At 37.0% G+C, this 144,179-nt stretch overlaps 4 protein-coding genes and 2 non-coding genes across 7 annotated transcripts; 3 read left to right on the forward strand and 3 right to left on the reverse strand.

Moving 5' to 3' along the window:
- Positions 1-42,206: 42,206 nt before the first annotated feature.
- On the reverse strand, positions 42,207-44,496 carry LOC107814175 (uncharacterized). The gene is made up of 2 exons (XR_012706735.1): positions 44,388-44,496; positions 42,207-42,733 (listed from the first exon to the last, which is right to left on the reverse strand). It is a non-coding gene; the product is annotated as an uncharacterized LOC107814175 (transcript).
- Positions 44,497-45,717: 1,221 nt separating this feature from the next.
- Positions 45,718-50,481, reverse strand: LOC107814174 (IQ domain-containing protein IQM6-like). Its single transcript, XM_016639525.2, has 8 exons — positions 48,425-50,481; positions 48,223-48,337; positions 48,062-48,127; positions 47,891-47,979; positions 47,713-47,800; positions 47,125-47,364; positions 46,923-47,024; positions 45,718-46,673 (listed from the first exon to the last, which is right to left on the reverse strand). Exons 1-8 carry the CDS (start codon positions 49,000-49,002, stop codon positions 45,915-45,917), a joined length of 2,037 nt encoding a protein of 678 aa, XP_016495011.2. The 5' UTR covers positions 49,003-50,481; the 3' UTR covers positions 45,718-45,914.
- A 5,900-nt stretch (positions 50,482-56,381) lies between these two features.
- LOC107814173 (uncharacterized) lies at positions 56,382-65,370 on the forward strand. 2 transcript variants are annotated; one of them, XM_075247948.1, is made up of 10 exons: positions 56,382-56,603; positions 59,649-59,964; positions 60,046-60,261; positions 60,344-60,558; positions 60,644-60,889; positions 62,322-62,528; positions 62,609-62,701; positions 62,782-62,880; positions 62,960-63,291; positions 65,098-65,370. In XM_075247948.1, exons 2-4 carry the CDS (start codon positions 59,655-59,657, stop codon positions 60,373-60,375), a joined length of 558 nt encoding a protein of 185 aa, XP_075104049.1. In that variant the 5' UTR covers positions 56,382-56,603; positions 59,649-59,654; the 3' UTR covers positions 60,376-60,558; positions 60,644-60,889; positions 62,322-62,528; positions 62,609-62,701; positions 62,782-62,880; positions 62,960-63,291; positions 65,098-65,370. The 2 variants fall into 2 exon arrangements, with proteins under 2 accessions (XP_075104049.1, XP_075104050.1); XM_075247949.1 differs by lacking the exon at positions 62,960-63,291 and having other exon boundaries at positions 65,098-65,218.
- A 14,851-nt stretch (positions 65,371-80,221) lies between these two features.
- Positions 80,222-95,914, forward strand: LOC107784860 (uncharacterized). The gene is made up of 15 exons (XM_075247797.1): positions 80,222-80,565; positions 86,863-86,997; positions 87,082-87,161; positions 87,301-87,384; positions 87,516-87,603; positions 87,705-87,859; positions 88,031-90,035; positions 90,441-90,751; positions 90,932-91,247; positions 91,332-91,487; positions 91,723-91,864; positions 92,107-92,183; positions 93,247-93,386; positions 94,393-94,501; positions 95,200-95,914. Exons 1-15 carry the CDS (start codon positions 80,383-80,385, stop codon positions 95,395-95,397), a joined length of 4,179 nt encoding a protein of 1,392 aa, XP_075103898.1. The 5' UTR covers positions 80,222-80,382; the 3' UTR covers positions 95,398-95,914.
- On the forward strand, positions 93,971-94,076 carry LOC142178758 (U6 spliceosomal RNA). The gene has a single exon (XR_012707012.1). It is a non-coding gene; the product is annotated as a U6 spliceosomal RNA (small nuclear RNA).
- A 38,247-nt stretch (positions 95,915-134,161) lies between the features above and the next one.
- LOC107797281 (F-box/kelch-repeat protein At1g15670) lies at positions 134,162-135,454 on the reverse strand. Its single transcript, XM_016620148.2, has one exon. It carries the CDS (start codon positions 135,381-135,383, stop codon positions 134,346-134,348), a length of 1,038 nt encoding a protein of 345 aa, XP_016475634.1. The 5' UTR covers positions 135,384-135,454; the 3' UTR covers positions 134,162-134,345.
- Between the last annotated feature and the right edge of the window lie 8,725 nt (positions 135,455-144,179).

The following is a 144,179-nucleotide window of genomic DNA, read 5'->3' on the forward strand; positions in this document are numbered from 1 at the left end:
ATTATGGATTATATCTTCTCTTTATCTTTAATTTCTGCTATTATTATGAGTAGCTAGACCCATAGCTAGGGTTGTGACCCAACCCCGGTATGGGTATTTAATGGGTCTTAAATTTTAGGGCTTAATTGTTTATGAGTTAGTAATATTTAGCCTAGTTCAAGCTAGAATTGTAGAATTAGTGGTTGCAAATACTGATTCATGCCTTTGTGACTTAGACTCTTCTTGAGAAAGAGGGACTAAGTCTAGGAAAACTAGGCTAACAAGGAATTGGGGGGAACTCAAGAAATTGATAGCCTCAATAAAAGGGTTAAACCTAGAGATAGAAATACCCGACTTGATCTATATCACTTGTATTGCATGAATACCCATTTGAATTTGAGAAAGCCAAATTGGGCAAAATCACTCAAACTACCGAGAGGTATAGAGTGAATACTTGGATGTGCCACCTAGGCGGAAGTCACTACCCTAGTCCTTTTAAACGCTTGAAAGCTATCATCAAAAATATTGTACTTAGCTTTAATCTTAGCATACAATAGAAATAGAAATAGAAGTAGAATCAACACCATCATGTTTGGAAGTGCAATTAAAACACACACATCTAGATTTAGATAAATACCTAATTCCAAATCAATTAACTCCCCGTGGAAATCGATCCCGACCTTGTTGGGTAAAACTGCATCGACCATCCTTGTTACTCAATAGTGGTGTAGGTTTGGCACCGATCACCCACGTGCCCAGATTCTAAAAATTTCCGAAGATAAACTTTACCCATAACACCACGAATTCAAATATATAATTTATTCCCAATTCCATGCTTAATTTCGTGGTCAAAATCCAAAAATACCAACTTATAGGTTTTCTACCAAAATCCCAAATTTCTACAAATTTCCATGTTTAAATCCATATAGAATCCATAAAATTAACTTACAACAAGTGGGAAATTACTTACCTTGACATAGATGATGAAAAGCTTCCCTCCAAGAGCTCCAAATATCACCCAACCAAACCAAAAATATGAGAGAAATGGGATAAGTCTCGGATTAAAACACTTCACTGCCTAACAACTTTTGCACCTGCGGATGCATTTGCGCGCCTGCGAGCCCGCTTCTGCGAGAAAAATCTCGCTCCTGCGGAAGTCTACTGTCAGAAGCCAATCGCACCTGCGGAAATTCTTCCGCTCCTGCGCAATCGCAGCTGTAACACTGCCTCGTGCATCTGCGCATTTGCTAGCACCTGCAACACTGGCCTCGCTTCTGCGCACACGCAGGTGCGCTGCTCGCCTCTGCTTTTGTGCCTACACGCCCAGGCTTCCCAAGCCGCTTCTGTGAGCTTTACCTCGCTTACACAAGGTCGCTTCTGCGACCAAACTTCAGCAGAAGCGATCGCACCAGCAACAAAAGTTCCAGCAACTCCAACAAGGCTCAAATCGAACTGAATCACGTCCAAAACTTATCCGAGGCCCCCAGGACCCCGTCCGATCATACCAACCATTCCCAAAACATGATGCAAACCTGCTCGAGGCCTCAAATTATACCAAACAACATCCAAACTATGAATCGACAATAAAAATCCTTCTTTAAACTTTCAAACTTCCAAACCTTCGACAAATGTGTTTGAATCATATCAAAACATTCCAGAATGACGCCAATCTTTACGTATAATTCACAAATCACGATACAAACTGATTCCAAGTCTTAGAACTTCAAACGGGCATCGATAACACCAAAGCCTACTTCAAACCAAACTTAGGAAATTCTTAAATTTTCAAAATGCCTACCTTCCATAATAAGCGCCGAAATGCTTCCGGACCACCCGATACTCAACCCGAACATACGCTCAAGTTCTAAATCATCATACGAATCTAGCGAAACTTTCAAATACCGATTTTGAGGTCGTTTACTCAAAAGTCAAACCCTGGTCAACTCTTTCAACTTAAAGTTTCCGAATTTAGAATTTTTTTTTCAAATCAATTCCGAACTTCCCAAAATTAAATTCCGACTATGCGTACAAGTCATATTATATGAAGTGAAGCTACTCAAGGCCTCAAACTGCCGAACGATGCGCTAGAGCTCAAAACGATAGGTCGGGTGGTTACAGGAGTTGTCTTTGAGTTATAACTGTTTTGCCTTTCCATTTAAGCCATTTGCTTGGTTGGTAACCAATGTCACCAGTCACATATGCTGAATTGATCACAGTAGAAAAATAAGTTTTAATTGTTTTGTTGCTAGGCATCCCTCTACTGAAACAGGCATAAACACTTACATTAGTACAAGTTGTTGTTATGCCTAACAAAAATAGTGAACTTAAAATTTAAGCCACTTACATGAACATTAGTATATCCACTTTGCGAAACAAATACACCATGTCCCACAACCCTTGGTTTCTTGTAACCACTTCTGGACCCTTTACCTTTACTGCTTGTATAAGAATTACCTCTATTTCTCTTCTTTGGATTAACAGTTGAGGATTGATGTGATTCAGCAAACTAGTACATAAAACAGAACTACAATTAGTGAGCTATATGAATTACCAAAGGCATAAATAACTTAAAAGTTAATACTTTACCTCTGGTGTGGCTTTAGCCTTGGTTTTAGGATTGGGATTCTTTGGACAACCCCTCTTGTTATGATTGGTTTCCTTGCAGATTGAGCAAGTCATAGTTATGCCTATTTTTGGTAACTTTTCAGCTCTTTTGATTTCTCCAACCTCTTTTTTCATGTTCTTTTTTGATCTTCCAGGCATTTTCACCACTATAAGAGGGTCAACCTTTGGATTATCATTTTCTGGCCACATTGCCATGCATGGCACAAATTGAATGAAGTGTGAATATGCCTTCAGATATGTCTCTTTCTTGTACTAGCTTGAGATTCCCTCTGATGCATCCTGCCTTAGATAGTACATTGTTGCTATAGCATGTGCACATGGGATCCCTTTTAAATCCCATGCTCTGCAACTGCACTTTTCAACTTCTAAGTGTACAATATGTTTCTAGTTTACCTCTTCTGATACTTCAAACCCTTCATCTCCATTCCAATCTATAGTGACTTGCATTGATTTTTCCACATTGGTATTGAACACCATCATTGCCATTGAGATATCCCATCCACCCATGTCTCAGCAAATGCCCTGGACTTGCTCACCCTAATCATCACTTTAACTCCAATTTCTTCTAATATTGTAACAATAGCCTTGTTCCTAGGGCCTAAGATCCAGGCATTAAAGCTTTCTGCCATATTATTGTCTACACTATCGCATTTAGAGAATGTTTGAAAGTATGTCTTGCACCATCTTTCCTTGTTGTATCCGATTAAGTCTTCAACAATCCCATTCCCTAGCCGAGCTAGACCATCAAGCTTTCTCTTAAAATCTGCCTCATAAGTAGCCCTAACACAATCCCAGAATCTTTTCCTTCTTTCTATCCCTCTGCATTTCTGTGCCCATTTTGCTAAAATGTGCCTAACATACATCTTATGCTCACATTCAGGTAGTATATATTAAACTACAGATATCAATCCCTGTCATTCAAGAACAACAAAAATGTACTTAGAAACATAATAATAATAATAAAATGCACATTCAATAGAAAGATAAAGACTTACCTTTTGCATGTCATTAATGATAGTGATATGTGAACCATCTCCCAAGTGAATGTCTTCTTGCAAAATCTTAAGGAACCATCTCCATGTATCTTTTTTTCTTGGGTAACTACTTCCCATGCCACTGGAAATATTTGGTTGTTTCCATTTTTGGCAACAGTTACTAGGAGCTGACCCTTGCATATTCCCTTAAGAAAGCACCCATCCATACCTATACATTTTCTACAACCCTGCAAGAATGCATTTTTCGTAGCATCAAAGAAAATGTAGAAAGATTTGAATTGTTTCTTCTCATCCTCTGTATCTGTCAACTTAACAACACATGTGCTACAAGGATTACTTTGGAGCAAGACATCTCTGTAGTCAAGAATCCTATTAAATTCTGCCACATGCTCCCGTAGCTTACTGCAATACTAACTTCCTTGTCTCTAAGCACACAACCTTGCCTACATACACATCTAGATCTTTCCTTACAAAATCTTGAATTCCCTACCCTTTGATTGTAGGTTGTAATATAATTCTATCTTTGAGGTACACTGGTAGATATTTTGAGTTACAAAGGAAGTTGATTTTTGTCCTATGACATTTGTGTCTTGGATTGTAGGTCTTGACAGTGAAATTTTCACTTCTTCCTTCCTTGCTAGCAAAGATCAACCATGGGAAGCCATATTTACATTTAACCCTTACTCTAGTAGGCTCATTCATATGCTTGTCTAACTCAACTCCCTTCTTCGAAGCATACTTTGTTACTGTTGACCTAAACTCACAATCTTGGATGTTGGATCATAAATCACCCTATTACTTTTTATTCTACCACTTAATTGTCCTCCTTTACCTTCATCATCAGATACAGGTTCAAGTTCTTCATCAGAATCAAAGGAGTCACAGTCAGAACTATCATAGTATGTCTCGTCTGCTAATAGTTTACCCTTCAGACTTCTCCACTCTTTATCTATATCTTCAAAACCTTCATCCGGCCCTGATTCACCAAGATAACCACTACCTTTTCCCTTCTTACCTTTTCTGCCCTCCTATTTTGTTTATTGAATTGCTTCATATCTTGCTTTACAATCCTTAACTCCTCAGGCACATCACTTCCATAATCTATAGACTGGTCAGATTCAGTACCATCACCATCATTTCCTGCAATCTCTTCAGAGTCTTCTTCACTACCTATAGATTGTTGTACAATAGCTAGGTCTTATGCAGTGTGCTATACAATAGCTAGGTCTTGTGCAGCTTCTTCTTCATCTGTATTTGCCCAGTCTATTGAAGAATATCCATCTTCATTCACATCTGTATCTTGTTCACCCACTCTAACATTTAAAGCAACAGTAGATGGTGACAAATGCATTAAAAGGCTCACCCACTATTGTAATGACCCGACCAGTCATTTTGAATATTATTATCCTGTTCCCCCATTTACTGCTCAATTTATGTCTTGCAATTGATTTATGACTTATCGGGTTAGTTGGTTCGGATCCATAAGGAACTCATAATGAAATGAGATACTTAGTCTCATAATTGAAACTTTAAGTTAGAAAAGTGGACCGGATATGGACCTATGTGTAAATGACCTCGGATTTAAATTTTGATGATTCCAATAGCCCTTTTTGGTGATTTTGGGCTTAGGAGTATGTTCGAAATATTATTTGGAGGTCCGTAGAGGAATTAGGCTTGAAATGCCGAAAGTTTATTTTTTGAGAAGTTTGATGGGGGGTTGACTTTTTGATATCGGGGTCGAAATCCGATTCTGAAAATTGGAATACTTCTGGTATGTCATTTATGAATTGTGTGCAAAATTTGAGGTCAATAGGACGTGATTTGATAGGTTCCGGAGTCGTTTGTAGAAATTAGAAATTTCAAAGTTCATTTGGCTTGAATTGAGGTGTAATTCACGGCTTTAGCATTATTTTAGGTGATTTGAGGGTTCGACTAAGTTCGTATGATATTGTAGGACTTGTTGGTATATTTGGTTGAGGTCCCGAAGGGCTCGGGTGAGTTTCGGATGGTTAACGGGTTGGATTATGGACTTGAAACTCTGCTGGAATTTTTCTGATGAACCATCTAGTTTCCTTCATCGCGTTCGCGAGTGGAGCCTCGCATTCGCGAAAAGGAACTAAGAGGCTGGCAATATTTGCTCTTCGCGTTCGCGAAGAGAAGAACGCGTTCGCGAAGGGTGGACTAGGTGTGCATCGCGAACGCGAGAGGTGTTACGTCTTCGCGAAGAAGAGAGGAAGCAGTGGAGGACCTCAGGCAATTGGTCTATGCATTCACGTAGGGATGTCGCGTTCGCGTAGTAAGGGGGAACGAAGCATCGCATTCGTGATGGGTTGAATGCGTTCGCGTAGAAGGCATTGAGGCAGAGGCATTTTGTGCTTCGCGAACGCGAGGGTGATGTCGCTTTCGCGAAGGAGGAATTTGGAAAGGAACTATTTTGTGCTTCGCGAACGCGAGGCACTGACCGCGTTCGCGAAGAAGAAAAGCCTAGGCAGCGAGTTTAAGTTCTGAAAATGGGACTTCGTCCCATTTTCAGTTTTTGACGATTTGGAGCTCGGATTGAGGCGATATTTAGGTGATTTTCAGAGGAAATAACGGGGTAAGTGTTCTTAACTCAATATTGGTTGAATTCCCCGAATCCATAGTTGTTCTTATCATTTAATTGGTGAATTGAGTTGGAAAAGTTTGAAAACCCTCTTGGTTTAAATTGAAAATTTAAGGGTCGAGTTGGGGACGGATTTTGATAAAATTGGTATGGTTAGACTCGTGGTTGAATGGGCTTCCGAATTTTATAACTTTTGTCGAGTTCCGAGACGTGGGGCCCACAGGCAATTTTTTAGCTAATTTTCGGATTTTTATGGAAAATTATTATTTTCTTATGGAATTAATTCCAACGAATTTTATTGACTGAAATGAATTATTTATGGCCAGATTCGAGACATTCGGAGACCAATTCACGAGGAAAGGACATTGCAAAATAAGAATTTCACGGCTTGAAATAAGTAACAGTTTTAAATCTTGTCCTGAGGGTATGAAACCCGGATTTGGGTATCATGTGATTACTTTGGAGGTGACACACATGCTAGGTGATGGGCGTGTGGGCGTGCACTGAAGGGATTGTGACTTAGTCCGTCCCTGGAAAAACTGTAAAGTCGAATAATTTGTTGTTAGCTATATGCTCTCTATGTGTTGATAAAATTTGACTGTAAATCATGTTACAAATCATGCTTAGGCTATGTGATAGTACTGTTGGGACCCACAGAGGTTGCGTACTTGTTGAATTGCCTGCTAAATGCTATATGTACTCAGTCTCAGTTTTTACTTGTACATTTTATCTCAGTCTCTGTTATTATTATTGATACATGATATCATTGTTGTTTGGGCTGATTTCATGATTATTGAGAACCCGAGAGACTGTAGAGATTTATTACTAAGTGAGGTCGAGGGCCTGATTATGAGATATTGATACTATAGCACGTAAGTTGGCCGTGCAGCACGTGAGTTGTCTGTGCAGCACGTGAGTTGGCCGTGCTAATCCTTATATTATACTAGAGCACGTGAGTTGGCCGTGCAGCATGTGAATTGGCCGTGCAGCATGCGAGTTGGCCGTGCAGATCCTTATATTATACTATAGCACGTGAGTTGGCCGTGCAACACGTGAGTTAGTCGTGCGGATCCAGATATTTATATTATGGCATGTGAGTTGTCCGTACAACACTTGAGTTATCCGTGCAGATTATAGCGCTTGGGCTGTAGGAGCTCCTCCGGAGTCTGTACACTCTCAGTGAGCGCGGGTACCCATTGAAAGTGAGTGATGAGGGCTGGGAGCCCAGTGAGTGATTGTTGTCCTAAGAGGTTATACTTGATTTTTATTTGTTGTTGCACTTAGTTGCTATCTGTCATTATTGTGAAATCTCTGGAAGATTTTGATATATGGATTATATGAACAGGAACTGTATAAAAAAATTAATTTGACATTAAACTGCCAGATTTGATAGCATGTCTATTCTTTGCTGAAATTACTGGAAATAAATCATAACTGTGCAGCTCGTTTCTATCTTCAATTCCTTATTTATTATTGTTACTTGCTGAGTTGGTTGCACTCATACTATACCCTGCACTTCGTGTGCAGATCCAGGTATTCCCGGACGTAGCAGGTGTTGATCCTTTCGCGCGGTTGATTTTCAGGAGATTTTGAGGTAGCTGCCGTGTTCCAGAGACCTTGTCTCTCCTTCTCTATCTCTTTGTTTACTGTATTTGGTCTCAGACTATTATAGACTATATTTTTCAGACTTGTATTCATATTAGATGCTCATGTACTCAGTGACACCAGGTTTTGGGGAGTGTTTGTATTGTATTTAAATATTATATTTTCAACATTAAAGAGAAGTTTTGGTTTATTGAGATTATCGGCTTGCCTAGTATCGAGATAGGTGCCATCACGACAGGTTAGGATTTTGGGTCATGACAACTATACTTAAATTGACATTTATACTTGTTATTTAACTACTAGACAAACCAGTAGGACCCCCTTCCTCTATAATTGAATCTTCACACACACAAATATCTATTGTGTCCCCAACAGACAACAATAGTGAAAGGCCATATATGTCCCTATCATTTTTCAGTTCAACCAAATTACCCCCTTAGATGGAACCACAAAAGTCTTTCCTAACTTAGTAATTCCAAAACTCCTAGCATAATCTGCCAGTTCAGGAATTGACAAATGATCCTCATCAACATTGAAAACATGTTTTGTCCTACCCCCAATATAAACAGGCCCCACCTCATTCACCATCATCCCTCCAATTTTTCACCTTAGGTTAAAATATTTTGAAGCCATAGATTACTCTACATCCACAAACAATAATACAAGAGGATTTCACAACCAAAAAAAACTTAAAAAAACACAACCCGACTATGTGAAACAAAGATAAAGTTGTGTGTAAGAAATAAACCAAGTTTTTAACAATAAAAAAGCACAAGCCGACAATTAGAAATATAAAAATAAAGTATTTATCAAAGAAGCCCCAAATTTTAATAGTAAAAAATCACAAGGAGACAATTTCAGATACATATAAAGTATTTAACAGAAAAAATCCTATTTTTTAAAGTTATTACGAAAAAACCTAGTAGCCATGCATGCATGAGATGTAAAAATCCATTCTAAGTACCTTCAATTTAAAAATCCCTAAGTCATTATTTCTACAATCGAAACCCTAATCGATACCCTAATTTGTACAAACAATATCAAAACCAGGTAAAATGTACTAGAAAATTAAACCATTTTCAGTTGACAACTACTTACCTAATTGGAATTTCAGACAACAATCTTTCTTGTGACAGAGATTGTGCTCTATCGATGTTCGTAGGTTGAAGCAGACACCAATGAAAACTAGTATTGAAGTAGATTATAACGGTGAGAAATCAGAAAAAATACTACTACGATAATATCTAAGTCTTGAGAGAACCCAACACTACCAAAACCCTCTCTACCAGAGAACCATTTGAGAGAGAAGTTTAAGAGAACACTCTAGAATTGTGATTTTTACCCGACTGATTTTGGGGTAAATGGATTATATTAAACGGTGGAGTTCAAAACACGCCAACATCTACGTGGACAGCCACTTGGACATGTCTTTCTATCGTGTACAATGCGTGTATACACTGCATACTCACTACCTCAACAAAAGGGTATTAAAAAGGAAACAATCAAGTGAATAAGGGTACTTAGGACCCCGTATAGTAAAAGGGGGAACGAAATAAAAGTCGTCAAGTATAGGGGATCCCTAATATTTCTCCCGAATAATATTTATTTGTTCTTTCTATTTGATGCAATTGTTTCTTCTCTTGCTTGGTTTATGTCAAAGTTATAAGTTTTATAATAATTGATCAGAGACTATTGGCAAACCCTGGTAAGATCTTGTTTTCCAATCATATATAAATTTCTTAAATTTATATGGGTTTGCGACTTAAGATAGGTGGGTATTCAATTTATTTTATTTTATTATTATTTTTTGCTCATTTTTTCTCAAGAAATTTTTGGAAGATTTGTTGGATGCTTGAAATTCTTTGTCCCGTTCTAAACTCATAAAAATTTGATATTATTAGCAATACATATTAAACTAAAACAAAAGGACACAAACATATCTAGATTTGATAAAGCAATTCAAAGTTCCATTCAATATTCACTTTCTCTCAAAAGAAAATATACATCAATTTATATATTATTTTCCTGAAAAATATACTTATGTCATTAAAGTGTGGTCCATATTTTGAATACCTATAATTTTTAACCCATTTTGACCATCTAACAATTATGAATATTATGAAAAATTTAAAGGCCATTTTTGTAAGTTACTTTACTAACTCAACATTAGTCATTTTTAGAGTTTATATTGTTAATCATTAATTTATTTTTGTAGGAGTTATAGGCCAACTTCTTCATTCCTATATTTTTAAAAGACCAAAAGATTTTATATTTCTAATTTATTTTATTTAAAGACGTATCATGAAAAAGTATTTTTATTTGTCTTCGGTATTAGAGCACAAAAATAGCAATTATTTTAAAAATGTTTCCCTATAAAACTTTGAGAATTTCCATATGGTAGGATTTATCCTCTATTGAGCTAGCTAAATAGAATCTATAAATATATTTTCAAAAAGTTGCACCTTTTTTATAGTTTAAATACATCATTTAATATAAAATTTTAAAAACTATTTACTTATTAACATGAAAAACATGCGCAAAGTGCGTACTCTAAAACTAGTGAAAGGAGAAGCACGTACTAGGATATTTTAGGCCCTTAGTCTTAGTTGTAGCGGAGAGAGTTGTTTACATATTTTTGTTTTTGTTGCTGTTATTGTGGGCTATATATAATATGTGACGGTATGAGATACCTATTAATTGAAAAGTTGTGATCCTGTTTTATATTATGTTACTTTTTTTCCCTCTCATCCGGTGTCTAGTACCTACAATATTTGTCATTGGACTCCAACTAATCGGGATTAGTACTGCATAAGGGATTAAAGAGAGAAGCGCTCTCTACTAACACTACAAAAAAAAAACCAATACCAACAAAAAAAGTTGTTGGTAAATTGATCAAATTGGTTGGCAATTTGAGTTACTAACTATGATGACCCAAAAGGTCATCTTATATTTTAGAACTCGAATCTGTGCTCTTAAACCTTAAAAATCTCATTTTTACTCTTCTCGATTTGCGTACACAGTCCGAGCATCTTTTCGAAAAGTTTTTATGTTGAAAGTTGATGAAAATGAGAATTTATACCTTAAAAGTTGATTTTAGTTAATTTCGGCCAACATTTTTGATAAACAGGCCCGGATCTGTATTTTGACAGTCCCGGTAGGTCCGTATCGAATTATGGGACCTGGGCGTATGCCCGAAATCGAATTTGGAGGTCCCTAACTTGAGTTATGAATTTTTGAAAAAATAATTAAAAGCCTGAAAATTATTTATTTTTAAGAATTGATTAATTTTTGGTAAGTACCTAGTTCGTATTTTGGTTCCGGAGCCCGGTACAGGTTCATTATGATATTTAAGACTTGTCTGTGAAATTTGGTGAGAAACGGAGTTGATTTGACGTGATTCGGCCGTCCAGTTGAGAAAATAGAAATTTTAAAGTGTTCTTGAGAATTTTATTTGATTTCGTGCTAAATTCGGAGTTCTAGGTGTTATTTTGGCAATTTCATCACGCGGGCAGGTCCGTATGATGTTTTTAGACTTGTGTGCATGTTTGGTTTGGAGTCCCGAGGGTTCGGGTGAGTTTCGGATAGATCACAGGATGTTTTGGACTTGGGAAAAATCTAGTTGTCTGCAGATTCTGGTGTCTGGCATATCCTTCTTCGCGTTCGTAAAGGTTCTCTCGCGAACGCGAAGAGTAAACTGGTGAGGCTGAGACTTCTTCTTCGCGAACGCGAAGGCCTGATCGCGAACGCGAAGTGATGGGGGATTTACCCTTCGCGAACGCAACCGGCTCATCGCGAACGTGAAGCACTTGGGGACCTGGGGGAGGGTTGGTCGTTCCTTCATCTCGAACGCGAGCAATGCCTTATGAACGCGAAGGCCGGGGGGAGTAACCATTGCGAACGCGAGCAGGGTCTCACGAATGCGAAGGCTTGGCAGCCAGTACCCTTTGCGAACGCGACAGTGGCCTCGCGAACGCGATGCACACTGTCGCCCAATACATAAAACAGAATCAAACACGGGTTTAAGCCATTCCTTCAATATTTTTCAAGAACCAAACGGGTAGAGGCAATTTTCAAGAGTCCTTTTCTTCCCCAAAGTGTTGATAAGTGATTCTAAACCATTTACTTTCAATTATTCGTTATATTTCTTGAATTATCAACCTAAAATCTAGAGTTTTCATGGTAGAATTAGGGGTTAGGGTAGAAACTAGGAATTTCAAAAATTTGGGGATTTAGACCTCAATTTGAGGTCGGATTCCAAAATCAATTACATATTCGGGTTCGGGGGAGAATGGATAAATAAATTTTGGTCCGAACCTCGGGTTTTGACCAAGCAGGCCCGGGGTCGATTTTTTGACTTTTTTGGAGAAAAATTTGGAAAATTTAATTTATGCAATATAATTGATTTCTTTAGCAATATTTGATATTATTGAGTCATTTTTGAATAGATACGAGTGGTTTGGAGGTGAATTCCAAAGAAAAAGCTGTGATTGAGAATTAAGTAGCCTTCGTAGCGAGGTAAGTATTGTGTCTAACCCTGACTTGAGGAAATTAGGAACCTTATGCGTCGCCAATTTACCTGTTTTTCCATATTTCTCTGTTTTTCTTATATTGTCTCATTTCTATGCCTAATTGCTACTTGTTATACTAGTGTTGTTCAATTTATCGTTCTTATCATATTTACGGATTTTCTGGTGATAATTAAATTTTTATTTCAAAGTTGAGACTGATATTATGAACCAAATGTTGAAGTAAGGTTTGTACTTGTTATTCTATCTCCCTGTTGTTATTTATGCATTGCATTATGGTAAGGGAGAGTGTTAATGCACGAAAGATGATGCCGTGCCATATTGTGAGTGTTAATGCACGAAGGATGATGTCGTGCCATATTGTGAGTGTTAATGCACGAAGGGTGATGTCGTGCCATATTGTGAGTGTTAATGCATAAAGGGTGATGTCGTGCCATGATATGAGAGTTAATGCATGAAGGGTGATGTCGTGTTGTTTATATTAATTTTATGGTGAGATTGAGAGTAAAAGCACGAAGGGTGATACCGTGCATTTTTCCTTACTGTATTCACTATTCCTGTTGATTCATGGTATATTGACTGCTCCTGTGATCATTCTGTTGTAGTTTTTTATCTTGTACTCCCCTCAGCATGTTCCCCTCCCGACATTTCCTGTTTAGTTCTTCAATTCTGTTATTTGTATATACACTATTAAATTATACAGGTTGATTTGTAGGTGCCTTGCCTTAGCCTCGTCACTACTTCGTCGAGGTTAGGCTCGACACTTACCAATACGTGGGGTCGGTTGTACTGATACAGCACTCTGCACTTTCTGTGCAGATTTTGATACCGGCTCGGGTTGATCGAGATTTTGCTATTGGTCTGCTGTCCGGAGACTCAAGGTAGATCTGTCGGCGTTCATAGACCTTGAAGTTCCCGTCTATCTTTTCTGTTCTACTGTTTCTTTCATTCAGACAGTTGTATTTCTTTCAGACTATTACTTATAGTAATTCTAGAATGCTCGTGAATTGTGATTCCAGATCCGGGTGGTAGTAATTAATACAGTTTTATGATATTCCGCACTTATTATATTTCATCTTAGTTAATTATTGTTAATTACTAAAGGGAATAAGAAATTGGTTTAATGATTCTCTAACGTTGGCTTGCCTAGTAAGTGAAATGTTAGGCGCCATCACGGTCCCGTCGATGGGAAATTTCGGATCGTGACACTAATAAATCACCAATAGATATTGATTTGTTGCTAAAAGGCTCGATGGTAAATTTTACCAACCCAGTTTAAATTTGTTGGTAAAATTACCAACTAAAAATCAGTTAGTAAATATCAAATGAATTTGTTAGAAATTTTGGAATCTTGAGTCCAAGATTTTCGTTGGTAAATTTACTAAACAAAATTCGGTTTGAAGTCCGTTAGTAACTTTACTAATAGATAGAAAATGAATTAGTAAATTTGGTGTTTCATTATTTAAATTGTGTTTGTAATCTGTTGGTAACTATAGTAACAAGAAAAAAACCGTTAGTATTCTGTTAGCAACTATACTAACGGATAACAACTTGGTTGGTAAATCCGATAGAATATTATAAAAAATACATTGGCAATCGGTTGGTAATTTTAGTTATGGAAAAGTCCTGTTTAGTAAATCGTTGGTAATTTACCAACAAATTTCAAATTCGTTAGCAAATATGGTTATTTATTTTTAAAAATTACGTTAGTAATTCGTCATAAAATTTACTAACAAATTGTAAATGTGCTACCAAATATTACAATTAAATGGGTATATTAAAAATTTTATTTTTAATAATTGTATTACTATTAATTTAAAGCTTTAAAAGATCTAAAAACACTTAAACAAAACAAAAAACATACTAGCACTTTATAAATAATAATAATAACATTTGTCATGAAGTTGAAAGAAGAATCCAAAACGTGTCTAACATAAAAGAAGCTAAATTAAATATAAATATGACTCGTGTCATTATTTGACGACGAGTCATGTCTAAGAGAAGGCGGTGTAGATAAGCCACCTATGACGACCGACAGACGGTTTTGGAGTAGTTGATCAACTTGTTCGCGCACCTCTTGCTGCATTTTGTGTCTCATTTCTTCACGCAGTTCTTGTCGCATTTCTTCTCTCATTTCTTGTCTAATCTCTTCTCTGATCTCTGATCTCATCTCATGCTTCATCTCTTCATTAATTTCTTGCAAACGATGTCCGATACATTCATTCACCCGAGCATTAAAGTCTGGATCTTGAAGTGGAGATATCGAACTGGAGGATGCACCAACATGCCCATATAAAAGAGCTTGAGAACCAAGACCATAAATACGCGCCTTCTTAACACCATCTTCGTCCAAATAAATTTGTGAGAAATCAACTTCAGAAGGCTCACTGGACCCATCTTCAGGCTGAGACGCAGACGCAATTTTAGACATTACGGCATCCTGAAAGCAAAAAAACATGATATAAACTCTATAATAATAGCTTTTAAAAGAGAAAACATCGACATAGTCAGAAAGGCAACAAAACTGAAAATTTAAATGTCATTAACAACACCTTAAATACTCGTTATAATACAATTAGAACATATTTTGAAATAAAATCACCATAATGATATCTAAACAGAGTGATGCCAAAAAAACTAAAATTAGAGACAAATTTGAAAAAAAAATATTAAAGAGACTATGAAACAATTGACGAAGATATGCATAAGAAGGAAACTACAAGCTATGGAGGACAAAGCTCTTGGCTCCAATTACTATTTTAGTGTGTATGTGTCACCAATCTGTTCTCATCATAGGTGTCACGACCCAATTTTCTATAGGTCGTGATGGCGCCCAACGTTGCTACTAGGCAAGCCAACAGAGAACTAACCGTGTATCTATTCTTTTAATATTTTTAAAATAGTTAATTTTTAATTATTACGTAAGTAAGAGATGAGAAAATTAATAAAATAAAACGTAACAAATTGTAAGATCAAGTATAGTGAAATAAATACTCAATAATCATTAAGTGTCTACTAGCAAAATTTTAATACCTGGTGTCACAAGTGTATGAGCTACTAATAGAATACACAAAATACTAAACTATTGTCTGAATTAAAGTAGACAGAAAGTAAATACAAAAGAAAGACTTCGGGTGCTGCAGAACGGGCTCGGAAGGCAGCTCACCGCTAAGTCTCGATGTATCAGGAGTGCTTGCTGGGATGATGTACAGATGCACCTGTCTCAGATCCTGCACAGTTAGTGCAGAAGTGTAGCGTGAGAACATAAACAATATGTACCTAGTAAGTATCTAGTCTAACCTCGAAAAAATAGTGACAAGGGGTCGATTTCGACACTTACTATGGGCTAACAATAAAATACTGAAATTCTAAATAAGCATGAATTATGTAAACAACCATAAATCTCCATAACAAGCGATAAATAAATATTTCTTTCGCTAATAATAAATCCCAAGTCAATTTTCATCATTTAAATAATTGTAACCTCTCCGGCCAATAAAATCATATCAAGAAGATTAGGCTCCAAGTATTATTATGCATGATTTATGCCGAAGCCGTACGGTCCGATCTAAAATATATGTATATACTGTGTGCACTGCCGAGGGTCGAGCGGCACGAACCATAGATGCATCTATTAACCTGCCGAGGCGAACGGCCCCCTTCCATGCGAGTAGAGGAAATTTACCTCGCTCGCGGAATTACCTGCGACGCGAGTGGACATGGATTTCTAAAAGTTATTATAAAATTCTTCCATTCTTCCCCACACATAAAAAATTTAAACGAGAGACTTTAAATCATAAAATCCTTAATCCCAGCTCTAGTTAAGACAATTAATATGCATGACCAACATAATAGAGCAAACAAAGCATGGTAAGACTACTCGTGCATCACATAGAATATAGCTACGCACGGACTCTCGCCACCTAGTGCATACGTAGCTTCCCACACATATAATTCACAACAAAAATACATCTAAGGGGATGAGTTCCCTCTTACAAGGTTAATCAAGAGACTTACCTCGTCTCAAAGCTCGCTTTCCGGTCTCAAATTCGCTCTAAAGCCTCAACTCGGTGCCGGAGAATCCAAAACTAGTCAAATGTTATATAATTTAATCATTACATGCTCAAAAGTTTATAATTTAACCATTAGAGTAATTACCCAACCCCAAATGAAGGATTCCTAATATTCGCCCCCAGGCCCACGTGCCCGGATTCCGGAAATTTTCAAAGAAAGTTATTACTCATAACCTCACGAACTCAAATATATAGTTTTCACTCAATTCTATAACCATTTTCGTAGTTAAATCCCATTTTTATCAAAACCTAGCTTTCTCACCTAAACCCATAATTTTTACAATTATTAAATATTAAAACCTACCCATAATCTATGTATTTAACTCACATTGTAAAAAAAAAATTACTTATCTCAAAGTGCTAGGTGAAACCCCCTCTCCAAGAGCTCCAAAATCGCCCAAGAGATGAAAGAAAGTGAGCCAAAATAGCCTAAGTCCCGCATTAAATGGACCATTCTGCCTCCAGCGATTTCGCACATGCGGTCACTGAGCCGCATCTGCGATACCTCTTTTGTGTAACTAGGTCCGCTTCTGTGGAATTCCTCAAGCCCAGCGCTGGCCACTTCTGCAGACATGAGCCCGATTCTGCGTTCACGCTTCTGCGGTCAAGGAAGCGCATATGCGGCCTCCTCACACCTCCAAGGCCGCTTCTGTGGCCAAATGCACGCATCTGCAGGCTCGCACCTGCGGCCAAAAGCTCGCAGGTGCGGGCACACCAAAACGGGTGCACCAGCAGCCTTTTTTAAGTCCAAATTCAATTTGTGCATCGCCCGGATTGCACCCGAGGCCCCCGAGGCCTCACCCAAATATACCAATAAGTCCGTAAATATGAGACGGACTTTCTAGAACCCCCGGAATGCGAAAAATAATACGAAAACTAAAAATCACACCCCTAAACCAAATCAATTCAACTTTTGAACTTAAAGTTCTTCCAACTTGCTCCGAACGCGCCGAAACATACCTAAACTACTCGGAATGACATTAAATTTTGCGTGCAAGTCTTAAATCACTATACGGAACTATTCCCAAACTCGAAATCCCAATTGGACCTCGATAACACTGAATCCTACCTCAAACCAAATTTAAGGAACTTTAAAACCTTCAATGTACCAACTTCCAATTTTAAGCGTCAAAACGCTCCCGAGTCATCTAAAACCCGACCCGAATATATACCCAAGTCCAAAATTTTCATACGAACCTATTGGAACAGTCAAATCTCGGTTCCGAGGTCGTTTACTGAAAATATTGACCAAAGTCAAACTTAGCCTTTTTAAAGCCAAACTAAGGAACTAAGTGTTCTTATTTCAACCCGAACCCTTCCAAAACTCAAACTAACCACCCCCGCAGGTCATAAAATAGTAAAAGCACATACGGAGAGTCTTATTTAGGAAGACGGGGATCTAAAAAGCAAAACAATCAGTCGATTCGTTACATTCTCACCTCTTAAACAAATGTTCGTCATCGAACGGGTTAAGAATCATACCTGGAGTGCTGAATAAGTGTGGATATCTTCTCTGCATGCCCTCCTCGGCCTCCCAAGTCGCCTCTTTGACTGGTTGGCCCCTCCATTGAACTTTTACCACCAAAATCCTCTTGGACCTCAGCTGGGGAACCTGTCTGTCAACAATGGCAACTGGCTCCTCCTCATAACCCAGGATCTCCTCTAACTGAACCGTGCTGAAGTCTAACACATGCGACTTGTCTTCATGATACTTCAGGAGCATAGACACGTGGAAAATCGGATAAACTCCCTATAGACTGGGAGGCATAGCAAGCTTATAAGAAACCTCCCCAACTCATCTCAATATCTCAAATGGAACTATAAACCTTAGGCTCAACTTGCCCTTCTTCCCGAACCTCATGATTCCCTTCATCAGCGAGACTTTCAAGAGAACCTTCTCGCCCCACATTAATGATAAAGCACACGCCTTTTGATCTGCGTAACTCTTATTTCTGGACTGTGCTGTATGAAGTCTCTCCTGAATTAACTTTACCTTTTCCAAGGAATCCTTCATCAAATCAGTACTATATAACTTAGCCTCGTCGGGCTCAAACCATACGATGGGAGAACAACATCGCCGACCATATAAAGACTCAAATGGAGCTATCTCAATGCTGGACTGATAACTGTTATTTTAAGAAAACTCGACTAAAGGCAAGAATCGATCTCACTGCCCTCCGAAGTCAATCATACATGCTCTAAGTATATCCTCTATGATTTGAACTTCTCCACTCCGACTGACCGTAGGTCTGCGGATGAAAGGCTGTGCTGAGCTCTACCCAGGTCCCAAACTCACTCTGTACTGACCTCCAAAAATATGTGAAGTAAATTGAGGGCCTCTATCCGATATGATGGATACAGGCACACCATGCAACCGACCAATATCCTGAATATAAATCTGGGTCAACTTCTCTGAAGAATATGTTGTCACAACCAGAATGAAGTGCGCCGACTTTGTCAACCTGTCGACAATGTCCCAAACTGCATAAAACTTCTGCAAGGTCTGTGGCAACTCAACTACGAAGTCCATACTAATGCGCTCCTATTTCCACTCAGGTATAGTTATTTGTTGGAGTAGGTCACCTGGCCTCTGATTCTCATACTTAACTTGCTGGAAATTAAGGCACCTCACTACATGCTCAACTATGTCATTCTTCATCCGCCGCCACCAATAATGTTGTCTCAGGTCGCGATACATCTTCATAGCACCTGGATGAATAGAATACCGAGAACTGTGTGCCTTATCTAGGATCTTCTCCCTCAAGCCATCAACATTGGGAACACATAGGCGACCCTGGAGTCGCAGAACACCATCCTCACCGAGAGTAACCTCCTTGGCACCACCCTATATTATCGTCTCTCTGAGAACCAATAAGTGCAGATCATCAAACTGGCGAGCCTTGATCTGCTCGAATAGTGAATACTAGGCGACAACGCATGCAAGAACTCGGCTGGGCTCTGAAATATCCAGCCTCAAAAGTATGTTAGCCAAGGACTGAATGTCCAAAGCTAGTGGCCTCTCCTCTGCTGAAATTAATGCCAAACTACCCATACTCTCCGCTTTTCTGCTCAAGGGATCCGCAACTACGTTAGCCTTGCCCGAATGATAAAAGATGGTAATATCATAATCTTTTAGTAACTCAAGCCAATATCATAATCTTTTAGTAACTCAAGCCACCTACGCTGCCTAAAATTGAGATCCATCTACTTAAACAAATGCTGCAAGCTCCGATGATTGGTGTAAACCTCACAAGACACCCCATAAAGATAATGCCTCCAGCTCTTAAGAGCATGAACAATCATGGCCAACTCCAAATCGTGTACATGATCATTCTTCTCATGGGGCTTCAGCTGACGTGAAGCATATGCAATAACTCGCCCCTCCTGCATCAATACACAACCCAAACCAACGCGTGAAGCATCACAATACACTGTATACATCCCCGAACCGGAAGGCAGCACTAACACTGGTGCTGAAATCAAGGTTGTCTTGAGCTATCTTAGGAATATCAAAATCTCGAATCTTCAACTGATGGTACCCCGATCTCAAGTCGATCTTGGAGAACACCCTAGCACCCTGCAACTGGTCAAATAAATCATCAATATGCATCAACGAGTACTTATTCTTAATAGTAACTTTGTTCAGCTGGTGGTAATTAATGCACATCCGCATAGTCCCATCTTTCTTCTTCACAAATAACATCGGTGCATCCCAAGGCGACACACTCGGTCTGACGAAACCCTTTGCTAGCAACTCCTCAAACTGTTTCTTTAATTCATTCAACTCCTTCGGAGCCATGCGGTATGCTGGGATAGAGATAGGCTGGGTACCAGGTGCCAAATCAATACAGAAATGAATACCACGATCTGGTGGCATGCCTGGAAGATCAGAAGGAAAGACATCAGAGCACTCCCGGATCACGGGTACTGAATCAATCTCCGTAGTCTCAGCAGTAGTATCCCAAACATAATCTAGAATTCTAGATAAGCCAAATACCCCTTCTCGACCATGTGTCGATCCTTCATAAAGGAGATAACCCGACTAGATGTATTGATAGACGAACCTTTCTACTCCAATCTAGGTAACTCTGGCACCGCCGAAGTAATAGTCTTGGCATGGCAATCAACAATGGCGTGATATGGAGACAACCAATCCATGCCTAGGATGACCTCAAAGTCGGTCATATCAAGCAACAGAAGATCCGCTCGGGTCTCACAACCACAGAAAGTAACAATGCAGGACTGATAGATCCAATCCACAATAACATAATCGCCCATTGGAGTGGATACATAAACAAGAGTACCCAAGGACTCCCGAGTAATACCTAGGAAATGAGCAAACAGAGATGAAACATACAAATAGGTAGACCCTGGATCAAATAGTACCGAGGCATCCCTACCGCAGATAGAAATAATACCTGTGATCACGGCATCTAAGTCTACTGCATCTAGTCTGGCCGGGAAAGCATAGAATCTAGCTAGAGCACCACATGACTGGCCTCCACTATCTAATCTCCACCTCTAGGATGGCCCCTACGCACCTGCCCTAATCCTCAGGGTGGCCGGACGGCTGGTGCGGCGGCTGGTGCGCCAGCTGGTGCTGTAATTATAGGCTGGTGACCCTGTTGTACTTCCTTTCCCCGAATTCGGGGACAAAACCTCTTCATGTGGCCCGGATCCCCGCACTTGTAACAACCCCTCGAAACTGCGGACTATTGACCAGAAGTCTAACCCTGATGTCCTGAATACCCACTAAAGGAACCCTGAATAGCTGGTCGCTAGTAGGAACTCTCTTGAACGGCACTGAAATAGGTCTGCACTGGGGCAACCCGAGGAGGCAGCGGTGCTGGATATGTGGGTCTGCTAGACCGACCACTCACGAACTGACCCATGCCCCCAACCGGGGCACCACTGAACTCTCTAGAATACCGAAACCGCTTCTCCCTCATAGCTTGATCCCGACCATGCTGACGTGCACCCTCGATCCTCCGAGCTATCTCTACAACTAGCTCGTAAGAAGTCTTCATCTCAACCTCTCTGGCAATAGTGGCTTGGCTAGCAGAGTGCAAACCTGCAACAAACTTCCGCACTCTCTCTGCATCGGACGGAAGTATCATAAATGCATGGAGAGACAACTCAGAGAATCTCTCCTAATAGTCGGTCACCGACATCTGGCCCTGTTGGAGCTGCTCGAATTGAAATCGCAACTCTTCCCTCTGAGGGGTGTAATATATCTGTCCAAGAAGAGGCGTGTGAACTGGTCCCAAGTCATGGAAGGAGAACCTGTTGGTCTGCCGAGAAGATATGATTGCCACAACCTACGGGCCCTGCCCTCCAGCTGGAGAGTAGTAAAATCCACCCCATGGGACTCCAATATCCTCATGTTGTGCAGTCTGTCCCTGCACCGATCAATAAAGTCCTGGGGGTCCTCGCGTCTCTTACCTCCAAAGACAGGAGGTTGTAGCCTGGTACACCTGTCCAATAGCCTATGCAGATTGCCAACCGCAACTGGTATGGGATCATGTATAGTTACTGCAACTGGTTGAGCTCCGCCCACGGGTAGTGCGCCCGGGGTCTGATATACGGCAGTTGCATTACCTAGAGCCTGAGCGGTAGGGTTCTGTGCTCCCCCTCCCGCCTTACATGTGGCTGGGTCTACTGAAAATAAACCAGCCTGAGTCATAGAGTCCATGAACTGTAGCATTCGGCCCATGACCTCCTAGAATCCCGGTGCGGACATGAAATCCACCGGGCTAGCTCTGCTGCAGGCACCTCGCCCTACTCCTCAATAATAGGATCCTCTACTGGATCCACTGGTGGCGTAACTGGAACAACTCTGGGATGTCCCCGTCCTCTACCACGAGCTGGAGCCCTCCTTCGGCCTCTGCCTCGGCCTCTAGCAATAGGGGAAGCAGCTCCTCCATGATCGGGTACACCTGTTGCGGGCGTTCTCACCATTTGTAAGAAAATATGAGAAAGATACTTAGCACAACATCAATTGAACGATAGGAGATGAAGAAAGAGTAGTTTCCTAACACCCTATAGCCTCTTGAAGATAAGTACGGACGTCTCCGCACCGATCCGCAAGACTCTATTAGGCCTGATCATAACTTGTAAGACCTCCGTGAACCTAGTGCTTTGATACCATGTTGTCACAATCCAATTTCCTATAGATCGTGATGGCGCCCAACGTCGGCGCTAGGCAAGCAAATAGAGAACTAACTGTGTATCTATTCTTTTAACATTTTTGAAATAGTTGATTTTTAATTATTACATAAGTAAGAGATGAGAAAATTAATAAAATAAAACGTAACAAATTATAAGATCAAGTGTAGTGAAATAAATACTCAAAAATCATTAAGTGTCTACTAGCAAAATTCTAACACCTGGTGTCACAAGTGTATGAGCTACTAGTAGAGTATACAAAATACTAAACTACTGTCTGAAGTAAAGTAGACAGAAAGTAAATACAAAAGAAAGACTTCGGGTGCTGCAGAACGGGCTCGGAAGGCAGCTCACCGCTAAGTCTCGATGTATCAGGAGTGCTTGCTGGGATGATGTACAGATGCACCTGTCTCAGATCCTGCACAGTTAGTGCAGAAGTGTAGCGTGAGAACATAAACAATATGTACCTAGTAAGAAATAGTGACGAGGGGTCGACTTCGACACTTACTATGGGCTAACAATAAAATACTGAAATTCTAAATAATCATGAGTTATGTAAACAACCATAAATCTCCATAACAAGCGATAAATAAATATTTCTTTCACTAATAATAAATCCCAAGTCAATTTTCATTATTTAAATAATTGTAACCTCTCCAGTCAATAAAATCGTATCAAGAAGATTAGGCTCCAAGTTATTAAACATAGATTTCTCAAAGTTATTATAAAATTCTTTCATTATTTTCCACACATAAGAAATTTAAATGGGAGACTTTAAATCTTAAAATCCGTAATCTCAACTCTAGTTAAGACAATTAATATGCATGACCAACATAATAGAGCAAACAAAGCATGGTGTAAGCCTAAGACTACCCGGGGATCACATAGAATATAGTTACACACGGACTCTCGTCACCTAGTGCGTACGTAGCTCCCCACACATATAATTCACAATAAAAATACATCTAAGAGGATGAGTTTCCTCTTACAAGGTTAGGCAAGAGACTTACCTCGTCTCAGAACTCGCTTTACTGTCTCAAATTCGCTCTAAAGCCTCAACTCGGTGCCGAAGAATCCAAAACTAGTCAAATATTTTATAATTTAATCATTACATGCTCAAAAGTTCATAATTTAACCATTAGAGTAATTACCCAACCCCAAATAAAGAATTCCTAATACCTCACGAACTATTCCGAAAATATTCGAAGAAAGTTATTACCCATAACCTCACGAACTAAAATATATAGTTCTTACTCAATTCCATAACCATTTTCGTGGTTAAATCCCATTTTTATCAAAACCTAGATTTTTCACCTAAATTCATGATTTTCACAATTATTACATGTTAAAACCTACCCATAATCTATGTATTTAACCCACATTGTATAGAAATTACGTACCTCAAAGTGCTAGGTGAAAACCCCTCTCCAAGAGCTCCAAAATCGCCCAATAGATGAAAGAAAGTGAGACAAAATAGCCTAAGTTCTGCATTAAATGGACCATTCTGCCTCCAGCGATTTTGCACCTGCGGTCGCTGGGCCGCATCTGCGGTACCGCTTCTGCAGAACTAGGTTCGCTTCTGCTGAATTCCTCAAGCCCAGCATTGTCCGCTTCTGTGGATGGGAGCCGGCTTCTGCAGTCACGCTTCTGCGGTCAGGGAAGCGCATATGTGGCCTCCTCGCACTTGTGGTTCCTCATCGCAGAAGCGAATTCTCTTCTACGCACTCCCCTTTGCTTCTGCGAACCACTGGCCAAATGTTCCCAAGGCCACTTCTGCAGCCAAATGCACGCATCTGCGGGCTCGCACCTGCACCCAAAAGCTCGCTGGTGCGGGCACACCAGAACTAGTGCACTAGTATCCCCTTTTAAGTCTAAATTCAATCTGTGCATCGCCCGGATTGCACCCGAGGCCCCCGAGGCCTCGCCTAAACATACCAACATGTCCGAAAACATGAGACGGACAAACCAAATCAATTCAACTTATGAACTTAAAGTTCTTCCAATTTGCTCCGAACGCACTCAAACATACCTAAACTACTCGGAATGGCACCAAATTTTGCGTGCAAGTCTTAAATCACCATACGGAACTATTCTTAGGCTCAAAATCCGAATTGGACCTCGATAACACCAAATCCTACCTCAAATCAAATTTAAAAAATTTTAAAACCTTCAATATACCAACTTCCAATATTAAGCGTCGAAACGCTTCCGAGTCATCTAAAATCCGACCCGAATATATGCCCAAGTCCAAAATCTTCATACGAACCTATTGGAACCGTCAAATCTCGGTTCCAAGGTCGTTTACTCAAAATATTGACCAAAGTCAAACTTAGCCTTTTTAAAGCCAAACTAAGGAACCAAGTGTTTCGATTTCAACCCGAACCCTTCCAAAACTCGAATTAACCGCCCCTGTAGGTCATAAAATAGTAAAAGTACATAGCGGGGATTTAGAAAGTAAAACAACCGATCGGGTCATTACAGTAGGCCGTGATGGCGCTTAATGCTGCCATTAGACAAGCCAACCATAAATTATTACCACAATTGATCGCCCATAACACTTTAAAAATCAAATAATAAAAATGATTAAACGAAAATAGCTTATGGGATCTTGATCGATAAAATACTATAACATCTTCATCAAGCTACAGAATATAAACAAAACATAAAACGAAATAATGTATAGCAAATACAACCATGAACATCTGCTAAAAATCCTCAAAATTCGGTTTTGCAAGTGCACGAGCATCTAATAGAATATACAAAACCACTACAACTACTATTTGGAATGAAAGTAGACAGAATACAATAAATATAGGGAAAGAAGACTTCGGGTGTTCGATGCGGGTCGAAGCATGGAAAGCAATTCACTACTAGGTCTCCAGCTGATACGACTACGCACCTAAGTGACCACCCGATGCACCTGTCTCAGTACCTGCATAATTAATGCAGAAGTGTAGTATGAGTACGTAAATAAATTAGCCTCGGTGGTTTAACGAACTAATCTTCTCAAAACAAATCATGATAGAGTTATTGATGAGATATTGTTTTTCCTAATCGTGACAGTTTTGGATAAGATAAAGATGAGGAACATAAACATAAATCTAAGTCGTTGAAATAAAAATTTTATTAAAAACTTACTCTAACTGCTTTTTCCTTTTAGGCATTCTCTCATGCACCAAATAATCAAGAGATTTGAGAGGAAGTTGAGATTTATAGGTGAGCAATAAACTCTTCGAATAAACTTTTTTATTATGGAGTCGATAATGTTGCTTGTTGGACTTTTGTATGTAGACTAATTGTGGGTGAAAGTATAAGATCCCTTTCACGTTATTTATTAGAGAAAATATTTAATTTGATTCACAGTTGGAAAAAAAGAGAAGGAACTAAGGGTTAAAACAATATAGGTATATTGGAGTAGCAAAGAAATGAGAAAAAAAATGTGTGAATGAGATAAGAAAAGATTAGAGATTGATATATAGGAAATTGAAGGAGCAGTTGAATGAGATCTATTAATCATTCAACTGATTAAAGATTTATCTCAAGCATTGAAGAAGATGCATATTTGAATATAACTAATTAGATGGTTAGGAAGAATCTTGAACTGGTTTTGATGGGTTCTTGTGTTTTATTCAAATAAATTAAAATATTAATCCTTACAAATTAGAATAAACTATATCATCTTTGAGTTATAGGTAAAATACTAAATGAAAAAAAGACAAGTAAGATGTCATAGCAAAATAATGTATAAAGAAAGAAAAATAGAGATAGAGTAAGACGAGTAATAAGACTAAGTATACTTTGAATTAACTTTTTTTTTAAAGTAAAACTAATACTCAATAATATTATTGATAATTTCAAATAATAAATAAATTCCGAGCAATCGAATAAAAGTCTAAAAGAGATAAATATTTTGGTACTTACATTGAGATAAGACATTTAATTTATGATTTTGTTAAAATATATGATTTGAAGTACTCAAACAATTCAGATCGATCATACTTTCATATAATTAATATTCTTTAATAATATACGAGCATCGCGGCTACTAATACTACTATATTAGTGAAAGTTGCCTAAGTGTCTATTAGTGGGAAGTCTATCACCAAATATTTGGATATTTATATCTGAAAATTTTAATTTTACGTGATTGTTTTATTAAAAATTGGAGTGTGACTTAATTATTTATATATATATATATCATAAAAAGATGGTCCATATTCGTGCACAAATAATATTGGAGTGTGACTCATGATATATTTACTATAAATGCTAGATCCGTCAGAAAATATCAATTGATTTTGTATCTATCATTAAATTTATCAATCGTTTCATCGCTAGTTGGTAATTTACCAACTATTTCATCTCTACATTGTAAATTTTCCAACTATTTCAATATCAGTTGGTAATTTACCAACGAAACTAGGCTCGGTTGGTAGTAATTACTAACAAATTCTGCATCATAAGTAATATTAACAACTAATTTTAATCTGTTAATAAATTACAAATCACAATCTTGATCTGTTAGTAAAGATTTTCAACCGATTTAGTATTAGTTGGCAAGTTTATTAACAGATACCATTCAGTTCGTAATTTACCAACGCATTCTAAATTGGTTGGTAAAATTAGCAACGAAATCCTTCTGTTGGTAAATAGTTGGTTGGTAATTTGTTACTAATCTGTTAATAAATTATACTTCGTTTCTTTCTACCATATTTAACAACGAATATGTACTCAGTTGGTAATATTACCAACGAAAAGTGTTTGTTGGTAATCTGTTAGTAGGCAGTTGCTAGATTAGCCGCCAATTTTTCCCGCCATATTTACCAACTAAATTATTCAGTTAGTAAAATTTTGGTTGCCAATTCGTTAGGAATCCGTTACTAAATTTTGAAAAATAAATCAGTTACGATTTTGTTAGTAATTTGTTGCTAATACACTAACAAATTCGGATCGTTGGTAAAATCTGTTAGCAATTGGGATGAGATTTCTTTCATTCTCAGTGCTGGAATCAGAGCCGGAGCTAGGATATGAAACGTATGGGTTCAGAATTATAGTCTTTTTAAGTTAATAAATTTTTAATAATTTATACATATTTAATGAATTTATTAAAATAAATACATGTTTAGACCAAAGCTACTTAGGTTGCATCTGCAACCATAAGGTTACAAAATATTTTATTAAGGGCAGAAGAATTCTATATATTGCCTCGGCATTACAACCCTTGGTAGTATTGTTTTCTTGTGTTTGTTTGTTGTAGTAGGTAATATTCTTATTCTTTTTCTATTCAAATGGAAAAGATGCTTTTAATACTAAAAGATGGCTGCTAATACTTGTTCTAATTCATGCGCAACAAGTCAACCTATTTCCTTTAGATAAATTCCAAGCTTCCATAAATCCTCTAGGCAAATAACGCCAAATTTGTACTTTTTCTGAAATAATAATCTATTCAAACTTCAAAATTGATGATAAAGACGAAGAAGGTTGCTAATCTGAAGAGTGGGAATTAATGATAAGAGATTCGTACGCCCACTCCCCACAGGGGAAAAAAAGAAGACAATATAATGACTAAATTCTTCAACAAAATAATTGCACTGATCAACTTCAAATTAATCCACGAGTTACAGTTTACAGAGAATATAAACTAGCACGGAAAACCAAATTAACTACACAAATTCAGTTTGTATTTTACAACCACTCAGTAAGAAAAATAAAAGGGTTTTAACATTTTAGGTAATTACTCATAGTTAGTTCATGGAAATGGTGCATAACAAGTACGCTAAGGATAACGATATTATAATTATTTAATTGGTAGTTTAAATTAACTAAGAGATAATGACGAAACAAAATTGAAAAATTTGCACTTTTGCTTGGCAATCATACTATATTACAATTTAAGAAGTGGATGATAAAGACACGAATATTGCTAATAGCAAGACCGGGTATTAATGATAAGTAGATGCCAATCAACTTTTTTTGGTAACTCAGCTGGACTTAATAAAACTAACTTAGTTGGGCCGGATCTAGTGTAAAAGTTACGGGTTCACCTGAACCTAGTAATTTTTACGTAGAACCTATATTGGTACTAAAAAAACTTTATTAGAAGTATTAAAATATTTCTAGTCTAGTTATTGTATATATTAACTTGAGATTATTGTAGGATCTTATAAGCTTACAATTTTGGATTCGCCTCTCAACTTAGTTCAGGTCTTTTGCCTTAATCTCAGGTCAAAATAGGAGAAAAAGAAGATCGTTAAGGGTATTATGGGATCCTGCCAACGTTAACTTGAGGCTTTCTATAATCCAAATAAAAAAGGTTTCAAGATTAAATTAAATTATCGAAAATTCTTTTTTCTTATTATTTTTTGATGGAGGTGGAGAGGGTCAGATTAGAATTAATTAATTATTAGTTTAAATTAACTAAGAGATAGTGATGGAACCAAATTAGACAATATATTCGCGCACGCTGCTCTAACTCTTGTTTCATCACCAAAAAATTCTCATTTTGTTACATTCAAAGATTCCATTAATCTTTTTGCCATAAACGCCAAATTTGAACTTTTTGCTGGGATTATAATCTATTAGTATAATCAAAATTGGGTGATAAAGACAAGAGACTGTTTTATTTATTTTTAAGACATAAAGTAATAGAAATTACTCAAGGAGAGACTTAAGGAGGGGAAGGGGAAGGGGAGTGAGGCTGCACTCGCAGGCCATCCTTAGGCAGAGGCGGACCCAGGATTTGAGCGCAACGGGGGCACCGCTATCTTTGACATAGATATGTCAGCTAATAACGACAAAATTTGGCACACTAACTCCTTGAAAACTTAATGAATATGAGTCAGTGACCGAAAGAATGTTCAAAAATATATAAAAAAATTAGTCAAATAAGATCAAGATTAAAGATCTATTAAGCAATCCAAGCAGAGTCTCAGTCACTATAGTTGAATCAATAGATGTTTGCTACTTTGCCGAAGTGATCCTTGAAAGCAAAAGGGTTTTTGAAGTTTTTAATTAATGTTTTTGGGAAATTTTTTGGTGAATTACTTAATTTTATACATGTCAAGAAAGCGATAATGCTTATAAACTTAGATATAAGGATAAAGAAGGTGATGGCTTTTTGTTAATGGAATATTTTATCCCCTTCTATGTACTAGTACTAAATTATTTTTCGTTAACTTAGAAAAGATAACAAAAAAAAATAAGTTGACCACTAAATACAGGATACTACACTGTGTCAAATTCAAAAAGAAAAATAAATAAAATGAAAAAAGAGAACTGGTGTTGGGTCTCGAACCCAAGTCTTGTAGTGAGGGAGGACATAATATAACTTATTAAACCAACGGAGCAGTTCAGCTTTTCTGCTTAAGGGGGCACATCAAAATTATTTGAGGGGTCCTTGATGTATATACAAATATATATACACGATTTTTACCGAGACTAGCGTGTTTCGATGACCCCTCTCTTCTCCATATAGGTCCGCCTATGTCCCTAGGAGAGGGAATTTTAAGTACATTGGGTCTATTATTCAGGGGGATGGGGAGATTTATGAAGATGTCACCCATCGTATTGGGACGGGATGGATGAAATGGAGACTTGCTTCGGGTGTTTTGTGTGATAATAAAGTGCCACCGAAACTTAAGGGTAAATTCTACAGAGTGGTGGTCAGACCAACGATATTGTATGGGAATGAGTGTTGGCCATTCAAGATCGCTCATGTCCAGAAGATGAAGGTAGTAGAGATGAGGATGATGAGATGGATGTGCGAGCACACCAGATTAAATAGGATCAGAAATTAGGTTATTCGCGACAAGGTGGGTGTGGCCCCTATTGAGGACAAGATGCGGGAAGCGCGACTTAGGTGGTTTGGTCATGTGAGGAGAAGGAGCACGGACGTCCAGGTGAGCAGGTGTGAGAGGTTGACATTTGAGGGTCTACGGAGAGGTAGAGGTAGGCCAAAGAAGAGGTGGGGAGAGTTAATTAGGCAAGACATTGCACATCTTCAGCTAACCGAGGACCCTTGATAGGAAGGTATGGAGGTCGGGGATTAAGGTAGTAGAATAGGTTGTCTAGAGTGTCCATAACAGTAGTATTGACACGCAGTCTCCCTTTCTGTTGGTAGTAGTTTTTTATGACTAACTGTTTCATTGTTGATCACCTTACTATCTTGTGGTTTTTATTCTGCTTTTATATGGCTTTTTGGTATTGTCCCTTCTTGTCTATATTTTTATTAATGTAAGTTGTCACGATCCGAAATTTTCACCTTCGGACCGTGATGGCGCCTAACATTTCACTTGCTAGGCAAGCCAACGTTAGAATAATATTAGCTATTTTTAAATAATTTTAAATTAATTAATAACAAAGAAGCAAATGCAAAAATAAAGTGAGAAATGTAGTGAATAATCCATAAAAATAATGGTGTCTAAATATCATCCCAGAATTTGGTGTCACAAGTGCACGAGCTTCTAGAATAATACAAATAAAGGTCTGAATAAAGTAAAGCTGTCTGAAAGAAATTATACATCTAAATTAAGATAGACGGGGACTTCAGAACTGCGGACGCTGTGCAGTTATACCTCAAGTCTCCTCTGAGTAGCTAAAATCCGAGCAAGTCTATGGTACGCGCTGGGACCAACTCCGAAATCTGCACAAGAAGTACAGAGTGTAGTATCAGTACAACCGACCCCATGTACTGGTAAGTGTTGAGCCTAACCTCGACGAAGTAGTGACGAGACTAAGGCGGGTCACTTACATTAACCTGTACGCAATATTAGTAAAACAATAATAACAAAAATAAATCAGGTAACTCATTTTTAATAGTTGAAGCCAACTCACCAGTCATACTCAATTATTATTTCAATCAATTTCCGTTGCAGCGTGCAACCCGTTTCCACAATATATTCATTTTCAACTCTCCGATATATTTATTTAATCAAGTATATATATAGACTTTTTAATAAGTTTATTGCGGCGTGCAACCCGATCCTCCAATATATTTATTTCAATCAATTCTGTTGCGGCGTGCAACCCGATCCTCCAATGTATTCATTTCAATCAATTCTGTTGCGGCGTGCAAATTAATCAATTCTATTGCGGCGTGCAACCCGATCCTCCAATATATTCATTTACTAATTTTCATAGAATAAATTATCCCAATAAATGCAACAATTAATATAAAATTATAACACAACAAGCACACAATAATTATGATTTAATTATAAAACAAACAATGACAAATAATAATTTATTATAAAAATCAGGGAAAAAATAGACAGTTTAATGTTTAGTATGCTAAATGTCAAGTAGCAACTAATGCACATAATTCAAATAAGCATGTAGCAATTATTACAAGAATTCAAGAATTAATATTTGACAAGGAATTATGAGTGAAACAATTAATATAATAATTCATTCATGATTTAAAACGATTTATGATTTTCAAATAATTGTGCAAATAATTAATTTGACGACGTATAGACACTCGTCACCTCGTCTATACGTCGTTCACATGCAATTCACATAACAACTAATTTAAGAGTTCTATTCCCTCAAGTCAAGGTTAACCACGACACTTACCTCACTTTGAAATCAAATTTCAAGTTTCCAATATACCCTTGCCTCGCGAATTAGTGTCCGAAATTCTCAAATCTAGTCATAAACAATTCAATATATTCAATACAAATTGTAGGAATTAATTCCATATGAATTTACTAATTTTTCGGGTTAAAATCCGAAATTCATTTTAAAACTCGACAGTGGGCCCACATCTTGAATCTCGGAAAAACTTACGAAATCCGAACATCCATTCCGAGACGAGTTCAACCATATAAAAATTATCCAATTCCGATGTCAAATTGACCTTCAAATCTAAATTTTTCGTTTTTGGAAAGTTTTATAAAAATTTCAATTTCTTCCATCTAAATCCAAAATAAAGGATGAATATAGACATGGATTCATTAAATATAATCACTTTTGGTTATAGAACACTTACCCAATTTTAAAGTCATGAAAAACTCCTTCAAATCACCCAAAATCCGAGACTTAAAACTCAAAAATGAGTGAAAATGGCTAAAACTCGATTTTATGTATTCTGCCCAGCATTTTCAATCTGCGGGCTATATTTTTGCATATGCGGCCTCGCATTTGCGAGACAAAGCTCACATTTACGGAACATGGCAGCTTGTCCAGTGGTCGCATCTGCGCCCAAAAATGTCGCACCTGCGACATCGGAGAAGCGCACTAGTGACCGTAGAAGCGGTCTTCCTCGCAGAAGCGGCTCGTCCATCGCGGATGCGGTTTTGCACTTGCGCTCATTTCTCCAAAGAAGCGGAGCTCGGCAGGGCTGTCCAATGTCGCAGAAGTGACTGGAATTCCGCAGGAGCGACCACGCACCTGCGCACAAAATGTCGCAGGTGCGACACACCAGAACCAGCACTGGGAAACAGGTTCCAATTGCTCTGTGGCTTGTCCGAAACTCATCCGAGCCACTCGGGACCTCGTGCGAATATTCCAACAAGTCTGACACACCAGAACCATTACGGACTGCACACGCAAGTCGATGAATAATAAATAATGCTTTTCGAGGTCTTAGAACACATAATTAATAATTAAATTTAAAGATAATATTTTTGGTCATCACATTCTCCACCTCTAAAACAAACGTTCGTCCTCGAACAGAGTTAGAAAAAGTATCTGATCTGGTTTATAAGTGTGGATATTTACTCCGCATGTCCGACTCGGACTCCCAGGTAGATTCCTCTACTGGCTAAACTCTCCAGTACACTCGAACTGAAGGATAACTCTTAGACCTCAACTGTCGGACCTGCCGGGCTAGAATAGCCATCGGCTCCTCCTCGTAAGTCAAATCTTTGTCCAATTGGACTGAGCTGAAATCTAACACATGGTACAGATCACCATGATATTTTCGGAGTATAGACACATGAAATACCGGATGAACCGCTGATAAACTAGGTGGTAATACAAGCATGTAGGCTACTTCACCCTCCCTTTCAAGAATTTCAAAGGGTCCAATATACCTAGGGCTCAACTTGCCCTTCTTTCCGAACCTCATTACACCTTTCATAGGTGAAACCTAGAGCAATATTCTTTCTCCAACCATGAATGCAATATCACGAACCTTACAGTCGGCATAACTCTTTTGCCTAGACTGAGTTGTACGAAGTCGATCCTGAATAACTTTGACCTTATCTAAAGCATCCTGTACCAAATCGGTACCCAACAACCGAGCCTCTCCCGGTTCAAACCAACCAACTGGCGATCGGCATCGCCTTCCGTATAATGCCTCATATGGAGCCATCTGAATGCTCGACTAGTACCTATTATTATAAGCAAACTAAGAAAGTGGCAAGAATTGATCCCAAGAACCTCCAAAGTCTATAACACAAGCGCGAAGCATATCTTCCAATATCTGAATAGTGCGCTCTGACTGTCCATCTGTCTGTGGATGAAATGTTATACTCAACTCCACCCGCGTGCCTAACTCACGCTGTATATCCCTCCAGAAATGTGAGGTAAACTGCGTACCTCGATCTGAAATAATAGACACGGGCACACCGTAAAGGCAGACAATCTCACGAATGTAAATTTCAGCTAACCTCTCTGAAAAATAGGTAACTGCCACTGAAATGAAATGTGCTGACTTGGTCAACCTGTCCACAATGACCCAAACTGCGTCAAATTTTCTCTGAGTCTGTGGGAGTCCAATAACAAAATCTATAGTGATACACTCCCATTTCCATTCAGGAATTTCTAACTTCTGAAGCAAACCACCAAGTCTCAGATGCTCGTACTTAACTTGCTGACAATTCATACACCGAGCTACATATGCAACTATATCCTTTTTCATTCTCCTTCACCAATAATGTTGCCGCAAATCTTGATACATTTTGGCGGTACCTGGATGAATAGAATACGTGGAACTGTGTGCCTCTTCAAGAATTAATTCACGAAGCTCATCCACATTAGGCACACAAATACGACCTTGCATTCGTAGAACTCCATCTTCCCCCACAACAACCTGTTTGGCATCACTGTGCCGCACCGTGTCCTTAAGGACAAGTAAATAAGGATCATCATACTGCCTCTCTCTGATGTGCTCATATAAAGAAGACCGAGCGACTGTGCAAGCTAGAACCCGACTGGGTTCTGAAACATCTAACATCACGAACTGATTAGCCAAAGTCTGAACATCTGCAGCTAATGGCCTCTCACCAACCGGAATATACGCAAGACTACCCATACTCACAACTTTTCTACTCAAAGCATCGGCCACCACATTGGCCTTTCCGGGGTGATACAAAATGGTGATATCATAGTCTTTCAATAATTCCAACCATCCTCTCTGCCTCAAATTAAGATCTTTTTGTTTGAACAGATACTGAAGGCTACGATGATCAGTAAATACCTCACATGAGACACCGTAGAGGTAATGCCTCCAAATCTTCAGCGCATGAACAATGGCTGCCAATTCTAAGTCATGAACAAGATAATTCTTCTCGTGAACTTTCAACTGCCGCGACGCATATGCAATTACCTTGCCATCTTGCATTAATACTGCACCAAGCCCAATGTGAGATGCGTCACAATATACCGTATAAGATCCTGAACCTGTAGGTAATACCAACACTGGTGCCGTAGTCAAAGCAGTCTTGAGCTTCTGAAAGCTCAACTCACACTCGCCTGACCATCTGAATGGGACACCTTTCTGGGTCAGTCTGGTCAATGGGCTTGCTATAGATGAAAACCCTTCCACGAACCGACGATAATAACCTGCTAAACCCAGGAAACTCCGGATCTCTGTAACTGAAGTAGGTCTAGGCCAATTCTAAACAGCCTCAATCTTTTTGGGATCCACCTTTATGCCTTCAACATGCCCCAAAAAGGTAACTAAGTCTAACCAAAACTCACATTTTGAAATTTGGCATATAACTGATTATTCTGCAAAGTGTGAATCACGCTCTGAAGATGCTGCTCATGCTACTCCCGACTGCTGGAGTAAATCCAGATATCATCAATGAATACAACAACAAATGAATCTAAATAGGGCTTGAACACTCGATTAATCAAATCCATAAATGCTGCTGGGGCATTTGTCAACCCAAATGACATCACTAGGAATTCGTAATGCCCATACCGAGTCCGAAAAGCTATCTTAGGGACATCAGATGCCCTAATCTTCAACTGATGGTAACCAGACTTCAAAGCAATCTTCGAAAATACCTTGGCACTCTGAAGCTGATCAAATATGTCATCAATTCTTGGCAACAGATATTTGTTTTTGATAGTGGCCTTATTCAACTACTTATAATCTATACACATCCGCATAGAGCCATCTTTCTTCTTTACAAATAGTACTGGTGCACCCCATGGTGAGACATTGGGTCTAATGAATCCCTGATCAAGCAAGTCTTGTAACTGCTCCTTTAATTCTTTCAACTCCGGCGGGGCCATACGGTATGGTGTAATAGAAATGGGCTTAGTGCCCGGAACCAAATCAATACAGAAGTCAATATCTCTGTCAGGTGGCATCCCCGACAAATCTGCAGGAAATACTTCTGGAAATTCACGAACAACTGGTACTGAGTCCATAGAAGGAACATCTGCACTGGGATCGCGAATATAAGCCAAATAGGCTAGACACCCTTTCTCGACCATACGCCGAGCTTTTATATAAGAAATAACCCTGCTTGCAGAATGACCAGGAGTTCCTTTCCACTCTAACCGAGTTAACCCGGCATGGCTAGGGTTACTATCTTGGCATGACAATCCAATATAGCATGATAAGGTGACAACCAATCCATACCCAAGATGATATCAAAATCTACCATATCAAGAAGTAGAAGATCCACACTAGTCTCAAGACTACCAATAGTAACCACATACGAACGATAGACATGATCTACTACAACAAAGTCTCCCACCGGTGTAGATACACACACAGAAGCACTCAAAGAATCACAAGGCACAACTAAATATGAAGCAAAATAGGAGGACACATAGGAATAAGTAGATCCTGGATCAAATAGAACTAAAGCATCTCAATGGCAAACTGGAATAATACCTGTGATCACAACATCAGATGACTCGGCCTCAGGCCTAGCAGGAAAAGCATAAAATCGGGGATGAGCCCCACTACTCTAAACTGCGTCCCTAGGACGACCTCTAACTGGCTGGCCTCCACCTCTAACGGTCTGACCTACACCTCTAATGGCCTGACCTCCACCTCTAGCTGCCTGACCCCTACCTCTAGCTGGTTGAGCAGGCGGTGAAGCAACCGGTGCCGGTATGATGGCACGAAAATCCTGCCGAGATCTGTTACTCGCCAATCTAGGGCAATACCTCCTGATATGACCAATGTTCCCACACTCATAACACCCATCCTGATGTCGTGGCTGCTGAAGCTGAAACTGACCCAAATGGGCCGGATAATCGCTGTAGTAACTCTGGAGTGGTGGTGCACTGATAGGAGATGAATGTGCACTAAATGTTGGTTGTCCATAGTAAGGAATAATAGGATCGTGACTCCCTGAAGCACCAGGAGATGCATGAAGTGTTGAATGAAACGGTCTGGGAGGATGACCCCTACCAAAATTACCCCTGCCTCCAGACGAGGCACCATCGAAACCACTGAATTGATGAGGCCTCTTATCAGACCTCTGCCCTCTCTCCTATGCAAGAACCATCTCGACCCTCCTCGCGACATTAGCAGCCGCCTAAAAAGAAATCTCACTTCCGGTCTCCTTGGCCATCTGAAGCCTGATAGGGTGAGTGGGTCCCTCAATAAACCTCCTCACTCTCTCTCCCTAAGTAGGTAGTAAAAGGAGAGCATGACGGGCCAAATCCACAAAACGGGAATCATACTGAGTAACAGTCATACTGCTCTGCTGTAGACGCTCAAATTGCTTTCGGTAATCCTCCCTCAGTGTGATAGAAAGGAACTTCTTCAGAAATAGCTGAGAAAACTGCTCCCAGTTAAGTGCAGGCGATCCAACTGGTCTAGTCAATGTATAATCCCTCCACCATCTCCTGGCGGAACCCGTCATCTGAAATACAGCAAAATCAACCCCATTGATCTCAACTATACCCATGTTCCACAACACCTCATGGCAGCGTTCTAGATACTCCTATGGATCCTCAGAAGGTGTACCACTGAAGTGAACTGGAAAGAGCTTGATAAACTTATCCAGTATCAATAAGGCCTCAAAAGACATGGCGGGCCTATCAGTGGTCTTTGCCGCAATAACTAGGTGAACTACCCCAAATGGCGGGGCTGCTGGAGCCTGATTCTGGGGAGCTATATGCTCCGGAGCTGGAGTAGTGGGAGTTTGTGCTCCTCCCCCAGCCTGTGAGACGGCTGGTGCCACTGGAAATGTACCATTTTGGGCCACGCCCTACATAAGACTCACCAACCGGACTAGAGCGTCCTGAAGCACTAGGGTGGCTATGAATCCCTCCGGGACCTGAACTGGTCCAACTGGTACATTCTGAACTGGAACCTCCTCCTGAAAGTCCACCTGAGGTTCTATAACAGGAGCTGCTGCTCGAGCTCTAGACTGAGCTCTACTCCTGCCTCTGCCTCTAGCACAACCCCAGCCTCGACCTCTACCCCTGGCCATAGTTGTCATCGGGGGCTCTGGTCCCTATCCATCAGTAGATGTATTACGTGTTCACCATCTGCGAGAGAATAAGAGTAGAATGATTCAATTATCGATGATAGAATAAAACCGCACGATAGAATAAGAAAGAAGTGATATTGTTCCTAAACTTCATAGCCTCTGAGAGATAAGTACCGACGTCTCTGTACCGATCCTTCAGACACTACTAAGCTTGCTCGTGACTCGTGAGACCTATATAACCTAGTGCTTTGATACCAATTGTCACGACCCGAAATTCCCACCTTCGGACCGTGATGGCACCTAACATTTCACTTGCTAAGCAAGCCAATGTTAGAATAATATTAGCCATTTTTAAATAATTTTTAATTTTTTTAATAACAAAGAACAATTGCGGAAGTAAGGTCTGAAATGTAGTGAATAATCCATAAAAATAACGGTATCTAAATACCATTCCAGAATTTGGTGTCACAAGTGCACGAGCATCTAGAATAATACAAATAAAGGTCTGAATAAAGTAAAGCTGTCTGAAATAAATTACACAGCTAAATTAAGATAGACGGGGACTTCAGAACTGCGGACGCTGTGCAGTTATACCTCAAGTCTCCTCTGAGTAGCTAAAATCCGAGCAAGTCTATGGTACGCCGCTGGGACCAACTCCGAAATCTGTACAAGAAGTGCAGAGTGTAGTATCAGTACAACCGACCCCATGTACTGGTAAGTGCTGAGCCTAACCTCGACGAAGTAGTGACGAGGCTAAGGCGGGTCACTTACATTAACATGTACGCAATATTAGTAAAACAACAATAATAGAAATAAATCAGGTAACTCATTTTTAATAGTTGAAGCCAAAGTCATACTCAATTATTATTTCAATCAATTTCTGTTGCAGCGTGCAACCCGTTTTCATAATATATTCATTTTCAACTCTCCGATATATTTATTTAATCAAGTATATATATAGACTTTTTAATAAGTCTGTTGCGGCGTGCACCCCGATTCTCCAATATATTCATTTCAATCAATTCTGTTGCGGTGTCGTGCAACCCGATCCTCCAATATATTCATTTTAATCAATTCTGTTGCGGCGTGCAACCCGATCCTTCAATATATTCATTTACCAATTCTCATAGAAGAAATTACCCCAATAAATGCAATAATTAATATAAAATTATAAGACAACAAGCACACAATAATTATGATTTAATTATGAAAAAAATAATGACAAATAACAATTTATTATGGAAACCAGGGAGAAAATAGGCAATTTAATATTTAATATGCTAAATATCAAGTAGCAATTAATGCACATAATTCAAATAATCATGTAGCAATTATTACAGGAATTCAAGAATTAATATTTGACAAGGAATTATGAGTGAAACAATTAATATAATAATTTATTCATGATTTAAAACGATTTATGATTTTTAAATAATTATGCAAATAATTAATTTGATGACGTATAGACACTCGTCACCTCGCTTATACATCGTTCACATGCAATTCACATAACAAATAATTTAAGTGTTCTATTCCCTCAAGTCAAGGTTAATCACAACACTTACCTCGCTTCAAAATTAAATTTCAAGTTTCCAATATACCCTTGCCTCGCGAATTAGTGTCTGAAATCCTCGAATCTAGTCATAAACAATTCAATATATTCAATACAAATTGTAGGAATTAATTCCATATGAATTTACTAATTTTTCGGATTAAAATCTGAAATTCATTTTAAAAATCGATAGTGGGGCCCATGTCTTGAATCTCGGAAAAACTTACGAAATCCGAACACCCATTCCGAGACGAGTCCAACCATATAAAAATTATCCAATTCCGATGTCAAATGGACCTTCAAATCTAAATTTTTGAAAAGTTTTACAAAAATTCCAATTTCTTCCATCTAAATCTGAAATAAAGGATGAATATAGACATGGATTCATGAAATATAATCATTTTTGGTTATAGAACACTTACCCAATTCAAAGTCGTGAAAAACTCCTTCAAATCGCCCAAAATCCGAGACTTAAAACTCAAAAATGAGTAAAAATGACTAAAACCCGATTTTATGTATTCTGCCCAGTATTTTCGCATCTGCGGGCTATATTTTCGCACTTGTGGCCTCGCATTTGCGAGACAAAGCTTGCATTTGCGGAATAGGGCAGCTTGTCCAGTGGCCGCATCTGCGCCCAAAAATGTCGCACCTGCGACATCGCAGAAGTGCATTAGTGACCGCAGAAACGGTCTTCCTCGCAAAAGCGGCTCGTCCATCGCGGATGCGATTTCGCACCTGCGCTCATTTCTCTGCAGAAGCGGAGCTCGGCAGGGCTGTCCAATGTCGCAGAAGCGACTGAAATTCCGCAGGAGCGACCACGCACCTGTGCACAAAATGTCGCAGGTGCGATACTCCAGAACCAGCACTGGGCAGCAGGTTCCAATTGCTATGTGGCTCGTCCGAAACTCATCCGAGCCACTCGGGACCTCGTCCGCATATTCCATCAAGTTTAGAAACATAATACAGACTTACTCGGGATTTCAATTCACGTCAAACAACATCAAAATTACAATTCACACTTCGATTCAAACTTTAAGTTTCAAACTTTTCAATTCACAAAACTTGTGCCAAAACATATTAAATGAATCCGGAATGACTTCAAATTTGGCACACAAGTCATAAATGACATAACGGAACTATTCAAATTTTCAGAATCAGATTCCGGCTCCGATATCAAAAAGTCAACCCCATGGTCAAACTTGGAAATCTTTAGCCTTTAAATTATTAGTTTCCGTTAAATGGTCATAACTTGAGCTAGGGACTTCCAAATTAAATTCGGGGCATCTCCCAAATCACGATATGGACCTACCGGAACTGTCAAAATACTGAACTGGGTCTGTTTGCTTAAAATATTGACCAAAGTCAACTCAGTTGAGTTTTAAGGCTCTATTTTATATTTTAATCTATTTTTCACATAAAAACTTTCCGAAAAATTTTACGGACTGCGCACGCAAGTCGAGAAATAATAAATAGTGCTTTTCGAGATTTTAGAATATAGAATTAATAATTAAATTTAAAGATGACATTTTGGGTCATCACAGTAGTGCTTATACTTTCCTGAGCAGAGGGTCTATTGGAAACATCATCTCTATCCTCACAAGGTAAGGGTAAGGTCTGCGTACACACTACCCTCCCAGATCCCACGGTATGGGATAATACTGGATATGTTGTTGTAAAGTAATAGAAATTATTAGACGAGGCTGTTTGTTTAATTTATTGCTTTTGAGGTATTTTACGTGAAGAGCTTTTCTGCAAATATTCATAAATTTTCAAAAACACTGCAACTAAACTACGCTTCTGTTCACCGGGGGCGGTTCAACCCCAAGCAGCTAAAACCAAGGCTTTAGGTCCCAAAATATAGGACCCCAAATATTACTCACATTACACATGTAATAAGTAAATAATTAATGGTAAGTAAATCCTTTAATCAACCATTTGCTATGTCAATAATCATTATAGCATAGTTTCAAATATATGCTATTTTTCAGGGAGAAATTTGGCTGAGCTATAACTAATGAATTGGGATGCACTTAAATGACCTCCTACTTCATTCCTCTTATTGTCTTCAACTTGGATTAATTTTTTCTTTACAATACACACTTAGAGATAATTAGCTCCATATTGATTTTGGGACTTGTTTTGTAACAAAAGCATTACAAAAAACTGTACCAGTATAATACTTTAATTGACATGCAACTTTTCTCATTTATTTCTTCAAGAATAAAAAAAAATAAACTGGATCACTTCTCTGGTGTTGTATCATATTTTACTTTATTCTCAAACTGGACCAAACATTACATATCTTACAAAATGACTTTCTTCTTCTAGAATGCAACTGCGCATGTTGTTAAGTTTTCACAAGATAAGAACATAAGACATGCTCAAAGATCAATTAATAGAATGACGGAGGAAAGTTGCTGAAAATAGATTTTCAGACTAGCATACTGGGAAGTTAGAAACAGCCATGAAAAGAATCAATAAGGACATCACAGCATTTTCCAGCAATAACTTGCAAGAGAAAAAAAATTACTCAACCCTCATGGTCAAAAGCATCACCAAACAGTTCTAAATATATGCTACTACTACACACTTAGCACAAGTCCTGAAAACAATACCAAACATTTTTCTTGGAGGACTAAGACAATAGCTATCACAGTATCAAGGTAATCAAAACCATAAAAAGGGCAGCCTGGTGCACTAAGCTCCCGCTATGCGCAGGGTCCGGGGAAGAGCCGGACCACAAGGGTCTATCAAAACCATCTCGACAATAAATGAATTGCTCAGCGCAACCTCCTAGCTTCCCTCTCAGACTCCAGCAGTGTGAGAACATCTCCCTCTCTGACTGGTCCCTTGACATTTCTCATGATAAACCGGTTCTGGTCATCTAAGAACTTCACTCTCACCTGAGTCACCTGCCCTCTTGATCCTGTGCGGCCCATGACTTTCACCACAATAGCATGCTTGGTTGCAGATTCCATTCTGAAGAAATAATATATATTTAAGAAATAATGGTGGGAGGAAATGACAGAAAGATCGAATAAAGCAACAGCACAAAATGCCAAAAATTCATGCCAGAGCATAGCGATAGGAATACCTTAGCAAATAATAGTGCAAAATATGTAGTAGCTTTTAACGTTCAATAGAAAAAGTGTTCCTACATCTGTAACTGTTAAAGCATATGATGCTATAGCAAACAACCATTTTCCAGTTCAACTATGGAGACAATATGCATTAAAGAACACCTAGACATCCAAACAAAGTAGTGGCGCTTCTGTAACCACATGCCCTCAACATGCTCTCAAATCAAAAGCATTCAATAAAACCATGATATAGGGTTGAGATATTTATGAAAGTACAGAAGATATTTTAACCTTTTACCTTTTGTACACACAACTGTTTATTCACTATGTTCTAGCTTATGTAACACTATTACCTTACTAGTCCATTCCAAAAAGAATGACACATTTCAATATTTCGATACAATTTGACTTTAAGCTTATCATTTTAGTCTTAATTAAAAAGCTTTTATAGCCACACAAATGTTATAGCATGTTTAAGACCACAAGTTTCAAAAGTATTTCTTTTTCTTTCTTAAACTCTGTTGAGCCAAACTATGCAACATAAATTGGAACATAGGGACTTCTTGATTTCTTATGATTAATTAGTTGGCATGTTATTTTCGCAAGCGAATCTTGCTTTCAATCGAACTGCCCCTTTCAGCTATGTTACAGCCTACATGGAGTTGGTATTTGTGTGGATTCTTCATAATACACTAAAATTGCTTATAAAAAAGTACAAAAAGTAACCAGTACAAGTTTATGTAACATGGTCTTTTGTGATTCACTGAAAAAGAGCAATATAGCCAAGCCAGACAAATCCACTAAAACGCAACAAAGGCTTTCTTTTACATCAAGACTTTCTTTTACGTCAAATTAAAAATCAACTTAATTTTGATATTCTATTGCTTCATATCTTAGGAGGCATCAAGCAGAACCTCGACGCTAGCTCACAGTAAGTCCATTTAAATGCAGAATTTCATATTTCTCTCATACACCTATTGCAACAACAAGACAACAATTCATATTTTTTTGCATTAAGAACATATGCAACCCGATTACAAATAAAGATTTCTCATGAACAAGTCCGCACAAGAATATCACTGTCTCTAAATCTAATGCCCCATGAGCCCATCTGATCAAAACAAAAACACAGATAAAGACCAACAACAACAAACTTCTTAATCCACAAGTATAGAAGATATCAAGGTGGAAAATGAATATACAACAACTATGCCTCGATCCCAAACAGGTTGGTTCGGCGATATGAATTCTAATTTCTTTTTTTATGCTCAACTTGTATCATTATCATTACCAAAATAAAATAAAAGTGAAAGGTGCAAAATGAATATAGCCCATAAAAAATCTGCCATTGCATAACTGAATAAAGGGTTTTGTAATTAGTCCCTAGATTCTAAGAAAAGGTAAAAATTAGTTGAAAATCACAACTTAGAGCCATTATCACATCGAAAACAGACAAAAAAAACTATATAAACTTTAAGCAAACACAACATTATAGTGCAATTCAACTAAAATTATCGTTTTACAATGAAAATTCATTACGAAGAGAGACGTACACTTTGATTCACTCGGAGAAATAATTCGCTGGAGAGGAGGAGAGTTAGCGGCGGCGTACTTGCAAGGCTTTTGGCTGAAACCAGGTTTCGTTTGGTTTTAATTTATACTTGCTTTTAGGGATTCAAAACAATCTTAAAAGGTTCGTTGTTCATCCGGCCCGCTAGAATAAATTGGGCTTGGGCCAAGACTTGCGATTTTTTTCCAAGAATTTGCACAGAGTGACCTTCCACGTGTCCAATATTTAGTTTTTGGCCCCATTAAAGTTTAGCCATAAATACTGGAAATCGGGATTCGGATCACCAAGGATATATTAGGGTGATCACCAAACTTTTTACCAGAAATCATACGCTCTTGCTCACAAATCTGTTGTTCTAACTCACACCAGGCTATTTCCGAGAAAATAGGGGTCTCGAACGGAAGAAGAATAAGGCAGACTCTCCTTTGACTAGTTTTGGAGAGAGGGGGTGGGGTTAGGTGGGTGAGTGTGAGTGTGAGTGTGAGGGTGTGGGGTTAGGTGGGTGAGTGTGAGGGTGTGGGGTTGGTGGGTGAGGGTGAGAAGGTTGAGAAGCAGTTTTGAAAAATATTTTCCCTTCTATTGATAAGGAAAATATTTTCCTGCAATTGAGTTCATAAGAAAAATATTTTTCAAAATATTTAAGCCAACCAAACATGGAAAAATTGGAAAATATTTTCCGAAAAATGTTTTCCTTCGTACCAAACACACCCTAAGAGTGTAGATTTTTTCCCCATTTTATCACTTAGTTTACATAAATTATATTTGCAATATTCAAGACAATGTGAAAACCCTCTAAAACTTATTAATAAGGAGAATGCCAAGTTATTAATAAATTGGACACAAACCTTCATTTTGAGGAAATGAACTCGAGGGATGGAAATTGAACCTGAGATCTCTCTAATTTGGAATTATAATTGTTGTCAATTTGAACTCTTTCATCAGTTGTGCTCTATACTTCTAATGCACAAAACATCAGTTGGAACAAAACTTAAAATTATCCAATATTTTTTAACTTTGCAATTTTTGAAGGAAGCAGTATCAGCATACTATAGTAGATTTAGTTAAAACATCCTAGAAAAATCATGAGTCATAATAATCAAAGGATGAAGGCAATTTATTTGTAATTAAATTAAGAATATTACATAGGTATGTAAAGATGATGTAAACCTCAAACCTCAGATTGATCTGTATTTTTCTCGGCTGTGACTTGTGATATTTTTCAAAGTCTCTACAATTCTTTAAGCTAAAAAAAGAGGAACAACTAATAAGATGAATACTAGAGAGTAAAGAGGAGGAGAAAGAACCCTGACTGATAAAGAATTTTGACTTCATGTGATCTTTTTTCTGTATATCTACAAAAAAATTGGGGTAAAGAATGAATATGTCTGGCCTTACAAAATCTATGTTTGTAAAGAATGATCATGAAGAAAACAAAATGATGAAATTTTCCTACGTTCATGAATAAACAACCAAAAAAGTATAGTAAGAATGATTTGATTTCTACTAACTACTAATCACAATATTTTTGTATCTCTGCTACTAGTGGGGTTGATTGAAAGAATACTGCCGATTCAGAAAAAGGACGTCTTTTGCTTTCAGTTGCTTCTCTAGAAAAGATGGTAGGAGTGTGTCGTCGAGCAGATTTTGGCGGAGTTGGAGACGTAGTTCTTGGAGACAAATACACCTCCTCCATAACGCGAAATTGGAGCTCTGTTGGATAGTCCCTCATACATCCAATCCGAGGTCCAGCTCCCGTTGTCCATCTACAAGATAATTGATGAGCCAACTGGAACGACTTTGTTCTTCTGTGTGTATTTATTCTCTTCATTATCTTTTCTGTTGGGATAGGTTCTTCATAATCTTCTTCATCTTCGTCATCAAATAAATTCTGCTTTGAAACTGAGAGCTCTGTATCAGATAAATATTCTTCTGCTGTTTCATATCCATCTACTGGAGTATCCAAAGGCTGTGTGTCGTCTTTTGATCCTCCCTGCTGGCCAGCCTTAGGGAACAACTCAAATATGTCTTGCCTTAGTGGTATTTGGACCGCAATTTGGGGTCTTAATCCTTGCGACCGCCTTGACAATGGAACTGAATTTTCTGCATCTTTACAATACTTGGTAGTAGAATCAGTCTTCTCCTTGTTTGAGTGTTTGGTGGTGCACTCTTCATTGGCTTGGCTAAAATCTGGTGCAGATAAGCTGTTACGAAGGCCAAAACCACCTTCCTTCCTAATAAAGTGTGCTTTCTCCTCATCACTCGGGGATTTCTGTAAAATAAGGAGTAAAGCTTAACAAGCTAAGCCACGACTATTTTAGCCACCCCAAGAGGTAATAGGATAAGTGTTGCAACTGATTTGTTAATTACATGAAGACTTCTAATTAGCTTGACAGCTGCTTCTCTTACACAAATGCTCTAAGGTCAGTTCCCATGAGTTTATGGACAAGTTTATTGTGAATTATAAAGTGTCTTTGCTTATGCTTAAGTTTTAATCATTACGAAAAATGCTGCATCCTACCTGGAGAACACTGACGTCAATGTTATGTTGCTCGAGATATGATATAAATTCTTCAAAATTCTCTTTTGTGGGGAGATAATGTCCGCTATGTGGCCAGACAGCCTAGATCATGCAACAAAAAAATTAGATTCATAGGAAATCATGTTTAAGAAAAAACCTATTGCAGATTTGGCAAACTTATCGCAATTTGTTAGATTTGTACCTTTAAAATACCATCTTCCACCACTAATCTGCCTGCAGATAATGTGGCTCCTCCAGCTAAGAAACTTGAATGCTGAAAAGTGCCTTTTTGCTTCATTCCAATATACAAGTCCTTCGACACGCTTAGCACAAAGATCCACTTGGTATCTTCAGGACCTACCCTCGTATCAAGAAGATTCCCACTCTGCTTGTAGATGAATTTTCCACCCACAATTACAACTTCATATGCCTCTCTCTCTACCTATAAATAGTCATAACTTGCGAGTTGCATTAAACATGATTTCCTAACATTTCTTCTTACTTCATGCAACTAAATAAATTGTAATATCCTTAGAAGTGTGAATACTTGTTTTTAAATATTACAGAGGATGTCACAGATTAACCTTCCACATCATACGTAAAGTAGCATTACCTACTGTCTATTAGGCACAACACTCTATTTTGGTTATAATTTTCAAAAATGAATATAGAAAATCCCTTCGCAGATCCTTGCATAAATATCATATACCAGCCTAGATTTGAACCCCTTTTCTGTCGCATTATAAACTTATAGGAAAACTTGATCCCTACAAAAGAAGATAAAACTCACCGGACCAAGATATTTGATGCATTGTTGATGAAGTTTTGATCTAGGGCACTTCTCAAGATTTACTTCTTTACCTTCACCTATGTCCAACCTGCAATATTCGAGGGAAAAACGTCTCGTTCAGTGAAGTTTAAACTGAAGTTGTTTGTTTGAATTTCTTGCTTATCCAATATCATCTCACCAATAGAAGAAAGGTTGTTTACTGTCAGCTTGGAGCCACTTGGTGTAATAAAATTGAAGATTGTGACCGTAACGATGTCTAGGATCAATCTGTTTTCACAATCATTATATCAATGAAAATCCGACATTCTCAAATTTGTTATCTAAACTTTGTGGAGAATAGGGTACTTACTGCCTCAAGCCAATGCTGTAAAGCAAGCTTACATGCCTTTTCATCTTTGGACAAACCTTTACCAACCTACCAATGCAGACAAAGTCCTAAATATCACAACTTAACCAAAAGAAAGAAAGATTCTGAAATGGAATTTATTAAATGGTAAAATCAATCCATACCTTAGCAGCTCTAGTTAAAGCTCTTGACCAACGAGAAAACGCAGTTTCGGGTTTCTGAATGTCAAAGAATGATATAGAACTATGCTTGAGTTCAACAGAATCTAATACCTTCCACCTGTAAATTTCACTCAAAATTAGGAACAAAACGAATCTGCATTAAGGGAAAAAATGCCCCTAATCATAAATGTTTAAACTACTATACCATCTCTGCTCAACTAGAATAGCACAATCCGCTAGCCGTCTTCTAGTACGAAAACTTTTGTACGTTTTCTGCAACTTTACTGCAGCCTCATCTCTTTGTTTCTCATATACTAATGGTAGTATGTTAGTAGTCTGGTCAGACAAACTATGTAGTAAACTTTCAGAAACCTCTTCACTGCTCGTGAGGCTGTCTGATCTATTCGACGTCTTATCACCCGCAACAAACACAGGAGTCTTTACTCCAATCTCGGCCTCCAGTTCCCTCCTTTTATAGCTAAGAGTTCCTTCAAGGATCAACTTCCCAGAACTGAGAGACTTCTGCATTTTTGACTGCTGAGAATTTTGGTCATTGAAATTAATATGATGTAACGTGGTCCTCGTACCATCATTTCCAAAACTCATTGTTCTCACTAAATAAGATTCGAACCGAGTATCTGAATCATCAAAATTGGCAAAGGGACAGGAATATGTTATTCCCATCTCCCAGCCAAAATTTTTGTAGGACTTCCTAGCTTGATCGAAATTCCCAAGTAAAAAAAAATAACAATCTACAGAATTAAAGATAAAGTCATCAGACATTACTTTCCTCAATACTTCTCAGGTGATGATAATGAGCACAAAAAAAAGTTAGACGACTAACTCGACACACTTGTATACAGAATAATGTAGAAGTATCCAGAGCTGGATGATCAACTTAACTCCTATTAATAACCAAAAGAAAGCAACATTACCAAAGAAACATAGAGTTTTCAGAAGAGAAAAACTTAAATGGAGTAACATTACAATTTGCAATAGATGCAAAGGGATCTATCAATATTTGTATTGGTAAATAGCAACTAATCTCAGAACCCAACTTGTACATTGAAACAAACCATAAATCTAATACATTATGTCAACCTCCTCATTTTAGGTGAAATTAGAGAGAGAGAGAGCTAATGAAAATCGAACATGAAATAAGCTAGGTTGTTTATTTGACTCGGACCTGTTCTAAAAAAGTCGAGGTATTTCGAATTGTTTGTTGACACGGACAAAGTCCCACTAGATCGATGAAGAATCTCTCTAAAATCTGCTCTTTGATCAGTGATTCACCGGCCACTAGATCCAGGAATCCCACCTTGTACCGAGCTTCCCAAGTTGGATGTCACTTCCCTCTCTGATCCCACCTATTTCATTCTTCTATTGAGTCGGCTAACTGTAACTATAAGCTACACGCCTCGAACTCGTATAAAGATTCTTCCTCTAGGGCCTCCTTTCACCTTTTGTTAGCGACCCTTAAACGTGGGTTCCAGCAGTGCCAGTTCAAGCCTTACCTTTTTCGTTTAGTCTGACTATTTTCCGAATTCTATATATGAATGAAAGCTACGTTTCGGCAAATAGGTCTATTTATATAAACTATCATCCTAAGGAAGAAACTTAAAAACATTAGTTTCACAGCCGAGGTCAGAGCTTCAAGTCAGTAATGTCTCTTTAGCGCCCCATACCCTACTACAGAATCCCAATATCAGAAAACTCATTGGCTCCTAATTTCTGCAAAATAGGCAAACAAGAAATGCGGATGTACATCATGAGATGCAAAGACCAAATGATAAAAACAACAAAATGCACTGCTAAAAAGTGCATGTAAAACAAGAAAGACGCGAAAAAAGGGTACAACTTTTTACATTTTCCATACCTGTGAGAACGAAAAACTGGGTATAAATATAATACTTCACAATAAAACAAGAAAATACATTTGAAAAGGTACAACCTTTTACCACGCCAATACCTATGAGACGAAAACTGAGTAAAATATATATCATGTAATTAAAAGAAAAAAAAAAAGAAATGAAAAGGGTACAATATTTTTTGACCTTTTCTAATACCTATGAAAATGATAAAATGTCCAACTTGGAAGGAAAAGGTAGAATTTTGAGAAGCAATGGGAATGAATAAAACAAAGATAAGAAACTCAGAAAGAGCAAGAATTTTTTTGAGTGAGGGATGTAGACTAATTTGAGAGAGAACGCAAAATGTGGGGTTTTTCAAAACAAAATTAAGGAAACACAATGGCCATTTGTTTCTCTGTGTAAAACATTCTTTTCTAACTCACAAATTCACTAATTTGTATTCAGAAAATAACAAAAAGGATAGTGATGTACGTTGACTGTCCAGTCCAACGATTAGAAGCATAGTTGACAATGGAAAATAGCCCTCACTTTGGATAATACAACAACATTAGGGGTGTGTTTGGTATGGTGGAAAATATTTTCACGAAAAATGAGTGGTTTTATCACTTATTTTTTCTTATTTGGTTGGTGAGTGGAAAATCTTTTCAGAAAATATTTTTTATTATTTGGTTAGAGAGTTAAAAATATTTTTTTATGGTACTCTCCTCACCCCCTTCCCCCAAATTCACATGTTTCCTTGCTCCCCTAAATGAAAAGAAAATACTCATTTGTTGGGGAAAAAAAATCTATCTATAACATAAAAAAGAAAGTACTATTAATAATATTTTTATTTATGGTGGGGTCAATAGTGGGGTGAGGGAGTAGGTTGGTGGGAGTTGGTAGGGATGGGGAATAGGTGGGGAAGGTTGAAAAAGAATTTTGAAAAATATTTTTCCTTCTCTTGATAGGAAAATATTTTCCTTCAATTAAAGGAAAATAAGTTCATGAGAAAAATATTTTCTAAGATATTTAAACCAACCAAACATAGGAAAATTGGAAATAATGAAGTCGGTGTAGCCTCCTTTAATTTCAAATCTTATTTAAAGTTAGTAATTAATAAAACAGGAAAAACCAATAATTTCTTAAACGGAGTGTTGTTTTATGGATTAGACGATGAACTCTTTTTTATTTAACGTGATGACCTTGTAGACTAGTTGAAGGTTGCGATATGAGGATGCTTTTACAAAATATTGTGATATTGATTATGGATTGATGCATTGTATTTCTAATTGTATTTGTGAGGATGGCCAGCCTGTAGGTCCACTTTTAAGTAGTGATTGGGAAAGTGTAAGATGTATTGTGAAATTTCTTGAAATATTTTATGAACTCACCCTGAAGGTATCGGGCACACTTTATATTACATCTAATGTACATTTTCTTGAGATCTGTGTGGTAGGTTCTTCTTTGAAAGAATTGATGGAAACTGAAGATGTTGTCGTACGAGAATTAGCAAAGAACATGAAAGAGAAATTTAACAAGTATTGGGGTGATCCTCACAAGATGAACAAGATAATATTTATTTCACGTGTGTTGGATCCACGCCACAAGTTTTACTCTCTTTCTTTCGTACTTGCTGCTATGTTTGGAGAAACAAAAGGTGTGAAAATATAAGAGGAAGTGAAGACATACATGAAAACTTTGTTCAGTGAGTATGTCAAAATAAATGGTGATTCGTGTTCATCTTTTCCATCTTCAACTTCATCTTCATGTCCATCTTCTCCGTCTTCATTCTCAAAATTCATGCTAGATTTAAAGAGGCATAAGAGTGGTGGAGGTATTGACTCAAAAACAGAGTTGAATAAATATTTGAGTGAAGATGTTGAGGAAGAAAAAGATAAATTTGATGTTCTGGGTTGGTGGAAGTTGAACTCACCTAGATTTTCCACTCTTGCTGATATGGCACGTGATGTGCTAACCATACCAATTTCTAGTGTTGCATCTGAATCGGCCTTTAGTACTGGAGGACGCATACTTGATCCATTTAGGAGTTCATTGACTCTTAGGTTGGTTCAAGCTCTTGTGTGTGTCCAAGATTGGCTTCGTAACGAATCAACAACTCCGGTTAAAATTGAGGAAGATTTAGATAATCTTGAACAACTTGAACTGGTAAGACTATCTTTCTTCTCTTATTCTTTATTTTGATATATCTATTTGATAACTTATTTGTATGTTTATTTGGATTCTTTTTATGTTAACATATGTGTGGTTTTAAACTTTCAATAGAAATGGTCAATATTGGAAAAGAGCCTTGCATCGTCGACATATAGTATTGATGAAGATTATTGAACTATATTTTGCTGGTATAATTCTTTCACTATTTATTTTTTTATCCAGTGTGTTGGTCTTTGATTTTATGTTTCAATTTTTTCACTAAAGTCTAAACCTTTCATTTGTTATTGCAGAAACAAAGGGGAGTAGTACATCTAGAATTGGGAGGGAGATGGAAGTTGGAACTCTTTAATATTTTTTTGCCTTCTTGAGTTCATCCTTTAAATAGTGGAATACCTATATCTATTTTGTTGATCTGTTGCCTTGTTGGTACTGCAGTTTATTCAGTTCTGTTGCTACAATTATCAGTTAGTATTATTCAGTTTAACCTTCTGGGTTTGTTTAGTTATGTTGCTACAATTATCAACTAATATTTTTCAGTTTAACCTTTTGAATCCATATTGAATTGTTGATGTTGTTTATCCTTATAGAGTATGTATTTCCTTCTCGTTCTAGCTGGGTAAATCTTTATGGATCAGTTGTTACATCCCCTCTTTATAGAGTATGTTGATGGTTATGCTACACCGATCACTAAGAGATGAACTCATGGAATAAGCATCTTAATATATAAGGCTTACAATCCGAACCGTAATCCGAAATATTTATCCGATCCAAATATCAAAATCCAATCAGAATCGAATTTAATTTGATTTGGATTCGGATTGCAATTTATCAAATCTGAAATCCGATCGGATAGTCCAAAATATGCCAAATCCGATCCATGAACATGCCTACTTGTAGTGGAACAAGAACCCCTAGCTTAATGTGTATACTAGAGGGGTGGTGGAATGGTAAATGTTTTTTTATTTTTTTATTTCCAATTTGAGCCTCATAATAGATTATTGGATAGGGAGCACTCTGAATTACATTGTCGTTCGCTGTAATTTATAGTTTTGAAGGAGCAACCATACCACCCAGAAGTGGATCTAAGATTTGAAGGTGTCGGGTATGATAATTTCCTTTAATGTACACCTTGTAATATTAAATATCTAGAGTTTGTTAGAAGCGTTTGTTCGGTTTAATTTTGTTAGCTTATTCGGCAATTTAATTGGTATTTTTTATTTTCAAATATGAAAATTGAATCTCTTTCTCATACCTTACTTGTGAGTTTCACCGGGTATGTTATTGTTTTTGTATGAAAACTACATCTCAAACATCAAGAATCAAATGTAATTAGCATTTAAAAGAAGGAATCATGCTTTTATTATTAACAATACAAGTAAAATCAATATTTTCTCCGGGGAACTACATCTTTTTTTTATATGCTAAAAATAAACTTGCACAAGTAAAATAACATCTTCATAAGGGAATTTCGCCAGTCAGAATAAAAAAAATATTATCAATAAATAAATTATACCTCATAAGTAAATGCACAATTAGATGACTACAGGATCCCAAAAATTAAAATTATAAATCTCATAATTTTTTAGGCAATACCTCCAAAATATTCATAAAAATTTAATAGTAAAGAGATTTAAATTGTATTTAAGAATCATAGAATAGCATAACTTTTTATGTTATAATAAAAAACAATTATGAAAATTAATTTGATTTCAATCCAAAATTTCGACCAAGACCCACATTTTTTTTATTTTGAAAGAAAAAATTAAAAGACTTGAGATTAAGAGAAATGCTTATTTTATGAAAATTTTAAATTTTGGAGGCTCTTTTTTAAGTGTTCTTGCTAAAGATCGCAGATAAAATAATAGAATAGAGAAAAAACATATAAAAATAATAAACGACAAAAATTTGGGAGGTAGCCAAAAAAGAAAATGACTGGGACAAGGAAATAAAAGGTAGAATGAAAATGGAAAATGAGACAAGGTTCAAGATAAATTCGAACTTGAATTTTACACACGAGAAAAACTTTCAAAAAGGTCTACCAGACATGACACCTTTATCTAGTTTACGACTGGACAGAATCAAATATTTAACTTAATTTAAAAAAAATTCTACATAAATATATAATAATTTTATCAACTTAGCGGGTGTCATACCACCCGCCATAAAGGGTGAATCCGCCACGGATTCCACCGTATACACAACTGTCTTCTCATAGAGAAAAAAGATCCAACCTACTCCATACTTTTTCCGTACGAAAACTTTTGAGGATCTTAAGCATTGCTACTTTATATGTGAGATTTAGCAGATGCAATAAGGGCCAAAAATTGCCCCTCAACTATCTTTTTTGGTTTCCCATCCGGTGTCCGGTATTCATATTTGGGCCCGATTAAATACGGATTCGCACCGAGAAGTCCCACATCGGAGGTAAAATGCTCCCTAACAAAGGCAACTTTATACTCAGGGACTCGAACCTGAGACCTCAAGGTTAAGGACTAAGGAGTACTTATCACTCCATCACAACCCTCGTTAGTCCCTTCAACTATCGAAAATAGGATAACTTTAGCCTTCATTTATAGATGGTCCCAAATATATTTAAAATTATTTAACTAATGATATGGACTGCCATGTTGGAGTAAAACATATCGCATCCTTTTCTTATGCTTGTGTCTTCTTTTTCATATCAAAACAATTCTTGCTAGGCTTAATTACTGAAGGATTATATGTGAGATACTCACATTTCACCCCAACATTAAACTGCAGTCAATAACGAGTCTTATAATTTCCAACTCGATTTAGATTGTCCATTTAACTCCAATCTAAATTCTAAAAATTATGTGCATTAGCATATCCTTCTTAAATAATAGTATCTAATAAGAAGCACAGACACAAAAATGAAAATCTTGAGAAATGCCACAGTAAATCGGATGTGAATTATGAAACATTCTGTCTTTAGACATCTAGTCTTTCATTTTAAGGAAGAAAAAAAAAACGGCTATTACAATCAATTTCTTCTCCACCATATTTTCCAATAAAATTATAAAAACTTAACCAATGCCTTATCCCCAAATCCAACACCCAAATAAAGCATTCAATTTAAATATCTCCATCAGTCATAGCCACAACTTTCTCGAAATCAAGCGATCAGGTATGCACCATTTTTGGAATCAAAATAAGTGATGGTTGTTTTGAGATAAAGAAGTAGATAGAAGATATAAAAAAAAGGTGGGGCAAGTTTTATTTCGATGTGGCAATCCTTGTCATCAGTTAAATAATTTTAAAATAGATTAAAGTAATGAAGGTCTATTAATTTTTAAGGGCGGAGATGGCTCAATTTATTAATAGTAGGGATACATTTGGGACCATTTGTAAATTGAGGGTAAATTTGTCCCATTTTTAATAGTTGAGGGGCAATTTTGACTTTTTTCCTTTTATATTGGAGATATATGAGCAGCTGAAATAAGTTGTTAATGAGTTAGTAAGATTGCACGCGCAGTGCACGCGAGAGTTGAGAGCACTGAAACTTATATATTCATCTGTATAATGAGAATATCTTTTTTCTCTTCTTCCCAATTTCTTCTTTCTAGAATGCATGTATACGATTCTATTTTTTTCTCAATTTTGGTCATAATTGAGCTCAATTTAACTTGGTATCAGAGCACCGATCTTAAGATTCGTTGTTCCAGTGTGAATCTCCGGTGGAATTAGCGAAATTAGGTTCTCAATTGACTGTTTCGACGTGAAATTCCGGCAAAGTTGGCAAAATTAGGGCTTTAATATGAACAAGTCATGGCGGAAAATGAAGTTACATCACTTGATCACAATCATCCCCTTTATCTTCAGGTCGGAGATGCTCCTGGATTAGTTTTGATTCCACTCAACACTACAAGAATATTGACTTTTAACGACAAAATTTTAACGAAGGGATATGAATCCGGTCGTTAAAAGTGTATGTATAACGACCATATTTTTTTCGATCGTTAAAGTCTAATTTTTTGTTTATATTTACGAAGGGATAATTTTCGGTCCTTAAAAATTAAAATAATCCGGACGTTAAAATATATTATAAGAAATAAGACAAATAATAAATAGGCGCCAATTTTTCCCTCTTTATTTTCTACCCAATCCACAATCAGCCCACAACCCTCAACTCTCGTGACCACCCCTCCTAAATAAAACACTTCTCTCCGTTTTATCAAAATTGAGAACAAGATAACTTCTCTCTGTTTTATCAATTGAGAACGAGACAAATTGCAGTTACAAGAATACACGCACGTAGCTAGCTTTGAGCTATCAAAGATCTGCAAAGAATCACAAGTTGGCTTCTTCTTTACAACCTAGGGTTTTATTTTCCTTCTTGTCAAGGTAATCTGTAAACTTCTATTCAACCTGTGTGCTTTCATTATGTATCAATTATCTCTGTGTTTATCAAATATTGGATTTCTTCTTAGAATTACATATCTTTCAAATATATAATTACATCCAAATTTTAAGAGTATTGCTGATAAACGTTTCTTTTTTGTTTGATTGATATTTGCTCGCCTTAATTTTATATGTCAAATATGTGTATTCATCTTGTAAAGCAGATTATATATGTGGATTGAGTTTGATTTTGAAAGAAAGGAGATTTTTTTTAATAGCATAACTGATCAATCGATTTGGAGAACATACTATGTATGGTAAAAGTATATACTTATGCTCTTGCCAGTTTTTCTTGGTTTAGCCACTCATTTGAACATATCCGTATGGTTTTATTTGTTCAGTATTAGAAAGATTTCTCCTTTTCTACCGTTTTTTTCTAACTTCCTTTATTTTGGGGGGTGGGGGGAGGGGAAGGGAGGGGGTTGGTTTACCTTGTTTTCAAGTAATGGGGCATGACTGAACTATTTGTGTTTCTTTTTTCAGAGGATGGGGGAAACAGAGTATATATATATTGCACATATGAATAATATACTGGTCTTATTAAAGGAAACATATCGCTATATCAACAAGTAATGTCACTTAGATGTCCCTGTAGTGTATAATATTTCTGTATCTAAGCTTCATATAACAATCTAATGCAGCTGATTTTTTTCCTTCATGTCTATCTTGACCTCTAGACTAAAAGTGGTTGGCCAAAATTTGCATTTGTCTAGTTCTAATTTCACATAAGGTCGCCAGCTTTTAGTGGAGAATTGTGTCTTCATTTTTCGTAGAGGTATCTAATGCTTTGTAAAGTGGTTAATGGACCATATGCGATTCTAAATCTATTTTATTGGACGTGGAGCTTTCGTATAATGTATGTACTTGCTCGAACTTGCTTCTTTCTAAGATACATAATTTTCGTATCCCATTGTTTGACTACTAAGTTAGACATCTAGTGGTTTTTAAGCTTCTTGTCATGCTCCTCTGAATTTGTGTACAATCCTTGTTCCCCTCTTCCTTTTTCTTATCTATTCCTTTTGGACCTTTCTACTTCTTTACAAGCCTGTGAGAATATGGATATGCTAAGAATATATCTTTCCTTAAACTCAAGAATTTGAACTGAATGTAAATGATGTAGAGACTTTTTCTTTTTTTGAAATTTTTGAAGACATGATTAGGAAAAGATGTATACTTAGAATTGTCTTGAATGCTACCTCACAAATAACCTTAAGAAGATGTATACTTAAAATTCACTTCCCAAGAACAAAGATAAGTAATTTGCAATGTGTTAAATCTACATACACTCTTTAGGAATGAACACAAAGCTCCATCTTTCGTTTACCCTACCCTCCAAAAGTCTAACCCTTTCTATCCCAGGTGCAGAAATATGTTCTACACTATAGATGCATCTACCTCTATCTTGAAAGTGTTGAGCCATAAACAAAAGCATACTTTACTAGACAACCAAAATAATACTACCTCATATTTGACTAACATAATCTCTCCTGTTTTAACTGTTTTCACTTTGCAATTATGGAAGCTAAGCATAACTAAACAAGAAAGTTCGCTCACAAAATCTCTCCTTCACCCCTCTCCCCACCTCCCCCCACCCCCACCCTCACCCCCCACCCCCCCAAAAAAGAAGCAATCTCCCTCTATCTCTCATTCTGAGTTGCATGGTAAGAAGAAATTCATTCTTGCACGAATGTATATATCCACTACAAAACCAGTCGAAACAACTACTGTACTGATTAAAAGTTTTGGCTGTCCGTTAAAATATGCAAGTGATATCTGTTCGAATACACATGAAAAAGAGTAGAATGAGTTTTGTTTTCAACTTCAAAGCTATTCCCGTGGAAAATAGACAATTGGGTAGTCAAAAGAAATTATGCCACCACATCCAACCTCGTTTCAAACCAGATAATATCTGAACTCAGTTCCCAAAGCTGAGGAACCTGAGCAGAAAAAGTTTCAACTTTCAAATCCATTTGAAAAATCACTTGTATTAAGATGCCAACCATACAGAGCTAACTCAAGACAAACGAAAATATATGTTAAACTCATATATACCGTACACTGTGAACCTGATCTTCCCTTCTTTCTAAATCACTCTCCTGATAGTCTATGCAAAGCCAATATGCAAGTAGACAAAATTCAAAATACCACTAAGATGAAAATCTATATTTAACCCATCCCCATTTTTCTAGATAAACCTATATTACCAGTATTGTAGTCAGATCAAACATAACACCATTTAAATGAAAAGGACAGTATTAATTTAAATACTAACTGCATTGGTCATTAATAAGTAAGTGAAATCCTAGCCGAGCCAGAAAACTAAAAGGTAAAAGACATTATTTGCCTACACAGGTACTCCAACCGGATGTTACTTTTGACAGAATAACTTGTTTACTTGGATTATAGACCAGTGGAATGTTGGGTATGAGAAATTTTTTAAATGGACTCTAAAAATGTTCTTGAGAACTGGATTGACTAATATTCATAGAGGTGATTAATATGTTTTTGTTTGCTTATGTTTGTTTCTTTCTCCTTTTGCATTGCTATACTAATGATTCTTTTGACATTCTGCAAAAGAATATTGATGATTTAGAGGAGTTAGATAATTCTTCACAACTAAAAAGGAAAAGAACTCAAGAAGGTTTGGAGTTCTATCACACCTGCTTTTAATTTGTTAACTCCTTTATTATAATGAAAGTTCCATACTAAAAACTATTTGATTTACGGGTTAAGTTGCAGGAAAGGAAAACGTTTCTAAAACTCTACCAGTGGATTTCTTCTTAGCTGATTGTATGTTCATATATAATTGATTGACTCACTAAATATTTGTTATCTTTAAGTTTTCATGTGTTATGTTTCTGTCAATTCTATTCATTACTGTTGTCTATTGCCATTTAACTTTCTAGTTTGTTTCCTACACCTTCACATGTTCATATATGATGAAATTGACATGAAAATCTATTAATCAACTATTTTTGTTTCTATCAGGCTGACATGAATCCATCAAAATCTCAGAAGTTTGAAATGGTATCAACTTCGAAGACTGTTAAGCATGCATACGTTCCACTTGGTGCCTTAGCAAGGGGACGAGGGAAAAGCTTCAGAGCTTTTGGTTCTGTAAGAGTAAACGCTGAACAGAGAATTTCGATTGGCAAAAATAAAAATTATATTGTAGTAGCTTCTGATCAGAATAAGCTAGCTCAGAAGGATAGTATTGGGCCTCCTGGTTTTGATCCAATACTGGAATGTGATGCTTCCCTCCCTGATGAAGAAGCGATGGAAGGCACTCGGAGAAGCGAAATAAGTATATTATTGTCTTAAGTTGTAATTTTTTGTTATTGTTATTGTACTGGATTTTTTTGTTTGACTTAATTTTGATTTACAGGTCCATATGAATTTGAAAAGGCCAAAAAAGTAAGAGTAAACGCTGAACATAGAACTTCGATTCGCAAAAATAAAAACTATAATGCAGTAGCTTCTAATCAGAATAAGCTAGCTCAGAAGGATAGTCTTGGGCCTCCTGGTTTTGATCCAATATTGGAATTTGATGCTTCCTTCCCTAATGAAGAAGCGATGCAAGGCACTCAGAGAAGCAAAACAAGTATATTATTTTCTTAAGTTGTAATCTTTGTTGTTGTTATTGTACTGATTTTTTTTTTGTTTGACTAAATTGTAATTTACAGGTCCATATGAATATGAAAGGCCAAAAAAGTAAGAGTAAACGTTGAACAGAGAACTTCGATTGGCAAAAATAAAAACTATAATGCAGTAACTTCTAATCAGAATAAGCTAGCTCAGAAGGATAGTCTTGGGCCTCCTAGTTTTGATCCAATATTGGAATGTGATGCTTCCTTCCCTAATGAAGAAGCGATGCAAGGCACTCAGAGAAGCGAAATAAGTATATTATTGTCTTAAGTTGTAAATTTTTGTTGTTGTTATTGTACTGGATTTTTATATATGTTTGACTTAATTGAGATTTACAGGGTCACATGAATCTGAAAAGGCCAAAAAAGTGAGGAAAAAACAGGTGTAAAAAAGTTGCAGGACTCGAAGCAGGAGAAAAGTTGAGAGTCACTTTTTACCACAATCGAGTTGTTGGGAAGCATCATGCCTTATTTACGAGACACTTAGGTGTATTAGTTCGTGATCGTAATATGTGCCCATTGCGCATACACTCATGGACGGAAATCGAAGAATATAAGCTGGAGCACATGTGGCAAGCTATTAATGTAAGAATTTAAAGTATTACTATCTTGATTTGCCTTCTCCATTTCTTTAACACAAATGAAAAGGAAATACTGTGAGCTTACATCATTCATTGAATGGCTGGTTTTACCATATTGAAAGTTCAATTGCAATTGTACAGTCAAGACAGAGATAGGCACTTGTTACTGTTGTAGGCATGTATTGATGACTTTTCTCCTCTTCTTTTTTTTTGACTAAAACCATGACTCTTCTTGAAGCGTACGCTTGAAGTTATTTTCATTTATATTGCGAGTTTAATTCTAAGTGAATGAAATGCTTCACAAAACTGGAAACTAAAGAATTTAAGTGAATTGTGACTTTATACTAGTCTGTAATTCGTGAATGCATAATACAACACAAAGGTTACAAATATGTTAGATTTTTGTACTAGTCTGCAGTTTTTGAATGTAGTGAACTTGTCGAAACTTTTTTTATTTCTGAAAAAGAACTACTCCGGCGTAAATAATTAGAGGTGTCAATTCCAAATGTAAATAAAATTCATCATGTTTTAGCCTATGCAGGAGTAAAAGTAGATATTGTAAAAGACCAATATCTACATAGTTCTTGGATCAGGTATTATCTTTGTGAAAGATATTGTGTGCATTATTTATCATTATCAAATAGGGAGAAGCACTTAAAAAGTTTGGCTGCTCCATAGATCATGATTTGTTAATGCTTCAGCAAATGACTAAGTAACACTCTGCTTTTGCTTTTCCTTTATTCTATCCTACAACATACTAGGTACTAGTTTTATATTTGCGCTTCTCACCGTAATTTTGATACGCAGAGTATGTATTCGAAACCATGTTTGTTAGTCAGCAGCTAAAGAAATGCCTGTACTTTTTTGTCGAGCAAATCTTCGGGAAATGTCACAATCTTTAATTTATTAGTACTTTATTATTATTCATGTTACTGTATTGGGTTCACTATGAAGAGGTGTATTGGTTATTATATTTCAACTTAATCTAATAATGTAATGGTGTCAAAAAATATTTGCATTATATTTGGAGATTTTGATGTAATAGTTGCCACACTTTCTTAGATTCTCTAGATGCACTTATAACTGATTTACTATTCGTTCCTCACTTTAATCATGGCATACACCTATTCTTCTATTATTAATATTCACTCATGCATATTTGCTGCTTCAAATTTGTCTAACCTCTCATTTTGACTGTTGCAGGTATATTTGTGCATAAGTATCTTTCTTTTGCCTGTCAAATAGAACCAAATATCAACTGATGCTTGCTTCACTTTTTTCTTTAAGGAATATGCCCTCTTTATAAATTAGAACTCACATAACCATTATGAGCTTTATAATCTCCTGTGATACACATAATTGGTTAATATTTTATTTTTCTAATTTATTTGAAAATTTTGAGTTTCATTATTAATGATACTTGTGAAATAATATAGGACAAATTTGATAGTGATAACATAAATGATCAACAAGATCATGTCTTGAAACATATGTGAAAGTTATGGAATAATTGGAGAGGATCGATGCACAAGAACATATAGTATAAGCCATTCCGCGATGCTTTAAGAGATGTGCCAGAGGGGGTAGACAAGAGTGATTGGGAATGGCTGGTCAAAGAGCATTTTTTAACTGAAAAATTTAAGGTAAGGTTTGATAACTATTTATTAACATCTTCTTATATTAAGTGGCTAATTATAATTTTGGTGGCGTATTGTTAATTTAGGAAACAAGTACAAGAAACTCGATCAATAGGTCTAAGTTGACTATGCCTCATCGTACGGGTAGTAAGCCTATTCGAGAGATCATTTATGAATTGGTGAGTAAATATTGCAATTTTTATTAAGAAACCTCATCTTTGTTAAAAAATTTATGTGACTTATTTATTTAAATGTGAAGGGAGGCAAAGACGGAAACCCCCCAGATATGGCAACTATCTTTTTTGAGACTCGTAAGAAGGACGACAAGCTTGTCGAACCTGAAACCAATGAAAAATATGTAAGTTTATTGTTAAATTTTATTTTACATCATTTTATTTTCTGTGTTGTATTATGTCCAATAGTCTTGTAATTTATAGGCAAAAATCCAAGAACTTGTGCAATCTGAATCGTCTCTTACAAACATTGAGGTCGTAGAAAGGTGCTTCGGACCTCAACGCAAGAGTCATGTAGTTGGATTTGGTGGTGGAATTACTGCTAAGGAGTTAAAAGGTGGTAACTCCTCAAAAGCTGCATTGTTGGAAAAGCTGAGTGCTACTGAAAAAGAAAATGAATAACTAAAAGGACGCATGGAAGGGCTAGAGAGTAAATGCGAAGTTCTAAAGAGTAAATATACACAACTTGCAAGTGCAGTGTTTAAACAGGCTTCATCATCATCTTCAAGTGAACAATAGATTGAAGCATTTAACAGGTTAGTAGATTAAAAATCCTATTAATCACCTTTCAAAATATACTTTATCTAAAACTTAAAAATAATACAATTTTACATTAATCACCTCTTCTTGTACTTTTCCTTGCCTGTGGAAAAGATAGAGCTCAAACCAAAAAAAAAAAATGGTGGAGGGACATTTAATACTGAGTTGATTTTAATCCCATTGTTGTATGTATTACTTGGAACCTTCCTCAATGGAGGTTTTTGATATTGACCTGTAGATATAGAGGAAGATGATTTCTGGGAATGTTGTCTATGCTTCACTCTTAGTTTCTTTTATCAAAAACCAACATATTCACAGCGAATAATTTATAAATGTACTTGAGAGTTGAGATAATCAGTACCGATTAGAATGATGGGAATATTCTATCACTCTTGTGCTGATCTTTTTTGCAGTATGTAAAAATATTTTTGCAAATCCTGCCAACTTATTTAACTACATCCCCAAATGGATAAGCTGCCAGCAGTTTGATCCCATGTTACGCCCAATTATCAAGCATTTGATTTTTTCTGAACTATTGTCTTGAGAATTTTAATATTCCATTTATGCATAAGTAAAATAAGATAAGTCCATCGTTATCTGTTTGAGACGGAACAGTTTCTGAAAAATAAAACTGTAAGTGCCATGAAAATGAGCTTTCTGTCTCAATCCCAATTATTTTTTGATGTTCTTTCATCTCCTTCCTTCGATTGCCTGGCATGAGATAGAGTTAGCAAGTAACACTAGTATTTCAATTTTCAACAACTTTAATGGTGACTTTGTTCTTGACAAATGTAACATCTGGTTTTTAACAGTAGTTGAAGGTGACTTCTCCCAAGTTAGCTATTTCATCTTACCAGTGCTAGTTCATATTATTTAGGAGGAGTAAAACCAGTTGCATTACTTCGAGTAAAATGTTTTTACGCTACAGCTTCTTTCAAAGAATGATACCAAATAGCATTCTTTGAAACCAAATAGCATACATATAGTTTTGGGTTGATATTATTTTGGACTCCACTTAGATAATGCGAAGAGCTTATAATTATCAAAAGTGAATTCTCTCACATAATAAATTGGAAAGTTGATCCATTATACTGTTTGCTTCTATACATCTGGCATGTGCTAGAAGTTGCATACAGATGTGTGCTAGATGCCATTAATATTACACTCTGCGATGAAATTGTACAATGCTCATGTGAATTTTTTTCCATTACATTAAGGTTTATGAATTTAAATAAAAATATAGTCATCGAGACAGACACGTAAATTTATAAGCAAGAATGAAGTTCCATACCCAATATTACCTAGAGTTGTCATAATCTAGCTCAATGAACAGAGAACTGATGAAATAATATAGCTCAAAACAGAACCAAAAGGTGAGTTGTAAAGGGAAATTTGGTATATGAACAAGTAATTATCGGTTCTTCATGGAGACTTGATTTGAAGTCATTATCGACTCTTTCTCAAAAGTTTCTATATGCATTTTGTATCTCAATCGCTTTTCCTCCTTATGTGTAGAATCACATGAAACTCTATATAGAATGTGCTTGCCAGAATAAGGCAATTTGTTGTGCAGGTTTTAGTATGACTAGGATGTGTGATTTAAAACTTCACCAGTCTTCTGATCATTGTCCGTGAATGTAGGAAATATAATGCGTCATTTTTCTGCTACATTCCTACTGTTATGCCAACTGATGATTGTATTATTTCACTAGGGCGATCAGTGTAGTCTTTAATGAATCTGATCTTCTTCTTTAATTGTTTATTCTTTGTTACAAACTGACATAAACTTTTTACTTTAATAGATCAAAAACTTGGAAGTCTGAAGAACCTATTGTTGAAGAAAGTGCACATCAAGTTGAAGAACAAGAGAATTTTGTTATGTTAGGGATGGTTTGAAGGCACTGTCTTATGTACATATGCTGCAATTTTTTTTCTCTTTTTAGGAATTGTTAAAAATGATGTTATAGTATTTGGATTGCTTTCTGGTAATGTGATGATGTTATACTATTTGAATTTCTTTCTGCTAATGTGATGCTTAGATCTTTGTATTAATAGAATATCAATCATTTGGTTCATTTTCAAATGTGTCTGGTGTTTGTATGAAAGCTTATAAAATAAGTATTACTATTAGTGAAATATATATTTTGTAATTGTATTTATTAAAAGTTTCCAGTAGCGAAGGGAATGTGGTCATAGTAACTATTGAATAACAAGTTTCTCAAATAGTTTATTAGGCATTAGCAAAGGGAAATTTGGAGCCAAAAAATATAATTATACAATTAACGAAGGGACTTTCGGTCGCTAAAAGCACTTGTAAGGACCAAATTAGTTATTGGCATTGAGACTTTTAACGACTGTTAATAACACATTAACGAGGAAAAAATCTTGTCGCTAAAAACGATGTATAACGATCGGAAATTATGCGGTCCCTAAAGGGTCTTTAACGACCGGATTGAAAATCGGTCATTAACTTTTAACGTCGGAGCTTTTAACGACCGGTGACGACCGAATTTTTCTTGGTCGTTATTGACTTATAGCGATCGGATCTGGACTTTTAATGACCAAATTTCCTCTTTCTAAAGGCCTATTTTCTTGTACTGAGCTTAGTGGGCCAGAGAATTATGTCATATGGAGTTAGAGCAATGAAATTGACACTTCGGGGTAAAGGCAAGCTCGGATTTGTGGAGGGAACTTGTGTCAAGGCGACATACAAAGTAGAATTAGCAGAGCAATGGGAGAAATGTAATGCGATAGTCTATCATGGATCAGAAGCATTGTTTCGAGTGAATTGATGCCTAGTATTGTGTATGCTTCAAATGCCAAGAAGGTCATGAGTGAATTTAAGGAGAGATTTGATATATCGAACTTGACGAGAATTTATCATCTCTGGACAGAAATTTCAACTTGCGACAAGGTACAGATTCTGTAACTAGCTATTACTCGAAGATACAAGATCTACGGGATGAACTAGATGTGTTGGCTCATCTACCTTCCTGTGATTGTGAAGAGTCTAGACCATATGTTGAACATCTGAGGTCACAACGTTTCCTGCAATTTCTTATGGGATTAAATGAAAGTTATAGCAGTGTGAGAAGTAACCTCTTGGCTAGGAGACCAGTAGTATCAGTGATTGAGGCTTATGCCACTGTGACTCGGGAGGAAATCCAACAGTCCTTAGGAGTGGTTGACATGAACAATGATCCTCTGACTATGTTAGCAAGGAAGACTCGATGATTCAAACCTAAGAAACCAGGGCTTATCTGTGAGCACTGTGGATACAAGAGTCACTTAAAGGAAAACTGTTACAAAATCATTGGGTATCCTCAGGATTTTAAGAGCAAGAAGAAGAATGTGACGCCTACTGGTTTTAAGCCTTTTGCTAACACCACTACAGAGCAGACAATGGATCATCCTCTAAAGGACAATCTGCAGGACATTTTTTCATAGAGCTACAATACCAACAACTACTAAGTATGCTTGATAAGTCTTCTATGATGTCATGACCCAAAATCTAACTAGTCGTGATGACACCTAACCCAACCCGCTAGGTAAGCCAACTTTCAATTATCCAATTCCAATAACAATTATTAAAAAAATTTAAGTAAATAATTATCTTAACCTTATACATTTCTCAATAACTGGTAGTACAAATCATGAGCTTCTAAGAATAGAGTATACTAAGCGGAAATAAAATAATAACATAGTTTGTTTGAATAATACATAAACAGAACTTTTATAAATCTAAGGCTACCATGAACAAGAGGCACCTACAACAGGAACGCTAGTACATATTCAAATCATGCAACCATCGAGCACATCAACAACAACAGCCAACATCTGTATGCAATGTACAGAAGTGTAGTATCAGTACAACCGGCCCCATGTACTGAGTAAGTAACAAACCTAGCCTTAGGTTGAAAGTAGTGACGAGCTTCTACCAAGGTCGGGTCCAAAATCACTAGTCCACAACAGTCCATAACAACATAAAGCAAATAATACCAGAAGTAACTCAAAGATAAAATACTCGTCCAAATCATGATTTCAAAAATAATAGTTCTTCCTTTCAAGTATATCAGTGAAAAACCCAAATCGTTTACCGAAATTTTCAAAAATATGAATAAGTTTGAAATCAATAATTTTCTCAAAATCCTTTCAATAATAAATGATATGTTTCATTTTCTTTCCATATAACCCGTGTAAAACAAATGCATACTATGCCCATCTGTCAACATGTGTGAGAAATCATGAATAATGTGATATCGTACAGCATGAGGAAAATACATCTCTATGCATATATGTCGTGTGTGCATGTCAATGCAATGTATCTCAGAGATTGTACTCATGTACTCACACTCTCAGAATACTCAATCTCATTGTCTCGCATTCTCTCTTACTATGCTCAGCATACTCAATCACTCAATGCTATACAATACTTGTTGCGGCGTGCAGTCTGATCCCTGTTTATAGTCGACTACACTCACTAGGGGTATACAGACTCATGAGGGGCTCCTACAGCCCAAGCGCTATAAGCACGGATAACTCACGTGCCATAATATAAATATCTGGATTCGCACGGTCAACTCACGTGCTGCATGACCAACTCACGTGCAATAATAATATAAGGACCCGCACGGTCAACTCACGTACTGCACGGTCAACTCACGTGCAATAATAATATAAGGATCCGCACGGCCAACTCACGTGTTGCACGGCCAACTCACGTGCAATAAGAATAATATATATAAAGCCAACATGGCCTGCTGCGGCGTGCAACCCGATCTCAAAAATATCCTCACAATCAGGCCCTCGGCCTCCCTCAGTCATCAATCTCTCCAGTCTCTCTTTCATGGCTCACAATGTCATGAGAATAACCCAAAATAATGATATGATGTATCAATAAATAACAACAGAGACTGAGATATGATAAGCAATGAAATGAATATGACTGAGTATAAATTTTCAATTTAAAATAAATATTTCACAATAATACTGATACATAGCCTCAACATGATATTTTATATGTTTTTCAGCTTAATTTCTTTAACTCATAAAATCGCATGGAAAATGCCAAGATCATTTAACTACAAAACTCTAGATAAACAATTATGTCACAATTTCTATAGTGCACGCCCACACGCTCGTCACCTAGCATGTGCGTCACCTCCCAATAATTTACGAAATACATATATTCAGGGTTCATACCCTCAACTCCAAGATTAGAAGAGTTACTTACCTTGAACAAGCCAAATCCAATGCCGAGCAAGCTAAACAATGCTCCAGAAATCCCATTATGCGCGTAACACCTTCCAAACGGCTCGATTCTAGTCACAATAATTTGACTCAGTCCACAGTCCACCTAATTTATAAGAATTAATTCCATATCAAAGCGCTAATATTTTTCGTAAAATCCGAAATTACGCCCCAAAAATCACCCGTGGGGCCTGTGAATAACTAATTTTTGACCATACCCGAATTTTATACTATTTTAGTGCAAATATTTCTTTTAGATCTAATATTAATATTTTAAACTTTTATCTCACTTTTAGTAGAATTTATCTGAGAAAATTGATATATATATATATATATATATATATATATTAAATTTTTAATAAATAAGCTATGGTATTTTAGTTAGTATAATTTAACTATAGTGTAAATATTTAGTTTTCTTATGTATATGATATTTACGTCTCAAAGTAGTTGGCTAATATTTTTAGTTACATTTACTATCTTTTCTTTATTTCTATATATATATATATATATATATATATATATATATATATATATATATATATATATATATATATATATATATATATATATATATATATATAAAACAAAAAGAACAAAAAAATCTATTAAAAAAAAGGAAGTAAAAGATTTCTCCAAAAACTACCTAAACACTCACGTCTCCAATCTCCTAACTTCCCTTTTTTTTTTTTTTTTTAAACTCCCCTCTCCCTCACGTCCCTTTCCCCACTTCCCCCACTCAGCACTACTTCCTCACATCAATTACTACAACCCACACACATTTATATATAATTGACATCTTGGAACCGAAGGGGGAGGACGGAAAAAATAAAGAGAATTGAGTAAAAAGAAGAAGAAAGATCATTGTTCTTTGAGAGTAGCTATTCATTTGGAAAACTATTTAGTTAAGTCAATTAGTGTGAAGCCGGAGTTCGAGATTTCGTTCGCGGTTTCGAGTTCGTGGTTCTAGAAAAGTTAGCATTGCTAGCTTTGGAAATCAGTAGATTGTAGCTGTGATTTTGTTGAAATCTTCACAAAAAGGGTCATCTCCGTCTCTTTAATATTTGGCCTCATTAAATCTTAAGTATGATGAGTAATTTGTGTTTTGCTTGAAAATTGATAAATGATCGTTGGAATTTAGAGTCTAACTCAAAAATGTCATGGAGCCCATTTGATCCATTTTTTGTGCTTAATCTTGCTTTGTTTCTCGTGTGTAAATGTTTGAGTATTTGCTCTTGTCAAAAAGGTTCAAAGCTCTTAAAGATGAGTGCCCAACATGACATTTTATTCTTTAGTTGTTCTTTTAAAAGTTCTTTCGTAGTATTTGGTTAAAGAAATTCTCTAGTCCTTTAAAATATGTGTTGGTTTTGGTCTTGTTTATGTGCCTGCTGTCATTTAATTATTTTCATGTGCTTGAATGTTACTAGCTGTCCGGGGCACTAAATTGCCATGCCATCTTGTTGTTTTGATAGATTTGTTTAGATACCTATTGTGGTGAATTTGTTTGAGTCACCTATTTAGTTTTGGCCTTTAGGATATAAAAGGAGACAGTTTTAAACTCACTCAATGAAAGGTTCACATGATACATTTGAGAAGTTAAAATTGGGTGGGGTGCAGTAGTCTTTAGATGGTTTTTTTTATTGCTTTTAATTCACATTTCCCTATTCTACTAGTATTTTACTTTACTTTTCATCTTCTTTAAATGGTTTGGGTGTTATGTGCTGGATGCCTTATTCTGTTGATTTAAAAAATGAATATTCATAGAAAATGCTTCAGGCGCGACTTAATCTATCATCGTGATTGTGTACATATTCGCGTGACATAATTACGATTTTTAAAATAAATCAAGGTACGCGTTCGCGCGACTTTGGCCAAGCTTTCTTAAATAATTAAGTGTTGTGAATTGTGTACATGTACGCGTGACATGATTCTTGACGCGCCAAACAAAAAGAGTACACGTACGCTTGACTCGTTTTGAGATAATTTTATAATTACGAATAATCAAGCATTTAAAAGCGGTAAAAAGGTAAATGTATATAGGTTCTAAAATAAGTAATTAAATAATTTAATTAAGTCATGTATGATTAAAGCGACCGTGCTAAAACTACAAAATCCGAGAGTGCCTCACACCTTCTCTCGGGTTAACAGAATTCCTTACCCGGTCTTCTGTGTTCGCGGACCGTAAAACAGAGTCAAATTTCCTTGATTTGGGATTTAAAATAAATCAGTGACTTGGGACACCAGAAATTATCCCAAGTGGCGACTCTGAATCTAATAAATAATCTTATTTCGATTAATGTCACTTAAATTGGAAAAACCCCTTTGGCTGCCTATCCCTAGGAAAAAAAGAGGTGTGACAGGGCCCACGTCTCGGAATCCGATAAAACTCACAAAATTCGAACCCCCATTCAACCACGAGTCCAACCATACCAAAATTACTCAAATCCGACCACAACTCGACCTTCAAATCCTCAATTAAAGTCTATGAATTTTTCTACTATTTTCAACCCAAAATACTAATTTGTTGATAAAAATAATAATGAATTCATGTAATTTAACCGAAACTGAGTTAGAATTACTTACCCAAATCCATATGGTGAAAATCGCTTCAATCCGAGCTCCATAGCTTTAAATGTGTTAAAATGGCCGAAACCTTAAAATATATCTTCTGTCCAGGAATTTACTCTTCACGATCGCGAACCACAAAACTTTTCAGCCCAAAATTTGCCTTTCGTGATCGCGGAAAATGCTTTGCGATCGCGAAGAACAAATTCCCAGCACTTACAGACATCCTCTAGTATAATGGTCATAACATTTTGTACAAAACTCCAAATTGAAAATGGTTTCACTTTCTAAAAACTAGACACAAAGAGCTATAACTTTTATTTGTTTCTCATCTCCCAATTCCTTACATATTTCTAGATATAAGCTTCCAAAGTCAGTCCTGTGCAACAGAGATTTCCAAACTCTTCAAGGATAGCCTATAGTTTATCTATCATAACTTTTTGTACATAACTCCAAATGACAAATGGTTTACATTTCTGAAAACTAGATATAAAGGGCTACAACTTTTATTTTTGGATCATCTCTAAATTCCTTATAGATTGCGAGATATATGCTTCCAAAGTCGGATTAGTGCAACATAGATTTTGTTCTACGTGATCGCGAAAGAGCTTCCGCGATCGCGATTCACAAGGTTCCAAACTGATGTTTTCTCTTCGCGAACGCGACCAAATGTTCGCGATCGCGATGCACACCTCTGTAGGCAGAAACCATCAACTAAAAATGGCCTAGAAATTGTCCGAAACTCACCCCGAGCCCATCGGGACCTCAACCAAATATACCAACAAGTCCTAAAACATCATACGAACTTAGTCGAAGTCTCGAATCACATCAAACAACGCTAAAACTACGAATCGCACCTCAATTCAAGCCTAATGAACTTTGAACTTTCAAATTCTATATCTTGTGCCGAAATACATCAAATCAATCCGGAATGACTTCAAATTTTGCACACAAGTCATAAATGACATAACGAAGCTATTCCAATTTCCATAATCGGATTCCGACCTCGATATCAAAAAGTCAACCCTCCCCGGTCAAACTTCCCAAAAATTCAACTTTCGGCATTTCAAGCCTAATTCCACTACGGACCTCTAAATAATTTTTCGGACATGCTCCTAAGTCCAAAATTACCATACAGAGCTATTGGAATCATCAGAATTAAATTCCGAGGTCATTTACACATAAGTCGATATTTGGTCACTATTTTAACTTAAGCTTTAAACCTTGGAACTAAGTATTCCAATTTATTCCAAAACCTCACCGGGCCCGAACCAATTTCCCTGGCAAGTCACACAATAACTGTAAAGCCCAATTTGAGCAGTAAATAGGGAAACGGGGTTGTAATACTCAAAATGACCGGTCGGGTTGTTACGTATGAGCGGCTGCAAGAGCAATATGGAAGGTATATTCTCTTTACTATCCAATGCTTTTGCGTGTGAATGGATTGTAGATTCAGGGGCCTCTCATCACATTTCACCTTGTAGAGAATTACTAACATCTGTTAAAAATCTAGGAGATCACAAGAGTAGTAAAGTACAAGTACCAACTGGTGGTAGAACTCACATTGTAAATGCATAGGAGACAATGATTATAGGAAATCATAAGTTTCAGAATGTGCTACATGTACCAGAGTTCAAATTCAATCTACTGTCGGTTTCTAAAATAATCAGGGAACTCTCTTTGCTTGGCCATGTTTTTTCCTAATTTTTGTGTCTTTCAGGGACTCTTTAATGGCAAGGTAGTGGGGATTGGTAGAGAGAGAGAGAGAGAGAGAGAGAGAGAGAGAGAGAGAGAGAGAGGGAGAGAGAGAGAGAGAGATGGTTTGTACATACTACAAGAAGGAATAAAGCTTGCAGTAGGAGCAACAACCTTCCAAGCAGACAACAATATGAGACTATGGTATTTGAGATTGGGCCACCCATAAGTCAGTGCAATGCAACTTATACCATCACTTGGAAGCCTAATTGACAAAGGCGTTCAGGATAGTTGTGATATTTGCCCCTTAGCTAAACATAGTAGACTGAAATTTCCTAATAGTAACAATAAATCAGATAGCCCTTTCCAGCTTATGCATCTAGATGTATAGGGTCCATACAGGGAACCTACATATGATAGAAAATATTACTTTGTGACTATTGTGGATGACTACAGTAGATACACTTGAATATGCTTGATTAGCCTAAATGTGAAGTGTTTGTTGTCTTGAAAATTTTCCTTTCTCTAGTTAATAATCAGTTTGGAATGAATATAAAATTTTTGAGAACATACAATGGGACATAATTCTTTAATGCTAATTGCAATGAATTACTGGCTGGGATTATACATCAAAGCAGTTGTCCCTATACTCCATAACAAAATGGGACAGTGGAGAAAAAATATATGCGTATAATTAAGTAGCTAGAGCTTTAAGGTTTCAAAGCTCCATGGCAATTAGATTCTGGGGAGACTGTGTAGAACTGCAGTCTATCTTATTAACAAACTATCATCAACTGTGTTGGAAGGGAAAACACTTTATGAATTATTGCTTGTAAAGGTGTCTAAACTGGACCATATGAGGGTGTTTGGTTGTCTTTGATATGCAAGTAGACTACCCAGAACTGACAAGTTTACAACCAGAGCAAGAAAGGTTGTCCTGATTGGTTACTCAAAAACTCAAAAGGGATATAAACTATATGATATGGAGTATAAATAATTCTTTGTCAGTATAGATGTTACTTTAAGAGAATTCATGTTTCCTTTCAAAGAAAATCAACTAGAGGATACTTCAGACATGTTTTTACTCAGAGAACCAACAACTGTTCCACCATGTGAGGAACAACATTTTGTTATTCCTCCTTTTACTCCAGCAATTGCAAAACCGTTGCCTCAATCTACAGTGTCAGACCCACAATCTCATCCTGAAGGTAGTGAAGGTAATACAAAACCAATACAATTTGAAGTATCATCAGATTCAATAAATCTAGTTACAAAATTGGAATTCCATGATACTCATGTACATGAAGAATCGGTGCAGATTATGTCACATGCTGAACAACAAGAAGAGGCAGTTCTTATGGTTGATGAAGTACATAAAACTAATCAGGAGGCAATTTCTACCAGACCTAGTAGAATATCTAAGCCACCCGTTTGACTTAGTGATTATGTCACTACAATCAAGCTATCTGTTCATTGCTCTTTTCCTATCTTCCAGTATATTGCTTATTCCCACTTACCTTCTACCTATCAAGCATATTTAGGCTTATTCTCCTCTGCCACGAACCCAAGACCTTTAGAGAAGCAACCACTATCAGTTTGATTTCTGTTGAACCCTAAGACATTTTAATGCCACTACAAATAGGAGCTTTAATGTTTTCACCTAACAACAGAAGACACACGAAATCACTTAACAAACATAGAAACATAAATTTAGTCTTGAGTAGTAAAATCAGACTAGGGTTTCTAACTAGTTTTGATTTCCTTTCTGGATTTTGAGCTTCAAATTGGTTGGAGTTTGAGTTCTTGATTCTTAACGGCTGAGGAAGACTTTGTTTGGTTTGCTGCTCAAAAGAAGGTCAATGCACTTGACCTTTTCCTCTTTCTTTTTAATTGCTAAAACCATGTCTACTATGTTACCTTTTACCGATTGTTTCAACTTATAATGTTTTGTTGTTAGTTTACGATTGGCCATCTTTGTTCATGATGTGTTCATAATCAACTATTATGCCCAGGTGTTGTAAGATTCAAGTGGATACTAATCGTTTATTGTGTGATTATAATGAGTACTGCTCTAAATTAAGTAACTTGTATGATCAAACTTCTGTAATTAACTAAAGAATCTTGATGATTCCTTACACTTATTTTGACTATTCTATTACGGTTTTTATGTACACCTCATTGATTCTGCTTTAGTGTTATCTGTTGATCTATACTTGAAGTTATTTGTATAATAAAATAAACTAAAGAATGGATATGAACACCTAGGTTAAGTATATAGCTGTCACTTTAATTTACGTATAGCAGTTTATAATGCTTGAGTTGTTTTCTTTTCTAATGTATTCTTCTGTGATTCTGTAACTCTAGAGAGATCGATAAAAAAGTCTTCTATTAGCTCCTATAATTGTTTGATCACATCTGTAAGCCTCATTGTATGAGATAATGCCTTAAAATAATCAGATTAAGTTCTAATAAATCTCTGCATTCAAGTTTTTGTCTACTGCTATCTATTTAGTTTAAGGCATGCCTAGAAACATGATTGAAGTTGAACTTGTTATGGTTGGATATCATCTATTAAATTAGGTATTGCTAAACGTCATCACAACAACCTAATCTACTTAATTTATAATTGAACCATGATTACTTAGTATAAAACTTTCACTATTCTGGACCACCATAATGACAATGCTAGTCTAATCCCATGTTGTTTAGTACTCAATCATGTTGTAATGTTAAGAAGTGGAGTGCTAGTCTGTGTGTAGATTTTCATTAAGTGTATACATGATTAAGTACAGGATTACAACCAATGATCCTCATAAGTATAAAACTACCAGTAAGATTAGTGAGGTTAATACACATGATATCTCTTATGCTCCTTTGAATTGTATGATTCACTTGTTCTGAGTTCTGGTATTGACATGTTGGTGTTCTCATTACTTGCCAGCACCTATAACTGACTTTGTTGAGTACTCTCAAGCTTGATAAAGTACATGACATTGTATTATGGACCATGATCTTTTATGATATTATCTGCAGTATTCTAAACAATTGTTATAATAAATGTACATCTCCTTGTGTGTTGTCATTACTGTTGTATTGAAATTTACATTGAGTGCCTCATTAGCATTTAAACATGTAGGGAAGAGTAAGTGTGAGTAGTTAGGGGTATTTAGGAGTAGAATTTAGTTTTTGGCTAGGATATTCTCCCTAACACAAGCACTGCTCGGGGTCCTTGAGGCCCTTGTGAATTTTGAAGTGCCAGGGATCCAAAGGGTATCTTGGCCATTAACAGAATTCTACCTTAAACCCTTAATCTATTAACATTTTCTAATCTCTTTAGGTTTAGTGTTAAATAAAAATAAAGGTTTCATTGTAATTTGCTTTACTGTGTGACTTCACATTAATTTGCATTCCTAACTGTTATTGATTATCATAGTCTTGTCTTGGGCTTATATTGGTGTTACCTATGTTTAAGTACCACATTGGGCCATATATCTAGTAACTTCTTTCTTTTTTTCGCATGTGTCCGAGCCTTGCCGAGTTCTAAAAGAACTCAGGCCCAAGTGCTTGCCTGAACCTTGGAGACATCGGAGCTGATGCTGTTTGTTTTCGCTGTCTGCTATGCCTAATCTCTTTCAAGCCAAAAATTATGAGTCCATTCCCTTTCTTTTATAGCTCTTATAAGTTTACTGTTATTCTTATGTATATCAGAAATGACGATATTGCTTGAATGTTTTACTTTATTTCTTTGAGCTATAGTAATAACCTAGGCAAGCCCTAAAGACGTAGGTAAAAACCAAGATACTACAACTTAGTAGTAATTAATCCTAATTGTTAGTCACTTCTATTATCCAACTTCTATTTTATTCTTACTAACGATCTTCATGAAGTTTTGAAACTAAGACAGATTTGCAAAGTCAACAACCCTCTCTTTTGAAAACGAGAAGAAACCGAAAACCCAAAAAATGATTTCCAAAAGTGGGTTGTTCAAACAAACACTTCTGCAACTAAAGATCTTTCAAACAGTTTGAATTTGAATATGAGATTTGAAACCAAATTTTCAAGGTATATCTAAACCCCATTTTCCAAATAGTTTTACTTTACACAAACAACCACTTTGTTTTCGAAATCAATGTTTTAAAACTCAACCCCATTTATTAACAGAGCAAGTGTTATAAACTCATTTTTTCTAAACACTTTTCAATTGTATAAACATTTTTCAAAGGCATTCCTCTCAAATAAAAACTTACACCTTTTCAAAATATATACACTACCTCTCTCTCAAAATTGAATAGTTTAAAAAAAGAAGGTAAGCCATACACTTTTAAGCACTGACTAAGTAATATAGACATCTAAATTCTCTGAGCCTAGTCTAAATTCTATGGATCTACCTTAGGTAGATTTTGGGGGGCCTAACACCTTCCCCTTAGAAGAACAAGAATCTTCACCCAAATCTCACTGATTAGCTTTAATAATTAAATTGGTACCCTAGTATACATTTAAATATTAGGTGGTGACTCTATTTTATCATCAAATGAAAACCACTAGTTGAATCTTATTTTGACTCATGCAAAATAGAGTGCAACAATTAGCAGTTGAAATAAGTTATTAATGAGTTAGTAAGATTACACGTGAAGGGCATGTGAGAGTTGAGGGCACTAAAACTTATATATTTATCCGTACTCTTTCTCAGAAAATAGAATAATGAGAATATCTTTATTTTCTTCTTCCCAATTTCTTCTCTCCAGAATGCATGTATACGATTCTGTCTCTCTTCTCAATTTTGGTCATAATTTAGCTCAATTTAACCGTTTTTAATATTTTTGTACAACTCCGTCGGTTCAATATATTCAAATCTCTTTGCAGAGTGAATCATTTGATAAAAGCTCAGAAGGAAGATATTTCAAATTGTTTCGAGCATGACTTGCAAGAGCAAAAGATGTGCATGTTAAACCTCGTGTTGGACATTACTTCCTTTTTTTTATTCACGATCTTTTTAATATTTTTTTTAAATATTTTGAATTGTTACTTATATAATTTTTTATGTAGTTTGTAAATATGTACTCTTTATTTAAAAAAAAACTCAAAGATTCTATGTTCGAATTCACAATCAAAATTTAAAAGTTTGACTCTCGAAATCCGAACTAAGAGGGTATTTTTTTTTATACGGTGCTGCTACACGCTCAATCAAGTTCCAAAATCTATGTTTTCAACTTCGACTTTAAGGGTGTGTTTGGTATAACGGAAAATATTTTTCGTGAAAAATATTTTCTTGGAAAACAAGTATTAATCTTACTCATTTTTCGGTGTTTGGTACGCAAATTAAGGAAAATAACTTCTCAAGAGAATTCATAAATAATTTAGATACAATAAATATGAAGCCATAAACTTTCGAACCAACAACCTTCCTAACCCATAAATTTGATAAACTTTTGAACCGCTAAACTTTTGAACCCGCAAATTTTTGAACCCGTAAACTCTATAATTTCTAAACCCGCAAGCTTCCAAACACATAAACCTCTAAACTCATAACTTTGGAACTCGCAAAATTTTGAACCTGTAAACCGAAAAATTGAAAAAACAAGCACTGAAAATATTTAAAAAAAATCCGCGGGTGGTGGGGTGGGGTGGGGGGGAGGGTGCAGAAAAACGAAAAAAGCAAAAAATTGAAAAATACAAAAAAAAAGTTAATTTTTTTTTTTGCGGGGAGGGGGAGTGGGTGAGCGATCACGGAAAAGAAAAAAAAACTGAAATTTGAAAAAAACCTTTTTGGAGAGGGGGGCGGGGTAGGCGAGAGAAGAGGGAAGGGGTTAGGGTTAGATGTGAGAGTATGTGGAGTTTTTGGAAAATATTTTCCTAACTTTTTTCAGGAAAGTTATTTTTCTCCAATTTCAGGAAAATGTGATATCTAGGAAAATATTTTTCAAACTATTTTGTGCAACTTAACAGTGAAAAATGGGAAAATATTTTCCGAAAATTATTTTCCGTCATACTAAACACACCCTAAATTATATCTTTTTTATATTTCACCTTCAAATGTTGTCCAAACACATTAACAGAGGATTTATTTATTAGTGTTTTTTGTCTTCACACATGAATTCACATGGTTGCTCCCAGTCTGGTGCAATGATCAGTATATTCGTCAGTCTCTTCTTTAACTCTCAAATGCTCTTCCAATAGATCCTCGGCATCCTTCCCTCCAAGAACTCCCCATCTTTCTCTTGGGGCGACTCGAACTCACAACCTCTTGACTGAAAGTAGAGGTTGCTTACCATCAGAACCCCTCTTGCGATATAAAAGAACACTACAGAGGAACGATATAATGAAGTTTTCATGACTAGTTGAGTTCCCTTTTTGAACTTGATTTAACTTTTGACTTAGTTAGATGGATGTGCCTAAGGAGAAGAGGTACTCATTAGCATAGAATACCTACTGTAAGCAAAAACTATTGAATATTTAAGAATAAATTTCGTTATTTGGATTTGTACCTTTTGAATCTTAATTTGTCTTTTTTGGGTGCATAAAAATTATTTAGTTATATTAGTTCTATTTTTATTTGTACTTTTAAATTTTAATTTGTGTTTTTGGGTGTAACAAATTTTTTAATGAGTTGAATATAGGATAATCAGAATAGATACATGATCAAATAATATAAAAATATAATTTTGCTATGCATCCGCAAACACAAATACACAATTAAAGTACAAAGGGAAAATTTATTGCTTATAAGCTTGTTTGGATGGTTATTACACATTGTTTCATAATGTATCGATTGTATCCTATTATATTGTACTGTATTATTTTAATGAATACAACATTTGGATAGATTGTATCGTTTGTCTATCATTTCATGATGTCATGCACCGGCAATATGAAAAATAAACTTGCAATATTATAAATAAGTAGAGTACAAGTAGAATTATTATATAAAAAGGTTAGGTAAAGGATAAAATAAGATTATTTAATAATAAGGAAGGTCAATATGAGAGGAAGAAATAAGGTAGTAATGCGACTATACCAAATCGGTCGTTACATAAAGCGATACTTTTTGTCGTTACGTAACAATGGATTTAACGATATGATACAATAAAAATTTAAATATCAGTCAAAACAAACATTATATTTAAAATAACAATACGATACAATACGATCATCCAACTCATAAAAATTTGAAAAATTCCATAACATTGTGTTATCAATAAAATGATTAATTAATAAAAAACTAATTGTTTTTCATCTAAGAGTTAAAACAACTAATTAGATAAAATAAGTCTATGGTACACAAATATATATTTAAAAAGATTATATAATATAATATAATTTTAAAAAAAAAGAATAAACAAAGTGTAAAGATTTCTATTTGGTCCCTCAGGCGAAGGGCACATGGAATGACTGACTCCTCCTACTTACGATTATTCCTGGTAAGTACGAGCAGTTATTAGTAAGCTTTCTCTTCTTCCCCCAAACTTGTACTGCTTGATTACATTTACTGTGAACTCAACTCATGCATTAAACCCTATTTTTCTCCATCCAAATTTCTGTCGACGAATTGGAAAAACTGAATCAAATCTCAGCTATTAATGGCGGTTTCGGAGGAAGAATCCTCGTCTTCATCCTCTGCCGGTTGCAGCAGCAAGTCACGATCAGCTGCTTCTCGTGGCGCCTCTTATTTAGCTAAGACTGTTCTCAGAGGTAGTGTTGTTCTGCAAGTCGTTTATGGCCGTATCCGCTCTTCTACTTCATACGACGTCGTTCTTGGCAAGGTAGCTCTTTTTTTAAAACTTCATTTGCAGATTGGTTGTGTTAAATGTTAATTTCAATGTGTGATTATCTGCTTTGAAATGATTGGAATGAAATTGGCCAGGACAGAGCAAAATTGATATAAAAAGAAGGCATATGGCTGACTCCGGTTGCTGGATTGCTTAATGTAGATAAGGACTATCAATCCTTTAGATTTAAAGTATCTAAATATAATTCAAATGAATACTTATATATCTGAAAGTATTTTGTAATGGAACGAGGATGATTATTTCAAAGAGGAGGTTAGGCTTCCTCGTTCCCCTCCTATATATATTTATCTTTTGGATATTAATATACTCGTAAGGCGCAGGCTAACCTCCCGTCTTTAAAGACGTATTAACTTAAAGAAAAAAATGATTACTATGTGATTGGGGCATAGTTGATTGATTTAATTTCATCTTGAAATTAGATTAATATCGTGAAACGTAAGCTTGTAAAATAGATTGACCAAATTTAATAAATGGAGTCTGGTAGTGACATTATGAAACTGAACCCATATGGAAGAAAGCAGAAGCATTGGGTACGTATGTTGGCCTCAAATTCTGCCCTCAAATTCTGCCGATCGATGCATAGCCCAATTTTTCTTTTATGCACGTGTAACTATTTTGGGGTGCCAGGTGCTCTTTCTGTAGTCTTCCCTTGTGTTCTATTTGAAGCAAGTGGGTTGCACCAATGGTCAATAACCGGGAAGTCTACACCACTATTCCTTTTTATGAATCTTACAAAACCCCTTTGTGAGCCTCTCTTCTCCTTTTGATGCTTGAAAGGGTTATGGGAGGAAAGTGTCATGGTTTAAATCCTTATGTCAATACGAATTCAACCATGATCTAGTTATTTTGTGGGATAATTAGAGGGAAGAAGTGGAATAGCCGTATGTAGAAGGTTGTATTATCATAGTTTCAGGAGTAAGAAATAGAGTTTAAGTTTGTAGATTCAGTTTTTAAGGAATCTTGTAATAGTATGTTGTGACTTTCTTCTTTTCACTTACATATTCAATCTCTAGAAGAAAGTTCTCTTTTTTATTTTCTTTTACATTCTGTTTTATGGAACCTGGTGGTATCGGTTTGTCAATTTTCTCATAGAGACCTACCTCAGAGGGTTTTGGCAATCTCACTAAGCTCCTTTGGTTTTCTAATAATGCCAAAAGCTTTCGATAATTTTGTCTCCTCTTGATGAAAATTTTGTTGGTCAAGTGTTTTGGTTCAAAAATAAAATTGGCCTACTCCCATTATGATTTTTGGCCTGTGACACCTATTGGAAATTAGCTTTTTCCGAAATATGGTACTATGTCAAACTTATTAGTACTAAGAAAGTCTATCTACCTTTCTCAACAGACAACTTACATCCTTTAGTAAGTTCTTTTTTTGATGAAATTAGGTGTTCCATTAGCAAAAGGCAACAAGAAGATGCAAAGTTACAAAAGTATTGAAATGCAGAAATAATAAGAATTGCAAATCCCTTTACAATGTCAATCTAAGACAAGGGAGCTAACAGAGTACAAAAAATGGTCAGTGCTAATTACAGCAGTTAACTTAGTCCAACAAAAAAGAGATCCATAAACACCAAATAAAAGCGCCGGGGATCGTCAACCAGATTTTTTTGATGGTCTTATCAACTCTCCATAAACACCAGCTAATGTGTGCCTCTTTCATGTTCTGTGGCATGATCCAAATCTAGCCAAAAATGCAGAGGGACATATTCCAAAGGTCATTTGCCACTAGGCAGTGCAAAAACAGGTGGTTGGCAGCTTCCACATCTTCCAAACGTAGATAACACATGTTGACCAGGTGGAAACCTCTTCTGTTGAGGTTGTTTTGTGATGAGCATGCCTCATCGAGGGCAATCCAGTTATGGAAAATAACTTTAATAGGTAGTTTGGTCTTCCACATTAGCTTCCAGACCATGCATCATTCACCTGGTTCTGGGAACTAATCTGTTTGTAGCATTCTTTTACTGTGAATATGCCGTTATTCCCCCAACATATGGTATCTGGTTGGCTCACATCAATATTGTACCACTCCACTTTTGCTAGCATATCCATCATCCCCAGTCATGCACAACTCTTCTAAGATGAACAACACCTGTTGCTACCATTTCTGTTTTGAGCTATAGAGGAATTCTTGTCAAGAGCAGTCTGGTATAGGCTAGGATACTCGTCCATGAGTACAATGTTGTTTAGCCATTTGTCTTTCCAGAATCTAATGTGAACCCCATTGCCTGGTTTGAAGTGGATGTTCCGGAAAAATTCATTCCCCAATTTACTGATGTACATCCCAGGGCCCACTCCATATGGTGCATTAGAACTTTTAGTGCTCCGGTTATCTCTTTTCCCATGCTTGGCAATGATCACTTCCTTCTGGAGACTTGGTTCTCCTGTGCCATTCTCCAAAGCCACTTCATTAGTAGGCATTTATTGTGGAACGCTAGATCTCTGACTCCCAAACCTCCATTGCATTTTGGCTGAGTGACTTTATCCGACTTTATCAGATAAAACTTGTGGGTGTTGCTATTACCTTCCCCAAGGAAGTCCTTCCTGATTCTGTCCAATTGCTTTAGCACCTTCCTTGGGATGGGGAGCAATGACATGTAGTATGTTGGTATGCTGTCAAGCACACTACTGATGAGAGTTAATTTGCCACCCGTGGATATATATTGAAGCTGCCAGGAAGTTAATCTCTTCGCAAATTTTTCAATAACCCCATTCCATATCTCACAATTTTTGAATTTGGCACCCAATGGTAGACCCAAGTATGTGGTAGGTAGAATCCACCAATACTGCAACCCATAATGCCTGCAAGCTCCTCTATGTTAGGCACATGATTAATAGGGTAAATTATACTTTTCAGCACATTGACATGTAACCCTGTCAAAGCTTCAAAGAGGAGAAGTGTGAGGTTCAGGTACATAACTTGTGATTTATCTGCCTCACAAAAGATCAAAGTTTCATCAACATATAGCAGGTGAAAAATAGTGATCGAGTTCCCAATATTGGAGCCTACTCTGAATCCCTGAATCCACTGCATTTCTCTGGCCTTTTCCAGCATCATACTTAGTCCCTCCATGGCTAGAATGAATAGGAATGGGGAGAGTGGGTCTCCTTACCCGATCCCTTTTTGGGGAGAGAGGAAACCCACTGGTTCTCTATTGACTAACACTGAGTACTTGACTGTTGAAATGCTGAATCTGATCCACCTTATCCATTTGTCTCCAAATCCCATCTTCCTCGGTATAGAGATTAGATAGGACCAGTTCAGTTGGTCAACAACCTTTTCTATGTCCAGCTTGCACATAATGCCAGGATCCCCAGTTTTAATCCTCCAATGTAAAGCCTCATTGGCTATAAGTGCTGCATCAGTGATCTGTCTATGTTCGATAAAGGCATTTTGATGATTGGAGACAAGTTTACACTTTACCGTTAACCTTCTTCAACCTTTCTGCTAGCAGCTTGGCCACAGTCTTATAAACACTTCCAATAAGACTTAGTAATTAAATTAGAGGAGCTTCCAGGTTGCTATCTGCGTACTGAAATCCGTTACCCATCAGCCACCACCACCCGATTCCAGTAGTAGGAAGAGAAATCTACAAAATCAAGGTCAAATTGAGATCTGGTCTGCTGAATTTGACCTGACCTCACTGCACATTGAAGGTTTAAGTTCTTGTAGAGCATACATGCACTGTGCCTTGAAACAAATGCAAATTGAACTTTCTGTTGTTTAGGGAATTAGTTCCAGTGGAAGGAGGTCTCATTCTTAATTGTCTGAATAACAGTGTAGCGACAAAAAATGTCTTTAGCAGCGTTGGAGAGTAAATGAGTTATATATTTGTTGAGATTCCCTATCAGGTAAGATCAGTTAATTGAATGATGGTCAGATAAACTTTTATTTTCGCCCTTGGCGAATGAGGGGGAATGAAGATATCAAAAGCTTGAATTTAAGTGTGGGATTTATTCACTATATCAATAACCAAGCTGGATTGGGTCTGTAGGGATTTGCCTTTTGTATCAGTTCTTGTTTGCTAAAAGACCTTTTCTTGGGGGGGTAGGGGATAGGTTTGGAGGTTGAGGCAATGTATTTGATGGGAGATGTTCTTTTTTTGATGAAGTAAGAGATATTATCAAAAGCATCAAGAAGATGCAAAATAGAGCATTGTGCAGGCGCTAATACAAAAGAGAGTTTGCTAGCCCTATTACATATAATCCTATGCTAAGGATAGGGAGCAAACAAAATCCAAAAATGACTCAGGTGAGCTAAGAGGCGAGAGATTACTCCAGCTACATAACAATTTTTAACAATTAGCCTTGAGAGAGTAAGTTGAGTTGATATTCCATCAAAACATCTTCTATTCCTTTCTGTCCAAACTCCAAAGTGTCCAAAAGATACATCTAGGAATCATTTTCCAGATCTTCCTGATGGATTTATCAACTTTCCATAAGCTCCAGCTGCTGTAAGCATCTTAATTCTTTCTGGTGTCACCCAATTGAGTCCAAGCACTGAAAGGAACATGTTCCATGTTCCATGTGTCATCAAGGAACATGTGTCATCAAGGAACATGTTCCAAATGCTACATGTGTCATCAAGGAACATGTTCCAAATGTCTGAAGTTACTGAACAATGCAAAAAAAGGTGCCTGTTTGTTTCAAAATCTTGATGACACATGTAGCATCTGTTAACTGTGGGAATGCTCCTTTTGCACAGATTGTCTTGAGTGAGGCAAGCTTCATTCAATGCAGTCCAACTGTGACAGATAACTTTAGGGGGTAGTTTTGTTTTTCAGATAAGCTTCCAAGGCCAGTTGTCCACCATTTCATTCCGGCTAGTGCTGTGTCAGTACCCCTCTTTCACTGTCTAGATTCCTTTAGCTCTTGTTCCCCAAATGAGTTTATCTGGGACCTGCTCATTGGCCATACATCCTCCCAATCTGTCTAAGAGGCTGAGTAGTTCACCCAATTCCCAATCCTGCACATTCCTTCTGAGACTTGGATTCCAGGTGTTGTATGCTCTGTTCTGAGAGATAGTAGTAGTCACGTCTGCTTGCTATTTGATAGATATTTGAGAAGTCATTTTGTAAAGTTGAGTCCCCTAGCCAATTATCTTCCCAAAACTTGACATTTGCACCATTTCCTATCTGAAATCTGCTATAATGGCTGAACTCTCCCCATAGTTTGATTATGATTCTCCAAGGTCCAACCTCATGTGCTGGCTAGAGACTTTTGTGCACCGGTTGCCTTGCATTCACCACTTTCTTCCAGGTTGCCTGATCTTCCTGTACATATCTCCACAGCCATTTCATGGGAGATGTTTTACTTGTAATTTTCATCTCTATCATCTGATCATGTTGATCTAACTTTCAGTATGTTACTTTTTGCTTGGTTTTCATCTCAAAATTATTGACAATCCATTAATAAGGCTCTCTTGTAGCAAACAACTGGAAAAAACATACAAACTCACATGGGAATATCATTTGTAGTTCAATTAATTACACTATCATAGTTACACTAAACAATTCTATGTTATAGAAGTTGTCATACTTTTTAGCCACCACCCAACCATTTTGCCCTACTTCTATTTGTATCTCTGAATCTTAAGATTTAGGTGTTGACGAATCTGGCTTCTAGATTGATACCCGTATTGGATGCTTGTATCGAGTCCATGTAACATGACAAGTAAATCTTAGATGCTTTAACCAATAGATGTTCTTGCTCAACCTTGTAGCTAACAATTTTGTTATCTTTCCTTTAGATGCTTTAACCAATAGATATTTCCAGTCAACCTTGCAGCTAGTATTGGTTTTTGCTCCTTTTTTTTTTTCTTTCTATAAGGTAAGAATTGGTTTTTTGGCGTTCGCATACTATCAGTTTTTATAAGGTATATAAAATTTTGTTAATTTGGAAACTCCCGTATACAAGCAGTTAGCCAAAAAAATAGAGAGCCTACATAAAAGATGTGTTTCTCTATAAATGACACCCAATATTCTATACAAACAGGAGCCTTGTGGGTGCATAAAGGGGTCAACCAGGATTAATCTATTGTTCACTGCTTTATATTTTATTAAAATATGTTTTTAGTAGCACTTGCATGTTCTTTTGATTTCTGGATGAATTATAGTATCCTATGCTTATATAGCACGGGTGTGCTGCGTGCTTAACTGCTTCTGATTGGATACTTTGCATATGGGCTTCAACATGTTGAATGTTAGCTTCTCGGTTTACAGTTTTATTTAGCAAGTTTCAATATGTAATATGACAATGTATTTTGATGCAGGAAACATCTGTAGAGTTGGTGATTATAGATGAAGATGGAATTGTGCAATCTATCTGTGAGCAGCCTGTATTTGGCATAATAAAAGATATAGCTGTGCTGCCCTGGAATGAGAAGTTTCGTGCTGGAAGCCTGCAGGTGTCTTAGATTGTTCCTTTCAACTTATCCTTTATTTCTAAGATTCTATACTAATGGCATTTTGCTTTCACTTCTTTTAAATAGCTTTTGAGCAAGGATCTCCTGGTTGTTATTTCGGATTCAGGGAAGCTCTCAGTTCTCAGATTTTGCAATGAAATGCACAGGTTAATTGTTTCTCAACTGTATCTTTTTCCTTTTATTTTTGTTACACATAAAAGGAGCAGTAAATTCTTTTTAAAATCTTGATTTAGCCAAGACAGTCATCCTTTTCATTAAAGGCGTACCTTTGCATTGTTCACATAGGTTTTTCGCTGTAACACATGTTCAACTTTCATCTCCTGGAAATCCGAGGCATCAAATTGGAAGGATGTTGGCCATTGATTCCAGGTAAGTTGTATTTTTGATGGACGAATGAAACTAATTAGATGGTTGGCAACAATTGAAACCAGTCACCTTCAGCTACTACCTAAAGATTCTTAGATGTCCGTGTCGGTAATTTCTTACTCTGCCCTATGCAGTGGCTGTTTCATTGCTGCTAGTGCATATGAAGACAGATTGGCTTTTTTCTCCCGCTCTGCTTCAGCTGGCAGTGATATACTTGATAAGGTTAATATTTTTGCATACATTTCGTGCTAGATATGTATACTACTTAACCGCTTGGATAGCTATGTTCTATTCTACTGATTTGCTTTAAATAATGATATTAGAGAATCTTTTGTCCCACTGACAATCAAGGGAAGATTGGGACTGCCAGTGGTTTCACCAGTATCTGTGGTACCATATGGAGCATGTGCTTCATCTCAACAGATGTTCGTCAACCAAATAAGGAGCACAATCCTGTATTGGCCATTCTTCTGAATAGGTAGGATGATGGATAAGTTCGCAAACATAATTAATTGTAAGATTCGCAATTGTTAAACTGGCTTTGTGATGGAAAGTGGATTTTCTCTCTTGTAGTTGTATATAACAAATCGTCATCTTCTAATTTCTGCTATGCTAGTATTGATATGATGTTTCAAATTTGACCCTGCAGGAGGAGATCATATAGGACTGAGCTCATGTTGATAGAGTGGAATATGAAGGAGCATTCACTCCATGTAATATATCAGTATTCTGAACCTGGACCACTAGCACATCGTATCGTAGAAGTTCCTCATTCTTATGGAATCCTGTTAGTATTTCGTGCTGGGGATGCTATTGTGATGGACTTTAGAGATCCTCACAACCCTTGTTTTCTTTATCGAATAAGTTTAAATTTTACACCACCTTCAGTTGAGGAGCAGAATTTTGTAGAAGAGGCTATTAGAATTCCCGATATTATTGACGAAGACGGTATGTATAGCGTTGCTGCATCTGCATTGCTTGAGCTTAGCGACTTGAATAAAAATGACCCAATGAACATTGATGATGATAGCAATGTAAAACCGGGTTCAAATTTTGTCTGCGCATGGAGTTGGAATCCTGGAAATGAGCAGAGTCCTAGGATGATATTTTGTGCTGATTCTGGAGAGCTTTTCCTGATTGATTTTTTATTTGATTCTGATGGCCTGAAAATATCTCTGTCTGATTGTCTTTACAAGACTCAACCAGCCAAGGCACTTTTGTGGGTGAGAGGTGGGTTTTTGGCAGTTATCATTGAGATGGGTGATGGGATGGTGTTAAAAGTTGAAGAGGGAAAACTTGTTTATAGAAGTCCAATCCAAAATATTGCACCAATATTGGATATGTCCGTTGTGGATTACCATGATGAGAAACATGATCAAATGTTTGCCTGCTGTGGGATGGCACCTGAAGGATCTTTACGAGTTATACGCAGTGGCATCAGTGTAGAGAAATTGTTGAAAACTGCTCCTATTTATCAGGGTATTACTGGAACTTGGACAGTGAAAATGAAAATGGCTGATTCTTATCATTCTTTCCTTGTACTATCATTTGTTGAAGAGACCAGGGTTCTATCTGTTGGTGTGAGCTTTTCTGATGTAACTGACTTCATGGGTTTCCAGCCGGATGTTTGCACGTTGGCTTGTGGTCTTGTGGGCGATGGTTTACTGGTGCAAATCCACCAGACTGCTGTGAGACTATGTGTACCTACTATTGCTGCACATCCAGATGGTATTGATTCGTTATCACCAACTTTCACCTCATGGTCCCCTGATAATATGACAATAAGCCTTGGAGCTGTTGGGCCTAATTTGATAGTTGTTGCAACTTCCAGTCCATGCTTCTTATTTATTCTTGGCATCAGGACCTTATCAGCCCATCATAAAGAAATATACCAGATGAAACATGTGAGATTGCAAGATGAACTATCCTGCATTTCAATCCCCCCGCTTGAGCAAAAACCTTTTATATCTAAAACTAGTAATACAAATGGAGTTCCTTTGGATTCTCTTCCATCCGGATTGGACATTAGTAACACCTTCATTATTGGTACACATAAGCCTTCTGTAGAAGTTCTATCATTTACTTCTGATAAAGGCGTGAATGTTCTTGCCATTGGGTCTATAACCTTAACAAACACTCTTGGAACAACCATAAGTGGCTGCATTCCTCAAGATGTAAGACTTGTACTCGTTGATCGGCTTTATGTTCTTTCAGGATTAAGGAACGGTATGCTACTCAGATTTGAGTGGCCCTCTGCCTCGATAATTGCCTCACTAGAGTCGCCTGCCCTTCAAACTTTTGACAATTCTTGTATGGCTAATTCCAGTGGTTCCTCAATTTTTGCTTCTCAGAATTTTAGAACTCAACCTATGCAAGTGTCCAGTTTATTGGATAAGACAAAGGATTCTCCTGTTTATCTGCAATTAGTTGCAGTTCGTCGGATTGGCATCACTCCTGTTTTTCTGGTTCCATTGAATGACTCTCTTGATGCTGATGTCATCGCTCTAAGCGATAGACCCTGGTTATTGCAAACTGCAAGGCATAGCCTCTCGTATACTTCAATCTCTTTTCCACCTTCCACACATGTTACTCCAGTCTGCTCACCTGAATGTCCCAAGGGAATTATCTTTGTTGCTGAAAACAGTCTTCATTTGGTAAGAGAAAAGCCTCATTATTGTTAACAGAGCTCAACATTGGTACATCACCTCCCTAGTTGCACTTGTAGTTTACATATTATATGTTGGAAAAGCAAGCACAAGCCACATAGGATTTCTTCTCGTTGTTCTCATATCCAGTTGATGGCGGATATTCAATGGCACTTTATTCATGCCACTCCCGTTTGCATGACCTTCCCTCCTCATCTCCAAACCCCCCCCCCCCCCCAAACACACAATCACACCCAAAAAAAGAAGAAGAAAATAATAGAGAATGAAAACTAAAGAAGCGAAAAGCAAAGGATGGAATGAGGGAGGTTGACTGTGTTTAGTTGTATATATCGATCTTGGTCTTTTTACACCTTTAATAGTCAGTCAAAGTGGCCGTCTATTTTTTTGTTTCAGGTGGAGATGGTGCCTAGTAAACGGCTTAATGTGCAGAAATTTCATTTTGGTGGCACTCCTCGAAAGGTTCTATATCATAGTGACAGTAGGTTGTTGCTTGTATTACGGACTGATCTCAGTGATGATTTATGTTCATCTGATGTCTGTTGCGTAGATCCTCTCAGCGGATCGGTATTGTCTTCCTTTAAGTTTGAGCCAGGGGAGATAGGAAAATGCATGGAGTTGGTAAAAGTTGGAAACGAACAAGTTCTTGTTGTTGGAACTAGTCTCTCTACTGGTCCAGCTATAATGCCTAGTGGTGAAGCTGAAAGGTTAGTGCCATCCGCCAAATGATTATAGCATTTTACTTCCATAAATCTATAAAGCATACATTGTTTTTGCTTATATTTTCTTTCCCAATAATATATCTTATCTGGGTAGATCTTTGTTTGTCTGAAGTGTATAAATGAATTGCATGTTTTTGTATTATTTAATAAAGATGCTTTTTACAGTACAAAGGGCCGTCTAATAGTTCTTTGCATCGAGCAAATGCAAAACTCGGATAGTGGGTCAATTGCATTTTCTTCAAGGGCTGGATCATCTTCTCAACGGACTTCACCTTTCCGTGAGATTGGTGGATATGCCGCTGAACAGCTGTCTAGCAGTAGTCTTTGTAGCAGTCCTGACGATAACAGCTGTGACGGGATTAAACTTGAGGAAAGTGAGGCATGGCACTTAAGATTAGGTTATTCAACCACCTGGCCTGGAATGGTGCTTGCAGTCTACCCATACCTTGATCGTTATTTCTTGGCCTCTGCGGGCAACTGTGTAAGTTGAAATAACTCTCATCTACTGACTTTCTCACAAAGTTAGTGTTACCTCTTACTAAAATATATTTCATGCTTCCCGCAGTTTTATGTTTGTGGTTTTCCAAATGATAATCCTCAAAGAGTCAGACGCTTAGCAGTAGGGAGAACACGTTTCATGATCATGACTCTTACTGCACACTTCACCAGAATTGCTGTTGGTGATTGCCGTGATGGTGTCCTCTTCTACTCGTATCAAGAGGTAAGTAGCTAGAGTTGATTTTACTTTAAAAATTTCCCTTCTCTTTTTGTTATTCATGTTTTGTTGGGAATTGGTTGTTTGTATTCCATTATGGGGCTGGAAATTTGAAAATCCTCTTTCTAGGTTGTAGTTTGCATGGGGCATGAAAATACTTATATCAGATATTACCACCTTGCGTTGGTAGGTTTGGAAATTTTGTTGCCTTACAAGCCATCTTCTTCTGTCTTGTGATCAGGATGCAAGAAAACTAGAGCAAGTTTACTGTGACCCTGTCCAGAGGTTAGTTGCTGATTGCACTCTTATGGATGTAGACACAGCTGCTGTTTCAGATCGAAAGGGGAGTCTATCCATTTTATCATGTTTGAATCACTCAGAAGGTAAATTCAACTTACAATATCTATGTAAAATCCGAATTCTAAAATACAACTGCATAGGAAAAGAAAGATCAGGATCTCTGTTCATATTTAATGCCTTATGATTACCTTTTCTGCTGTTTTCACTAGCTGAGATTCTTATGGCATATCCTCATCATTTTCTTTCTCATGCTTTTCTTCCTCTAATAACTATTTGTAATTTAAATCTTTTACTTGTTTTTTGAAAATATGGCTTTGTTTTACAGATAATTCCAGTCCAGAATGCAATCTAGCTCTAACTTGTTCATTCTACATGGGTGAGATAGCTATGAGAGTTCGAAAGGTAAGCATTTGTCTGGAGCCGTTTAGTTTTGAATGATGGGTTTAGATCATACTTGTCAAAGATGATAACTTTTACACCCTATAATGCACCTTCTAATGAACCCTCTTCTTATTTTGTCCTTATGAAATAGTATAAAAATGACATAAACAACCATGTATAATATTTGTCAGTGGAAAGCAGGTGCACTTTCCTATAGGAGATAATTGTTGGATGCCTTATGGTGTTTGTGGTCCAGAAAGTAGATAAAATGCATACCATAGGATATATAGAAGATGGCAAATCCGACACAAGCGTAAACCACAACTTGTGATAGACCAGAAAAGATGATTGTAGCTGATATTTCATATTTCAAGGGATCTGAAAAGACAAAACACCTTTTACTGCATTGCAAGGTCACTAACCACTGAACCAGTTATGGAGTCTTCTATTTTAACATTTATGTATTCTCTTAGATGATGCCCCGAGCTGAGAAAAAACAAGTATGGTGTTGAGTGGTGACACGGGTGAGGTTATGAGTAGAAAAATTGAAAAATTTCCTCGGTTCTGATTTTGGTGCTTGAGGGAGATGGAGAGAACAAAATTCTTTTCAACTCTTTCCATCTATAGCAAATTATCTGATTTCATCGATTATCTGTTTTTCGCTTTACAAACTGTATTCCTTATTATATATCTAATTTAACAGTATTCAACTGTAATTTCCGAAGAAATCTATTAATTCATAGTTCTTATACTTCTTCTTAATCAATCAATTTAAATTGAATTTAATTTTTTTACATATATAAGCTTAGGTTAAAATAAAATCAATACTCGAGCACCTTCACTTTCTTTAAAAAAAAAAAATACTCCTATATTTAGTGATATTGGCTTCACTTGATTTTGTAAGAAGTCTTGAATGATTTGATGGAATAGGATATGGACTTTGATGATATGGGACAAAATCGTTAACAGTTTGATGGAATGGAATATGAACTTTGATCATTTGGGACAAAATGCTGCAGCATTATCACCTTGGCTTAGTTTTGGTGGCAGCCTCAATTGATTTGAGAATTATTATTTGTTGCAGGGGTCATTCTCTTATAAACTTCCAGCAGATGATGCACTTAAGGGCTGTCAAGTTGCCAGCAATGTCGGTGACATATCACAAAATAGTATCATGGCTAGTACACTTTTAGGGAGCATAATTATTTTCATTCCTCTTACTAGGTATTTCACAATTATCCTGTCAAACTTACTGTTCATGTTACCTGAAAAATTGAGTTCATCTTCACCTTCGTAGGATGTGATTTCGTCATTCTTCGACTCTTTGTGCCTTTTATTTCACTATTTACATGCATTTTTTAGTCTGTTGTTCTAGTGTCTGAGCTGCAAACTTAAGATATGATTATCATCTGATAATAACATTTGGGTGGTTGCTTTTGCTCCTCGGTGACAATCAGCTTAGTCTCTTCATCAAGATGTTAAATAATTAATATATGCATTTATAGCTGTCTCAGCATGTTGACTCTACTGGAGTATTAGAATGCCAGTTTTGGGACTTCTCGTGATTCGTGAGATTTAAACTGATTGAATTCAACTACTCTTTTGAACGGCTAGTGTCGGGCAACCCGAGTTAGATGTTCCTGCTTTATAGTTGGTTTAGGAGTTCTTAGTCTCTGTAAGTATTATCTGGTGTTTTTTTCCCTTCCTACCCCACTCCTTGCTGTCCTGCAGAAATGGGAGGGAAAACAGTGACTTGGAAATTGGAAAGCAGGTGGTCATAAGTAGTTTCTGGAGTGTATTTATACTCTGTTTTATTTCGGGGACATCCGATAAAATTGGAATGATAGAGAGAAGATTAGCATGGCCCCTGCACAAGGGTGACACGCACAAATCAAAAAAATGTTTCATGATTTAAATTGAAAATGTATATGATTTTCAAAAAGCTTCCGGAGTTAAATTGATTTTCATGCATATGGTTGGGGTGCATCATATGTGTTTTGGTTCATTCGGGTGGGGTAGTGTGTCGGGTGCCAGTCACATGGATTTGGGTCGTGACATTAAAATAGGAGATGGGTAATTTGGTACAAAAAGAGAATTACTCCTAACATGGATCAAATGTTGAAGTATTTTAATTGATTGCCAAAACGCAGTGTTTTCAGTTGACTATCTATTTTCTCTTGCATAGAAGTTAGTGTTAAAACTACCTCTGAAGAGATTTACTTTCTCATAGGGAGGAATATGATCTCTTAGAAGCGGTACAGGCTAGGCTTGTCATCCATCCATTGACTGCTCCTATATTGGGAAATGACCATGCTGAATTTCGCTGTCGGGGGAGTCTGGTAAGAGATATATTTTTCTTATGATAGATCTAAACTGTTTTGAAGTTCTTATTTTTTTGTAATTTTTTTAAAAAAGTTCTTATTTAATTCCGGCTTTTACAAGGTGAAGTTTCTAGTCAAGCCTGATGATTTTTTATGAAAAAGATTTGTCATTAGATAAGACTATTATGTTAGATTGTGATGTCTCACTCTTGTAAAAGAATTGTCATTAGCCTTTGGCTATTTAAAGCTTTTGCTTTGTTCAAGTATAATTCTACAATTCACATGCTGCTCATTGTGCTCATGTCAGAGGAGTGCAAATAGAATGTCTCAATAAGAATGTGAACAAGGACAACGGGAGATATAGCGTAGTGGGAAGGACCATTCACCTCCTGCCATGTGGCTGGCGGTTCAAGCCACCTAGGGAAAAAGTGGGGAAGGGCCATTGTTGAATGTTGTCATCTAAGGGGTGGAGGGGTTACTGGAGTAGGATTTTCCATATCACACAAGGAAAAAAAATTGGAAATGCAAACAAGAGGAATCTGTGACTACAGTCTTTCACTCTTGCTCTCTATAGTTCTCGTTTTCCTTGACAAGGTGTTTTAGGTTTGCAATGCAGAAACTAGAGGGCCATGCTTTTTATGATTGATGTTTAAATATCTGCCTAAAACTGTCACTCATTATTCTTTGTGCCGGGCTTTTGCCTCTTCCAATTATAGGCTAGGGCACCGAAAGCTCTGGATGGTGATATGCTTGCTCAGTTCTTGGAGCTTACTAGTATGCAACAAGAAGCTGTATTAGCATTGCCTCTCGGTGCACAAAACACAATTATGTTCAATTCAAAGCAATCTCCTCCTCCAATTACTGTCAATCAGGTTGTGCGGCTACTAGAACGTGTTCATTATGCCCTGAACTGAATATGTTCTGATGCTTTGAGAGCTGTAAACTTGGTCTTCCGTTGACTGCCAATCAAGTGTCCTTTCAGCCTTCCTCCAGATAATTACCGGTGCCAAGGCCATTTGTTCATATTCTTGGAAGCAAGGTGATCTGCGATTGATACGTGATGTTTAAAGCTGGATCAAATATCGTGCACGGGCCAGGCTATTCTGCTTTGTTTCGGCTTTTGTGGGTTGGGGGGGAGGGAGACAGAAATAGTTTTGCAGGGTTGTGCTTCTGGGTGCCTCTTCCTTCATTGTCCGTACACAGTTTTGTAAGGCAATTTTTTAGTTGACGTGAAATGCCTTTGCTTCCCGACAGGAACGCGGGGTGTTTTTTTTTGGAGGGTGGGAGGTGGGTGGGGGTGGGGGCTATGGACTCTTTTCTGTATAATATGGGCTCCAGTAGGTTCAGTTAATTGTAAATATATCTAATACCACAGAAATCTTGTCGAGAACTTTTTTCTTATGCGCAAATGTTTGCCCCTTGCCTCTTTTATTCTTTTACCCTTTCTGCTGCTGTTTTTATATTGTCCTCTGGAAGCAACAAATGGTTGTACTTCAAGGTTAGACCCAACATTTACCCCGCTCTGCAAGCAAATCAAAGCTCTACCGGGGCCTTTCCTCTAAAATCCGCCTCCAAACCAATTGAGTCTAACCAAAATTGACTCAATAATATCAAATAAAGGTAGGGAATCAATTACAATACATAAAGTTACGATCTTTACATTTTTCCCAATAAGTCAACAAAAGTCAACCTCAGACTCGCTTAGTCAAAACTCGAGATTCGGACCAAAATTCATTTACCCATCCCAAATTTGCAAAACCCCCCAATTCTTCCCAAATCTCTAATTTTCTACTATGAAAGAACAAGGTTTAAGGCTAGAAATTAATGGGTAATGATGAAAATGGAAGAAAATAAGTTAAAGTACATTAATCTATGAAATGGTGATGAAATTTCTCCTCCAAATCACCTCTAGGCCAAGCTCTAATGGAAAGATGGTGAAAAATGGGTGAAATCCCGTGTTTGGAATACTTAAGTGACTGGGCGTCAGGACTTCTTCGCGTTCGCAAAAGGCCTGCCACGTTCGCGAGACACAACGACCCAAATGGCCTACGCGTTCGCGAAGGCTTCTCCCCAAGGCCTTCGCGTTCGCAAGCCAGGGCTCGCGTTCGCGTAGAACAAACCACCGATCCCCCTTCCCAGGTCCCTTAACGCTATGCGTTCGCGAAGGAAAACCCTCCAAAGCTTCGCGTTCGCGTACCAGTCGTCATATTCGCGATGAAGAAAGGCCTCCCTAGACCAGGTTGCTCTTCGCAATCGCGGGAATATCTTCGCGGTTGCGAAGAAGAACACATCAGTAACCAACAGAAGTCAAAAACCAAAAATTTCCTTAAGTTTAAAAATATCTGCAACCTATTCGAAACTCACCCGAGCCCTCGGGGCTCCAAACCAAACACGCACACAAGTCCAAAGATATCATACAAACTCGCTCGTGCGATCAAAACACCAAAATAATGCATAGAACTACGAATCATACACCAAAACGAATGAAATTTTCAATGAAACTTAAGAATATGCAATTTCTTAACCGGACGTCTGAATCACGTCAAATCAACTCCGTTTTGCACCAAATTTTGCAGACTAGTCATAAATATTGAAACGAACCTATACCAAGTTCCGGAACTGAAATCTAAACCCGGTAGAAACAAAGTCAAACTACTGTCAAACTTATGAATTTTTTAAACCTTCAAACTTTTAGTTTTCAATAAATTATGATAAATTAAGTTAGGTACTTCCGAATTCGATTCCAAGCATACACCCAAGTCCCAAATCCCGATTTGCACCCACCGGGACCATTAAAATATTGATCCGGGTCTATTTACATAAAATGTTGACCGAAGTTAACTCAAATAAGTTTTTAAGGCACAATTTCACATTTTCATCAATTTTCTCATAAAAACCTTCGGAAAAAGATACGATCAGTGCATGCTAATCGAGGAAGGCTGAATGGAGCTATTTGAGGTCTCGAAACACAGAAGTGAAGGTTAAAATTATAAATGACCTATCAGGTCATCACATTCTCCACCTCTAAAATAAGCGTTCGTCCTCGAAAGAACATAGAAAAGTACCTGGACTGAGCTGAAATCTAACACATGGGACTGATCACCGTGATACTTCTGGAGCATGGACATATGGAACACCGGATGGTCTGCTGATAAACTAGGTGGCAATGCGAGCTTGTAAGCCACCTCACACACTCTCTCAAGAATTGCAAATGGTCTGATATACCTAGGGCTCAACTTGCCCTTCCTTCCGAACCCCATCACACCCTTCATGGTTGAAACCCGGAGCAGTACCCTCTCTCCAACCATGAATGCAACATCACGAACTCTACCATTGGCATAACTCTTCTTCCTAGACTGAGCGGTACGAAGTCGATTCTGAATGATCTTGACCTTATCCAAGGCATCCTGTACCAAATCTGTACACAACAACCGAGCCTACCTAGGCTCGAACCATCCGATTGGCGAACGACACCGCCTCCCGTATAATGCCTCATAGGGATCCATCTGAATGCTCGACTGATAACTGTTGTTATAGGCAAACTCCGCAAGCGGCAAGAACTGATCCCAAGAACCCCCGAAATCCATAACACAAGCGCAAAATATATCCTCCAATATTTGAATAGTGCGCTCGGGACTATCCGTCCGACTGGGGGCGAAATGCTGTATTCAACTCAACCTGCGTGCCCAACTCACACTGTACAACCCTTCAGAAGTGAGGGGTGAACTGCGTACCTCGATCAGATATGATAGACACGGGCACACCGTGAAGACGGACAATCTCACGGATGTAGATATTAGCTAATCGCTCTGAAAAATAGGTAACTGCCACTGGAATGAAATGTGCCAACTTGGTAAACCTGTCCACAATGACCCATACCGCGTCGAACTTCTTCTGAGTCCGTGGGAGTCTAACAACAAAATCCATAGTGATATGCTCCCACTTTCACTTAGGAATCTCTAACCTCTGAAGCAAACCAGTAGGTATCTGATGCTCGTACTTTACTTGCTGATAGTTTAGACACCGAGCTACATATACAACTATATCCTTTTTCATACTCTTCCACCAATAATGCTGCCACAAGTCCTAATATATCTTGGCGGCACCCGGATGAATAGAATATCAGGAATTATGGGCCTCCTCAAGAATCAACTCACGAATTCCATCCGCATTAGGCACACAAATACGACCTTGCATCCTCATAACCCCATCATCCCCAACAGTAACTTGCTTGGAACCACCGTGCTGCACCGTATCCTAAAAGGACAAGCAAATAGGGATCATCATACTGACACTCTATGATACGCTCATACAAGGAAGACCGAGCGACTGTGCAAGCTAGCACACGACTAGGCTCTGAAACATCTAACCTCATGAACTAATTGGCCAAAGCCTGGACATCTGCTGCAAGTGGCCTCTCACCAACTGGGATATATGCAAGGCTACCCATACTCACAGCCTTTCTACTCAAGGTATCGGCCACCACATTAGCCTTCCAGGGATGATACAAAATGGTGATATCATAGTCTTTCAATAGTTTTAATCACCTCATCTGCCTCAAGTTGAGATCCTTCTGCTTGAACAAATACTGCAGACTCCGATGATCCGTGAATACCTTGCACGACACGCCGTAAAGATAGTGCCTCCAAATCTTCGGCGCATGAACAATGAATGTCAACTCTAAGTCATGAACAAGGTAATTATTCTTATGAACCTTCTACTTCCGCGATGCGTATGCAATCACCCTGCCATTCTGCATCAATACTACACCGAGCCCAATATGAGATGCATCACAATACAATGTGTAGGATCCTGAACCCGTGGACAACACCAACACTGGTGTCGTAGTCAAAGCAGTCTTGAGCTTCTGAAAGCTCAACTCACACTCATCTGACCATCTGAATGGGGCACCCTTCTAGGTCAATCTAGTCAATGGGGTTGCTATGGATGAAAACCCCTCCATGAACCGGCGATAGTAACCCACCAAACCCAGGAAACTCCATATCTCTTTAGCTAAAGTAGGTCTAGGCCAGTTCTGAACTGCCTCAATTTTCTTAGAATCCACCTTTATGCCCTCTGCTGATAAAAAATGCCCCAAAAAGGCGACTGAGTCTAACCAAAACTCACACTTTGAAAACTTGGCATATAACTAGCCACCTCTCTGAGTATGAAGTACAATCCGATAATGCTAATCATGTTTCTCTCGACTGCAGGAGTAGATCAAGATATCATCAATGAATACAATCACAAAAGAATCCAAGTAGTGCTTGAACACCCGGTTCATCAAATCCATAAATGCTGCTGGGGCATTTGTCAACCCAAATGACATCACTAGGAACACATAATGCCCATACCGAGTCCGAAAAGCTGTCTTAGGGACATCAGATGCCCTAATCTTCAACTGATGGTAGAAAAATCTCAAATCAATCTTCAAAAACACCTTATCACCCTGAAGCTAATCAAATAAGTCATCAATCATCGACAACGGATAATTGTTCTTGATAATGACCTTGTTCAACTGCCGATAGTCCATACACATTCTCATCGACCCATCTTTCTTCTTCATGAAAAACACAGGCGCATCCCAAGGCGAGACACTAGGTCTAATGAATCCCTTATCAAGAAAATCTTGCAACTTCTTCTTCAACTCCTTCAACTCCGACGGGGCGATACGATATGGTGGAATGGAAATGGGCTGAGTGCCCAGAGCCAAATCAATATAAAAGTCAATATCTCTATTGGGTGGCATCCCCGACATATTTGCAGGAAACACCTTTGAAAACTCACGAACAACTGGTACTGAATATATGGAAGGAACCTCCGTACTAGAATCACGGACATAGGCCAAATAAACTAGACATCCCTTCTCGACCATACGTCGAGCCTTCACATAAGAGATAACTCTGCTAGTAGAGTGGTCAGGAGTCCCTCTCCACTTTAATCAAGGCAACCCCACCATGGCTATGGTCACCATCTTGGCGTGACAATCTAATATAGCATGATAAGGTGACATCCAGCCTATACCTAATATAACATCAAAATCTACCTTATCAAGAACTAAAGATCAATGCTAGTCTCAAGACTTCCAATAGTAATCACACACGAGCGATAGACACGATCAACAACAATATAATCTCCCACAAGCGTGGACACATACACAAGAGCACTCAAGAATCACGAGGCACATCCAGATATTAAGCAAAATAGGATGACACGAAGAAATAAGTAGATCCCAGATCAAATAGAACTGAAGCATCTCTATGAAAGCTGGAACAATACATGTGATAACGGCGTCAGATGACTCGACCTCATGCCTAGCTGGAAAAGCATAACATTGGGGCTGGGCTCCACCACTCTGAACTATATCTTTGGGACGGACACTAGCTGGCTGACCTCCGCCCTCTAACGGCCTGACCTCCACCTCTAACGGCCTGACCTCCACCTCTGGCTGCCTGACCCCTGCCTCTAGCTGGCTGAGCGGGTGGTGGAGCAACCAGTGCTGGAACTATGGCAAGAGAACTTTGTTGTGGCATGCCTCCCAATAATCTTGGACAGAACCTTCTAATGTGACCAATACCATCACACTCAAAACACCCATCATGCTGCTGTGGTTACTGAAGCTGAAGCTGACCCGAACGAGCCGAATAACCACGGTGATAGCTCTGAATCCGAGGTGCACTGATAGGAGTTGATGGCGCACTATGGGCTGGCTGCCCAGAGTAAGGCACATAAGAACCGCGACTCCCCGAAGCACTGTGAGATTCCTGAAGCTCTAAATGAAATGGCCTCGGAGGATAGCCTCTACCAAAGGTACCCTTGCCTCCAAATGATGCATCACTAAAACTACCGTTTTTGACGAATCCTATTATCTGACACCGGCCCCCTCTCCTGAGCACGAACCAACTCAATCCGTCTAGCAATAACTATGACCGTTTGGAAAGAAATATCACTCCCGGTCTCCTTGGCCATCTGAAGCCTGATAGTGTAAGTGATCCCATCAATAAATCTCCTTGCTCTCTCCCTCTCAGTAGGAAGCAAGATAGTGGCATGGCGATCTAGGTCCAAAAATCAAGTCTCGTATTGGCTAACAGTCATACTACCCTGCTAAAGACGCTCAAACAGCCTGCGGTACTCCTCCCTCAAGGTGATAGGAATGAACTTCTCTAGAAATAGCTGTGAGAACTGATCCCAGGTAAGTGCAGGCGACCTAGCTGGCCTAGTCAACATATAATCTCTCCACCATCTCCGGACGGAACCAGTCATCTGAAATGCTGCAAAATCGACCCAATTGGTCTGAACTATACCCATGTTGTGCAACATCTCGTGGCAATGGTCCAGAAAATCCTATGGGTCCTCAGAAGATGCACCACTGAAATGAATAGGAAAGAGCTTGTTGAACTTATCCAACCTCAACATAGCCTCAGAACACAAAGCGGGCCTATCACCAGCCTGCGCCGCAATAACTGGCTGAACTACCCCAACTGGCGGGGCTGCTGGAGTCTGATACTAGGGAGCCACCTGCTCCGAGGTGTAAGTAGAAGGAGTCTGTGCTTCTCCCCCAGCCCGAGAGACGGCTAGTGCCACTGGGAATGTACCGGTCTGGGCCACACTCTCCATAAGGCCCACCAAACGGACTAGAGTGTCCAGAAGTGCTGGAGTGGCTATGAACCCCTCCGGGACCTGAGCTGGTCCGACGGTTACAGTGGCTAGAACCTCCTCCTCAAAATCCACCTGAGGCCCCACTGCAGGTGCTGCTGCTTGAGCTCTAGGCTGAGCTCTGCCTCTGCCTTGACCTCGACCTCAACCTCTGCCCCTAGTCGTAGCTGCCAAGGGGGCTCCGGCACTTGTCGGGCGGTAGATGCAGTGTGTGTTCTCGCCATTTGCTAGAGAACAAGAATAGAAGCGTTCAATAATCAATGATAGAATAAAATTGCACGATAGAGTAATAAAGAAGTGATATTTTTCCTAAACTCCATAGCATCTGGAGATAAGTACAGAAGTCTCCATACCGATCCTCCAGACACTACTAAGTTTGCTCGTGACTCGTGAGACCTAGGCAACTTAATGCTCTGATACCAACTTGTCACGACCCGGAATTCCCACGCTCGAGACCGTGATGGCGCCTAACATTTCACTTGCTAGGCAAGCCAACGTTAGAATAGTCTTAAGCCATTTTTAATAAATCAAATTAAATGATGCTAATTAAACTAAAATAACTATAATAGAACTGTAATAAAGTGTGAAAAAGTCATAACAACCGAAATATCTAAATATAACCCAGAACTGGTATCACAAGTGCACGAGCAACTAGAATAAGACATATAATGGTCTGAATGAAAGTAAAACTGTCTGAAAAGAAATAAACAGTTAGGATAAAGTAGAAGGGGACTTCACGGCTGCGAACACCGAGTAACTGTACCTCAAGTCTCCGTCCAATAGTCAACTCGAGCAATCTACTGACCGCCGCTGAGACCGACTCCAAAATTTGTACAAGAAATACAGAGTGGAGTATGAGTACAATTGACCGCATGTACTCTGTAAGTATCAAGACTAACCTCGACGAAGTAGTGACGAGGCTAAGGTGGGTCACTTATAATAACATGTTCGCAGTATAATAATAATGACAGGAAAGGAAATACGAAAAAAATAAAGCAGTTAACTCATGACAATAAACTCAATCCTCGAAAACGAGTAAAACTAGTAATACCAATCCTCAGAATCTCATAGGAAAACACCGAAGCCAACACAACACAACACAACAAGGAATACAAAACACTCAAACCGTTGCGGCGCGCAACCTGTGTTTGGAATATTTAAGTGACTCGGCGTCAGGCTTTCTTCGCGTTCGCGAGGCACAACGGCCCAAATGGCCTACGCGATTGCAAAGGCTTCTCCCCCAAGGCCTTCGCGTTCGCGAGCCAGGGCTCGCGTTCGCGTAGAACAAACTACCGATCCCCCTTCCCAGGTCCCTCAACGCTATGCGTTCGCAATGGGAAACCCCCTAAAACTTCGCTTTCGCGTACCAGCCGTCGCATTCGCGATGAAGAAAAGCCTCCCTAGCCCAGGTTGCTCTTCGCGATCGCGAAGAAGAACACATTAGTAACCAGCAGAAGTCAAAAATCAGATATTTCCTTAAGTTCAAAAACATCTACAACTTATCCGAAACTCACCCGAGCCCTCGGGGCTCCAAACCAAACATGCACACAAGTCCGAATCACGTCAAATCAATTCCTTTTTGCACCAAAATAACCAAAATATCATATGAACATGCAAACAAATATCATACAAACTTGCTCGTACCCTCAAAACACCAAAATAACGTCTAGAACTAAGAATCAGACACCAAAACGAATAAAATTTTCAATTAAACTTAAGAACATGCAATTTCTCAACCGGATATTCGAATCACGTCAAATCAACTCTGTTTTGCACCAAATTTTGCACACAATTCATAAATACTGAAACGAACCTATACCAAGTTTCGAAATCAAAATTCGAACCCGGTATAAATAAAGTCAAACTACGGTCAAACATATGAATTCTTTAAACCTTTAAACTTCTAGTTTTCAATAAATTGTGTTAAATCAAATTAGGGACTTCCGAATTTGATTCTGGGCATACGTCCAAGTCCCAAATCCCGATACGGACCCACTGAGACTGTCAAAATATTGATCCGTATTCGTTTACACAAAATATTGACCGTAGTCAACTCAAGTGAGTTTTAAGGCATGATTTCACATTTTCATCAATGTTTTCATAAAAATCTTTCGGAAAAAAGATACGGACTATGCACTAAATCAAGGAAGGAAAAACGGATCTATTCGAGGTCTTGAAACACAGAAATGAAGGGTAAAACCATAAATGACCTATCAGGCTATCACAAAAAATAGTTGGTAGGCAGTGGATGTACTAAAGTTTCCGTTGGATGTGGGATAGTAGAAGGGTGTGTCTCCGACATTAGGATAAGGTGATAAGTAAGTATCTTTGATAAGTTTGATGATATCAGGGGTAGTTCACTCAAGAGATCAAAAGCTACTAGTTAAGAAAAAAAATAAAGGATAAGGACATTTTAAAAACAAAAGATTTGGCAGAGAGTATTTAAGAGTGTTCTAAAATCAATGAAGCACATTCACCTTCATCTTTTTAGGTGGAAGGCTAAGACTTATCGCCCTCTCAAATAATGCACAGATCACATCCACCTATCCTAGTCGAATCTCCTGTTCATATGATATAAGATTTTGAGGCATGTACAACCAGAAAAGAAAAACAAAAAGAGAAAGGAGATTTTCTTTAGACATAGTTTGAAGTTTCGATTTAAGAGATACCTGATCGAGATAAACACTCCATAAGTCGGTTCTCTTTGGATACTCTCGAAGCATATTTTTAAACAAGGATCGACCCCAATTAGGAACTCCACACTTAAACTTGAGAATAGCAGTCTGTGTATTAAACATGATATGCTTATGGGGCGGAAGACTAAGCACAACACAATTCACTATAGACTGAACACTGACTTGGCCTTTCTTAAATAGCCATTGAACCCTCCTTAGCAAAACCTAAACACAAAGAAAAATTTAAAAAAGTTAGCAATAATGAAATAGGGAATAAGATATTCTCATAAACATTTCTAGGCCCCGGGTACATTGCAGGAATGTTTGAACTTCTTGTTAGCATTTTGCCCTCAATTTTTTATCTATTCTTTCTTTAAAAAAAAAGGGAAAAAGTCTCATAAAAGAATAAATCTCTTTCATATGTCTTATCCTTTTATTGGAGGAGAAGTTTTGTACTTCTATAAATTAATATTTTCTTCTCACAAAAAGAACAAGAACAATAACATCCACAATGTAGTCTTTACGAAATATTTAGGGAAGATTATTCTCTCAAAAATATTTATTTTCTCTTTTTATATTAGTGATAGATTATATATAGGTCAGTTGACCAAACCCCATTATAATATCCTATTTTAGTATAATTCTTTTGTCGTTTGATTTATTGTCCATTAAAGTTTTTGCATTGTTAGCTTCCGCATGACGTCTTGTTATTATTTCGACCCCAACACTTCTTTGCCATCTTGTTAAGAAGTTCATCAGCCAACTCATTTTGCTGATCGGTCCTTTGATACATTCAACTTCTCAAACTCTTCCCAGATATTTGTTGTTGTCAAAGCCCTTCAAGAAGAAATTAAGACAATTAACATGTTGCAAAATCATTCTTCCATAGAAAGTGATAGTATCAATAATATAATATCAAAAGTAGCATGGGAAGGATCAAACGGTAAAATTCTAACTCAGGATCCTAAATCTAGGGGCTTAAAAGGCCAAGCACAATAGAAATGGCACCTTATATGTTGATAGTCAAAAGTCAAGTGATAGAATTGAAAGTAAAAAAGGGGAGGTGAATTGTCGATTTTTTTTTTTATAACAAAATAGTCGACTAGTTTGCCAATTAGTCGATTACCTGAATAAAAGAGATAAAAGGTAAATACTGAAAGTAAAGTGCAACAATTAAATGACATAGAATATTTTATACTGCTTCGGATTCAGTGTGAATCCTACTCCAGTCCCCTTGGGTTGCAATGGTGTTCTCTCTTCAAAGCTCCTAATAAACCTTCGTATAGATATGTTGATGTTGTTGCGAACACCAACTCACTTCAGATCCTAAGTACACTCGTCGTATTGTTGATACAAACTCACCAATATTTTTCTCTCTTTCTTCTCTCTACTAGTTACACAATAAACTAAATTCATATTACAATGCTTGTTTAGAGTAGAACAAAGAACGCGAAGTTGGTTTGATCAAATTATGCCCTCTTTCTAGACCAATACTGGTATATATACTTCATGAGATCTTCTTTGATTCTTAATTGTTGTGAATCTCGAGAGATTACACACCCAAGGGAATTGATCCTTGAAAGGAATCGTAGAGTGATTCTTTCCAAGAATAGGTGTGGAGCTTCTGTTGATTTGCCTTGACTTGTGGTCTTGATATTCTGCAAATAAAAGATATGTTATTTTTTATCATTAAAACGTGGATCTAGCAAGAATCTCAACTATATCTTCAAACTGCTAAAGATGCTAACATCTTACTTGCTTAGAAATTCTACATTTTGTCTGAAAGGGATTCATAAATGTTTTTGGATAGAGAGCTAATTGAAAACAATATTTTTTTCAATCGAAGACTCTTCTTTTTAGGAAGACGATTCACCGCCATTCTTCGAAGATGATTTAAAAATAAAACATTTATTCTGTGACATGAGGCTCCAGCTTAAAACTTTGAAACTATACCAAATCATACTCGGCAACTGAAGCATAGAGGAAAAGAGCCGGAAAGGACGAAACCTGTCTTTTCAAAAGAAAGCGACCCGCCCCCAATTGACACCCAACGAGTAAAATCTCCTTGTGCTTTAGTACTCCATAGTAACAACAACTCGGAGAAGGACCATTGGCATGATCTGACTCCCCACCCAACCGCCCTGACGTATGTTTCCAAATCAACTGCATCGTAAGCTGCTATAGCTCTTGCCAACTACCCTCGAAATGAAAAAGAAACTCTATCCTCAACCCTTCCAATCCTTAGTTCATGGTGACAACTTCACCCCGTGCATCCTTTTTTTTATGCCAATGTTGGTGACTGAAGATAACTCTCTTCAATTATTCGTGGGATGGGAGGGAGTAGGTCTTGCTTCATATTTGTTAATTCATTTCTGGGCATCCGTCTCATCGCAAGCACCTACAATGTCACGATCACATTGGTTTATCCTAGTTTCTTTGGTAGTTAAATGTACGGTCGCCCCTCCAACAAGAAAAGGTATAAATATGAAAACTTCTCGGTTCATCGATCGAGTGGATCTATATGATTCCGGGTGGTGAGACGAGGTATAGCGCAGTCTGGTCATTGTATCTGTTTTGGATACAAAGGGCGATAGGTTCGAATCTTGTAACCTAATAGTAAGTGTGCGCCATACCTAAATACCTTTCTTTAACTTTCTTCATTGCGCATTTATTGTCCTTTTCATTTGAAGTATCTGCATAATTAGCATGATCTGAAACTTGATTAACTATAATAACCATATTTGAGTTTTCGGAATCATCAAGTGGTGGGGTTCGTTGTCCTAGATACAGCTTCAACGTTTGTAATGAACTTATAAGTAAATCGCGGGAATTTTCTAATGCCATATATTCTTCCGTTTCACCTTGTTTTGCTTAAATTTGGAATCCACCTTAGCTCGAAATTTATCGAGCTCAACCACTTCCCTTTCCTATAACTCCAGAAAATGTACACAGAAACATAGATTTCGGAAACATAACGACACAAAAAATACGTTCATGTTCATAAATTCCAGTAAACTTACAAAGATGACGATATGCTCACTAAATTTACATAAATGTAGTTTTTAGTAATAGTTAATTACTAGTAATTTTAAGAATGCAATAGCCAATATAATCCGTAATGCTTTTTCTCAAACACATAAACTGGGAAACATAATAACACGGACACTTGCAAAACTTATTTAATACTCACTAAATTTACTTTAAATTTCTCGTTATACCCTTAATGAGATGATTTCTAGCGACATAAATTTTTGTAATTTATTTTAGACCATAAATTTTAGAAGTCTTCATTTATTTCTTAAGTTTCATGCCAATCAAACACTTTCACAAAAATTGGGATGATAGAATTAATATTTTTCTTTCTAATTTTTCGAGGACATACTAGTAAATGACAAGCATGGTATGAGCAAAAGAACCCATATTTTACGAATTGTACGCCGTTGTTCGAGCCTTTACCTTTTATTTGGCTTTTGGACATTCCACATTGCTGGTTTAAAAAATATTTTGGTTCGAGTTTTTTTTGGAAGGAGGTGTCATGTCTGAATTCTCTTGGAAAAATTACGTGATACGTCAAATATATAGTAAATTCATATATTATTATTTGTAGCTATACTTTCTAAAATATAACCATTCGTAGTTATATTTAAATTTTATAGCAGATCCATAAAATAAGAGATAAATTGTTTTGAACTGAAATAAGAGAGCAACAAACTCTCGTAGCTTAGTTAGTTAGAGCACCCGTTTAGCAAGCGGAATTCTTGAGTTCAACTCTCCGAGTATTCTATTTTTGTGTATTTCGCCTGAATTGTGCAACGATTATAAGCTCCACCTAGAATTGTTCTTTTTTCTCTAACTTACCAAATAAAAGTAATTTTAGGCATTTAAGCTATATCTGACTATCTGTACATGCTAAAACATGCTCGATATTTGTCCAGCGCATATAATCTGGGCCTAATGCTCTACAATATTTATTACGAATTTTTCTTTAGACACATATGTTTATATCAAATCAATAAATATATTAATTTATTTTTATTTGATTTTACCACTAAACCATACCAAGGGAAAATGCTTCCTGCCTTTATCCATTGACTTTTCCTCAATGCAATACCTTATCCATACGTTTCTACTACCAAAACATACGGCACAAAATGGTTTTTTATAGAAAGATATTTCCTCCTACCCTAACGTTTTGAGTTTGACAATTTTATCTTTATAGTTCCTCCAAAAAATGTGGGGCAACCACTTTAGTCATTTTCTTTCCCTAAGTCATCAATGCCATACTAAATAATTCATCCTCTCAACTCCATTCAAATGTCCATCTAAAATATCCAAGAATCAAAGCTTCTTTTTTTAAAAAAAGTTTTTTTCATGGCTTCAATCTCATTCAGTCATTCATTCCACAACAAAAACACTGCTTCTATTATTCAAGAATGTCACACAAAGTGCCCTAGTCCAAGATCATTTTCCATCTTAATTTCTTGTCAAAATCGCAAACCAAGTGATCTTAAAAATGTGAAAGAAGAGAAGCAAATCAACAAGGAAAACAAAAAGGGTGTATTGCCACAGCTTATATTTGATGTGGGAAAATTGGGAAGTGGTTTGAAGGATAATTTGAGTCCTAAACATAAGGGTGATTGGAAGGATTTGACATTAATGAGCTTATCGTTTGCAGTGTATGTGTACATATCTCAGAAAATTGTTTGTGCTTATTGTGCTTGGACGTCCTTTGTCGGACAAACTTGGTAGGTCAATTCAACGGCGGATCTCGAATTTAGAATAAGTGGGTTCTGTTTTCTATATGTATGTATTTTTATTTCTTTTAACATAGTACGTAGTATATATTTAAGGGTCTGAATTCGATTAAATCTACTGCGTCTACTCTAGATTCGCCACTGGATCAATCCAACATTCATAGTCTTTCTACAATTTCCTCTTCTCTGTGAAAAACAAAGGAAAATTCTTGATTTTTCTTGTTTACTTTAGAATGAGATGAGGAAAAAAAAAACATATGTTTAAGGAGAACTTGTTTGTTCCTCTCATAAGAACTTGTTTCAGTTGTGACCTTTTTGATTGCATTTTGCCACATTCTTTCATGTGTAGATATTTGTCGAAATTTTACAATTTTAGGAAACAATTCCACTTGTGATCGATTAGGAGAAACTTAATTTCGAAAATAAAGTGGACTGTCTATATATATACAGAATATACCAAAAATTGAATGTAATTCTTACCTGACTGCTAAGATGATTTTCGAGCAAAGATATATGGGCCCTTTAGTTTAGAAACTTTTTTCAATATTCAAAACCAGTGGTGCTTCGATTATTCGGAGACCAAAAGCAAACCGAAGCACCTTATTTTCAAACCTAGCATAAAGGTAATATGAACATTCAACATTTTTCCAGAATTATTTTCAAAAACTAAACTAAAAAACCAAGTTGTATTTCATTGTGTCTCAAGATCAATTTCTCTCTCCATATATATAGATAGAATCCACTACCTCAACTCAGAAATCTCAAAGTCTATATTTTGACTTAGCACAAAATTTGATCACGCCCAACTATGCCTTATAAAAAGGACTAAGCGGTCCATGCAAAAATAATCTGGTTCAAGAGTTCGGAGTCGAATCCCACAGGAAACTAACCTATTTGCTACAACTTTTTAGTATCGCTAATGATAAGCCCAGACAACTTTCAGAGTTCAAGAATTGATTTATGAATTAACAGAAATTACTTAACTAAGGAAAAATGAAAATAAAAACTATCAATTAGCAAGAATGAAGTTGAATTCAAGGATAAAAGGATCTAGCCCAAATTGTCAGATTACTTCCTGTCACGTTAGCTATAATCTCGTCGTAACACTCTCTAAAGATGATGAGTTCTTGTTTAACGCAATTACCTCTCGATCAATTACGATAATTTACTAGAAGTATTCTCTCGAACTACTCTAGTTGACAATTTGTAAAACTCATAAATATCGCCCAAAATTTCTTTATCTCTAATCCCGCTTTTAAATTTAAGTAATTAATCTCTTAATTTACTCGAGAGTGGCGTTGTTCAACAACAATCTAATCACGTGTTCTTATTCAAGCAACACAAGATAACTAGATACGATTAATCAAGGGACCTTCAATTAATCACAAGAAATACATAGTTGAACAATTAAAGAGTAAAAACGGCTCAATTATATCAAAAGGTAATCAAGACTTCATCCAACAATTGGTTCCATCAACCCTAGATGACGACTTTAGCTACTCAAACTGTGTAAATACATAGTAATATCTAAAAGCATTAAACTACAAATTAAAGGAAACCAGAGAGAAAAACTAGAGTGATTCGTGCTTCCGAAGTATTCCGTAGCCTCTTGCCTCTCTAGTGATGTCTCTCCCTAAAAAAAACTAACTTTAAGGGGTATTTATAGGGCTGGGGCCGAATTCTACATGTCCAAAACTAATGAGGAATTAAAATTTGCTCGGATGGCATCGTCGGCGCGAGGCACTGTCTATGGCGCCATTGTTTCGGTGCAAGGCACTGTCTGGGGCGCCAATGACAGTGCCCTGGACAATGCCTTGCACTGTCTATGGCACTGTTGTTTCTGCGCAAGGCACTGTCTGGGGCGCTAATGGTAGTGCCCTGGGCAATGCCTTGCACTGTCTATGGCACTATTGTTTCGTTGCCTTGCACTTCTTCTTTTATTGCTCCATTTTTAGCTCTGAGGTACCATTCCGTGCAACGTTTCTCCAATTCATGTCCAAGCATTTCTACACGTGAAATAAGCTCTATTAAGCGCAATTGTCGCACAAATTAGTATCCAAACAACAAGCAAGTAAGCTAAATAACATCAAAATATATGGAATTATAGCACGACATCAACACCCCACACTTAAATGTTGCTCGCCCTCGAGTCAACCAACTAAACACTTCCTCTTCAATAACCCAACAAGCCACACATTCACACACACTACACCTATGACCATGATTGATAGTAACAATTAAGCTCTAGCATATGCTGTCTACATTTCCCATACTCATGCCCAATTTCAAAACATCCAACCCAGGAGCAATAAGATTATAACAAATCCTAGCCTCGAAAACTAACTCAATGTCACAATGCACCCTAGGCTTGAATACTTAATCTAATAGAGATGTCTAATAATGTTACCTATCATTTGTGAAATCATGTGCCCTCACAATAAAACAAAGAGTAAGCAAACCACACATCCAAATCACATGATCGAATACATTTTAAGGACTCACACATATGAATAAAAATCACTCACTCTCTCAAAGAAGTCACATGCACGCAAAAGGTACCATAGGCTTGCCCCTTATATAAACCTCTACTAATGTAGTCCCGCTCGGTCCGAAATCAACTAGGACTTTATTACGGTTGTAATGTGGGCTAAGGGACGGGTATGATATATTTAGGATATAGTGGCTAACTCTCGTAAGCACTTTAACACATCACATATTTAACTTTAAGCGCAAAATTCCTTCAATCCACTTCAATTATCACAAGATAGCTCACCCAGAATATTTTTTTTGTTTTTCTTTACGCACTGCTTCAGATCACATCCACTAGCAAATATAAGAAACCTTTATTTATTCTATCACGACCCAAAATCCATTAAAGGTCGTGATGGCGCCTAAAACCGCGGTCAGACAAGCCAACAATAAATGATTATCCTAATTACTCATATTAGTATTTGAAATCATAATTTTCTTTAATTACATAATACAAAATGGGATTTACAAAGTGAATGAAAATATTTTTCGCAACTACATTTATAAATAACCCGTAAGCACCCCTAAAACCCGGTGTCACAAGTGCATGAGCATCAACTAGGAAGTAAAATAAAATACAGCATCTGTCCGGAATATAAATTAGACAAAAAAAATATAAATAACTCTGAAGGAGACTCTATCGGATGCGGATCGTAACATGAAATACAGCTCGCAGTAAGTCCTCGCATAATCCGCGCCTCCGCGCCAAAGGACCACCAGACATAAAAGTACCTGCACAAAAATGTGCAGCAAGTGTAGTATGAGTACATAAATCAACATGTACCCAATAAGTATCTAGTCTAACCCCGGAAGAGTAGTGACGAGGGGTCGATATCGACACTCACTAGTGGTCCAATAATATCAGGTATAGTAAAGAGGTGAACAAATATGAGGCAGAGTAAGTAAATAAAATAAACAAGTATAAATACGAGGTACAATTCTCCTCTTTACAATAGGCTCAAGCTCTCAATTAGCAAACTTCCTCCTCAATTAGCAAATTTCCTCCTCAATAGGAGCATATATATAAATATATAGTGGACCTCACCAAAATGGGTCGTTATACTTCAAATCAGGAAGAACTCACAGATACACTAGCTTCTTGCCAAATGTTACGCACGATTTCATGAGGATATTTTATAGAAATACTGAGGCGTACGGCCCGATCATATCATAATCTGTGCACAGCCGAGGGTCGAACAACACAAACTATAGATGCATCTATTAACCTGGCGAGGCGAATGACCCGCTACCATGATAGTGTGGTACATAAATCTTGCCGAGGCGAACGACTCGATCACATTAGAATAAGAAGCTTTAACGGGTCCTTGACCCCACTCACGAATAAACGTGTGAGTTATAATTTCTTTAACGAAAAACTTTTCAATGAAACATACATATATATATCACGGACAAAATTTCATAAGAGGAATACAATTGTTTCGTGACTAATCATGAAACTCGTGAAGTCTCTACAATAACGAGTCTATCACTCTACGCATGTCTAGTCTCAAGTCATAATACGAAATAAAAGAATTAAACGAGCAAAGATAATCTCTATAGTGCAAGTATAACATGGTGTGAACCTAAGTCTACCCAGACAATAACATGAATCTAGCTACGTACAGACTCTCGTCACCTCGTACGTACGTATCCCCCGCATCAAGTTACACATATTAAATATATCACTTAGGGGTAATTTTTCCCTCACAGAGTTAGACAGGAGACTTACCTCGTCTCAAAGCTTACTTTTCGGTCCAAAATTATGCTTTAAATCCTCAAGTCGGTAACAAACGACCCGAAGCTAGTAAAATATTATATAAAATAGTCAATACATGCTCAAGAGTTCACATCCTAACTATTAAAGTGATTTTCCAACCTAAATTGAAGAATTCCTAAAATTCAACCCCAGGCTCATGTGCCCGGATTCCAAAAAATCTAAAAGATAAACATTACCCATAACATCATGAACTCAAATATATTATTTATTCTCAATTCCATGCCCAAAATCGTGGTCAAAATTCAAAAATATAAATTTCTAGGTTTTCTACCAAACCCCCAAATTTTTCCACTAATTTCCATGTTAAAAATCTATATATAATTCAAGTATTTAACTTGCAGTAGGTGGGAATCACTTACCTTGACATAGATGATGGAAGTCTCCTCTTCAAAAGCTCCAAATATCGCCGACCCAAGTGAAAAATGAGAGGGGATGAGCCAAACCCCGCATTAAAACCAATTTGCCCAGGTCTGCCCTTATTCCCGATCGCGGAAATGCCTTCGCGATCGCGAAGGCTAAGCACACTGCCTCCACATTTTCCTCTATGCGTTCGCGACCCAATGGCCGCGTTCGTGAACCTAGTGACTCCCTACCCTTTGCGTTCGCAGGCCTCAATCCGCGTTCGCGGAGGATTAACGCCTGGCAGGCCCCCAACTCATTTCCTCTTCGCATTCGCGTGTGCCTACCCGTGTTCACGTAGGATTCCACAACCTCAGCTCCGCGTTCGCGTCTTTCCCATCGCGTTCACGATGGGAAAATCCATCAGCCCCCAAAAGTCTACTTCGCGGACGCATGAATCCCTTCGCGTTCGCAAAGAAGGAAACCAGATAGCAGCAACAGCAGCAGCAAATCATTCCAATTTGGTCCGAAACCACCTCGAAACACACCCGAGCCCCCCAGGACCTCATCCAATCACACAAACCAGTCCCATAACATAACACGGACCTGCTCGAGGCCTCAAATCACCTCAAACCACGTCAAAACCATGAGTCGCACCCCAATTCAAGCTTAATAAACTTTAGAACTTCAAACTTTTATATTCGATGTCGAAACCTATCAAATCACGTCCGATTGACCTCAAATTTTGCACACAATTCATATTCGACATTACAGACCTACTCCAACTTCCAGAATTGGAATACGACCCTGATATCAAAAAGTCCACTCCCGGTCAAACTTCTCAAAAACCTTCAAATTTCTAACTTTCACCAAATGACCCGGAAATGACCTATGGGCTTCTAAATCCACATCCGGATGCGCTCCTAATACCAGAATCACCATACAGAGCTATTCCCAGACTCGGAATCCCAAACAGACATCAATAACATTGAAATGCACTTTAACCCAAGTTTATGAAATTCTTCCAAAATGCCAACTTCCCACAGTAGGTGCTGAAACGCTCTCGGGTCATCCAAAACTCGATCTGGACATACGCCCAAGTCCAAAATCATCATACGAACCTGTTGGAACCTTCCAATCCCGATTCCGAGGTCGTTTACTCAAAAGTAAAACCTTAGTCAATTCTTCCAACTTAAAGCCTCATAAATGAGAGTTTTCTTTCTAAATCAACTCTGAACTTCCCGAAATTCAATTCTGATCATGCGCACAAGTCATAATACCTGAAGTGAAACTACTCAAGGTCTCAAACCGCTGAACGACGCGCTAGAGCTTAAAATGACAGGTCGGGTCGTTACATTCTATCATACTTAAACATGCGTTCGTCCTCGAACGTGCTAAGAACTGCTCTGGAGTTGTCCAAAATCACTGTTTAACACCTTGAGCACCTACCCGTGCTACCACAACCCAGTTGAGCACATTAGCTCGAACCAGTTTGAAGATCCTCCCTTTTATTTAGTCAAATAAGCCTTAGAGCTAAATTCCAACATCCGAAATTCTCCACCGGGCCTGCTTTCAACATACGAACACCGTATCAGTCAATACACACTGTACCAAAACATGATTGCATACCTTTACCGAATTCTGACCATGCATCGTGTAACTCATTTGCCCAAGTCCATCTTTCCAAAGCACAACAGCTAAAGTTTCCACTGACCCGAAGCTCATAGTGTACCTCATGACCAATTAAGCCTTGCTTTAACTCTCACAATACTGCCACGACAGAGAAGATGTGTAAAACTCATAACCACCTGCCGAATCACAATTTATGAAGTCTCTCCTCCCGACAAGAACCATTACCTAATTCTGGACTGAATAGCAATATTTACTCTTTAATATGCCTTATATAAATCTGATCGTACTGATCCCAGGTCCAATAATCTCGTCTCACCCAGTACAAGTTGCTCAGGCAATAAGCCACCTCAGACACTGCCAAACGTCTCATATGCCACAATGTGCCGACAAGCTACAAACTTGAATGTGATACATAAGGAAACGAACTCTGAAAAGAACTACTCAACCCACGTAACTAATTTAAACAATCAAAAGATGTTATGAACCTTCCTCAGAAAATGAGAAGCAAAACACACAATAATAGATATGGGAAATTGTACTCAACATTCACACTGTTGCGGCGTGCAACCCGATCCACATATGATACCGTTGCGGCATACAACCCGATCCAACCATGATACCCGTGGCGGCGTGCCACCCGATCCAAACAACATATCCGTGGCGGCGTGCCACCCGATCCACACATAATAATCTTTAAGGAAATACTTACCGAGCTAAAATGCTTATACCTGCGAAATACCCGAATATCAACCACAAGCACGCGAAGTGGATAATACAAATCCTGGGGAGACAGATAGCGCCATACGCTACGAAACTCAAGCACAACTAAGGTGCAATAAATGACCCGTATCTTGAGAGCGATCCTTCTCTCACAACACCACAAATTACACGGGATCTCAACACGAGTGCGAATAATCAAACTGCCTCACAACCCACATGGCACAATTGAGACTACACGGAATGGCTGATGACAGAAATAACATCCAAGGCCCGAAGACTCCTCCATAAATAATGCTAAGCTGAAATGAACACATCCGACCTGATATAAAGCCCACATTCACATTTAGATCCATCCACAGACCTCAAGCCGATTCTGACCTTACCGCACTGGGATAATAACCTTTCAAGGATCCACACTAACCATTTTTTCAGTGACACAAGAACAACCGTCAAATCCAGAACAAATTTCCGTAGTTTACCGCCAAATGAACCGAGCGCCCCTCAGGCATAAATTCTCACATTTGTGATAGTACCACAATCTCCATACTTGGTTTCATTCTTTAATCAATCAAGTGACTATATGTCACACCTATACAATCTTCCCGTGGGATACGCTCCCACGACCTTCCGCACCAAGTAACAAAGTCTGCACATCTATACCACCGGCCATACAATGTTGTAAAGCGAATCGAGAATTCGCAAATCAGTACACAAAGCCTCTTACACGGGACACCGATCTCAGATGACGCTAAATACAATACCAGCTTACTCTAAACATCTGAATTCTTTCCTGCTCGTCCAAGCTCGTAACATTCTTGTCTACACCGAACCGCAACCTTGATCCTCAACCTCCAATTCCCATGTCGCTCACTGCACCTAACATACCAATACGTAAGAGTACAAGAATTTCATCATAACTCCTGAACCACTAATAAGGTACACACTTCATCATATAGAAACCTTTCACTTAACTCATTTCCGGAGAACCATTGCAACACGTGACTGAATTTCCATAACCGCAGGAAAAAAAAATACAAACCTCGAGTAGTGGTCTAAACCACCATAATTCTTCCGGGATCCATCTACACATAGCAGACCATAATACTCGAATGCATCCAAATAAAATCAATTACGGCGGTCGTCAAGCCTCGCACGCACACTGCCACAAATCACATGCATAATTCAACACGCTGAAGGAACTGATCGTTGCCATCATCATGCCAATTCAACCATTGCTAACCGATCTGACTTCTTCTAATTTACTCCGGACTTGCCTTAGGAATAATAATAATAATAATAATAATAATAATAATAATAATAATAATAATAATAATAATAATAATAATAATAATAATAATAATAATAATAATAATAATAATAATAGCTCTATTTAAAACATAACGAACCCAAATCCGCACTCATCCTGAGTGACTTTATTTCACGAGGCCACGTTGTCTCAAAATCCACGAACCATCTCATACCCTTCTTGTGCGCATATTCGCATCTCAAACTGGTACACCCATTCTGATAATTCCTCTATGAATCCAAAGTTATTTTCTATCGTTCCTCCAATGCTACACCGCAGACCGAAGATAACATAGAACACTCCAAGCCCATTTCATAATCCACTGTAAAAGCTCGATACTTAACCATACCACAGACTCGAAATCCTTAGGCACTGCACTTTAATTTTGAACCTACTAGGACTATTATTGAGAGTCACCCACTCTGACTTGTTCCAGAATATAATCATACTCCAAGGCCCTGCTAGCACATGAACACCCTCTCAAAGAAGCAATCGGCTGAATTCCTTTCCTTGTACATCACATCCACACGAAGCATAGACTCTGAGTCTTCCCAAAACCTAAACATGAACCGATAAGGCCAAATATAACACACATTCCTCAAATACTTTTGCTTAAATTACCACTAATATTTTCTTTCCTTAGTCGTAATAACCCACCAATACAGCGATAACCAGAAACTGCACAAGTAGACAACCACGCAATCCAATCATAGACGGTGGGGCTCTCCCACTTAGCTTGAAGCTACAATTACATAACCTTGGGACCCACCGAGGTTCCTTCTTCCCTATTGACATCAGCTAAAAGTCCAACAATGCATTCCAAACTCGAAATCATGTTGCATCCGAATAAAATCCGTGGACCTAGTCACTGTCTACCATGAATTCCCAAATGGCTCCAAACTTTCCTCAAGGCGTGTGGTCATCCTACTACAGAACCCATATGTTACTCAGCCACTCTCCCACTTTGGTTAAACCCCATCCTTTAAGTAACTCCTCGACTTCTGCTTTTCATGCTTGACCTTCTAGCAATTCAACCACCGCAAAACACCTCCCACATGTCCTTCCTCGTCCTTCGCTGCCCAATTGTTGCCTCAAATCCGAATCTATCTCTGTAACACTTGAGCTAATAAATTTCCACCAACTCCAAGCCTCCTAGAAGATCATCCTTCTCAAGCCATCAACATTAGAAATACCCATTTGATTCCGAAATCGCTACATTCTGCTACATCTGACAACCGCTTCTCCAGCACCATTTCACTCTACCTTGCCCCGAAGGCAAATTGATGAAGACCATAACACCGGCAAACCTTAACGTGTTTAACAAGGACGATGCCACCACCTCACAATTAAGAATTCCACCACGCTCGAAAATACCAACTCTCGTTACTCCATTATCCCAAACCTGAACATTCATAGTCCGATTGCCTTTCCTCCGATGAAAATAAAATGTTGAACCTCTTAATCATGCACATAGAGAGAAAAAAACCTTCTTTTAAGTCATTCACTGCCTCGACACATAAACAAGCACCCTACTATTACACCAACACTGTGCGATAGCAATGCATGAATCGTCATAACAATCAATGCCAAATCTAAAAAACTTAGATAATACTAATACTGAGCTGAAACGACAGAACGATCTTCCACAAGGCGACGACAATAGCCCAATCAAATACGCAGGAAGAAACATCCTGCACCACATCTGTAGTATTATTAAAATTCCTCGATTCCCAATTTATAACAAGAGCTTCACATCGCATAAGATTGAATAAGAAGGAAACGAAGGCACAAGCCTCAAAGGAATCAAATCGCACGATGAGGAATCAAGAAGGGAAGTGCTCCTAAAAGCCTTGTAGCCTCTCGAAGAAAAGTACAAATGTCTCCTTACCGATATGTAAGACTCTACTAGACTTGATCATGACTCATGAGATCTAGGTGAATCTAGTGCTCTGATACCATGTTGTCACGACACAAAATCCATTAAAGGTCGTGATGGCGCATAACAACACGGTCAGGCAAGCTAACAATAAATGATTATCCTAATTACTCATATTAGTATTTGAAATCATAATTTTCTTTAATTACATAATACAAAATGGGATTTACAAAGTGAATGAAAATATTTTTCGTAACTACATTAATGAATAACCCGTAAGCACCACCAAAACCTGGTGTCACAAGTGCATGAGCATCAACTAGGAAGTAAAATAAAATAAAACATTTGTCCGGAATATAAATTAGACAGAAAAAATATAAATAACTCTAAAGGAGACTATGTCGGCTGCGGATCGTAACATGAAATGCAGCTCGGAGTAAGTCCCTACATCATCCGCGCCTCCGCGCCAAAGGACCACCAGACATAAAAGTACCTGCACAAAAATGTGCAGCAAGTATAGTATGAGTACGTAAATCAACGTGTACCCAGTAAGTATCTAGCCTAACCCCGAAGGAGTAGTGACGAGGGGTCGACATCGACACTCACTAGTGGTCCAATAATATCAGGTACAGTAAAGAGGTGAATAAATATGAGGTAGAGTAAGTAAATAAAATAAATAAGTATAAATATGTGGTACAATTCTCCTCTTTACAATAGGCTCAAGCTCTCAATTAGCAAACTTCCTCCTCAACCGGAGCATATATATATATATATATATATATATATATATATATATATATATATATATATATATAGTGTACCTCACCTTCAAACCAGGAAGAACTCACAGATACACTGGCTTCTTGCCAAATGTTACGCATGATTTCATGAGGATATTTCATAGAAATGCCGAGGCGTACGACCCGATCCCATCATAATCGGTGCACTACCGAGGGTCGAACGGCACGAACCATAGATGCATCTATTAACCTGCCGAGGCGAACGGCCCGCTACCACGAGAGTGTGGTACATAAATCTTGCCGAGGCGAACGACCCGATCCCATTAGAATACGAAACTTTAACGGGTCCTTGACCCCACTCACGAATAAACGTGTGAGTTATAATTTCTTTAACGAAAAACCTTTCAATGAAACACACATATATATATCGCGGACAAAATTTCATAAGAGGAATACAATTGTTTCGTGACTAATCATGAAACTCGTGAAGTCTCAACAATAACGAGTCTATCACTCTACGCATGTCTAGTATCAAGTCATAATGCGAAATAAAAGAATGAAACGACCAAAGATAATCTCTATAGTGCAAATATAGCATGGTGTGAACCTAAGTCTAACCCGGACAATACCATGAATCTAGCTACGTACGGACTCTCATCACCTCGTACGTACGTAGCCCCCGCATCAAGTTACACATATTAAATATATCACTTAGGGGTAGTTTCCGCCTCACAGAGTTAAACAGGAGACTTACCTCGTCTCAAAGCTTACTTTCCGGTCCAAAATTGTGCTTTAAATACTCAACACGGTGCCAAACGACCCGAAACTAGTCAAATATTATATAAAATAGTCAATACATGCTCAAGAGTTCACATCCTAATTATTAAAGTGATTTCCCAACCCAAATTGAAGAATTCCTAAAATTTATCGCCGGGCCCACGTGCCCGGATTCCAAAAAATCTAAAAGATAAACATTACCCATAACATCATGAACTCAAATATATGATTTATTCTCAATTCCATGCCCAAATTCATGGTCAAAATCCAAAAATATAAATTTCTAGGTTTTCTACTAAAACCCCAAATCTTTCAACTAATTTCCATGTTAAAAATGTATATATAATCAAAGTATTTAACTTGCAATAGGTGGGAATCACTTACCTTGACATAGATGATGGAAGTCTCCTTTTCAAAAGCTCCAAATATCGCCCACCCAACTGAAAAATGAGAGGGGATGAGCCAAACCCCGCATTAAAACCAATCTGCCCAGGCCCGCCCTTCTTCCCGATCGCGGGAATGCCTTCACGATCGCGAAGGCTAAACACACTGCCTCTACATTTTCCTCTACGCGTTCACGACCCAATGGCCACATTCGCGAACCTGGTGACTCCCTACCCTTTGCGTTCGCGGGCCTCAAGCCTCATTCGCGAAGGTTTAATGCCTGGCAAGCCCCCATCTCATTTCCTCTTCGCGTTCGCGTGCACCTACCCGCGTTCGCCTAGGCTTCCACAACCTCAACTCCGTGTTCGCGTCTCTCCCATCGCGTTTGCGATGGGCAAATCCAGGAGCTCCCAAAAGTATCCTTCGCGAACGCATGAATCCCTTCGCGTTCGCAAAGAAGGAAACCAGATAGCAGCAACAACAGCAGCAAATCATTCCAATTTGGTCTGAAATCACCCCGAAACACACCCGAGGACCGCAGGACCTCATCCAATCCCATAACATAACACGGATCTATTCGAGGCATCAAATCACCTCAAACCACGTCAAAACCATGAATCGCACCCCAATTCAAGCTTAATGAACTTTAGAACTTCAAACTTCTATATTCGATGCCGAAACCTATCAAATCAAGTCCGATTGACCTCAAATTTTACACACAAGTCACATTCGATATTACAGACTTACTCCAACTTCCGGAATCAGAATCCAACCCCGATATCAAAAACTCTACTCCCGGTCAAACTTTTCAAAAACCTTCAAATTTCTAACTTTCGCCAAATGACCCCAAAATGACCTACGGGCCTCCAAATCCACATCCGGATGCGCGCCCAATTCCAGAATCACCATACAGAGCTATTTCCATACTCGGAATCTCAAACGGACATCAATAACATTGAAATGCACTTCAACCCAGATTTATGAAATTCTTCCAAAACGCCGACTTCCCGCAATATGCGCCAAAAATCTCCTGGGTCATCCAAACCCAGATTCGGACATAGGCCCAAGTCCAAAATCATCATACGAACCTGTTGGAACCTTCCAATCCCAATTCCGAGGTCATTTACTCAAAAATCAAACCTTAGTCAAGTATTCCAACTTAAAGCCTCCGAAATGAGAGTTTTCTTTCCAAATTAACTCTGAACTTCCCGAAATTCAATTCCAACCACGCGCACAAGTCATAATATCTGAAGTGAAACTACTCAAAGCCTCAAACCACCAAACGACACGCTAGAGCTCAAAACGACCGGTCGAGTCGTTACATATTCAATTATTCTTATCTTTTTTTTCTTTCTTTTTTTGTTTCTATTTTTGCCTTGCCACTAGTGGATTTTATTTAAAGCACAAGTGCACATTTCTTCCTTCTATTGGTTCCACTCAAAAGCTACCCCGGGTTTATTCATTACTTCTTTCTATCGCTCTCTTTGCAATTCAAGTGCTTTAAGAGGTCTAAGGATCAAGATGATTCAATTAAGAATAAAAGGGAATAGGCTTGTAATGCGGGTGCCAAAAGAAAGGCTTATAGGCTCAAAAGGGTAACTAGGGGTGATTTTATTTGTGATAAGCAATAAAACTCAAAAAGATCAAGGAAATCCTAACATCACTTTTCAAACCGAGCAACACCTAGAATTTTGCTTTAATTCATATTCCAGGCAAGTTCTAGACTCAAATGCAATAACATGGACTATACAAAGAACTCACTTTACATATGGTACATGACTCACTAAGGATGGTTTCATTCGAACTCTCACTCAAACAAGTATTCACAAAGCCAAGAGATATATTAAGCATAAAGCACAAAGTGAACACACGTCAAGCAACCGAGACATAGGAGTTATACCACCTGCTATTCATTTTTACCAAGGCATCATCATATATTTAAAACTAAGGGAAGGCGAAACGCATGTCAGAACCTAAGTATGCAACCATCAAACAAGTCAAAGGATGCAAATCACACAAGTTCTTTTCATTTATTTCCTACATACTACTCTAAAAGTAAAAATAAAAAAATAAAAATTAAAACTACTACCCGGTTCAAGTTACATCCCATGGAAAAGAATCGAGGCTCTATAAAAAACCACGGGGGATTATTACTACCTAAGAAAAATAAAAGACATGTTTTGGTATTCTTTTTCTAATTTTTTTGTATTTTTTGTTTAGACTTAAATCCCTCAAGAAAACTGTCTAGGAGATCTATCGTTGGAAAAAGTCCAAATGGTTTTTCTAAAACAAATTATCAATTAAACTAACACAACTAAAATAGCATGGAAATTCACCTAGACAATCTCCTCACCTCACATTTAAATTATGCATTGCCCCCAATGCACAACATAAATAATAAGAGTGTAAAAGAAACTTCCTGGTAGGCCAAAGGCCAAAGCACTAGCAGCTCATGGGGTACTAAGATTTCTCCCAGATTGTTTTCTTTTGTGCGGGCATCCCATACTTAGTTCTAACCATCTGGCTTGTTGTTGTATCATTCCAATAGCTATGCTTCCCATGCTCCTAAAAAATCAAAAATGACACTATAATAATAATACAATAAGAAAATAATTAAAAAAACTAAAAATAAAAGAAAACAGTAAAGTTGAGTTGCCTCCCAACGAGCGCCTGATTTAACGTTGCGGCACGACGTGAACCACTTTCTGCCTCCACCGCGAGCTTATGAATTGAACTCCCAATTTGGCTTCAAGTTCGGTTTGCTCCAGGGGTGGTGGAACAAATCTAATTGGCACAAGCAACCATTGTACTATTCTACACTTCTTGGCTTTTAGATGAGGTATGTAGTCTTGTCTTTCTAGCAAGAAAAACATCCAGAATGTAGGCACCTTGTTCCTCATTCCTTGACTCCTCAATCGGCTCGGATGACTCTATTTCTATATAATCATCCAAGCACAATGTGAAAAAATATTTGGAGTGAGGACCAATGCGCTTAAACACATGAACTTCAGGACTTTCAACATCCTTAACATCAATGATACTTTTGGAGTGAGGATCAATGCGCTCAAACACATGAACTTCAGGACTTTCAACATCCTCAATATCAATGATACTAGAGTCAACAAAATTTATATCCTCAATGTCCTTGGCCGACTCTAGTCTCACTTCTTCAACATCGACATTCTCAAATTGTAGTTGGCTAGGTTGTTGATGTTCTACTCTGACCTCCTCAATTAGCACCTCAAATTTATGCTCTTCTTGGTTACTATCCCTAAAATTGGCTTGCTGAGCATTAAAAGCTTCAACCACTTGATTCACTTGAGCCTCCAAGTTGTGAATAGTTGCCTCTTGCTTTTCTATCTGCAGTTATTTCTCATTATTTTGTTTCAGAAGGCACTTTAATATATCCTTGATCTCCTTCAGGTCCGCATCCCCACGTTCTTTGTTCCTATTAATTTCACAAGAAAAAGTTGAACCATCATAGTAAGGGGTTGGGGGAGGATAAAAAATATAAGCACAACCATGAAAGTGACCATTTTTACCACCACACACATCACACAGAGTCCAAAAATAAGATTGAGTTGGTGCACATAACTCGCTCTTGGAAATATTTTGATAATTTTGACACGAGCGATTTCCTTCACAATATGTATGAGGATCAATAGTGGAATTATCTACACCTAAATTCCCATAATTCCAAGATGTCATGTTTCCCAACTCAACAGTTAGAATAAAAAGTAAAAAAATAAAACAAATAAAATAAAACAAAATAAAATAAAAGTTCAAACTTGAAACCTAGCAATATATACAGCTACAACTACACCGTTAGTTCTCTGGCAACGACGCCAAAATTTAATCACGCCCAACTATGCCTTATAAAAAGGACTAAGCGGTCGCTGCAAAATAATCTGGTTCAAGAGTCCGGAGTCGAATCCCACATGGAATTAACCTATTTGCTATAACTTTTTAGTATCGCTAATGATAAGCTCAGACAACTTTCAGAGTTCAAGAATTGATTTGTGAATTAACATAAATTACTTAACTAAGAAAAAAATGACAATAAAAACTATCAATTAGCAAGAATGAAGTTGAATTCAAGGATAAAAGGATCTAGGGTTTACGATTTCCCCAATTGTCGGATTACTTCCTGTCGCGTTAGCTATAATCTCGCTGTAACACTCTCTAAAGATGATGAGTTCTTATTTACTGCAATTATCTCTCGATCAATTACGATAATTTACTAGAAGTATTCTCTCGAACTACTCTAGTTGAATATTTGTACAACTCATAAATATTGCCCAAAGCTTTGTTATCTCTAATATCGCTTCTCAATTCAAGTAATTAATCTCTTAACTTACTCGAGAGTGGCGTTGTTCAACAACAATCTAATCACGTGTTCTTTCTCAAGCTACACAAGATAACTAGACACGATTAATCAAGGGCCCTTCAATTAATCACAAGAAATACATAGTTGAACAATTAAAGAGTAAAAACGACTCAATTATATCAAAAGGTAATCAAGACTTCATCCAACAATTGGTTCCGTCAACCCTAGATGACGGGTTTAGCTACTTATAACTGTGTAAATAATCATAGTAATATCTAATAGCATTAAACTACAAATTAAAGGAAAGCGGAGAGAAAAACTCGAGTAATTCGTGCTTCCGAAGTATTATGTAGCCTCTTGCCTATCTAATGATGTCTCTCCCTAAAAGAACTAACTTTAAGGGGTATTTATATGGTAGGGGTCGAATTCTACATGTCCAAAACTAATGAGGAATTAAAATTTGCTCGGATGGCATCGTCGGCGCGAGGCACTGTCTATGACGCCATTGTTTCTACGCAAGGCACTGCCTGGGGCGCCAATGATAGTGCCCTGGACAATGCATTACACTGTCTATGGCACTGTTGTTTCGTTGCCTTGCACTTCTTCTTTTATTGCTCCATTGTTTAGCTCTGAGGTACCATTCCGTGCAACTTTTCTCCAATGCATGTCCAAGCATTCCTACACGTGAAATAAGCTCTATTGAGTGCAATTATCGCACAAATTAGCATCCAAACAACAAGCAAGTAGGGTAAATAACGTCAAAATATATGGAATTATAGCACGACATCAACACCCCACACTTAAATGTTGCTCGCCCTCGAGTCAACCAACCAAACACTTCCTCTTCAAGGACCCAACAAGCCACATATTCACGCACACTACACCTATGACCATGGTTGATAGTAACAATTAAGCTCTAGCATATGCTGTCAACACTTCTCATACTCATGCCCAATTTTAAAACATCCAACCCAGGAGCAACATGATTATAACAATCCTAGCCTCGAAAACTAACTCAATATCACAATGTACCCGAAGCTTGAATACTTAATCTAACAGAGATGTCTAATAATGTTATCTATCCTTTGTAAAACCATGTGCCCTCACAATAAAACAAAGAGTAAGCAATTCACACATCCAAATCACATGATCGAATATATTTTAAGGACTCACACATATGAAGAAATATCACTCACTCTCTCAAAGAAGTCACATGCACGCAAAAGGTACCATAGACTTGCCCCTTATGTAAACCTCTACTAATGTAGGCCCGCTCGGTCCGAAATCAACTAGGACTTTATTACGGTTGTAATGTGGGCTAAGGAACGGGTATGATATATTTAGGATATAGTGGCTAACCCTCCTAAGCACTTTAACACATCACGTATTCAACTTTAAGCGCAAAATTCCTTCAATCCACTTCAATTATCACAAGATAGCTCATCCTAGAATATTTTTTCTTTTTCTTTACGCACTGCTTCAGATCACATCCATTAGCAAAAATAAGAAACCTTTATTTATTCAATTATTCTTCCTTTTTTTTCTTTCTATTTTTTCTTCTTTTTTTTTCTTTGTATTTTTGCCTTGCCGCTAGTGGAGTTTATTTAAAGCACAAGTGCACATTTCTTCCTTCTATTGGTTCCACTCAAAAGCTACCCCAAGTTTTCTCATTACTTCTTTCTAGCGCTCTTTTTGCAATTCAAGTGCTTTAAGAGGTTTAAGGATCAAGATGATTCAATTAAGAATAAAAAGGGATAGGCTTGTAATGCGGGTGCCAAAAGAAAGGCTTATAGGCTCAAAAGGGTAACCAGGGGTGATTTTATTTGTGATAAGCAATAAAACTCAAAAAGAGCAAGGAAAGCCTAACATCACTTTTCAAACCGAGCAACACCTAGGATTTTTCTTTAATTCATATTCCGTGTAAGTTCTAGACTCAAATGCAATAACATGGTCTATACAAAGAACTCACTTCACACATGGCACGTGACTCACTAAGGACGGTTTCATTCGGACTCTCACTCAAATAAGTATTCACAAAGCCAAGAGATATATTAAGCATAAAGCACAAAGTGAACACAAGTCAAGCAACCGAGACATAGGAGTTATACCACATGCTATTCATTTTTACCAAGGCATCATCATATATTTAAAACTAAGGGAAGGTGAAACGCATGCCAGAACCTAAGTATGCAACCATCAAACAAGTCAAAGGATGCAAATCACACAAGTTCTTCTCATTTATTTCCTACATACTACTCTAAAAGTAAAAATAAAAAAATAAAAATTAAAACTACTACCCGGTTCAAGTTATATCCCATGAAAGAGAATCGATACACTAAAAAAAATCACGGGGGATTATTACTACCTAAGAAAAATAAAAGACATGTTTTTGTTTTTCTAATTTTTTTTGTATTTTTTGTTTAGACTTAAATCCCTCAAGAAAACTTTGGACCTACCAAAGTTTTTAAATTATTTTGTATAACAAAAAATTCTTTTCTTATCTAAGTATCAGGAAAGATACTAAACTATCAAAAATATCATCCCAATTTTGAAAATATTATAGAAAAGTCTCATTTGTTCCTCATATCGATTTTTTGTGATACTTAGATAAAGTTGAATGATATTTTTGTTACACAAAAATTACTTAGTGATGTTTGTGATATTTAGGTATAGTTGAATACCTTTTTCTTTACGATATGTATAATGCAAGTAAAAATTGAGTAATCATTCGTGAAAATTAACCCTTTTAACTACAAAACATGTTTAAGATGAAAAGGCCTTAATTGGACTAAACGAATTAGATTTTAGCAACATGTATATCTTCTCTGTTAGATAACACTATTACGCAATAGCTTACGTGATATACTCGCTTACAACCAAGAAAGACAGAGAATATTATAAGAGAGTCTAGGAAATTTTTTATCGTACCCTCTTCGCACAAGATATTAAAGGATCCGTTTGGTCATAAATTTTGTTAAATATTTATTAATTATTTTTTGGCAAATACATGTTTGTTCATAAAATTTATTCATATTTTGATAAATTCTCAAAATCCAAAACCCAAATTACAAAACCAGTTTTGACCCAAAATATTATTATTATATTTTATAAAAATTAACCTAATTTTTTGTATTTTATAAAAGAACCCACCATTTATTATTTTGTAACAATCTGCCTTCGTCTTCTCGGTCATCTGATAGTATATTATGTAGTTTATTATAAAAATGATAATTTTATACCAAATTTATTTATGTTCAGTACTATGGTTTGTGATAATGATAATGAATATTATTGGTGAATGTATTGTTGGGTATTTGTGATAATTTTTAGAATTTGTGGGTATAAGTCATGTTTCATGTTTTTTCAAAAAAAAAAGTGAAATATATTTTGAAGTCCAAATACATTTTCATCTTCAAAACAAACTTCACCGAAATCAGACTTTTCAAAATAAATTTGGAAATCTATAACCAAACGCTAGCTAAAGTTTAGCAAATTTTTCAAATTTACGTTGAAAAACACATCAAATTTTAAATATTTTCATCCCTGCCAAACAAAATGGAAAGTAGACTTACGTTTCGAGATAGAAGTAGTAAACTTAGATTATTACTCGCAGAAACAATAGATGACTCATCGACACCATAACTAGACGGTGAGGCGTGATGGTTAATAGATGTGATTTGACTCATGCTCAGCGAATTGGGCCTACTCATTTAAGCACGTCAAAATAGCACGTGATAGTCGGTGTTCGAACTTGTAATTAAGAAATAATTTACGTTTGTAAAGTAATTAAAAATAATTAAAATTTAATATATATATATATATATATATATATATATAATTTTTACAATTAAGTTATTAAAAAATATGAATAAAATTTATTAAAAAAACATAAAATTATTAATGATAGCATATAAAACTGTGATGGAGTTCAAACTTAAAAAGACACTTTGTATGTAAATTCTAGCATATTGTGTTGGAGTTCACATACATGATATTTTAAACTCCAATATATTATGCTGAAATTTCATACGTAAAAAGTTTAAACTTCAATATTTTTTGCTGAATTTTCTTTTTTGGATTTAAACTCATGGTATGTTTGTTCAGATTTTATTACATCATGAAAATTGGCTATGTTTTGATTAATTAAAATAGTAGCTAATTTTTAATAAGCAGTCGTAAATCAGACTATGTTTTAAATTTCACCCTTTAAACACCCTGCATTTTGACAAATTCTTTCAGAACAATAACAGGTTTAAACGACGGCCCACTTTGAACACACTTATCTTACACTAATTCTGTTTAGAAAGTAATTTGATATCTAAATTTATGAGGAAAATGAATTACTAGTTGATATCTTAAGTATCTCTCTTTTTAATGTTTATTTGTGGGAAGTAGAAAGTACAAGACAACAATATGCTGCAAACGAAAACCGTACCAATCACCAAATTTAAAACGTACTGCCAAACGTTAAACTTTGCCAATGAAAATTTGCACGCAGCAGACAACTGGAGACTGAAAAAAAACGAAAAAAAAGACCGACGACATCTCGACTAGTTTGGCTACAAATTCAAACTACATTAAAATTGGCATTAGAAAAAAAAACTAGGAGTATATCTATTGGTAGACTTCTGTTTAATTAAAATAAAAAGACAAAAACGATACTATCAACGTAGATTAGTTAGGATAGAAAGAATATTTTACTAATGTAGTTGCTCTTCTAAAATCCTCTGATAGTTACTCTAGTCTCTAGAGAGTTTAATCAATATTCTCACCCTTTTTTCCTACATAAACTAGTGTAGCAAGAACTACGATATATGTTGGAACTCATCCTTATTTATGCTTAAGAATAAATGAAAATATTCAATTTAATCGAACAACAATATCATATTAATGTAGTGACATCTACCATAGAAAAGCAATAAGGAGCATGACTAATATGCATAGTTTGATGGTTAGTATTTCTTCGCATTCAATTAGAGAACTTGGATTCGGTTATTAGAATAACAAACTCCTTATTAGAAAGCGCTGATTTTTTAATATTCAATTAAAATTAAAATTAATCGAATCACTAAGAATATCACTAAAAATGTGCTTTGGTCAAAGGGAACAGAGAAAATGATGTTTTTGAAGAATTTCTGAATTTACAAGTGGTGGAAAATCATTGTGCAACTTGTAAAAGTCCTTTGAATGAACACTGAAAAGAGTCTCTTCCCAAATTGATTGAAAAACAAAAAGCTCTTGATTATTTTTCAATGACTTGAGGGGACTATTTTAGATATATCTCAATTGTCTTTTATAAGAAAATATTTACAGCTCATTGTTCTTATCCACTTTTCTCCTAAATGAAATGGCCCCAATTGTTTACCTTATATCTATAATTGGAGGGCCTCCAATTTGGCTCTAGCACATATTTTAAGTATTTGGCGTTAGCATTTATATCTTCCCCCGAAAAAGGTCACAGATATTTGTTCTGATCCACTTCAATGTGCTTGTTTTGTAAAATTTTACAGTAAGACTGTAAGGTAAAATTATTAGCTCGTCCAATAGTTTGTTTGCCCAAACTTTTGAAAAATATATGCTTTTGAAAAGTATTTAAAACTTACTGATGTAGAGAAAAAACTGAAGAAAAGGTAAATTCTCTTTATAGGTAGATAAAAGCTGCTTTTAATTAAATTATTTGGTGTCCTCTAAACTATTACATTTGATTGTTTTTATTTAAATTATCTAGTGTTCCCAAATTCCTCCGGAATTACATTTTTCTTTTAACTAAAATTCCTCATTGATTAGCTGGTAAAATGTGTGAGATAACGCATAAAAAAGCATTTAATGAATGAAAATATTCATCATAATGGCCCCACCTGACTATGTGTAAGAACTATTTAAGCTACCCTTTCTTCTTCATTTAATTTTTCACCCTGCATCTTCACTTCTCAATCTAATTTCACTTCGAAAAATTTCTCCCTCTTTTGTTTCGCGTGAAATTATTTATTATCTTTCTTATTGTAATCTTCTTTCATTTCTTATTGTTGAAAGAATACTCATTTAAATTCTCTTATTAAATATAATGCATTTTAGAAACTAAAGTTGCTGCCTGTTCGATGTCTTGTTTGTGGAATCTTGTTTTGTGTAATTTTGTTCTATTTTTAAGAAATACAACTCTATATGCTTTTATTTAGTTTTTCTGCTTCAAATTGAATGTAAATAAGTACTTATTCAATTGTAATCTAAGTATAAAGCACAACCACATTTAAAGCTAGAAAGTATTAGATCCTACTTTAACCAAAATGCCCAAAATTAAACCCTAGCTTAGGGGAATATTATTCCCATGAATTTTAGGAATACCAAATATTTTAGAAGAAACTAACAAAACAGTAATAGTTTAAGTAATTTTAGGGTATTAAATAGCTACGTGTAGTATCACATAACATATTTTTTATTAATTTTGAGTGTGTATTAGACACACTTCTAACAATTAAATGAGGGTTTAATTAAAAAGAAATATAGTTCAGAGAGAATCTTGAGGATACCAAATAATTTAGTAGAAAACTTGACAAAAGTATGATAGTTTAGGATGATTTTAGATATTCACTCTTTGTTTAAAATATTGACACACTCATCAGACAAATCTATTAATATCATTACCAATAACTGTTATTTGACTAAGTTATATTTTATCTCTCTTAATTATTTTTTTATGAACATTGGTGAATTTTTTTAGAAAATTATGTACATCATTTGTTGAAGCAAGTGTAAACTTTAGAAATCAAATGAAAGCATTCTTGACTTCGTAAAACGACATATTTTTTACTATTGTTTGGCCAAAACAAATAAAAAGAATCGTGGGGGAGTAGTAACTGTGGGTGGACATAGTTTGGATAAATCCGAAATTTAAATCTATTTTTTCTTTTTTGAGATTTTGATTTGGATTTTCAGATTACGGATTAAATTTTGAATGTAAATTTTAAATTTTTTGAATTTCTGATTGGATATTGGATTTGGTAATTGGAATTTTTGGATACCCGAAAATCTAAATTTTTTATACCTATTTGGTGCTATCCATTAAGACATTAGTTCATTATCCATATGTCCACTACTAATAGACATTAGCTCATATATTTAGTATTAATAATAAGTAACTATCAGAGTACTTTTTATTTAGACATAGTTTTACTATTGTCAATTTTAATCCGTCTTGTTAATGTTTTTGTTGCATTTCCTTGATAATGGTTTTATTACTTACATAAATACTTTATTTGGATGATTGTGATGAGAATAAGAAACTATTAAGGGAATCTAACATGAATACTTCATTTGAATGTTCATTTTTACAGGAAGAAGAAATAACCCAACTTATAGGCTCAAAATTAAAAATTCAATAAATCTAAATCAATTAATCCAAAATCGAACTTAAAGAATCTGATCCAATCGGAGCTTATTTGAATTGAATTCGAATTATCATTTTTTCAATCCAAAAATTGATGGTCAAACCAAAATTATTATATCCAATTTGAACTGTCAAAACGCCAACCCCTAGTACTAACATCAGTTACAATCCAGAAATATATTTTCGAAAATTTCATTGGAGAGAAAGTACCTATCAAAATAAATAAGATTCAAAAGTTTAGCCACTTATCCAAAGAAGATACTCCTTTTGTTTCAATTTATATTAACATATTTCTTTTTTAGTCCGTCCCAAAAAGAATAACTTCTTTTCTTATTTGAAAATAATTTATATTTATACAATGATCTATAGCCACACCAAATATATGTAACTCATTTTATACCACAAATTCAAAAGTCATTTCTTTTTTCTTAAATTTCGTATCCAATCAAATGGGTTCACCGTCCCAAAAAGAATAACTTCTTTTCTTATTTGAAAATAATTTATATTTATACAATGATCTATAGCCATACCAAATATATGTAACTCATTTTATATCACAAATTCAAAAATTATTTTTTTTTTCTTAAATTTCGTATCCAATCAAATAGGTTCACATGAATTAAAACGAACGTATCAGCTAACGTAAAATAACCGGCGAGCAAAGGTACGAAAAGATGCCACTTACAACTAACAAAATAAAAAGACAGTTTCTAAATGAACAGCTTGGCAATCAACCTTTCTTAAGTGGAAAAAGGAAGTAAAAAGAGTTACATACAGTGGAAAATTGTACTACTACAGTTACTTTTGCTCCAATATTTTTTACTATAGTATACTCCAAACATAGTTTTACATAAAAAGACTACTATGCTTAAAAGCAGCAGAGCTACTATACTTTTGCTTCATCTCAAGTGGAAAAAGTAAGAAAAAGAAAAAGGGAAAATTACATAGTTACATACTTACAAATTATAATAACATTATACAAAATTTCAGATCTCCACACAGCATCCAGATTGCACAAATCCTGAGAATTCCTCAGGAACATCAATTTTCACCAATTTACTATTTTGCCCTTCTTTCTTGCTGTTTTCCACAAAGAAAAATCCATGCGGGGCTCCTTGATAGGCCGACCCGGTTACCAAGGTCCGATCACCAAGGTCAACACCACAAGCTCCGACTTTAACATTCGGGTCGGATTCAGACCAGCAAGTCAAATTTCCATTTTTGCCCACCCCTACACATGCTCTAGGGCATTGACTCGACCCCCAAGCATTCTCAACTTGCCTCCACTCACCTGTACTGAGTTCATATAACTCGGCGCTACTCTTGAACCGCCCTTGACTTTCGGTATCATACCCGCTTACGACCCAGAAATCCGACCCGATTATCACACCTTCGCACTCGTCACGCTCCTCGCTCATCCGAGGCAACTCAGTCCACTCGTCACTAGCAATATCAAATACCCACGCTGAACTCAGCGCGTTCTTGCTCTCATCGTGGCCGCCGGCGATGAAAACCCGTCCTCCGGCAGCTCCCATAGCGAAAAACGACCGACTCTCCGGCATATCCTTGCACTGAGTCCACCTCCGAGTCATGAAATCGTACACGAAAACATCCTTAATCGGATCCCAGCTCGCCGGGTTCCACCCGCCCATGACAATAAGTTTCCCTTCCGTAGTCGCAATTTGGCAGAACATCGGTAACCCATCAGGATATTTTGGAATCGGGTCAACCCGATCCCAAATACCAGTTACCGAGTCGAACACCGTGATAGCGTACCTCGGTTGTCCTACAGGTTTAGACTCGGATTGAACAGGAAGTGCTTGTACTAAACAAGCAGCTTTACGAGTAAAACCGGTTTGTTTACGATGGTAATAAAATTCCTTGCTTTGAAGAAGCCTACACCATCTTCTACAAACACGAGAAGCAACTCGGTGAGTTGAATAGTGTAATCGGCTCAAGCACTCAAGGGCAATTTCCTCGGGTAAACCCGGGAGTAACTCAGTAGTGAACTCATCTTGGGTCATTTTTTTGTTGTTGTTTATTTCTAGAAGGTTTTTTTGCTTGCAATGAAATAGAAGAAAATAAAGTGATGCAGAAATTTGGGGATTTTACGTGGATATTTATAGTAAGAGAAGAGGTCTGTGAGAAAATGACGGTCACATGATATTTTAGGGTTGAGGCACTAAGATTATTCCACGTGGCATCCGTTTATTAGGCAAGTTGATACGTCAAAATTGCACGGGAGGCGTCGAACTCATTTAATCTATACTTACTTTTTAAAAATGTTTTAACTTGTACCCGTTTTTTAAACAACTTCACGCATCTTTCTTTTCCTCCTTCGTTTTCTTCTTCTCCTTCTTCTTTTCTTCTTTTTTTTTAGGTGACAATAATTTTATATGATTGTTGTAAATTTTAATATAGTTTATAATATTTTACAATGATGAGTTGTTATGATACTTTATTTTTTGCTATTGATTAGGGTTTCTTCTTCTTCTTTTTTTTCTTAATTGCAAAATAAATTCATTAGATTTATTATTGTTTTGGCAAATTGATGATTGAGGTTTGTTTCCGATGATATTTGGAGGTTATGTTTCAAATTTGAGCTCATTTGGAGTAGATTTATGTATTAAATCGTAAATTTGATTGTTATAATTCGAAGAACAAATTTTTATTTCTGGGCAATTTGCACTTAAGGACTATTGTTATAAAAACGTTAGTTGCACTTCAGACCTTTTGGCCTTAAGTACATCTGAAGTGCAAAATGTTACTTCAGACTTATTGGCCTTAAGTGCATCTGAAGTGCACTTTTTCACTTCAGACTTATTAGTCATTAGTTGCACTTCAGAGCTGAAGTTTGTGTGCAGACATAGAACTTCAGCTCTAAGAATGCCAAAGTTCAGCAAATATAAAACAAAAACTTCAGCTCCTAGAATGCTGAAGTTCAGCAAATACAAAACAAACTTCAGCCCTAGAATGTTAAAGTTCAGCAATTACAAAACAAACTCCAGCTCCTAGAATGGTGAAGTTCAGCAATTACAAAACAAAAACTTCAGCCAAAACATGTTGTAGTTTTATTGAGCTGAAGTTTGCCATTGCACTATGAACAGAAATTTGCGTGATTGCCTTTGCAAGTCAGGCCAAACTTCAGGCCAAAATATTTGAAGTTTTGCTAGACTTCAGGCAAAACATTCTGAAGTTCAAACTTTAGACTTAATGTTTTGCTATTTTAGGCCCGTATGTCTGAAGTTATCCGAAAAATGGGTACGCTTGAAATTTTGTTTTTGCAAAGCGTGTATAATTTAAAAGTTGACCCAAAAACTGGGTATATATACAAATGCCCCCAGTTGATACCGACGTAAATTATAAAATATGGGCTTCCTCGTAATAAAATGAGACCATATTTATTATTTACTTTTTCTAGTTATATATATAGTTTATATATTAATTATACGTAATTATACAAATATAATATATAAATTATACATATATTATATCTTCACTAGTTATTTTTAGTTTAAATAATTAGGTGGACAGCTATTTTGATTAATTCTTCTAATAAATCGAAGAGATTCTTTTTCTTTTTCGTTTTTTAAATAGATGGGATCTTGAATTTTCATTACTTTGTCCTTTTTTGTTTTATGACTAAAGTGAAAATAAAGTATTGATTCATTTTTACTTTTCCTTTTTCTCCATTAACAAAAGTAAGCATACAATGAATATTGTTTAGTGCAAGTTAAAAAATTAATACACCCAATAAATTAAATTATGTTACCACGTAACATAAGATCAGCGCTTTAAAAGAGGAACTTAGAGGGTGTTTGGGTCAGATTTTAAACTAATCAAACTAGATTATACACATTTGGGGTAAGAAAAGGGTTGATAGACACATCATTGAATTATTATCACCTTTAATATTTTTTTCAAAATATGTAATTACTTATGTATAAAATAAATTTTAGTACTTAAAAATATTTTCAGCATTTGATATTTATCAGCATCTTTTAATCAGCTAAATCAAATGGACTCTTACTGGTGCATTTCAAAATAAAATGGTATCAAAATGTCCTCTACGACAATTTCGCTAATATTTTTCATTCGGTTATTTTGATTTCAATTTACGGACAAACTGAAATAAGTTTGGTTCTCTTGGTTCAATTTTTGATACTAAATTTTGGATTTAAAAAAATTACTTACTCTTTCTTCTTCTTCTTCTTCTTCTTTTGCTTTGTAAAAGCAAATTTGACCAATCAATTGACAAGAAACAAATACACTACACGCGATCTCTTAGCAAAGCTATTTTGCAAAATGAAACTTTTCGGGAATTAAAAATTCTTTATATATTGATAACCCCCCCCCCCCCCACCAAAACCCAAACCACTGTTTGCTATGCACTTTGAATTTAAGAAAATACCACAAAAATAAAATCTCTAAAATACAATATTGATAGATTCTTTTTAATTCCTTGTTCAACACCGAAAATTCCTATATGGTGTATCAATAATTATGATTTAAGAGTATCTTATTTCAACTTGTCAACAATTATAATTTCATAGATCCAAGGTTTTCGCATATAATTAGCCGTCTATGAAAGTTTCTTGAAGATCTGAAAAATGCCGGCACTGAAGGAACACAGTCAACGTGATAATCCAACCCAGCGCTGACGACGTCGTATAAAGAGGTTTGAAGCAGCTTCATCGGAGATGTGTTATGTAATATAATTTATTTTTTAGCATATTCAGAAAAATATATTTTATAATTTAACTTTAAACTTTTAATTTTATACCAATATTAATAACTTATTTCTGATCACAAATTTTCAATATCTTTGTTTGGTCCGGTCAATCTTTTGGTTAAAGACGAATAATGCGTACCCCTAAATTGACGACAAAAGTAACGGTATTAATTAGGCAAATGGTTCACCACTTCACCTTTCTTGCATTGCTTTTAAAATAATGTGTAGAATAACAACTAATACATTATTTTTTTAAAATGACTTACAGGTGATATAAATCAAATCGTTTGATGTCATAATTGTGCTTTATTCAAATCTGCTGATTTTCCGACGTAGATGATTGAATTAAGCAATAGAATTGCATCATCTGGCTAAGAAATTCTCTTTATATATATATAGATATATATAGAGTCAAACATCTTTATAACAACCTCGTTTGTTCCAATTTTGTTTGATTGTTATAGCAAAGTGTTGTTATGGAAAACATATATTATAATATAATATGAAAATGGGTTCCATAGAAACTTGATTTTTTATAGTAAATGAATGTTATATAACGATACTGTTATAGAGAGGTCTGAATATTAACATACAGAGGAAATTCTCTTTTAGTATACGTTCAATAATGTATGTCTTGATTTTTCTAGATAGTTTGAATGTGAAACATGATAAATACATTAGTTGAATACACTTAAATAGGAAACGAGACATTAACGAAATAACTAGAAGGAAAATGACTAACAAGACAACCAATCAATACAAATTTGGAAAGTCCCACTTCAGATTAGGTTATGAAGCATACATTACGGTGATCAGGGGTGTTCATGGTTCGGTTTGTATCGGTTTTTCCCTAAAAAAAAAACCAAACCAAGTAAGTCGGTTTTTCAAATATTGAAACCAAACCAAATCAATTAAGTCGGTTTTTTATCGATTCCATTTTTGTCGGTTTTGGTCGGTTTTTCGGTTATTTATCAGTTTTTTTCTTAAATATAAGACATACACTACCAAACACATATTACGGAGATTACATTTTTAACGTAACATTATCAAACCAATTACTCTTTGAGAAATCTATCATTTACCAAGATATATTGATGATAATTGAATCAATTAGTAATGAATGATTTAAGTACTCAATTAAAAATCGATTACTTTTAACATGAAATAAATTCTTGTATTTAGCAAAAGAAAACTATCAATCAAACTAGAATGTAAAGGTAAAAAATTAGATTATTATAATAGCAAAAAACTAGACTAAAAATATAAACAACTAATATGTACCATAAAATTTTAGAAACTTTATATAAAAATACACACACACACACACACACACACACACACACACACACACACACATATATATATATATATATATATATATATATATATATATATATATATATATATATATATATATATATATATATATATAATAATAAATTTAAATACCTACTTCTATAGTCGGTTTGGTTCGATTTTTTCGGTTATTTTTTTATTAAAACCAAAACCAAACCAAATTTGATCGGTTTTTAAAATTCAAAACCAAATCCAAACCAAACTTAAAAAGTATCAGATTTTTTGGTCGGTTTGGTTCGATTTTCGATTTGGTTCGATTTTTCAAGTTTTTATGAATACCCCTAGTGGTGACAAGTGTGCACAATATTCCTAGATTCTAAACTTAGGTAGCATGGTTAATTATTGTTAATTAAAGATGGTGATTTTATTTATTTTCCTCATAGTACAATTATAACATAGGACGATGTGACTCATATTTCCTTTTAGATAATATCTTCTCTAAGGATTGCCTAATGTTACGACCCGAAATTTCATTCGTCGTGATGACGTCTATCTCAATACTAGGCAAGCCGACAATATCAATAACCCACAATTTCTTTTAAATACGCAAAATATAATAATTAAGTTTAAGAGAAAATTCCATAAATACTGGATATAAATACACTCCCAAAATCTGGTGTCACTGAATACATGAGCATCTATACATTACAAGTCTGGACAACACGGTCTATAATAGTCTGAGACCAAATACAGTAAACAAGGAGATAGGGAAGGAGAGACAAAGTCTGCGAAATACGGCAGCTACTTCTGAATCTCTGAAAAATCAACTGTGCGAAAGAATCAACATCCATTGTGTCCGAGTTCACCTGGATCTGCACACGAAGTGCAGGGTGTAGTATGAGTACAACCAACTCAGTAAGTGTCACGACCCAATTTCACTTGTAGGTCGTGATGGCGCCCAACACTACAGTTAGGCAAGCCAACTAATAAATAAATTAAGCATACATTGATAAAATTTAAAACCAAGAAAATATAAACCCAAACTCTACCAATATTGCTAAACTATGGCAGTGTTGGGGAACTATGAGAAGATATCAGGTTAGATGATCAACAAAGATAAGAGTTCATACTACATGTATTCAAAGGTTGCTAATGGATTGTTTCAGGCAGTTGGAGCTATTACAGGATTTGCAAGATAAGAGTTCATACTACATGTATTCAAAGGTTGCTAATGGATTGTTTCAGGCAGTTGGAGCTATTACAGGATTTGCAAGAGGTAAATTCCCCTTCACATATCTAGGGTGTCCTATTTTTTATACTAGAAGGAGGAAGGACTATTATGAGGAGCTTATCAAGAAGGTGAAGGCTAAATTGCATTCATGGAAAGGAAAACTGTTGTCATTTGGAGAAAAGGCAACACTCATCTCTAGTGTGTTGTAAAGTATGCCAGTTCACATGTTATCAGTCCTTGATCCACCAAACAGCATCCTAGGGAAGAAGTAGAACATGAGATCGTATGGGAATTGAAGAGTGGAACAACTAATATTTGGCATGAAAATTGGACTGGATTGGGTGCACTTTATAATGTATTGCCTGAAGACTTTCCAATCAATGAAGGTCTTCAGGAGGTGGCAGAACTGAGGCAAGGGAAAACATGGGATGATCAGCTGCTAGATCAAACTTTCAATGAGGAAATTGCAGAACATATAAGGTTAAATGTGCACTATGAAGGCAGTGAGGGATATTGGGATAAACCATACTGGATGCCAACTCCTTCAGGCAAGTTCAGTGTTAGCAGTGCTTGGAAAATATTAAGGCATAGGGCAGATCCTAATCAGGAATTTAAGTTAATGTGGATTAAAGGTTTGCCATTCAAGATATCCTTCTTCTTGTGGAGATTGTGGAGGCAGAAAATAGCCACCGATGACATGTGGAGGATGCAAGGGCAAATGATGATGTCTAGGTGTTGGTGTTGTCAGCAGCCCCAAGAGGAATCCATTGAGCATATATTTGTCACAAGTCCTACTGCCTCTAAGGTATGGAACTTGTTCATGGGGGCTGCTGGAATTTCTGTGCAATTGATTCAATTGAAGCAGATTATAAGGCATTGGTGGTATGCTCAGTGTTGTCCGAAATTAAAGCCACTATTTCAAGCAGTACCAGCTATCATCACTTGGGAGCTGTGGAAGAGAAGAAATGCAGGTAAACATGGTGGTTCAATGTCCACAAATAGGGTGATTCATGAGATAAATAGGACATTGCATCAACTAGGAAGGCTGAGGTATGCTTGGATCCCTAATATTCCATTGTTATGGCCAGACATGATTCAATACTTTGAAGGATATAAACCTATATTGATCACTACAAGAGTAACATGGCAACTTCCTTGTCATGGTTGGTACAAATGTAATACTGATGGAGCTTTAAAGGACAATCCTGGACCTAGCTCCCTAGGCTTTTGTGTGAGGGATGATGAAGGTGATGTGGTGTATGCTAGGGCAGTAGACCTGGGAGTTACAACTAATGTGGTGGCTGAAGCTAAGGCTATTCTTAAAGGGTTGGAATATTGTGTGGAGCATGATTTTTACCCTCTCATAATGGAGACTGATTCATTGGTGATGAAGAAGGCAATAGAAGGGGAATGGGATCCTCCTTGGGTAATTGCACAGGATGTGAAGAAAATTATAGAGATGAAGGACAACTTCAATGTGATCTTTCAACATGTGTTCAGAGAAGGCAACTCAATGGCGGATTTTATAGCTAACATTGTGTTCTCTTTTGCAGGTACATCTGAGTTTCATTCATTCTCTGAACTGCCTAGTGCAGGGAGGAGGTTGATCAATCTAGACAAATCTCAATCACCTAACCTTAGGATTAGGATAGCAAAGAGAAGAACCCCAGACTGATGGCTTCACAAGATTGGACTCTGAACAAACTGATACGTCCAAATGCTAAGGAAGATGTTGAACCCATCATATGATATTTTTGGAGATTGTTGAATCATTTCTTAGTGGTATTAGCATTCTTTCAAGCTCAATCTGAGGATGGTTTAGCAATGTTTTGAATGATATCTATATTAAAGGTTCTAGTAGGGAAGGATCTGAGCTTACAAGATCACAAAAAGGCACAGGCTGGCCTTTGCCTTGCAAAGTCTTCTTAAAGCCAGATCATTTCTGGCTTTTGCCTTGTAAAGCCAGCCTAAAGCCAGCTCATGCCTGGCTTTTGCCTTGTAAAGCCTGCCTAAAGCCAGCTCACGCCTGGCCTTTGGCCTGCAAAGCCTGCCTAAAGCCAGCTCATGCCTGGCTTTTGCCTTGCAAAGCCTGCCTAAAGCCAGCGCATGCCTGGCCTTTGCCTTGTAAAGCCTACCTAAAGCCAGCTCAAGCCTGGCTTTTGCATTGCAAAGCCTGCATAAAGCCAGGCTCCTCTTCTACACATTAATCTTGATGAGTGAGCACATGATTAATACTTGAACAAAATCAATCCACTGCATATGGAGATCATATAGTAGCGACACTTGGAGGACGATGCGGACTTCAACTCTGCGGTGGAGATGTTTGGAATTCATTTTAGCTTATGGACAATATACCCTGGCGCCTGGTGAGAGCTTGATAGGTGCTGCTTGGTATTTTCCAATGATAATTGGATTCACATACACTAATAAGAGAAGGAAGCATTCAACTTATCATGTTGTAATAGTTAGTTCATTAGATTTTAGCTTTTCTATCTTTTTTAATAGCTAGTAGCTTCATGCAAAAAACAACTCTACCAATGTATGTGTACCAAGACCTGGTGTCACAAGTGCATGAGCATCTAGTAAATTATACAAAACTCCAAATACTGTCTGAAATGAAATAGATAGAATATAAATATAAGAAGAGACACTGGTAGCTGCAGAACGGCTCAGAAAGGTAGCTCACCACTATGCCTCGGGATGACGTGGGTATGTGATGATAGGTCCTCCACTAGTACCTGTCTCAGATCCTGCACAAAAAGTGCAGCAAGTGTAGTATGAGTACGTATATAACGTGTACCCAGTAAATATCAAGCCTAGTCTCGAAGTGGTAGAGACGAGATAGCCGACTTTGACACTCACTATGGGTCAATAATAATAACTGAAATAAAATTAGGATATTTAAATCAGCATGGTTTACAGAATTTATAATAATTTATTTAATAAGCGGAAATAATCAAATTCCTTCAAATGTAACAAGTCTCAATATATTAATTAAATTCCTTCAATTCAAATAATTTTTAATTTATCAATTAAATCTCATTTACAGGAGTAATAATTAATTCCTTAACAAGAAAGAATAATAATCCATTAAATTTCAAAGATTTTTCAATCTATTAATTAGCTTCACAAGCTGAAATAAATTATTAAAGTATCTTGTAATTATTATTATTAAGCACGATTTCTGCCGAGGACGTACGACCCGATCGAGAGTGTCGTGTATACTGCAGAGGGACGTGCGACGCGATCCATAGATGCATCTATCCTGCCGAGTCGTTCGGCCCGCTCCACAAGAAAGGAGGACATTTTCTTATGTGCCTCCGGAAGGAGAGTATATTTATTATAAGATAAATTCGGGAGGAGAACAATTTCTTTTAACAATTAATTGATTTAAACAGAAAATAAAGCCTATGAGATTTCCACCCTTTAATATCTTTATCTAACAATTCACAATATATTCATATATATATATATATATATCAATTAATATTAATTAATCAAAGAATACTATTTATACAAGTAATGCATGCTTTGAGTCCTAAACTACCCGGACTTTAGCAT

Source organism: Nicotiana tabacum, chromosome 24, assembly GCF_000715075.1.
Source record: "Nicotiana tabacum cultivar K326 chromosome 24, ASM71507v2, whole genome shotgun sequence".
Classification (NCBI taxonomy): Eukaryota; Viridiplantae; Streptophyta; class Magnoliopsida; order Solanales; family Solanaceae; genus Nicotiana; species Nicotiana tabacum.

Bases quoted from the DNA above. Each gene is read 5' to 3' on its own strand.
- LOC107814174 (XM_016639525.2), bottom strand. From the start codon at position 49,002: ATGTCTGATGACTTTATCTTTAATTCTGTAGATTGTTATTTTTTTTTA. The intron at 47,801-47,890 runs GTGAGATGATAT...CGAATATTGCAG, and splicing joins AAACAACCTTTCTTCTATTG to GTTGGACATAGGTGAAGGTA. The intron at 47,365-47,712 runs GTGAGTTTTATC...GACTATTTATAG, and splicing joins GCATCAAATATCTTGGTCCG to GTAGAGAGAGAGGCATATGA.
- LOC107814173 (XM_075247948.1), top strand. From the start codon at position 59,655: ATGAATCCATCAAAATCTCAGAAGTTTGAAATGGTATCAACTTCGAAG. The intron at 59,965-60,045 runs GTATATTATTGT...TTTGATTTACAG, and splicing joins CACTCGGAGAAGCGAAATAA to GTCCATATGAATTTGAAAAG. The intron at 60,262-60,343 runs GTATATTATTTT...TGTAATTTACAG, and splicing joins CACTCAGAGAAGCAAAACAA to GTCCATATGAATATGAAAGG.
- LOC107784860 (XM_075247797.1), top strand. From the start codon at position 80,383: ATGGCGGTTTCGGAGGAAGAATCCTCGTCTTCATCCTCTGCCGGTTGC. The intron at 87,162-87,300 runs GTTAATTGTTTC...TTGTTCACATAG, and splicing joins TTTTGCAATGAAATGCACAG to GTTTTTCGCTGTAACACATG. The intron at 90,752-90,931 runs GTTAGTGCCATC...TGCTTTTTACAG, and splicing joins CCTAGTGGTGAAGCTGAAAG to TACAAAGGGCCGTCTAATAG.
- LOC107797281 (XM_016620148.2), bottom strand. From the start codon at position 135,383: ATGACCCAAGATGAGTTCACTACTGAGTTACTCCCGGGTTTACCCGAG.